The 144,179-nt window shown below is 38.8% G+C and overlaps 2 protein-coding genes and 1 pseudogene across 3 annotated transcripts in view; all 3 read left to right on the top strand.

Annotated features, from left to right (window-relative positions):
• cdk14 (cyclin-dependent kinase 14) overlaps window positions 1-31,309 on the top strand; it is a 202,848-nt gene extending 171,539 nt beyond the window's left edge. The window contains exon 15 of the mRNA XM_040118359.1: window positions 26,398-31,309. The gene's annotated coding sequence lies outside the window, so the exon portion shown is untranslated. The remainder of the gene's footprint in view (window positions 1-26,397) is intronic.
• A 5,741-nt stretch (window positions 31,310-37,050) lies between these two features.
• Window positions 37,051-42,167, top strand: fzd1 (frizzled class receptor 1). 2 transcript variants are annotated; one of them, XM_040118305.1, is made up of 2 exons: window positions 37,051-37,296; window positions 37,437-42,167. In XM_040118305.1, exon 2 carries the CDS (start codon window positions 37,466-37,468, stop codon window positions 39,011-39,013), a length of 1,548 nt encoding a protein of 515 aa, XP_039974239.1. In that variant the 5' UTR covers window positions 37,051-37,296; window positions 37,437-37,465; the 3' UTR covers window positions 39,014-42,167. The 2 variants fall into 2 exon arrangements, with proteins under 2 accessions (XP_039974239.1, XP_039974238.1); XM_040118304.1 differs by having other exon boundaries at window positions 37,051-42,167.
• A 31,728-nt stretch (window positions 42,168-73,895) lies between these two features.
• Window positions 73,896-112,061, top strand: LOC120783936 (annotated as a pseudogene).
• The last annotated feature ends 32,118 nt before the right edge of the window (window positions 112,062-144,179 follow it).

The following is a 144,179-nucleotide window of genomic DNA, read 5'->3' as shown; positions in this document are numbered from 1 at the left end:
GAAAGAGCACAGCCTTTCTTCCCTGCCATTCCTCTGCCTAATGTATGCATGTGACTGGGTGAGATGGTTGAACACAGCGTGGTGAGCAACAGAAAAGAGACAGTGGATTGCAAGGAAGCTGTTGCATTATTCATCATGTTGGATAAGGTTTAATTAAAAGTGCTGCTCGGTATTGTGAGAGGAATGAATGTGGGTTTTGCCTCGCCTGTCGCTGGCTCATTCATGTTCGCCATGCTCGACTTATCAAAGAGGCCCCTTGGCCCCTCCCCTTTGCCAGTGTAAGTTTGCATAATGGTGCAGCCCAAAACCTTGTGATTACTGGGAGAGAACGAGCGGCACACAGCTTCAATGCGGCAAGTGCTGGTGCTAACTTGGCTCTATAAAGGATTCCAGTGGCACATAACAGAGAACTATAGCAGGAAGTATTTATGTGTTGATGCAAGGTTTCTGTCTGACATTGGGAATCTAGAAATGAGAGTGCTGGTGCATCTGGCAGGTATCAGTATCTTCCGTCCAAATGCTGGACCGTTTTTATTTTCATTTTTTTTTTTTTTTTGAAAAAAAGTCTGTCAAAGAATGTGAAGTGAATCAGCTATTATTATGGGAGTAAGGTCCAGATGGCATGACAAGATAAAGAAGTGCCTACACCTCTTCATTGCTACTTCCCACATAATATTGCATGAATGTTACTGTCAAGAACACATTTCAGCATTTTTGTTCATATTTTTCCATTTTTCTGGTAGAGTCAAGGCATGTAACAGTTGTTGGCAGCAACACAGAGTCAAACTAAACTCTTCAGCTCTGTCCTAAAAGTAAGAAAACGCTAAAAGATAAGGCAGGTGCCATTTTTACTTTTTCTTATGGTTAGCAACTTCCATGTAAATACCAAACCCAAGAATGTTTTACTCTCTAAAACTCTCCATTTACTGTCCGACTTCCCTACCTTTTCTGTGGCACTCACCTCTAAGCCCATCAGTTCCTACTAAAGACATGAATCTTGATCTTGAAATAAATAGTTTCATTTTTTTTTAAAAAGCTCAGTAATTTTCTAAAACAGCAGTGCATTGTAGTTTGAAGCAAATGTTACTCAAACACAAGAAAATAGTGCATTTGTTGGGGACTGTTTTCAGCTGCGGATTAATACACATTTGGCACACTACTGAGTATTTCTGGCAGCAGGAGGGTGTGTGTGGGACTGAGTCAAAATAAGCTTCAGTGTGTGTTTTCATGGTTATGAAGGAACATGTCACCCAGAGCAACAGTGTGGCTCACTGATGTGTTTTTAATAGTTTTTGCACAACAATGGAGCTCTATGGCACAGAGGAATAACATATATCAGGCCTTGATACACACACAAAACCTGTTTGTAGAATACATTCATTGTTGGTTTTGTCTTTTTATGGAATTTTTAAAAACAAAAAATATATGTAATATCGCCGGCCTTTGAGCAAAATCATATTTGTAAACAATACATTTGTAATAATGCAAAATTGAGCCATACAACATAACTTTGCTCAACAATATGTCTTGCAGGTCATTCTATTTGTCTAGACATGGATATTTAATTTTTTAAGAATTGATGTAATATTTTCTGTTTCTGCAGACATTAACAATCCTCATTACCACAAATCTGCTGTGGCTTAAAGTTAACTAGCTTGTCAGACTGAAGCCAGTCAAGTAAATAGTTATGAATATAAATAACATCTCTTCTTTAGACAGCAAAGATTACAGCTAAAAAGCTTGCAAGTTGAACACACCGTTGGTGGGTAGGCTAGGGGAGAAACAGTTACAGTGTTGTAGAAATTTGAGTTGTAGTCTCATGAGTACTAAAAAAATAATTGTTGTTTAACTTTCTTAAAATTCTGAAGGGTTCGAATTCTAGACTAACTGATGACAGAAACCATCAGCGATGGCTAGTGGAACAGCAGCTAGCTAGCCGGAGATGATGTCAAGACTTCGGCTATCGACATTGATGCTGTTTCTACATTTTAAGAAAATTAAAGAAATAGAACCATTTCACATTACATCATAATTTATTTTTTTAAAAACAATTTTCCATTAGCTTTTATCTGATTTTCTTTTCAACGGGCTAATGATAAGCTACCAATATGCTAACTTTCTACCTCAGCAAGGGAAAAACACAACATTAAAACAATGTAGATTTGTTTTCAGATTCCAGACATTTTCACTTATCTTTTGATGCTCAGATTCAAAATGTTCACAGGAACAGGTGTATGGAAATGTACTCAATAAAGACCTTCTCATTTAAAGTCAGGAAAGTTAACCTAATCCTCTGATATTGTGTTTAGGATGCACAGCATGAGGTGTGTGTCAGAGCTGAGCTATAGAGGAGTCTAAACAAAAGGCAGTCAGCCCAGTCAAAGATAGAGCTCTGCGTGGCCTGGAGGAAAACCAGCAAACACACTCATCTTCAGACACACACACACACACACGAACAAAGAGAATCAGGAGGTATAGATTGACTCATCGTAGTGGGAGTACGGTGCAGTGATTTCACGCCTGGTTGTTGGCTAACAAGGCCCTACGCTTTCTGCACTGCAGGGCCTGTTATTAAGTGTGTGTGTGTGTGTGTGTGTGTGTGTGTGTGTGTGTGTGTGTGTGTGTGTGTGTGTGTGTGTGTGTGTGTCTGTGTGTGTTTGTGTCGGTCTGTCTGTCTGTCAGCAGCTGTGTGTGTTACCTGGGAGACGGACTTAAAGCCCCAGCATTCTGAGAGAAACAAGAGTGGTGAAATGGGGGGAGGGGGGTATGGCGGAGTCCACTTTCTCCCAGAGGGACACAGGGAAGTCCAACCTCCTCCTCCTCCGCCTGTCCTCCTCCCTCCAGTCCTGCTCCCAGTCCCAGCACAGGCCAGGTTCCTGTGAAGCCCAGCACCAGAGCTGTTTGGCAGCTTATTAACCCTTTGCAGCTCTACGTCTTTTCGCAGACATCACATCTCTCTCGTGTTCAGGAAAAAGCCCAGCAGCTCTTTATCCCCACAAAGCTACATTTTTTTTTCGCCATCTAGTGTAATCTGATTATGTTGTTATGTTATTACTCTGTTTATTTGCTTAGCTGACTTCCTGATCCGAAGAGAGAATAGTTATTTTTATTTAGAATTTTTTCACATGCTATGCTTCCAAGTACCTCTGCTTCTTTTAATGAAAGATTAGAGTTTGACAGTTATTCTGTACTGCTTTGCTCTTCATTGCTACCTCTGCTTACTAAAAGTCATTGCCTTACTTTCTACTTTTTTGCCATAGGCTAATGTAAAGACGGTTGATTGGCTGACATGAATAACAGAAGCCTGTAAAATATTCCAGTTTCTGCTTTTTAACCCAACACATGTCTCTTCATGATGGTAGTTATTTTGCTGTATTGTTTCTAATCTCATCATATGATCCAGTCAGTGTATTTCTGTTATGATGGATATGGAGCAGTTTGATTGATTGCATAAAACAGTGTGAGGGTCCAGTCTGAATTAACAGCTACATGCAATAATACATTTTTCTGTGTCAGACAGAAAAATGTTATATATATATATATATAACATTATATATATAACATTATATATATATATATATACAATATATGTATATATATTGATATATATATTATATATATATTTATGTATCAAAATAAATCAAAAATTAAGACAATAATTGTCAGATTTGATTAGAAGGATAATGTTGACTTCGTTAAAATGACAGCAGTCAGTGCACCATTTAAACAAATGTAGAATCAGATATATGATAGGTTAAAATTAAATACATAAGATGGATAATAAAATCATAAAACAAATAACACTGTTGATCACAATCGTTCAAACGTCAACCAGATAAAACAGACTAGGAACTCTCACAGCTAGATCAGTTTTGAAAGTCATTGGTTCCTGAAGTTTAGGGTCTCAGTGAAGCATGTAAAACTGTATATAACAGTCGACAGAGTAATCACTACCGCATCTCCTGTACTGACTGAAAATTATGTTGGTGGGACAGATATGTCACTCACTACTGATTGGTTTGAGCAAAATAAAACAAAATAACCTATTTCCCCCAAAAAAGCTGTCTAACATGATGGTTAGCTAATTATCAGACTAGGAAAGGGTGTGGTTATGGTTAATGATTAATAAATTAACATATCTTGTCACAGGCTTTAACCAAGGTCAAAATCTCTCAAACCTTAACCAAGTGCTTTAGAAGCCAAACCACCCATCCCTATCTCCTCCCTATGACTCCGAGTAGTATATGGATATCACACTTCCTGGATTAGAAAAGAATTTCACTACTGGATATTATCCAGGCAGCAACTGCAGTACATTGACAGTTAACATTTTGCAGAGACAGTATTAAGCATTTTACATTGGCAGTTAACAGTTTGCATATACTGTATCTTCCAAATGGATGCCCCCTCATTAAATCAATACAAACCTTAATCCAGCCAAGCCTTACATTTCTTACTAAATGTATTTCTATTTTGACAATAAAATTCAGGTTAAATCAAAAGTCTGCTCAGTAGCTTTTTCCAGTGCTTTCAACTTCATCGGTTGCCACGGATGTCAGCTGTCATCAGCTGTCCTAAATACTAAACATTGGTCATGTGTTAACAAATGGTCATATATGGAACGAAGTAATATTATATTTAGGAGACAGGGTCGTTTAACTGTACAGTTTATTTTACAGTATACAGTACATAAGCCATGTAATAACACTGGCCAACACACAGGACATAACCCTTACATCACAGGCTCCAGGGTCATGGGAAAATGCAGTTTCATCCTCTGGGTGCACCATTAAACACAAATGATCACTGCTAAAGCAGTTAGACAAAGAAAATTAAGATCATTTTCTTAATTTAGGAATTCAAATTTCAATATTTCCCTTGGTCCTCCGTGTCCCTGCACCCTCAGTAAACCCACCAGTTATTGCATGCATTTGTTGTTCTAATGTTTATTGAATATCAGCAGATGTTCACCAGCACCTTCAGTCCAAAATATCAGTAGTAGTATTGGCTTTGACAGATCGTTATCAGTGAAAGCCCCGTGTACGGTATGTCTGCCTGCTCACTGCAGTGCTGTCTGGTAATTAGTTTTTTAAAGTGTAAATGGGATCTCTGGTGGTTTGTCATGGACCATGAGGGTCATGGAGATTAGTCACTCTTCAGTCTGTGCTCATCTACTGTATGTGTGTGTGTGTGTGTGTGTGTGTGTGTGTGTGTGTGTGTGTGTGTGTGTGTGTGTGTGTGTGTGTGTGTGTGTGTGTGTGTGTGTGTGTGTGTGTGTTTGCGGATTTGTGTGTGTTTGTATGCATGTGTCAGTGCTGTTGGCTTGAAACAAAGTGACTGCTCTAACAGAAGGTACTATTAATGAATGATTTTTTTTGGAAGCCAAAAATATCTTCTAATTGTTTGTGTAAGTAGCCTCAGACTGATTTGTGGGGGTCTCAGCAGGCGGTGTATAGATGGAGGCAGGAGGTAGGAGGAGGAGGGGAAAGAGGGAGGCAGTAGTAGAGCTATATTCTCATCCTCAGAAAATCTTCCTAATACGTGACGTAGGATGGGCACTATTGATAAAGTCCAAGTCTTTAGAGTAAATGGCTTCAACTTCACTGGGAGAAAGTGAAAATATTACATTTAGAAATGCTCATCTTAACAGCCTCAGTGCCAACCCCATGCTTGGAAAATGAATTATACATATGCTTGATTAACCAGCTGAGTCCCCGTGCTCAGTCCCTGAGCAAACACAAGCCTTTTGGAATAAATTAAAGCCCAAAATTTCAGTTTCAGCATCAGCAGGAGCTTCTAAATAATTATGTAAATATGAAACAAATTTCCCAAGCAGATTTCCACCTCTGCAATCCTCCTCCGTCATTCTTATGCATCCCCCGTAAATTAACTAAACTATGCAGATCGTTATACTTACACAAAATAGGCTAATTAATACACTTGACAATAGTTTTCTCCAGAGGGGGTGATGCTGAACTAAATCTTCATCACATAGAATTGTAAACCGGAGGCCAAAAAGCAGCATGTTGAACTGCTCTCTTGCAGAATCTGCGCAAGGACAAAAGATGAGGAATTTATGAAAGAATCACATGCCTTAATTTTTTTCTATTTAATCATAAGACAATGTTCCTTGTATGCTTCGAGGAGGTAAAATAGAAAGAGTCAGGAACTGGATCGAGACCAGCTTTGCAATCTCTCGTTTGGCTGTTTTTGTGTTTTTCTGCATTTCTATCTGTAAGAGAGAGGAACACAGAGCTCATTATCCAAATCAGTGGTCCTTCAAATTACAGTCCCTACCCTTCCAAATCCTTCCAAAAACCCCACAACACTTTTCCCAAGGCCAGCATCGAGTGCTGAACAGTGACAGTGGTGCGCTTTGGTCTTCATAACACTGTGTCTGCATCAGTGTTGCATTTGAATATGGATTATGGACTGTACAGCTGGTGGGGAGGAGGGGGTTAGACTGCCTAATTACATAGCATGTTATAATGATCACTCTCTTCTCTCCTTGAGAAAATCTAATAAGGACAGAGCATGAATCTAATGTAAATCCAGTAACTCTTGCTGCTGTTGTTTTCTGTAGGGAAAACATGTAAGGATATTCATGTTTGCATGATTAGATTCAATGCAGAATCCTGCACTTTTTTGCCCTTTTATTGGCACTCTATATGAGATAAGGCACCAGTTGTTCACGTTTACCCCCAAATATTAGACTTTATTTCTACAGTCGGAGAAATCTGTTGAATAGCCAAAAAACACATTTATTGGGCAATGCAAATTTACAGGCCAATAGAAAAATGCCTAATGATATATGTGTATATCATTGGGCATTTAGCCTCTGTGGTAGCATGTCTTGCTTTTATTTGTTATTGTTTAGTCTGCTCCAGACCACAGCATCTCAGAACAATCTGTGAAATTGGAAGAGACCAGCTCTGTTACGCCAGCAGGCAAAGGAGCATTATTCTTACAGCCTATACAGTATAATCCATTGTATGTAATATACAGGTGGGTGACAAATGTCATGGAAAGTCATCATTATGAGCCCTGCTAGCCCCCGGTAATAGTTTCTCAAAGTCTGTTGAACTCTGCTGGAGTAATGAGAAGCATTCTTCCAAAAGATATTCCCCAATTTAGTGTTTTCATGATGGTGGTCAAGATCTCTGTCTAATATGTACCTTTAAAATCTCCCATAGGTGTTCACTTCAGCCCAATATACTAGGAATTAAGTCAATACTGAGGGATTCTGCACCTCATGATTTTTTTTCTAGTGCCAAAGTTCAGTGCCATTGCAGGAAGCAGAGTGCCAAGTCCAAAAGTAAGGGTGTGGTGGTAGTGGTGGTGGATAGGATTGGAGCATGTCTGACTTTCATGTAGGAGACTGTTTGCATCCAATCACAGACCTACAATTAACTTTCCTCTTTTTATTAATTGGAGCCATGATCCATCCACCCAGCTTTAACTAAGTGTTTTAGTTGCCTAACCCTAACCCTAATAGCGTAAGCTTATTTTATTTGCTTTAACCATGATCTTTCTCTAACAGTAACCCTACCGTAGTTGCCATGCGCAGATACTGTAGACAGCAAACATTTTTAAAAAAAATGTTGGTATTGAACGTAATCCAGAGGTTTGCAATGTCCTTTTCTAGAGATAGGATTGGTTCATTGAAATGCGGTGACTGTAAAGGCCATAGCGTATGATTCAGAGGTTTTTTCTTACTCATTATCTCAGCCCGGCCCTGAATGGAAGCAAGACAAGACTTTTAGTCTTAAGCACTTCTGACCACATCCGCAGTATTGTTAAATATGGACAATTTCTAAAGATACTGAGCTGAAGGTTGGAGGGGCGGATAGACAGACTGACTACCCTATCTAACCACCCATACACCTCATTTGCATGGCAAAGACTGTTGAATAGCTGAGCTCCTATAAATAAGTAAATCTAAAACTGTGTCAGACAGTGTCTTATAAGACTTAGAGAGATACATGTAATATATATATCTGAACACCATGGAGTATATTCACAAACATACATGCTGTAACAGACAGAAGCAAATGTATGTAGTGTGCAAGTGTATGCAGACACATGCAGATGAATTTTTGCAGTTCTTACTCACATTCACTCCCCCATCCTAAATACCTAAATTTGCTTTATGTGCCATACCCTCTCTGTTTCTTTTTGCCCATAATCCCCTTAGGAAGAGAGGGGAGAATGTACAGAAATAGAATAGTATGTTCAAGCTGATTTCCTCACTAAATGCAGCCGTTTAGGCCTCAATAAAGCAGCTTTCACAGCCACCAACAGCAGCCCCTCCACTGTGATGGAGGAAGACTAACATGCTTAGAAAGCCTGCTTAGTGTTGGATGCATACTCACAGGCCTATGAATGGCAATAATTGAAATGTAGCTGCCGTTGTTGCATATTTTTTACTGGGTTCGAGCTTGATTGAATTTTTAGCACAATATGTGTTGCAGTGGCACATTAAAAGTATTATTGTTTCAGTCAAGAATCTGTATGAAATGCTATATAGTAATTATGTTTTCATATGTACAAATACTCAAAAACATGAATAATTTATCTTGCATTTTTCATGAATTGTTTTTTCTATACCTTCAAGGGTCAACGATGGTTTGTTGATACTATCTAAAACCAAACAAATCAAAAGGTCTGGATGGCTTTCCAAAAGAATGTTCTCTGAAATAAGATATGGTAACCATGTTTCAGTGTGGGCAACACCCAGTCTTTTCAACACAAACTGTAATTCAATGGAAAGTGACACCACAGCTGCCAGATCGCCACCACAACTATCTGATCTTGCAGTTGTCCTCTCCAGACCAACCACCTATTACATATTTCTGAAATTGAGAAGAAAGTGATGTATGAAATCTATGCAGAGTCTGTATGTGGAGCTCAAGCTGGCTTTTAGGAAGCACAAACAGTTTCCCAGTGACACCACAGAGCTCCAAAATTAACCTACTGGCCTTTTGGCTCTTCACTTGGCCATACAACCCCCAAGAAGTTGGCTGCAGTGGGAGTCTTCTCACCACACTGTCATTTCAAAGTTTATGGAGCCCAGAATGTGACTGCCCAGTATTTACATGCACTTCTTGTGAAATATTGTTTTTTGAACTGTCGAATCAAAAATGTTCTAATCAGAAAAGCATTGGTCGTTAGTTGAAACACTTAAAGTGAAATGTTTTCTTTGTCTTGACACCTAAATGCAGAAGCATAACAGCATAAACATAAATGCAACCACAAAACCTCTTGAGGAGGAGGTCAGAGTAGATGGTTGCCGCTATAACGTGTTTGACTTTGACACCAGAGACTGAGGTGCACATTCTGTCTTCTACCAGCAGTCAGCAAGTCTTTCTTTTTTTAGAAAGCCCTTTTTGATACATTCTCATACATTCTCATGATTGCTTTTTGTCAGGACACCTCATTGTGCATGATTCAGACAGAAAAGCAAGGCATATTTTCACCTTGCAGCATCTCTCTGCACATTTATGAAGCAGGTTCATAAAGCCCCGGGATAGATGCAAACGTATCACTCAAGTTGAAAATTTTTCATCTCAGACAGACACGTCTTTGCATCAGCTAGCACTGTTGTGGGACAATTTGCGTCTAATTGCATCTTTCTCTTGACTTTGTATGCAGTTACGCCGGTTCTAAAATTCATTTTGCGTTCTGTCTGTGGAGGACAGGAATTTCATAGACAGCATTTCAGAAAGCCAAAAGCAACTTTTTAACTGTTACACTGTTGTAGAGTTAGCAGTGCTGTAAAATATATACAGATTTGGTCAAGAGTTTATCGGACCTTAATGTCCAAAGCTGGGATAGAGGTTTACTCTTTTCATGAAACCCATAATATGATAGATTTCAGTGAAAGGTAAAACGTTCAGATCATTTTGTTCTAACAGCCTTAGCAATAGTTGAACGGTTATGGATTCAGTGATCAAAATCATAAGGGTTAATTCCCTTGAGAGCAAAACTTTGCACTAAGGGAACAAACTGATTTTGATATTTGTTGTATACAAGTAGAAATTTTAGCCTGATGGTCATGAAACCCAGGGGTACATTAAAATCTTTTATTTTATGTTTTGGAAATGCTACCTCCATACTCTTTTTCCAACATCCAGTGTTCTCAGTGCGATTAGTTGTGCTTGTGTATCCTTAAAAAGTCTTAAATCTCTTACATTTAGATTTATCAGGCCTTATAAAATATTAACTTGTATTAATGTGAATTTGCCAAGTCTTCAATTCAGTATAAATATTTTATGATGTTGTTTGTTTTCTTCTTGTCAGAATTAGTGAATTTCTTCAACAGTGGAATCACAAGTTTTGATGTCCTATAAAACCACAAGCCAATCTAATGTTGGCCTCTATGTTCAACCCAATGTACTGACATTTATACTTTCCTGCTACCTGTTCAGTAAAGGCCTTTTTCCAGATCAACCCTCCCTTTGTTGTGACATACTTTCATACTGTCCTACGGAGAGAAATCAAACTAGTTTCATAGCTTTACTGTACAAAAAGCCACTAAAATCTATAAATACATCAGAAGTTAAAAAGCTAATTTTTACCCTGAAGTAACTCATAACCTCAGAAAAACATACGCTCACACATAATGTGGCTAAAAGTATGACAGTAACCAATTAAGTTAATTTAGTTTTCTCATGTGGAGAGGAACAACATTGCCAGCATCAGACACATGATGTTTTCTACCAGCGTAGACAAAGACTGTTTGGGATTTTTATTACTTCTACATACTACATTCCCACCAATCTTAATGAACCTGCCCTGCAGTTCACATAGTATGCCTTCACATGACTCCTACGCTGCTGTTTTAAGGCCGGCTGTCACTGAGCATATCAGGATTTAATCTCTAGATGCAGGGAATGCTTGTTGACACTGAAAAAAGATAAAGCAGGATGGAAAACCGGCTTTTACAGTAATACAAACCTCTATTTTCTAGTATCATTTTCATGAAAGATTTATTTTGTGAGAGATTAGGCTAGTTTTGGTGTGTTGCTGTCTTCATCGTGAGCCTCAGTTGGGTGAGGGTTTAAGCCTTCCTATATAAATAGCCTGTCAGAGAGATCAAACTGTGCAGCGTTGATACTCCGTTCAGGCTGTTCATGTTTTAAATTGTTACAGAGAGGCCCTTAATTCTTCCCTAGAATATGTTATGAAGAGTATGCAGAATATACAAGTGTATTTTAAAATCCTAAAGTTGTAAGTAAATGGTAAATGGACTGCACTTATATAGCGCCATTCTAGTCTTAATTACCCACTCAAAGCGTTTTACACTACTGCCACATTCACCCATTCACACACATTCAACAGTGCTTTCTGTACACACACACATTCACACAACGATGATAGATGGGGGCAATTTGGAGTTCAGTTTCTTGCCCAAGGACACTTTGACATGCAGACTGGCAGAGCCGGGGATCGAACCACGACCTTCCGGTTAGTGGACAACCCGCTTAGCCACAGCCGTAGTTATAGTCACTATCTTTTTTGCCTTACAATGGGTGTGAGCCTAAAGATATAAATTGTTTGATCAGTAAGTCCATCTGTCTGACACTTTGGCCTACAGCAAGTTATCTCAACAACGTTAATTAGCTACATCAAACCATCAAAAAGAGGCTGCTTCGGCAAACTTTTTTCCTTTATTTTGGTGGTTAAAGTCATGACTTCTCGTCCTTGCCTTGAAAAAAAATATTAAGGCCTGAGGTTTGAAACCTCCAGATACCATGTGCAGTACGTATACTGGTGATTGACTGATATTGGTAAATGGGAGGAAGAAAGGAGGGTAGCAGGATGCGCTGATCAGCCATAACATTAAAACCACTTACTGGTTTGAACGCTGTGGCTGAATGGTACATGTATGTAGTGTGGGGTCCAAAAGTCTGAGAGAATGGTCTGTGTATTTATATATATATATATATATATATATATATATATATATATATATATATATATACACACAAATACATATATAAATGTATATAAAACATTAAAACCGGTAACTGGTTTTAATGTTTCACATGGCCTACCTGAGGTCTTTGGGCTAGTCAGAAAAGTTGCCCCGATACATCCTGTCCTTTTACTTTATTTGCCAAAAGTTGTTTTGTCTAACACTTCCCATTAAATTTAATAGGATTAGTAGTATGCTAATTATGACCCCCTTGACACGTCACCTTACACCTATGCAAAAAGCAGTCAAATCTAATGAGGAGAATGCCTTGAAATTTAATGAGAACATTCATGAGTCTCAGTTGATCAACCCTTAAAATTTTGGACAATCAATTGGCTTTCCAATGCAATGAGGTAATAGCCATACTTTTTATAAAAGTCACTGTGGACAGTCATCATTCCCAGAGCATGAAACGTATTGTTTTCGCTCACCATGTAGCCTTTCTGTTATTCCCCCGTCAGGCCAAAATTTCCACTTACAGAGAAAAATTTTAAAAATTTCAAGAACAGAGTGCAATACAATTTAATAAGCACATTTGTAAGCCGCAGAGAATGAACCGTCTTCATGGTGCCACTTTCAGGTAAAACTTTTTTTTTTTTTTTTTTTTTTAAGCCAGACTAATGGTAAGGCTACAGCAAAATCATCAGATGTTGTTTGCTCTGTCCAACACTTTAATCTTACTGAGTGTGATGAACATTGCAGCGTCCAGGGGGCTGCTAGCAGGGCTTTAGACTTTGTCCTGTTACTGTTTTTCTTGGCCCAGTTGCCTGAAATGCAGAGACACACACACAGATTTTACTTGCAAACACCGTGAAACAGCTACTGAAACTGTCGTGGGAATGATGATGAATTTAATAGAGCCTTTCACCACAAGCTTGGCAAATGCTCAGCTGGCTCAACAAAGCTAACTGCCCTCAGATGAAACACCCTAACTTGTAATCAAGCCAAGTTTCCGAACTGCTCTTTTCTCCCTCAATTGCTTTCCAAAGGCATGCAATCGTGCATAGCTTATAATAGAAGGAACTCAGAAAATATTAATGTAAATACTATAACATTACTTTAACATAAACTGATTGTACTATATATTGGTGAGGACTTGTTTTTGAAAAATCTATACAGTAGATACAGTAAGACTTGCAGCCAGTGAATCCCTTGTTGAATCTTTCATTCACATTCTCTGTTTAGTTAGTTCCCTTTGTCTCACTCTCTGACACTACAGGCATGGGCAAAGAAAAAAAAAGACTGATGATGTACAGAAACACATGATAGCTCAGCGACTCTGTTGTTAACAACTAACATCATAGACCAGCTTAAACAAACCAAATTAAGTGGAACAACTGCAAAATGCTATCATGCTTGTCTGGTAATTGGTCCAAAGATCACAATTAAAATGATAAATTCTCTTATTAAAATGATTAGAAGCTTTATTCTTAAATTTAAAAATGTGTATCTTTTTTTACACAAAATATTTGAAATTTGTTTTGTTATTTCACTGATTGAAATGAAAACAGTACATTTGTTTTGGCAGATGTCTTCATTCCCCACCACACAAACACTATATCAACTACTTAAAAAGATTTGATAAGCAGTATTGGAACTGGATTCATATTTGATAAAATGCTATTGAACCCAATCCCTAGTGGAGAAGAACATTGTGATTATTGTGTTACATACTTCCATATTATCCCATGAGTTAGAAATAACTAGTTTCCACCAGAGAACCATGTGAGTAATGTACTGTGTTTCAAATTTTATTCTATAGTTTACTATACACTGCTCATTCTACTCATATTTGTCTAATATCTTGTAGTATTTTACACAAGTTGTTTGGTTTTGCCAAGTCAAGTCATTTTCATTTATAAATCATAAATTCTAACAGAGTTTATCTCAGGGCACTTTTCATATAGAGCAAGTCCAGACCATACTCTTTATACTTATATTTACAGGGACCCAACATTCCCCCATGAGCAAGCAGTTGGTGACAGTGGCAAGGAAAAACTCCCTTTTAACAGGTTGAAACCTTGAACAGAACCGGGCTCATGGTGGGGGGCCAAGTGGCTGCATCCTAATACTTTGTTTTAGACTATTACATTACTTTTACATTACATTTACATTTACATTTACATACTAATTTCTGCCAAATGAGTAAATGTAAATGTAATGTAAGGTACTTTGTTGATCTCCGGACTTTTCCTCAAACGCCACAATAGGGTCAAAATTTTCACTTTCCAGTGAAATATTTCTACCTCTATCCTATTGACTTTGGCAATTCCCACACTCTTCCTCTGGCGCAAAAGCAAGGCCTGACTTTAGTTCAGAGTGAAATGTGATGATACCTATGGGATTGATAGCCATGGTATTTGGTACATACATTTGTGTTTCCCACAAGATGAATTGTAATACCTTTGGTGATCCTCTGACCTTTCATCAAGTGCCACCAATGGCTCAGTTGACCAAAAGTAACATGTTAAATCTGGTCAATGTCACTATGTTATCATTGTCATAGTGAGTTTGATAGTGTTCAGCTCAAAGCAGTACAGAATCTAAGTACAGCCTCACAGAGCTGCTACCATGGCTGTAGACACTTTATCTAGCTAAAAATACAGACACAGATTTAAAAACACACCTTCAAAAGATAACATCACAAGTATAAAAGAACAGAGAGCTTTAACCAGTGATGTGGAATTTATTAATGTTAATAAAGAAGTTAACATTCTCAGGTGGCCAAAAGTCAGATAGTACAGCACACTATCTCCTGATAAACCCTAGATGGGGAGGTAAAGAAAGGGCTGAGCTGGCGTTAGAGTCTCTCTGTGCTGTCAACATGGTCTTATAGGGGAAACACACCCAGGCTCTAACAGGACATCAGCTCTACATGCTCTATACTTACACCATTCTGTCTACTCTGCTCAAATAACACACACTATAGACCCAGTAGCCTGCTTTGACTCAGTCTGAAACATAAGCCCATACCTTTCATTAAACCTGCATTGTACTGAGGCTGATTTACACTCTGTTGAATATACTTCCCCTGCAGAGTGAAGCATTCCCATGCTGAGCAGTGTAAAAGAGGGGCATCTTCTCCAAGATCAAAAACACAAAGCTAAACAGTGTTATTTGTTCCCTGCATTAGGCCCCCAATAAATAAAAAAAACTCTCTCCCTACACCCTGGATTTTCCCAACTGTAAATATCCATCTCAGTTTCTTTACGAAAGTTTTTCCTACTCCTGTCAAATCCATCTACTTTGGCTCATACATTGTCTGGCTGCTTTGAACTTTTTGTTAATTTTTCCCCTTAAAGTGTTGCTTTTTTGTTCTTAAGAGTGTTCCAAGGAACATCATCAAATGCTGCTCCATTATTTTCTCCAAACATAACTTCAGTGGTTGTGGTCAAAGAGCTCAGTTTTAACTTCAACTGTCCACAGCACTTGTTTCCAAATTGATTCTGGCTTATCCAGATGTTGCTTTACAGACTTCAGACATTGACTTTTGTGACGAGGTCGCAGGTAAGGTTTCCTTCTGATTACTGTTCCGTATCGATCAGGTTTGTGCATCAACCCTGCACATTGGAACGGTGCACCACCCCCGTGTCAGCTAAACCTTCCTGCGGCTCCTTTGCTTTTCTGCCCAGCAGACCTGCAGTTTTAGATGAAAGTTTTCTTGGTCCTCCAGATTGAGTCTTGACTTTCACAGTTCCCTTTAACTGCCATTTCTTAATGACATTTTGGACAGTGGAAACTGCAAGCTGGTTTGGCTTTGATATCTTTTTATAGCTCCCTTGCTTTGTAGGCATCAATTAGCTTCATTTTCAGATCCTCATTTACTTAGAGCAGCCCATGGTTATTTAGTGTTACCACAAGGTTTGAAGAGTCAGCAGATACACTCCTGTTTTAATCAATCCATTTATCTACACAGGCCAGTTCGTGTTTTACTCGCACCACACGCCCGTAAACACATTACGAATTGTATTCCTATGCTTCAAGTCAATTTTCCTGGATTGTAGCAAAATGAATTGTGTTTTGGGTTCTGAGTGTTTTAAAGCACTGATGACTTGCATCTCAATCCGGTGCCTGAACACATCCTGTCTAGACACAAGGGGATGCACCGAAGCTAATGCTGCTGCTCTGCTAACATGCTGCTCTTGCTATGCCCCCTGTGTAGACAAGGTGTTAGAGAATTTATCAGCTCTGAAATTACCATCAGCTGGTAATATCTAATGACCATTCATGACCTGAATATCAAATCAATTAAGGCCTAACAAGTTAATGAAGTTCTGAGACTTTACAAGTAGAAGGGTGCCCAAACCTTTGCATATGCCCGAATTTTTTTTTTTTTTTTCAATTTTTTAAGTGAATGAAACAAAAAGTAACTCATATGAGAGTAAAATAATAAGTGCATTTTAAGCAAGGCTCAATTTTAATGTCTGTTTGCTGTACTGGTTGTATTTTTTCTTTTCGCTTCAAAAAATCAACAAAAGTGTAATTTTGTATTCTGTGCACACGCACACACACACATATATAAACGTGTGTGTGTACATATATACATCTCTCTCTCTCTCTATATATATATATATATATATATAGATGGATAGATAGGTAGATATAGATAGATAGATAGAGAGACAGATATATGTACAGTGAGGTCCAAAAGTCTCAACAGTTTTGGACCCCACTGTATATAAATACTGATGAATATTGTATGTATACAAGCCTCTTGGAGGGATGGAGCGGATGGCCACAATGTGTAGATTAACTGCCAGTGTCTGTATGTGCTAATGGAGGGTGATGGTGGTCTCTGCAGCAGGGACCAGTGGGAGGCCAGCTGATTTAGAGTGTCAGGTCACATTACTGTGAAACCTCTACTGTAAATGCCAGGCAGTGGCTTCTCATGGCTCCTAACTTTACCACCGAGTCTGGTTCAAAGTATGTGCTGCTCCTCTCCACTTCATCCTTTCTGTTTAAATCTCTCTCCCATACTTACTTTTCACTTGATAAATGCATTTACCCAGCTCTTTCTTCTTAATTTACTTTCCCTGTCACATTCTAATTCTCTCCACCTCCAATCTGCACACTCCACCCTCCGCTCAGTGTTTCCACCACCTTACATAAACCCCACTGAGGGGGAGGTCAGCCAGGCTCCAGACAAGAAAAACATACCGCCAAATGAGGATTTATGGAATGGGAACCTGGCAAACCCCAGCAAATGGGTGTGTTTGCAAGTTCATGTATGAAAGCGTTTCCACTTAGGGTATTCTCTGACCCTTAGTATACACTCAATACTCCTCACCACAGCTCCCAACACAGTAGAACAAAAGCTGAGCTGAGGAAAGGTGGTGATTTAGCTTTAACTGCACATTAAGCGAGATTTTAACTTGCCATGCTTGTAAAATGGGTCACAGTGTCTCTCCAAATCAGTGTCCTGGGTTTGAAGAGAGACTTTTAATGTGCCATTATATTCTAACTTCCATTTCAGAACCTCTTCTACCCTTCCAGCAACACAGATCTGGGGACAGCACTGAATACTTTGACTTTTATGCAGGAATTTCTGCAGAATATACACATTGTTGCTACTTTCAAAACTTTCATTCAAATGTCCTATATTATTTGAACCCTATCATCAGAAAGTCTGGTCCACAATGTTTGGTAATGTGTACAAGGGGCACCTGTTTGACCAGAGAAGGTCTTTGGATTGGCATCTAAAACAACCAGAGACTGAGCACTGCTTTGGCATTTTATGCAGCACAAGTCTAAGCAATAAAACAAGAAGAGAGCATAAAACTAGCCGTGATGGTTTCTTGCTTGATAGTACAGGGGTTCATCGGTCTCACACAGCTGCAACCAAGCCCCCCAAAAGAAACCCAAAATAGTATTTGGCTCTTGTGAGAAGTTTGTTTCTTAAATAAAACTGCACAAATAATTCTAAAGTGCGTTCTTGTGATTATATCCTATATTTATACTACTGTATATAGTTGAGCTTTAAAAATCTAGGGATGATGAACAGCTAAACATACTCTGTATCTTGCCTCATAAGAATAGTTTAACCTTGAAGGACAATGCAAAAGATCTGGGAACACAGCCACACCGTTATGAGAGTGTCCAACTGGACAAGAAACGCAAAAGGTCAGAGGATCAAACAGGTTGTAAACAAGCCAACAGTTATACCTTGTATAGTTTCAGTCCTCTGAATCTCCAGTTTGTGGTGGAGTTCAAATAGGTCTGGTGTCGTGCCCATTGACGACTGTTTCTTTCAGCTGGCAAAACAAGCTAGAAATCAGAGCTTACTTGACTGGTTTTAAAATGGGATGTAATCTTTTTAAATAGCTCAGTAGCTACCTAGCTACATCCTTAAAAAATAGCATCAGAACAGTGACCACAAAAATGGCGACAAACGTGGATGATATCAGTGTAGCTACACAGTTTGTTCTTAGTCTACTTACAAAAAATAACAAATCTTAAATTTTAAAAGTTACTGAATTGACACAAAAATTTTAACTGCTCCTAGCAACCACTGGCATAGCTGTAGTGTCGATTGAAAATTACATCAGCTTGACCAATACGTAATTTGGTATTAATTGGTTAGAGCAAGGCAAAACAAAATAACTCCCCCTTCTAACAATAAGCCAACAAACATGAACATGATGTCAAAGTGATTTAATAAAGTGAAACTAAATGGCCATTCAGGCTGATTAAGGGGCTGAGTAAGATTATTTAAAACACCTTTTTGAAGGTAAAACCAAAAGTGAGTGCATCTGTAATGTCGGTAATAATCGCTCATTGCACTAGAAAACAGCTACAACAAGTACAGTAACCTGAAGCAAAGAAGGCAGTCTGCAAACTGTGATGGATGTTTACACCTAACAGTTTGGGTTATAATTTTATTGTTTTGCCATTTTCTCCTCCAGATAAGTTTGTCTGTTTCTTACCCCATAGAACTTGTTTTTAGCACTCTCACTGTGTGCCCCAATCTCACCAACCAGTTTTTATTACCAATAGAAACAGTGGCCAAAAGAACAAAAAAGAGATCCACCTTGGAACAACCTGGGGTTATCCTTGAACTACACCTGTACTGCACCACTTCTAAAAAAAGAACCTTGTTTGGAGCGTTGGTAGACTTGTATGATGCACAGTATGGCAGGCGTCATTGCCATATAAACCAGAAGACCTCGGTGCATGCAGGAATGTGTGCATATCTTGCACCTGCACTAGAAGAGCCACGTCGCAGTGGATTGAGAATGTGTAAGTGAGCGTGAGCACTGTGAAACTACGTGAGTTTCACAGTTGCAAATGCTCTTGAGTTAGTGTTTGTATGTTGAATGTATAGTTGTGAATGTGGGAGTACAGGGTTTCTATGCCTGTGCAGAATTTGTTGGTCGGTGTGATTCCATCTATTAACTGCTGATTCTGGAGAAATAGAACAGAAAGAGTGTTCTGCCAGGACATGGGGTAATAGGAAACACATGAATGTGCAGCATAGTGTGAGCTGTCTGTAGTACAGAGTAGTGTGTGTGTGTGTGTGTGTGTGTGTGTGTGTGTGTGTGTGTGTGTGTGTGTGTGTGTGTGTGTGTGTGTGTGTGTGTGTGTGTGTGTGTGTGTGTGTGTGTGTGTGGGATTGTGTCTATGCATGCTTTAAAGTCTCATATTCAGTAACTCTGGCCCAGACAACTTAGGCAAGGAAAACCAAGAAAATAGTCTTTGTGTTAAGCAGAGAGAACTGGCAAGTCTGCAAGCTGTGGAGCTGCAGACCTGTTCGGGAACAAAGAAGGACAGACACAGAGGGAGGACTTTCAATTCTATTCCTATCCACTTTGAGCAGTTTTGGAATGTTTGGCATGTAAAATTGTCAAATATAATCACCCTAGGTATTCTACTGATGTTGACACGTTAAATCCAAAAACAACATTGCAATCAGCCTTGAAAAAGCAAGTCAGAGTCAGGCATATAGCTCATGTTAACCTGTCACGTTCAGAAGCGACGTGCCCACAGCTTCGATGGTGCCATTTAGAACTGGTGTGTTAGGGCTGTAAGCCGTCAGCATGAAGCTAAAACAACTTTCCCAGCTAAAGTAGCAAAGTGTGGGTCAATGGGCAGAGACTCTGTGGAATCTGCTGCTCATTGAGTAGGAGGCCCCCAAAGTACTCCCCAACACACCAATTCATCATAAATCCTCCTCTTCATTCTTTGTTGTCTTACTACAGTGAAATCAGGGTGAATCAGTCTCTTTTTGTTCATCCATTCGTTTGGTTTTCACACTTTGTATATCTCAGATAGCTATTAGCTATAGCAAAACTATTGCTCTACCAGATTTCTTTGTAGAAGTGCTGTAATTGGCCTGTCAGACCAATCAGTTGTTCTAGGCATAAAATTTCAAGCAGAAATGTTTAGAGCAGCGTTGATCGTTTTTATGGGCCACTTGGGTTAGCAGGACAAGCTAAAAACACAACATTTGACATGATATCGTCATATGAAGTGGATCTCCTGAACGTATTAGAAAATAGTTGCCTTTTAAGGTATCCAACAGACACAGGATAACATTAGCCTTCGTTTGGAGTTGGGTCTCTGGCCACCTGACAAATATCAGTCCAATATTCAGTCTTCTTTTAGTACTATTTTGGTCTCCACCAGCTCCTGAGGGAAATATCTGACTCTTCAGCTGCTAAATGTTCCACTATGTTCACCAGCTGCTCTCTAACTGTGTCTGCCTGTTTGCTGCTAAGCAGCACCATTTGTTAAATTTAGACAATAAGATGTTTAAGTGGTAATCTTGAGATAACAGACTTAAAACAGTTATAGATTAAATTTGGTGCAATAAAGCATCCTACTGCTGGGTTTACTATTTTTCAGATGGCGCAGATTAGCTCAGGGCAGTGCCTCAGTGAAAGGTCAAAACAAGGTAACATTATAATGTTGACAACATAATGTTGGCCTTGTTTAGTCTTTGCGTCTCTTAATTCTTTTGCTTCTTCATTTTCTCCATCTTCCTATCATTTGAACTTCATGGTTAGTATGTCTGTAGCTACTGTTTACAGATTTTCCTGCACTGGTATGATGACCACATTTAGTACTGCAGCAGGCAGCAGATCTTCAGAGCCAGGCCTGTCTGTATCCCACTATGTTAGTTTTAGAAGTAAATCCAGACTGGATTACCTGAGAAACCAGGGCAAACAAGGTCCTTTCCCTTTTAAATAAATCTAAGTAGCCTCTGTATTAATGGGTTTCTACTAATCAAACAATTTATGAGTTTCTTCTTGATAAATTTAGGCAGTCAAAACAGCCAACAAGCTGCAGAAAATCACTTTGTGTATTTTTGTGTATCACTGCACGTGGAAATGGTCGCCTGAGATGTTCACTTTTAAGAGACGCATTTACCGTCTCTTCCTCCCTGCTAATTATCAACATACTGTAGAGACAGTGGAGTGTTTATTTGTTGTAGATGTGGCAGCTCAACACAGACCTGGTCACAATACTGCATTCCTATAAAAATCACTGGAAACTCTTAAGAAGTCAAGTTCCAGAGGAAAGTTTGAATAAAATATATGGAAAAATATCGTTATGTAATTGAAAATCATTCTAAATCGTAATTCACACACATGTACTCATTATATCCAGCACATACTTGTCAAGCCCTTCTCACTCAAACACACACACATATACATACTTACATATACACCGAGCTGTCGGAAAACAGCTTATTAAACCATCACCGCCTTCCCAGCTCAGGGTGTTCAGTGAGTGACATTTCAGGGCAGTCTGAGTGAGTTCATTAAACAGGATCAGACATAACGGGACCTCCCTGCAGTGAGAGCGGGCAAACCTCTGATCCCAGTCGTGACCTCTGACCCTGAGAGGTCCTGATGCAGAGGGTCTGTCAGTCTGATTCAGGCAGGCTGGTTTGAGAGACAGTGTAAAGCCATTTCACTTTTGCATGATGGTTCCGTAGAAAATCAACAGTAACCATGTTACTGATCCACTGTATGCAGACTGTATGCTGCCCATGTGGGGCTTATTATGGTTTCTGCAAGGGCTGGTCCCTGTGGGGCTGGGATAGCTCTATGATCAATCAGAAATCAGGGAAACTTGTGTTTGGGTGCCTGCTTGAAAAAAAAAGATGATTTATAATAGAAATTGGAAGGTCAGGTGGGAATGGAGGGGAAATGAACCAGAGGAAGAGGAAGATGGAGAGCAAAGGGGGAGGTTGGAATAAAGTTAATTTAGGTGTGGACAGCAAATTTCCACTCTGTCCTGTTTTTTAAGCTTATGGTATCTACAGTAGAGAAATTCAAACTTGAACCAAAACAAGGCCATAGTGTCTGTGGCATCACCTACACCGGACATAAAATAGCTGGAGTCTGGGTTGATTGTTCAAAAGAGAAAAAATCTGTGTATTTTGAGTACCGTGGGTAACAATAAGGTTAAGAGAGGCTCAGAAATGGAACTGGGCTTTCATGTTGATATGATCTAATACATGCCTCTGCTTGGCTAAGGACATGCATAGTTCAGAAATCAATCAATTACTTTTGAGTTATTCAATTGAACAAGAAGTTTGCATTGGAACACCCATTGCCCCCATCTAATATATCATAAATATCGATTTCAAGAAAAATAAAGAAAAAAATAAATTTTGTCGTTTACATTAATGGTTCAAGAGAGTGACTAGTAGACCGAAAGATTTGTTTTATTGAATTGGAAATCTTTCCCATATAAGTGGAAATTTGTGCATGGGACATCCAAAACAAGACTGTTAATATAAATGGTACAAATAACAATAATAAGCATAATAATGATTTAAAAAAAACTGAAACTTCCCCAGAGCTGGGGAAAATTAAACTGAGCCCTTATGCTTGCACACATTTTGTTTTACCATATAAACCACTGTACAGCTTCAGCATAGAGACAGTTACTGAGAACACCTCAATAATTGTTCATCAGCAAAGAAAGCCATTTGAATGAAAGATACTCAAAAACGCCTCTCTTCAGGCCTTCAGATCTCCTTAATGAACCAGTATTTTTCAAAATTGCAGCCAAAACAGACCTGTGCTGTCCTAAGATTAGCTATTGAGAATCTAACTTCATGTGGAAAAAAAGTATTTTGCATCAAGCTTAAGCAGAAAGTTAAGCACTACAACATAGTTGAAGAGGAGCGTAGCTTGAAAGATATTTAATAACACTGTCAGGGTGTATAATACCAACCTAGTACTCTCAGTCTTTTTGTTTCTCTCACTATTGTTGTGTATATGCCTGTCCCAACATAGAGCAGTTTAGGGATTTCATTTTTGGGGGTAGGGTGAGACTGTCTCTATCAAAGAACAGCCAGCAGCTGGCCACGCCTGCTAAATCCTCCCCACAAAACCCACCCACCAGCTCCATCTGCTTTCCAAGTGGAACCCCCTGACACACACACACACACACACACACAAACACACACACACGCACACACGCACACACGCATGAACACACACACATGCACTTGTCTTACCTTAGTTATGAGGACAATCACTCTCATAATGCATTCTCTAGCCCCTTACCCTAACCCTAACATAAACCTGATTCTAACCTCAAGCCTAAAACCAAGTTTCAACACTCAAACAGCCCTTTGAAGGTGTGAGGAGCGGCCAAAATGTCCTCAATTTCCCAAAATGTCCTCACAACGATGGCTACAAACCCAAAATTTGTCAACATTGCTATAGAAATACACACACACACACACACCTACTTGGCACTCTTTGAACCTAAGAGAGCAGAAACCTACATCTATTCTTAGTACATCAGATCCGTTAAAAACAATGAAATCCTTGTTGGCGTATAGAGCGTATGACAGTGTAGTTAGGAGATGATACTTGTTCACTCATACACAGCATACACAGAGCGCACTGCTTAATAGCTCTTGAATTTCTCATCTAATTCTGGCTCTTGATGTTCTCTCCGCACTTGTCACGAAGAAAGATATAGAACTTGCTCAGATTTTGAACTCAATATGGAGAAACAAAGCTGCTGAAACATGATGATTAAGTCCATGACAAAAATTGGCAGAAAAAACAGCAGGATTTTGAAAAATTGGATGTGTTAATTAATGCTAATGCTAAGGTACCATTACCTCTCTGCTGGATTTGTTTAGGAGTAGATAAGTGCTGTAATGCAAAGAAATCCCAATTAAAAGAAATATAATATGGAGGACATTTATTTTTAATGTTAGTCTATGCTTTTTTTACTATCACACCAGGCCAGTAACTGTAAACTGAGTGGAAGATGACCACAGAAACAAGACATGAAAAGACTAACTCATAATAATTGTTTACAGCTTACTTCTGACTCTACTCAAACTCAGTTCTTTAAACTGATGACTTTACACTCATCTTGATAAAAATCAAAAAAAGATTTTTAACCTGACTTGGACCATTGACTTGAGACTTAAGGTTGAATTTAGCCTTTTGATTTGGAATGACTTTATGGCTCCAGAAATTGTCGTAATTGTAAAAAAAGACTTCAGTGAGTTAAATGAAAATCCTGTCCTGACAACCAATATTCACTGAATCAACCACACTTCACAAGCAGCAGAGAAATGGGAAATCTCCAAGTCAGTGCAGACCAGCAGACATACACATAATGACTTGTTGAGTACTTGAATAACACCAGATTCCAACTTGGACCTGGTCCTTGACTTGGGACATTCTTGTGACTTGCAAAACAATGACTTTATTCCACCTGTGATTACTTCATGCAGTAGATTTTAAAAAATCCATAATACATGATTTCTTTAAAATTCTGCCATTAACCCTTCTCCCCCTTTCTCTCACTAGCCAACATCCTTCTTATTCATTTTACAGTGATCCCTCAACACAACTGTCCCATCCCAGCATTTTGTTTTCGAAAGGAAATGTATACATCACAAGATTCTTAATGCTGCCTCAGTTGTGCTTAACATTTTCAGAAGCCAGCAGGTATCCACAAATATAACAATAGTCACATGATTCTGATTTTACATCGGACTCCCCATTCAGATGCACATGCATATACTTTCAGTCAAGAAACACATGTTACATGGATTTTCACACAGACACATTTCGTATGTTTGGAGTCAGATAGCTGCAGAAGCAGCAGATAAACGAGGTGCTCGTCCAGTATTTTTGGGATTCCTGGCATATGCAGGCCTGTTTCCACCGGGAGCTGCCTACCGAAGGCTGGGCAGACGTCATACAGAGACAGAGAGAGAGAGAGAGAGAAGAAGAGAATATGAGGCAGTAAAAAGGAAAGTGAGGGTAGAAAGGGACCTGAGAGAGTCAATGCATTATTTATTAGTCCACAGCTCCCTCCTTCATCTCTTACTCCTCCTCTTTCTCTGCTCACTCCTCCCCTTGTTCCTCTGCTCCCTCTTCCTCTTCATCTTCTCCTCCTCCTTGTCCTGTACTCTCTCCACCTCCCAATCCTCTACTCCCTCTTGCTCAACAGCCTCAAGTCGTTCCCTTTCAATTTTTTTTCTCCTTTTCTCCTCTTCATCCTTTACTCCCTCTTGGTCATCTTCTACTTTCTCCTCATTTTACCTCCCCAATCCTCCATTCTGTCTTTGGTTGCATCTTCTCTGTGTATTTTTAATAAAAGTAGCAATACCACATTGTGGAAATACTGTTAGAAGAAATAGTCATGCATTCAAAATGTTACGTAAGTAAAAGTACAAAAGAATAAGTGTCAACATATACTTAAACTACCAAGAGTAAAAGTACTCATTAGGCAGAACGGCCCACTTTACAATATGTATATAATTGTATTATAATTATTGATTCATTAATGTGTACATCACTTTAATGGTGCAAATGGTACAGGTGGAGCTCATTGTAATTACTTTATGTACTCCTTTATCTACCCCCAGGAATCAATGATGTCTGAACTTAACAATAATACATCATTATTATTTTACATATTTTGTATTAGTGTGAATCTCAACGTAACTAGTAACTAAAGTTATCAAATACATGTAGTGGAGTACAATATTGGCCTCTGACCTGTAGTGGAGTAGATGTATGAAGTAGCAGAAAAATAGTCAAGTAAAGTACAAGTACATCAAAATTGCACTGAAATACAATACTTGAGCAAATATTGAGCTTTTCGTTTAACTGGACCCAGATGCAACATATGACGGTAACAGGAGAGACCAGTGGCCATGACAAAGATTAGTATGAGTAAAATAAAAAAAAGGGCTAAAGTTATCCTAACAATTTGTCACGAGACGAGACCAGTAGTGAGTCAGACCGTCAGAAATCTGGAGAACTAATGAATATCAGTGGTGTGATCCTCTAATGTTCCAGCACATCATAAATAATGGTATCAAGTCATTAACAAAAAAACACAGTGCCTTAGTATTTTTTACAATGTCAAATTTCTGGAGTGTGTTACTGATAGACTGTGTTTTCTCTGTGTCTGTGTTTCAGGTGGCTGTTGTAAAAAAAGATGAAGACAAAGATGCTGAGATTGAGGATGCAGACGAATGAAAGAGCCCCAGTTCTCTTTATTTATTACCTTCACAATATGTGTGAGCATGTGTGTGTGTGTGTGTGTGTGTGTGTGTGTGTGTGTGTGTGTGTGTGTGTGTGTGTGTGTGTGTGTGTGTGTGTGTGTGTGTGTGTGCGGTGTGTGCATGAGAAAGAAAGTGAACATTGAGTAGATATGAATGCATGTGTGCATTATGAACGGAACATAAGATGTCAGTCTATCATTTGCAAATTTTGTTTACTTTTTATAAGGTTCCAATAACTCATATATCATTGTCACAGTATAAACAAAAGGACTTTACTATTGGTACATATTGTGTTTTGTGTTTGTAACTAGCCTCCTATTTAAGAATGTATATTTGTATGTATGATATACTCATCTAGAAACTATATAATGGACAGTTTTAATATTGCTTCATCTTCTCTTCATCCACTACACTGCTCTGCCAGGACACAACTCAACAACACATATCGGACACATGCATATGAGCAAAAATACATTTATAAAACAAAAACAATGCAGTCAGTTTCAAAGAAAAGTGAATCCTAGAGGAGTTAGTTTTCCATTTCTTTCTAATCAGGTTAAACTGTAATTTGTGGAACTGCAAACAACAGTAACAATAATAACTGAGGGCTCTCAGCTGGTGGAACACAGCCTCTGGAAGCCATATTGGAGGTCCTTGGTTCTGCGGTACCTGAAAACAGCTGATGTTGCTGTAAATGTACAACTCTGCTGACCCAGCAGTTGAGACATGGTTGATTTGCATCTGCTTGAAAGGTTTAACTGTATGTTTTAATGACGGGCACATGTGGCTGCTTTTTTATTAACATAATGTTAGCATTTCAGCTAGCTAACTATGGTATTTGTCAGTTAACTGTCACTATTTTGGTATGAATCGGATGTAAACACTAAAGTGCACATCTAGTAGCTAGTAGTAAATAATAAAATGATTAGTAGTTCTATATGAACATATTAATCTTTGTCAGCTATTTCTCTGTCCTTATTTGCCAGCCTGGGTGAGATAAGGTTGCATATTTGAGCATTTTTAAAGGAAAAGTATTTTTTACAGCCTTATTTTCGTAGTTTTAACCATCATTCTCATCTGTTCTCAAAATATTTCACTCACAAATAACATTGCTGTGATTTAGGGACTAAACAGTTGAATTGGGGGCTGTGTAGACAGGTGAAATTAGAATGTGGAAGCAGCTTACAATGGACAGTTTGATCAATATGTCCAGGCAATTAGTCCAGGCTGAAATGTGCTTCTCTGAGCTGTATGTAGGGGAACGTGCACAGAGGTCCTCCAGAGATTTTTGAGTTGCTGTTTCTTTCATGCTTGTAGCTACAACTTGTTTAATGTTTACGTTATTCTCCTCTCCATTTTTGGATCAACCAATCAGCTTGCTTTACCTACAGATCCATGCAATTTGGGACCTGAGCACATCTGGCTTCTGCAACATGCAGTTAACTGTAACGCCCTTCTTTGCATAAGTTCACAGAGATGTTTACATGTATCTTTGCAGAAATGTAATTCCAGCTTTAGCCTTGCTGACATTTTCCTCCAATGGCTATCGTAGCAGCTGTGACAAAACCTATATTGTGGTCCAAAAGGCATTTTCCCAGTTGAACACTTTATTATAAAAGAGACATCTGTAAAAATGTTGAAAGGAGACCTTGAATTTTGACCAATGTCAATAAGTATTCTTTGTATAATGAGTTTTTAAACAACCAAACCATGAGTAGGTTATTTTTGTCAGACTTTCCCAGGAGCTAGAAAAGCTTTTTTTCATGCAAGTGACATCATCTTAATGCAAAAGTCGAAAAACTGAAACTGGCCATTGGACTCAAGCACAGAGTCATGTGCAGTGGGCCACGCAACACCTAAAAAACTAAGGGAGATTTTGATCATTTTGGCAAATGTGCTGGATGAGCAACCTTCACTGAAATAAACGTGCCATATTATAGATAATTATAGTGGACATTTCAATATTTACACTGCAAAATAAACGTTTGTTACTAAAATGCTATCTTAATCCATTAGAATGATGGCCAAAACTGCAAAAGTAAGACCCTGGTTGTAGAAAAATATTAGTAATAAGGATTCTCCTTTAAATGTTTCAAAGGACCTCCATGATGGAACCAGATCTGTCTGATATGAGTTTTGTGTTGCAACTGGAAAGCCACTCTGACATAAATGATCTCTGCTGGAGATGTTGACGGTTCATACATAACATGACAGGGACTGCACCAACCAGTGTGCATAACAATATAGACGCAATACCGTAATGGACAACAGCTGTAAGTGTGTGTGTCTGATAGACATGTGAGTGTGTGTGTGTGTGTGTGTGTGTGTGTGTGTGTGCTACTGAGTGTATTAAACATGGGCAATAGCTAAGCATTGGTGCTTCCATCCATGTAAATGAGCTAATGTACAAAAGGCAAAACACCAAGGCAATAGGCTGTGTGGCCTATTGTTTGATTTGGCCCACGACAATCCTCACTTCAAAAGATCTGCAATATTCTATCAGAAACAGATGATCTATGTCAATAACTGCAACTTTTTGTTCAGTTCATGAGTCTAATGTTGTATTGATCTGGAGCTTTCTTATCTGTTAAATTAGGCAAATGTAGGGATGAGTGCTTTGCAGTGTGTGGTACTGTGTGTGTCCAGTATGTGTACTTTAGGTGTTGAATAACTTTGATCAATCCCACCAACATGTGCTCTCATCCAGAGATTTCCCCCATGTGTGTGCCCCTCAACATCCTACATGTTCTAAGTGTTTTGGAACATTTTATGACACCATGACGAAGGTTGGCTGTATAATGTAATATCATCTACAAAGATGTTTATACTGTTTTTTGGTCTTTCTTTTGATGTTTTGTGTGAATATATCTGAATATTACAGCTCACACATATGGTAATAATTGTGAAGTACTATCAATACAATGGCTTCCTCTTTATGAGTCAGTTTGATATCAGCTGAAACAATAATATTGGCCTACACTGTTGATTAGCCGAAGAGATGAGGCTGCAAATGTGAAGCCATGGAGAATTGGAAACTGTGGCTACTTATCATGTCGCTCCACGGCCTCTTAAACACACGTGTGCACACAAACACACACACACTCACTTATAATATAGATATCTTGCCTGCTAGGATAAACTACCTGCACTTATCAGCTACAGTACAGTATAGCCCCTCTATGCCCCTCTCCAGCTGGTGTTAGCTTTGCAGTTTGTCACATTCACGGATAGGTTCGGATTTTTACACGCCCGTCTTAATAAAACACTCACATAATGTAATCATCCCTCTTCTCCATACCAACCATGAGGTGATACTTTCATAGAGCAACTAAACAGTAAGAAATTGTTAAGAAAATCTACTGTCCTAGTTCTGTGCCAAAATACATTTCAAAGTTCTGCTTTAGATAATTTGAAGCTTCTGCATTCTGGGTTAGCCAAATCAAATTGTTATCTTAACATGCGTTTAAGTTTATTGCCAGATATTTTTCTTTGGTGGACCAAGCCAGAGTGAAAATGACAAGCTATATTGGATTGGTCAGGTGGCTGGGATGGAGTGCCCATGTTGCTCTGCTGCAGGAGATGGAAACAGACAGTTGTTTACTGACATGTTAGCCATAAAAAACGTGATAAATTGATCAAAGCTCTTTGCTGAGTTGTTCTTTGTGTCTTATCTGCCCTGTAGTGGTCAGAAAACACTTAATTGGATTTTAAATACACATATTACTGATTGGTTATTTGGGAACATCTGGGAAGGACACAGTAAAGGGAGGCTGAATAAGCCAATTGCAACATGCAACCAGTAAGAAGTATCCCTCCACCCCAACCCAGAAAACCTAACTGTCTGGGCAGACACAGAGTGGGAATTTCTTACTAAAAGACTGTAATGTCCCAAAATTCCCGGATGATTAACAAACTCAAAGTGCGTTTCCATCCATCTGTTTTTATTTACTTTTTAAATTTGCATATAAAAGTAGTGGAAATGTCAGAAATTTGCACAAAAAAAAGAAAAAGTCCAACTGTCATTACGTAGAAAAGTCGATGTATCAACAAAAACAAAAAGCCACAAAGTGCCATCGAAACAGACTCTGTGAATCAATTACGACGTAAATGAAGCATGAGACATCCACTGAAGAGACAAAAAATGGTGGCAGATGAAAACATTACATCTGTATGGAGCGATGAGGAGACTGTAACCTTCCTCAAATTAATACTGTGCAGGAAACAAACATAAATGTCATATTTCCATCATGTTTTCCACATGCCTTAGCAAAGTTTGGGTTTGCCATTAGTGACTGGGGAATTTGTGCCACAAACTTTTCTCAATCTCAATGCACCCAAATCCCAATATTTGCATAACAGTAGTGAATTGTGCCGATTTCCAGGAAATTCGATGAAAACATTTAGATGGAAACTTTTAATGAACCTTTGAATGCATTTTTTCCACAGAACAAGGACTGTGGATTTTGTCCCCTGTCTTTTACAGTGTAGTCACTTGATTAGGGAATTACTTTATGATTACATTTACCTCTAATTCTTTCAACATAGATATGGCCTTGTATCTGAACCTATCTTTTGAAGGAGGAAAAGGAAAGAGAAGGAACTGGAGTCTTAAAGCACATTTTATCATGTGTGCCAGCTTTTTTGAACATAGAGTGTTGTGGCTATGGGGCAAAAATAAATAATTATGACCTAAACTCTCCCCAATAGTGTTTTGAAGATGCACTTTATCGAAAAAATCAGTTTGGCATTAAATTCCAGCCTGTATGGTCACTTTTATGCACTTGCTTTGCCTTTAATGATAAAATTATACACAAACACACACACACACACACACATATACATGTATATATATGTATATATATATATATATATATATATATATATATATACACACACCCTTGTTTCTCTCTTTGCCTGACGCTGACGCAGAGCAAACCAGTCCTCCAAATGTAAATATTGTCCCCAGTTTGGAATCTTTACCACAGATTGAGGAGAGCTTGTAGAAATGCTGTACTTGAAGTTATCTCGTGGCTTTTCAGTTTCATCCCCAGGCTGTGATTGTGCAGTGCAAAAAATGGGGAGGAGAGGTGGTGGGTAATGCCAGTAAAGTGGCATGACAGAAGACGGTAAATACCATCGAACTGTGCCCAGCCTTGTGTGGCTTTAAGGGATTGCAGGCAGTATTAGCAGCTGAATAATTATTTTTGGTATGCCCACCCCCCAACCACCACCCCTTATCCCCCCACCATCCACCCACCCCCTGACACTCTTATTTCTGTGGCGCTTGAGCAGCCTGCAGTCTTGTATAAAACTTGTACTTTTGAGTGGGCAGAGTTCCTGAAGGCACTCTGTTCAAACTTGAATGTTCTTCATATATTTCAAATGAAGTCCAGTGAAGGAAAGACTTGATGGGATTGCACATTTAGCACTGTGACAGGAAAAATGGGAACATCAATAGAAATAGCAAAGGTAGAAATTGATGAGGTGGTGACACACCTTGTATGAAGTGAAACAGAAACACTTCCACTATGTATGTATACAGGGTTGCAAATGTCCCCTTGATGCTATCAAGGAAAGTCATATATGAATAATAGTAATGATGAATATAAATATAAGGCTTCTATTTTTGGCATTGTTTATCATGTGGACAGAAGTGGTATTGGTAGGAAAAACATATAGGTTGGATCCAGCGTACATCCTCGCTGTGCTGAACAATGAATCTATGTTTGCAACTTTTTTCAACAAGGCTTCTCTCACGTTTGAGTTATCTTTTTGTATGCTGCACTGAGAATACATAATTTTGACATGTGGTTTGGAAAACAGAAGTGTGATCAGTCACTTCATCAAGTGAAACAATATAGTATACAGTAGAATAGCTGTCGCATTATTTGTTACAACCTGTATGTAATGTTATTATGGAAGATGTAATGTCCTTCTGTAAATGTTGTTTAATGTTGTTTTACCTGAAATAAAATTTATTAATGCGTCAGATGTGTCAGTGGAGCTCTGACTTCCCTCTCTGTTTTCTACAATATATAATACCTAGGCTGTTCTGTAACACCTAGTGTTGACCTTTCCTATTCCCTTGTTCCCAATCCAATTTCTGATACATCATTTTCATAGAGACAGGGGAAGGCCAAGGGTCCTGCCTTGATCTCCAGCTGGCCAAAGATAAACAGGGTGTGTTCCACCAGTTTCCGGTCTTTTTGGAAAATAAATTAGATATATTTTGCCCTGCAGGGGACAAAATATATCTAGCCAACTATCCAACTGTACATGAAACCATTTGAAAAGACAGCACGTGTGCTTGCTGAATGTCTCTACCTCTTTATTACAAACATTTTCTAAATCCTAACATAGTATTTTAGACATATTTTCAAACCTTCCCAGCAGACATTGGTTGAGTGCAAAGCTTTTTTCATAGGGTAATGCAGTACAGGCTTTTCAAATCAACCCATAAATCTATCATTTATAGCTGCATTTCCATGCAAAATTCATATAACTGACCAGAATAGAAATTGACATGATGTCCACTCAGATGGATTATAACTCAAGTACATCTCAAGTCATTTTCATAGTGTAGTGACAGTAGTATAGAGATCAGAAGTGAAACCACAACTTCTACGTTCTGATTTTGAAAACGCTTTTTTATATATGTATAGATATATACTATTCAGCCACAACATTAAAACTGGTAACTGGTTTTAATGTTGTGGATGATTAGTTTATATTACTTAAATGTAGCCCTACAACATAACCCTGCTTGACAGTATGTAATGCGCCTCACTCCATATACCAAAGTAAGGCACTTTGCAGGTTAATGTGACTCAAATATCATATCCAAATTATTGTAATTACCAGTTTCTGACGCGAAAACAGCATTTACACTGACATCCAATTCATAATTACAACTGGGAAGTCCCGATTTTTCTGAAAGCTCTCATATATATCAGACTTGATGACACTTAATAACACAGATGTGCCTGAAAACCAAACAAATACAGACACCTCACGTAAGCCAATCCCTCTCGATCAAGGTAATTAAACCCAGATTTAAAGGATACAGTGCTATGTTAAAGCACAGTAATTTTAACCCTTGCACTAGCAACTCTGTAATCATACAACCCTCTCAAATTGTCAGATTACACTCACAAGTGGCAAACTTGGGAGTCTCTACCATCCATCGCATATGACGTGAATGTGGCATAAACTTACCAGCTCAACAGACCAGTCACATGGGTGTAGAAAGTTCAGACATAGCAGTAGCAACATCTAAGTAGAAAAGCATAGGTACTTTTTAAACAGCTGAGATTACAGCTCAAAGGTTTGAAATATTTCATTCAACAACAGTTGAAATTACGTATTTTGTCATTAGGGAGCCTAGTTTTTTGTACGATAACAGAATAATTGTTGCTACTTAAAGAGAAGCTCCACTGACTTTACGCATTAAAGTGTGTTTACAGGTGTTGTGTAAAACCTCCAACGGGAGCTGTGTGAAGTCTGATAAAAGTGATGTCACTTGAGTCAGTGTCAGTTGGGTCTGAAGACTACAACTTTCAAAAGTAAAAAACTCTGGGGGTGTGGAGTTAGAAAGAAGTGAGTTTACCAGACCTCTGTAGCCCTCTCCTTATCTCTGATTGAGGCAAATGGCTTAAAGTTACATTAGCCACTACTAGCATAACATACCCAAATCTCCAAACGAACTGTTGGCGGTCAAATTTTCATTATGGGTAATGCAGACGCCAGGTTCTGACAAAGAAGAAGAATGTAAGAAATATAAAACAAAAATCTCTGCTTCTAGTGCATAAATTTTATCATTTTTTTAATCTGTCCATTGTTAGTCCAACAGTGTTATAGGAGTGCAATGCTAAATTGGTGGAGCACTCCTTAATCTTAAAATTACAAAGGGTTTGATTTCTAATAGAATGTGCAGTAGTAGATTATAATTTATCTTTCAATTTCAAGAAAACAGAAGACAGAAACGTTCAGTTAGAGATTGAATTTAGTCACAGAAACTAGGGAAACAGAGGCTAGCTTGGAATTGAAGTCAGACGACTTTGGTGTGCTACGCCTCTGCGATTTACAGTATACATGATTTATAGTAATTATAACGTGCAAAAATAGCGTGTATGGTCAATATGGTCCTTTAAGTAATAGTCAACATAAATGGATTATACAGTGTCTTTTGCCTCACATTATGTCTTTAAGCTCTACAGCTCCTCTTAGGCCACACATCAACAGGGCGAGTCTTGCATTGACTAGAGCCTAAAGACAAAAGTCAACTAACACATTCTGTAATACTAGCGGTTCTTATCCCTCTCTCCTCTGTAAAGCCCAGGGAAGAAAACCTAGCCTTCCTTTGTCAGTGTGCATTTTACACTACTTGCTTCTTTCCTCCTGCTAACACAGACTGGCTACAATGCCAGTTGGAATGTGTTGCTCTCATCTTGTCTGCATTACAGATAGCATGTTTTTTTCCACCTTCAGCTGATTTCTCCCTGCTTAGTGATAAACACATTCTTTGTGCAAGGGCTTGACTAGTTCTTGGAAATGACATGAAACATACTTTCAAGCTGCATTCTGTCTGCACACAAAGCAGCGATGTATCATGCATACTTGATTTCAGGGGAGTAGATTGCAATTCATGTCAGGGATTAACAGGAGAGTGAGGAGATGAACCATTCAAAGGGTGTGATTAAAACACAACTAGACATAAATAGACATTAACAAAAACTGGAGTACATAGAGAATAGAGAGAAAATACAAAATACAAATACATAAAATACATATACAGCCTTAAACATACATTCCCTGATTTTGATATGGCACCTACAGTTTGATTTTTTGACAATGGCTGTGAGGATATTGAATTATTTTTATGTAAATAAGTAAAGATGTCTTGAAAAGATTTCTGAGTCAGAAAAACAGGCATGTGAGAGTTGAGCAAGTTACGTCAGTCTGATCGAACTTTCAAATAAAAATTATTGTGTCTAAAGGCATATGATGATCAAAACAGGACTAATAACTGTTCTAAACCTGAATTAACTGATTTTCTTTGTCATTTGAGTGCAGCAGAACGATCCACTGTAAATATTAAAATACTGATTATAGCAACTTTAAATAGAAAGCTAACTATTTAATAATACCTAATAACTACCAATAACAATGTTTAATCTAATGCACTTAGAGATGCAGCATTGTCCATGTAATCATGTGTCATCAGTTCCGAATGTTGCCAAAACTTCACCTGTTATGGAAGCCAAAAGTAACCATAGTTGCAATGATTGTCTTTAATCCAAACGAAAAGCACAATAAATACATTTTACATGTGCATGTACACTGAACTTAAATATTGCTAGTTTATTTTTAATTAATCTTTCTATTTAAAACTGCATCTGGTTCTGTTTCAATTGTCATGTAACCCTTGACTATTAACATCAAGTCTGAATGAATCAAGCTATACTTAAACTGTACAATGAAAATGTAACATTAATATAAGTGGATATGAAGTATACATGATTTGTAGTTAAGCAGGTAAAACTTGCAAAAAATACTGGTAGGTTCTTTAATGATTGGCAGCGAAGTTCATCCAGCATTCATGCCAGTGCCAACAGTGCAGAGGTGAACTGAAATGAACCTCTGCATTTCAGGCAAACATTAGGAAAAATGCAGACCCTCCCTAGCCCCCATCTGTTAGGTCCTACAGGGACACAGATGAGAGAGAGAGAGAGAGAGAGAGAGAGAGAGAGAGAGAGAGATCTGTAAAGGCACTTAAAGTGAGACAGATGTAAACAGGAAGTTGTCAGTGCAGATGTCGTTAGCTATCTGGGTATACCACATATGCCATACCATATGCCAAGTCAACTACTACTACTGATGATTCACAATCTTCCCAGTGTAATTCTATTTTTTTTCGTTTTCTTTTAGTTTTGACAGCAAATGATTGCAGGTACAATATACTTTAATGGAGACATATTCAGTGCCACATCTGGACCTTATATGGTGACACGTTGGGAAACTATTGATTGAAATCATTTATTAAAACACAACTCCTAAAGGGGTTTTACTAAAAAAATTCTTCATCAACCTGAAATCTAAAAATTTAATTCTTTTTCCTTCTATGTCATTTTTTTTTTAAATTTCTATTTTCTGTTATTTTTGTTTTCATACATTTGAAGACAGTTCTTTTCCTCTTAATTTTTAAAGTCTTTCTTACTTTATAAAACCGTCTTTCTTCCTCTCTCTGTCTTTCTATACAAACACACACACACACAGATACACACACACACACATACACACACACACACACACACACACACACACATATATATAATAATCCCTTTTGCAATATTGTTGTGCAATTCAAACGGCCAAGACATGCTACAATACAGCACGAATTATAGCCCAAGTTTTTGAGTTTCCAAAGCCGTCTCAAAACTATTCAGTACCACTCTGTATTGCGGACTTTTATTTGGAAGGTTCTGACCGGAAGCCAGACTGAATGGTGGTTCGCTTGACTTTCGTGGGAACGGGAGTGAGGGAGAGCAGAACAGGTTTGAACAGCAGATTGACGTTGTGTCGGCCAGACTGAAGACTCTTTTCCTGGAGGATTATGCCTTTTTTGTGTGGATTTCAACGGCAGAATCCCAGTTTGTGATTGAAAGCGGTGGCTTTTTTCACGTTCTCACGACACCTCGGCTTGGTGAGAAGCCGGGGGAGAGGACAAGTGAAATTCTTCTGGAAGAGGCTGCTTTTACCTTGCAAAGAAACGGCAACAAAGAGCATTCAGGGAAGTAGCCTGCTGCCTGGTGAGGTAACGCAAGTTAGTTCTGTAACAAATAGAAAGTACGGCAGCGGAGAAATTCTTCACCATGGTTTCCAGCAGACTCCTTCGTACGGTTTTGACTTTGTTGTTTTTTATCCTGTTCCTAAATGTGGGGATTTTTCGAGTAGACGGGCAGTACGGCGGCGGTGACCGAGGAATGTCTATACCGGAGCACGGATTTTGTCAGCCGATTTCTATTCCGCTGTGTACGGACATCGCGTACAACGAGACTATCATGCCAAACCTTCTGGGTCACACCAACCAGGAGGACGCGGGGCTGGAGGTCCACCAGTTCTACCCGTTGGTGAAAGTCCAGTGCTCGCCGGATCTAAAGTTCTTCCTCTGCTCCATGTATGCGCCCGTGTGCACGGTGCTCGAGCAAGCGCTGCCTCCGTGCCGCTCTCTGTGCGAGCGCGCGCGGCAGGGCTGCGAGGCGCTCATGAACAAGTTCGGCTTCCAGTGGCCCGACAGCCTCGCGTGCGAGTCCTTCCCGGTGCACGGCGCGGGAGAGCTGTGCGTCGGCCAGAACATGTCAGACCACGCCGAGTCGGAGGGCCCCGGTCCGTACCCCACCGAGCGCATACCTGACCCCATGAACGGCCAGTTCAGGTGCCCTGCCTCGCTCCAGGTGCCTCACTATCTGAACTACCGCTTCCTCGGGCAGGAGAACTGCGGCGCTCCCTGCGAGCCAAAGAGATCCCACGGGATGATGTACTTTAGCGAGGAGGAGCTCAAATTTGCGAGGATATGGATCGGCATCTGGTCTGTGTTGTGCTGTGCTTCCACTTTATTTACCGTGCTGACCTACCTGGTGGACATGAAGCGCTTCAGCTACCCAGAGCGGCCAATCGTCTTCCTCTCGGGCTGCTACACCATGGTGTCCATCGCATACATCGCTGGATTTTTACTGGAGGACAAGGTGGTTTGCAATGACAGATTTGATAACGACATAAGGACTGTGGTGCAGGGCACCAAAAAGGAGGGCTGCACCATCCTCTTCATGATGCTGTACTTCTTCAGCATGGCCAGCTCAATCTGGTGGGTCATCCTGGCTCTCACCTGGTTCCTGGCAGCAGGGATGAAATGGGGCCACGAAGCCATCGAGGCTAACTCTCAGTACTTCCACTTGGCAGCCTGGGCCGTGCCCGCCATCAAGACTATTACCATTCTGGCCGTCGGGCAGGTGGACGGAGATGTGTTGAGCGGGGTTTGCTTCGTGGGCGTCAACAGCGTGGATGCCCTGCGGGGCTTCGTGCTGGCACCGCTGTTTGTCTACCTATTCATCGGTACCTCCTTCCTCTTGGCGGGCTTCGTCTCCCTGTTTCGCATCCGGACCATCATGAAGCACGACGGCACCAAGACGGAGAAGCTGGAGAAGCTGATGGTGCGGATAGGGATCTTCAGCGTGCTCTACACCGTGCCGGCCACCATCGTCATCGCCTGCTACTTCTACGAGCAGGCCTTTAGAGAGCAGTGGGAGAGGACGTGGATCAGCCAGACGTGTAAGACATATGCTGTGCCATGTCCTGTCCAAAGCCACCCCAACATGAGCCCTGACTTCACTGTCTTCATGATAAAGTATCTCATGACACTCATTGTGGGCATCACCTCCGGATTTTGGATCTGGTCTGGGAAGACACTCAACTCCTGGAGGAGGTTTTACACAAGACTGGCCAACAATAAACAGGGTGAGACCACGGTGTAATGTGGTTTTGCCTCAGCCTTCACAGAGGACTGCTTAGTGACAAACTGAATGATAATCCTCTTTATTATTTTCATTTCATTTGTCTTTGACTTACAGGAGGCATGTTTTTTAATGTACATACACAATTGTGAGATTTTTGTAAGTATATATATATTTGTATTTAAAGATTTAAAAAATTCTTCCTTTTTTAAAAAAAAAAACAAAAACGTTTTACATACCTTGGACATAATGGAATTGTACTTAACCATCACAAAGAGCCAGCTGACCATCATAGAGCCTGGGGTCTCATGACCCGACTCACTGTGGACACCACTGGGAGTATTTCACATTGAGTGTTTGCGCCTTTGATCAGTGAACTGCCTGTGAGCATTGGGTCTATTCTAAGCAGAGTCCCGTGAAACCCAAGTGCTTCCTCGTGTCTGCCTCTTATCCTGATTAACCAGCTGTAGATTGTGTCTTTTGTACAGTTGAGCAGCAGTTGCCTGGGTCTGGAGGGAAATGTCAGCAGTCTGGGACAAGACACGGTGCCCAGGTTGTGAATGTGAGTCATTGTGACAGATGGTTGTGGCCTGTAGCTCAGGCCCTGACAGTTATAACATTCCTTTCCAAATAAAGCACACGTAATCATGCCAGTTTAAAGGACCATACCAGTGTTTTTGCATGTTTTAATCCTGAAAATTGTGTATTTTTATTGTGAGATTTTTTTTTAACGTGTTTTGCCCACTTTCCTGGAAACTGTCTATTTCAGTACGTTATGAAAGTCCGCTTACAGTGACCATCATGGCTGAGCTCTGTTTTGTTTAAATTGTGTAATTGTTGCATTGCAATGCAGATGTAAGACCTGCATTATGACACAACAATAACACAACTTGGCCAAAACGAAAGCGGGTAAATGTATTAACTGACAATTAGATTTATTTACTGTGGTGAAATTAGCTGAAACCCAGGGCTGCCAGATAGGAAGGAAAACACATTAAAACTGAAAAAAAAAATTATGGTATGGTGTTTAAAAATGGTTACCTGTAATCTAAGTGATACATACCTCAGGGGTCTAAAACATGCAAATATGTTAGTATGCTCCTTAACAACAGTGATTCAAAACAACATTAGCATGGTCTGTATTTGGAGAACTTAAAAAAATCTGGCTGCAGTGGCAATTTGAGTTGTTAAAACACGAAGCTGTAAAAAAACATACAGATCAAGCAGAAGACCTCTGTGTGTTAAAGCAAATTTTAAACGTAAACAATTTTTCCACATACATTGCTATCTAAAATCACTGGACACCCTTTGAGCCTTTACAGTATGTTTTGCTACACAATAATCTTCAAATTTCACATCTTCTTACATTTTCTCTATTGCACCAAAATAATGAGAAAATTTGATTTATTATCATGCATTTAATTCAGCTAAATAAGTAGTGTGAGCAAAAGTAGGTTCATGCTGTGTCATCAGAGTAGAACTGAATTGATTCGTCAATTAAATGATTTGTCATTTGAAAGAAACTTAATCTGCAACTATATTAACAATTGATTAATAATTTCATTCATTTCTCAAGCAAAAGACATCTGCAGGTTCAAGCTTTTCAAATGTGAGGATTTGCTGCTTTTTTGATCACGTATATATGACCTTAATATTTTTTTGTTTTTGATTGTAGGTTGACTAAAATGAACAATTTCAATACGTCCTTGGGCTTTGGAAAATTTTGGATGGGCATTTTTGTCAGTTTTCTGACATAGAAAAAATAAAATTACCATATAATCTGCAGATTAATTCATGAAAACGAGCAAACCTACATCAGATCCATTGTGTCAATGAAAAGTATTTGATTAAACCTTCACATCATATGCTGCACAGATCTTAAATTTAGGTTGTAAGAGCAGGATTGACTGTACATGATTCAGAATTGTGAATTGTACCAATTTTGACTTTTATTCCCAAGACACCAAGAACTAATCTCAGTAGAGTTGTAAGGCATTTTAGGGTGCAGCATTAGTTTCAGAGCAGTTTCAGAAAACACAAGCATATTGTGGAATGTGAGGCTTACTGACAATTTTGGGGGTCAAGCTCAATCAGTTTTGAAAAGAAAATGAATGATCACACTTCTCTTACTTTATCTGACAACGCATAAGAGATGAGTTGAGGTCATGTTGTCAGGTACTGAACAGTAAATGCACCTGCATGTTTTTTATTTTATTCAGGTTATGTGATTATAAAATTTCTCATGGCACAAGATATGTAAGTTTGCATATATAAATATGAAATTGAAATTGAAAAAAATATTTTACAATTATTGTAATTTTATAAATGTCATTAGTATTAATAGAATTTCCTTAGGGAGTGTCCAGACTTAAACATGGCATCGTAAATATTGTTCTGTCCAGGGCTAATAATAGGAGAGGTTTTTTTGTCATCCACATATCACAAATGTTTGTAACAAAAGATGTTATTGATGCATTTTTCCACTATACTGTCTGTTCTTAACCTGGAGGTTGAATATGTCAGTTATTGCTGAGAGAAGACTTAGGTTGATCTGCAGAGTAATTTGATCCTGGTGAACATAGCTGCGTGTCTGCACTGTGGGACTGAAGAGCAGCCAGCAGCTTGCGTGTCTTCCACTGCAGGAGAAAGGAAGCCTTGTGTTGAAATGCAGAGCGGCTGCTGTCAGTGCAGCCCAGCTCACACACACATCATGACTTGTGTTCTTGTCAAATGCTCTTCCACACAGTGCTTCCGGTTCATAATAATCCTTTTATTGTGTTGACGGCTCTACAATAGTCATGGCTTTGAAGTAATTTCCTTTGCATTTGCTATGAAGAGAACCTTTATATTTATAGAAAAAATATTATATATACACTACATTGATTTCTTTATGAGAATAAAAACAATCTCACCATTGAAACTGTCATGCCTCTGTAAAATGTCTATTTTTCCCTTGAAATGCAAAAAATGCTTGTTTGCCATTAAAGGATAGGTTCAGATTTATCCAGCCCAACTTACTTCAATACTCACATATAATATGTGCTTTGAAAATGTTAATGTTTTTTTTTTTTTTTTAATTATTCTTACAAGATTTAAATGTATGAAATGGGGGACAAAATTCACAGTCCTTGTTCTGGGTAAATGTGCATTCACCTGAAGCTAATCTGAGGCTTCATCAGTCTGAATTAACCAAATCGAGTGGATATTTTCAATGTTATGGTCTTTTTAGTACAAGAGTTCTTATTTGTGCTTCTGGACAGTTTCCTTTGCTGAGTTACAGAAGAGGGACAGTAGCAGAAATACAAACTTATTTGCTTGAAAAAAGAATGTGACTATAGAGGAAAACAAGTTGACTTGACTACTTTAAATTGCTGAAGCCTCATATTAACTTTGGTTCAGCTTTGTACCTTGAATTTTGTCCTCAATGCTTACATTTAATTCGTGTTAATGTGTCAGTTAGGGATTGCTTGAAGGCCAATATGGCAAGGAGGAAAATTGACAGCAATCACTAACTCTTTCAATGCACATATGAGCGTGTGAGAACTGTTTTAAGACAAACTTGGTAAAAAGAAAATGTAAACCTGTCCTTTAAGCTTAAAAATCAAATAAGAATGAGAACATTAATATCAAGTATCAACATTTATTCAGTTTAAGGATAAACCTAGCCTAGATTAGCACAAAGGCTGGAGGCAAGGGGGAACCTTGACAGATATGCTGTTGTTGGAAGGCACATTTTGTAAATCTTTTATTGAGTTAGGCTGGCAGCCTTGGTGAAAAATGGATTTAGACATTAAAGTAAAGGTAGACACAAGTAAAAGTTATGCATTCATGTTTTACTTGAGTACAAATGTATTGGCCGTTAAGTGTACTTGAAGTATCAAAGTATTCATTGAGCAGAAAATACTTTTTCAGGGTTCATATTATTGCATTATTACTTATAGGCTACAGTAACATGTAATGCAATCGTATCGGATTTTCGTCATTTTCAGGCTGGTTTTGTGTCTTTCAAGCTAGTTGTGGTTAACAATGATACCGATTAAACTAAGTCCGATCAGACGGGCACAAAAACCTGTGGAGCTAACGTTAGCCGAGTATAGTATAGTCTAACTAGCACTTACGCTGCTACTGAGGTTATACTAAATGTATACACATGCTGCTTTTGCTTTTTAATGATTTATAACAATGAATACAGACCTTCCCTGCTTTACAGGAACATAGTTACTCCTTAATTTCATAGTCTTCTGTCGGGATTTCCAGTGATGTGGTTCACTTTTACATTCTGATCTGTAGGCTTTAGCTTCTATCTAACTTTTTAACATCCTGGAGAATATCCATCAAATGCATACTGTAGACCCCTCTGTCTCTTACTCTCTTGAAACTGCTTATTGTGTAATATTTCTTCAGGGAGTACAGTTAGTGACAGTTTGATGGACTAGCAGCGGCTAACAACAAAGGGGCGGGGCTTAGCGAAGGGTCAATTAGGCGAAAGTGGAGCAAATTTTAACTTGTAACTACTAGCTAAACAGTAGCTGTCAAATAAATGTAGCGGAAGTAAAAGTACATTTCCTTCTGTAATATACTGTAACGTAGCACAAAAAACTGTTAGGAAAACTGCACTTAGTACAGTATTTGAGTAAATACTTGAAAGCCATTACTTTCACCAAATTACTACAGAAAATAGGATCCAATAAGGTGAAAGTGGAGCTAATTGTAACCAGTAACTAGCAAGGCAGTAGCTTGCAGAAATTTGGCTTACTTTTTTACAAAAATGTAGCGTAATAAAACAGACATTACCATGTGAAATGTAGTGAATAAAATAGTATCACAAAATGGAAAGACTCAAGCACAAGTACATCCAAATTGTATTTAAGTACAGTACTTGAGTAATTGTATTTTAGTTACCATCCACCATCCTACACTTCTGGTATTTGTGCTGAACTAGGGTATACACATCCCAAACCTACAGTACAGCTACAGATCACAGCACAGATATGAAATTGATATTAATCTTTTCATCTAACTCCGTGGATAAGACACCAAACAATATATATTAAAATATATTTATATATTTTATATAAATATTAAAAAAAAGAAATTATTGCAACAAATTGGGAGGAAATGGCATGAAATGGCATAAAAAGAAGCAATTCTATCTTTTCTTGTATTACCTTTTCCGTGGGTTCAGAATCAAACAGTTTTCTAACTCATCTCTTGCATCACTGGAATGCAGCCTAATCCCTACAAGACCTGGTCTGTAGTCGCAATTATGGCTACACCTCTTAAAAAAGCTTTTGACCCTCATGTGGCAGCCATCTTCATGGGTTAGCTGCCACAGTCATTGTTCCATGGTGCTCCACGCACCATGCTGCTTCCCCTTACACAGCTTTTACATCTGCAACTGCACGGCCCTTTCAGTTCGGACATGGATTGTCTTATGCATAAGACAACTGTGAAAATTGCCCTTCTTTGGTAGAAGCTGGAACATATTTTTGATGCGGTAATACTGAATAGTAAGTGTGTATCTTATGGTGAGTCAATCAGCGGTTAAGTATATATCACAGGTTTACCACAAGTTTTATATTCTATGGCATCTGCAGAGGGCTACTTGGGAATTTCATCTCCTACAAGGACTTTAACATCAATACTTGGAAGGACAGAAGACAGAAAAATGGAAAGAGTGGAAAGAGTCAGTAGTTGTGAGGCTGCTTCTTCTGCAGTCTTGTATACATCATAATAACCTGTGACTGAAGCTGTGGTTGGGTCGGGGGCTTATAGTCCTGCTCTGCTCAGTAGCTTTTAAAACTCACATCTGGTTCCACTGTACAGTCTAGATATGAACATACTGTACATTGTTTTAAAGATGTCGTGCTTTTGGAGCAGCTAAAGATTACTGTTCAGGCTCATGGTGAAGAAAGACAAATACTTCTCCAACAGTAGCTCATACTCTAGGCCTGTTTTTTCCCCTCTTACTTTTTGCTTGTAGCTAACATCTCAGATTCAGCCTTCAAGACTTCATGTATATTTTTTAAAGCAAGACAGTTTTCTTGCTAGTGGGTAATTCCATGTGGAATCAAAACAGATTTTAGGAAATTTACTGTCTGACCAGTTTGGATTTGCTTCATATTTTATGTACATAATGTAATTGTACCCAACTACTAGTGTGTAAAATTGAGATGTCTTTAACTTCTAAAATGGTTGGCATACAGTTTCATATTTGTCAAGTTACGGCTAGATGATAAATGTATTTAAAAAAAACTATTATGCACTTATTATAGACCTCAGTATATCTTCCAACTGAACCACATCAGATCTTTTAAATTTTTATATCTAACACTCATGTTACAGTACTTCCTTAGCATCTAGGTGCATGTCTGAAAGAAATCAGAATTTTGATTTATGAGGCATTCAAAATGAATAAAATGATTTCACACCTATATTGTCTATGTATGACAATTGACTATGTATGACAATTTAATTTCTCAACATTGCCTTAGTTAAATTGTAGAACAGTTTTTTGCACAATGTCCATTTGAAGGAAAAGATGGTGTGTTTGATACCTTAATATATATAGTTTGATTCAAGGTACCAACTTCATATTTTCTGCATTTACTAATTAAAACACGGTCTTTCCAGTGGTATGATTGTTTTCAGGGTAGACTTTGTTATACATGGGCAATATAGATGTGAAATCATTTTTTTCATTTTTAATGCCTCATAAATAAGAAATTTTGATTTCTTTCAGACATACACCTACATGCTTAGAAAATACTATAAAGGTTCATTTTAAATGTATAACCGAAAGACTTTGTTACAAAGTAGGGGTGTGGAGTTGAAAGATGTGGGCATTTACCAGGCAGGGGCGGTCTTGACAAAAGATGCTATCAAGTTGCCTAATGAGAAGTGTGGGATCCAGCATTTTTGAAGCTTGACCCATACTAAGGATTAAAAGTTAAGACATCTTTGCCTCTGCTGAATTTTTACCATTATTTTAATCTGTTTCTGGTGAGTCCCCAAATTTTATGGAAGTGCAATACAAAATCACTGGATTACCCCTTCAATCTAAAAGAACAAGATATGTTGATCACAGTATAAGTAACATGTCAATATGACATTATATGGTGGGCTTCACCATAAGAGAGAATCATTTATGAGCTACAAATGAGACACTTAGAGTCCAGTGTCTTGCCCAAAGCCATTTCAGCACACGGACAGGAGCCAGGGATTGAGCCACCAACCCTGCGATCAGTGGATAACCCGCTCTACCACCTCTACCACAGCTGCCCCCCTTATGTAAAGCTTAATGATTTAAAACAAATATATAAAATAAATTGTTTTTTTGAAGTTGCTGTGCAATTTAGGGTTTAGAGTTTGGGACAGCCACCTCCCAATTGAAAGTACAATATAAATGATGGCTTTAAATATATATTAAGCTTACCGCTATCACATCTAGTAATGAATGAAATAAAGCGGAAATATAGCTTCAGTTCTCAAATTTGGCAGCACCAGTTGGGGTTCAGTGGGGTTGGGTGTTAAAGGTGTGGGATGGGTTAGGATCACAGTTTTAGGCCCATTCAGAACTCTTATTGTATGTAATGGAATGACCTTTTGTTCCCTCAGGACAAAGCAGGCCACAAGTCAACATCAGTTGTGTTCTGTATTTCTACTTTTCAGTCTCTTGCTTGTCAGTAGCCTCTGTTGTTGCTACGGGTCTTTCTAGACCTACCTGTTGTCTTCAGCCTTCTCCGATGAGCATCACCTTAGGGTGCACTTTATGAAGAATGCTAAACTAACTGCCTGCGTCACCGCCCAGCTTAAATAGCCACATAAGACTACTTATACCAGTTTTGCAAGTTTTTCTCCTCCCGGCAAGATGTGTACTTCTGTTGCACTAGACACTCAGAAAGATAAAATAAGTCCCTGTTTGACCCTGCCTCTGTGCGCTCAGACTGTCATGTCTGTCCTTGCCTTGTATAGCCAGCAATGATGGAGTTTTCTTAGGAAAATCATCTACACAAGTAACTAAGCATGGTATTCAAAAGCAGACAACCTTGCTTTTAACTCAAGATAATGCTGTATGGCATTTTTAGCTTAGCTTTATACACTACAGAGAAAAGGAAAGTTAAAGGATAATACAGGTGTTTTCACACCTTGCAACCCATTTGCTACAAATTACAAACATTTATATATCACTGCTGAGAGCATTACATAGCGTTTTTCCTTGCCTCCAGGTAGCTAGTGGTTTCAATTTATAGAATGTATAGAACCTGCATAGTTACAGTAGGGAATTCATCTCAGTGAACATTGTGTCTGCTTTATTATTTATTTTAAAGTTACAGTATGTTATTCTAGCATGATAGTAAACTAAGTCCATTCAATGATAACTTTATTCAGGGGTGGAAGAAGTTTTCAGATACTTTATTTTAGTAAAAATAAAATAATAGTGTAAAAACGTCGGACAAAAATGAATGTATTTTTAATCGTTTTTGTTGATGATTTTTGTTTTTTTGGTTTAGTACCATCGATGCATTGATGTGTAAGCAGCACTGTAATGTTTTAGATGGTTAAAGTGGAGGTAATTCTACTAATTCAACTACTTTGTATACTGTTGGGTAATTTAATATGCATTCTATTTTATAAGATGATCAGATGGTTTAAATGTAAACTCTTAACCTGCAACGATGTAATATCTATTTATTCTGTGTAAATAGATATATAATGACATACGTATAACACATATTTAAGGCTTATTCTGATACTTTTTTAATTAAATCCCTTAAATTTAAACTGGTTTTGGGTACAAAATAACTAAATTAACATAAAAAGCAACTAGTGTTCTGTCCCAAAATGACTGCATTTACCAAGCACTTTTTTAGGAACACATGTATACCTGCTTAGTAATGTAATTATCCAAGCAACCAATCATGTGGTAGCAGTACAGTGCATAAAGTCATGCAAATGCAGGTCAGGAGCTTCAGTCAATGTTCACATCAAACATCAGAATGGGGAAAAAATGTGATCTCAGTGACTGATCATGGCTAGACAGACTGATTTGAGTATTTCTGAAACACAAAAGTCTCAGAATTTACTGAGACTGAGACTGAGTTTACTCAGAATGATGGTGGAAATACAAAAAACATTCAATCAGCTTGTTGATGAGAGAAATCCCAAGGGAATGGCCAGACTGGTTGGAGCTGACAGAAAGGCTACAGCACCTCAGATAACCACTCTTTACAACTGTGGTGAACAGAAAAGCATCTCAGAATGAACAACACATCCAACCTTGAGGTGGATGGGCTACAACAGCAGAAGACCACATCAGGTTCCACTCCAGTAAGGCAAGAACAGAAATCTGAGGCTGCAGTGGTCACAAGCGCACCACAACTGGACAGCTGAAAGTGGAAAAAACTTAGCCTGGTCTGATAAATTTGTATTTCTGCTGAGGCAGCAGATGGCAGTGTCAGAATTTAGTGTTAGCAGCATGAATCCATGGATCCAACCTGCCTTGTGTCAACAGTCCAGGCTGCTGGTGGTGGTGTAATGGTGTGAGGAATGTTTTCTTGACACAATTTGGGCCCCTTAATACCGTTCAGTCATGGTTTGAATGCCTCAGCCTGTCTGAGTATTGTTGCTGACCCTGTGCATCCCTTGGTGGTCACAATTTACCATCTTCTACTACCAGCCACCGCTACTTCCAGCATGATAATGCACCATGTCACTAAGCAAAAGTTGTCTCAAACTGGTTTCATGAACATGAAAATGAGTTCAGTGAACTTCAGTTGCCTCCCCAGTCACCAGATCTGAATCTAATAGAACACCTCTGGGACGTGATATAACAGGAGATTGGCACCATGAACGTGCAGCTGACAAATCTGCAGAACTGATGTGATGAAATCATGTCAACATGGAGCAGAATCTCCAATATCTTGTAGAATTCAAGTCCTGAAGAACTGAGGCTGTTTTGAAAGCAAAGGGAGGCCCTACCCGGTATTAGTATGCTGTTCCTAATAAAGTGCTCGCTGAGTGTATCTACCAGTGTAGAGGAAACTAAATCAAAATTTAGACCATAATGTAGTGGAATAAAAACTGACATGCACAATGACATGCAAAATTTGGTGACTTACTCCAAGACCTGTACAGGGTTTGTTTCTTGGCCAGTCAGAAATGTCTTAGGTGGGATTCTTTATTGAAATGTATTGATGCAGTATAAATTAGCATCAAATGGAAAGACTCAGGTAGATATCTAGACTCTTCATGTTAATTTATGGATATAAAGTGAAATTAATGGCTCTTTGAAAGGTGGTTACTTTATTCAGCAATAATGTAAAATATACATGATTTGTTGTAAATGGGATAAAACATAATTAAATACTGGTATGATGCTTAAAGTTTTCATAACGGCATATAACCAGCCCCTATGTTTTCTCCTCTTTATGTACACACAGCGTACATGAACCAGATCTTTTGAACAAAATCTGGATACTCCTGGCACTAAGTAGAATGTGCTATAGACATGAACCGCAGACCTGAGGAAAATGGACCTCCACTGTTCTTTTTTCCCCAGAGATTTCTATTTTACTCCTCATTGTTGAATTTCAAATTTCCTCAAGGTCAGCTGTGGGTTTCTGCAGATCCACTCGTACAGCAGCAGCATTTTGCCAAATGAGCTGGCACCATGCTGCCTGATGCTGTGAACTCCACCTCCCTGTCTCCACCTGTGGATGACTGATGTGTTGTTTTATGTACTTCTTAGGATGTCTCTCACTCATACACCCACAAATGTCACTGTCTATGCTGCACAAGTCAGATCACTGCCTTTCACCGACCTTTTTGTCTCTTTTTCTTTCCTTCAGCTGTTGGTTCCATGCACTGAAAGACAACAGTTATATGCATGTGTTCACATATCATTTACATTAAAATTAGGATAAACCTATATATGTCCTTGTTTCTGTGCTACTGCCAGTCTGGCGATTACAACAAACTGGGACTAAAGAGAGGCTCTGCATTTCTCCCTAAGGAGTTGTTGTCAATTCTTTAGCACAAATCATAATGAAGGTTTCTGATCGTGTGTGACGGTGTTATCAAAGATTGAACTCTTAAGCTATTCTCTTGAGATGAAGGGAGGAAGTAGCACACAGTGTCAATCACAGGGGCACTGTGTCTTAGGGGGGCGGAGAGCTGCTGGTGGTGGGTGGGTGGGTGGTTTGGGGGGGGTTGTATTATTATCACAGCTCCCACCCATGTCTCCATTCATCGAATCTGCTGCCCAATCTACTCTCTCTCTCAGTTGCTTTCTTCTTCGGTCTACATGAAATCACAGAGTCAAATCCACAGTTCATAAAAATTTCAATTACTGCGCTGCTGTCATGTCTACCTCCACTGCACTACTTCAGAACCAAGGCACTTCTTGCTGTTACTGAGTGAAATTTATTTGTAGCAGGTTATTTGGTATTTCTGTGGGAATAAAATAACCCCACTAAGATAAAATGGGACAGATGCTGAAACCTGCAGGATGCGGTTAGCCTAGCTTAGCGTGGGGACTGAAAGCACAGAGAAAGAGCTAGCCTGGCTCCGTACAAAGTGAACAATATATCTAAAGCTCACTGTTTGAAATTGTTTAATCTGTAAACACTGAGAAATGTAAAAAACAAAAACAAAAAATAACTAAAATAATAATGAAAAAAAAATTATTTGAAACTTTAGAGGGAATTACGTGCTAACTATTTCTTGACAAACAACTGTTTGTGTATAGTTACGTATAATATGTAGGAAACAGACAGGTTAGGCTAACTGCATGAACAAGGTTATAAAAAAATCTGTGAACACCACAGCTTTTTCAGTTTAGGCCTGGGTCGTTTAATGCAACATGGCTTCACAGGTAAGGAACTGCCTGAATAATAAAAAACAGATTGTGAGTCTTCATAAAGATGGGACAGAGGGTACAGGAGCATCAGTAGGGTACTGAACATTAGCTGAAACACAGCTGCAGCAGGGGTTAGGGGGGAGAGGAAGAGCCATATTACCAATACTAGAGGCACAGCAGCCGGCACAAACTTGTGTTGAAAAACAGATGGATAAGGACGTCTTTCTTTGGCACCAGGATTATCTGTGGAAACTGGTGTTTCAGTGACTGATCAAACAGTGTAACGGCAGTGCATGAAGTCAACCTCTATGGACGGCATCCAAAAAGAAAACCATTGCTCACAAAATGACACAAAAAATGCGGCATTACACTTTGCCAAAGAACATGAAAAGAAACTTGATGAATATTGGCAGCTCATTCTTTGGTCAGATAAAGCCAAAATACAATTAGTTGGGAACAGATAGGGTCCAAAATCATATGTGAAGAAGCAGAATATCTCTCCACAGTTTTGTGCAAGACTGGTATCATCCATGCCCAGGAGGATCAAATCTGTCATCAAAAATAAAGGTGGACAAATTTGAAAAACTTAAGAGCATGGAAACTCATGAATGAAAGGTGTACTGACTTTTGCTGTTATTGGTTCTTTAATATGGAGCTTTCATTGTTGTTTAAGTAGTCAAATGTTTAAATTGGCTTTATCCGTCTTTGGCTTTGCCTTAAAACAAATAAAATTGTATTAAATGGACAGGTTTTGTAATTAATTAACATTTTAGTGACACTGACCAGGGGTGACCTCAGTTTTGTTTACTGTAACTGATTAATTATGACTGGACGTTTACTGAAATAAGTGCACTCTAATTAGCAAACAAGCTGTGCAATAGTGTGTGCTTTATGAAAACAAAGACTATGTTTCATGTCTTTACTTGAAATGTTTGTATGTTAATTGTGCCAAGAAGAAAGAAAAACTATTAACACAGTTTGGTGTTGGCTAGTTTTGTGGCTGTCAGTTTCTGTACCAAACCTGACCACTGTACTGTGATGACACAAGTCCAGGAAGATGTACAGAGGCACTGCTGCTAGCTGTTTTTTCACCAAGAAATGGAGCACCATAACTAAAGTGACAAACTGTGATTTTAATTTTCTGTGATCTTTAGAGGTTATGATTTGTATATTTTTGAACTTTGGACAGAGTCAGGCTAGCTGTTTCTCCCTGCTTCCAGTCTTTATGCTAAAGTAGGTTCACCATGTCCTGTTTATAGTTCTGTAACTACTACCCAGACATATCAATCATCTCATCTCAATCCCAGAAAAAAAGCATACAATCCAAACTGTTGATCTATTCCTTTAAGTTACCAATAGAGTAGAAAAAAATGGAACAGTCAAGTCGGATGACAAATTATGTACTTTTAGTGCAACCTCTTAATCTTAACCGGGGTTAACCTTTCTTAGCTGTGTTTATGAATAAGCTTAATGTTGCAAAATAGCTCAGTGTGAACTTGATCTTTCACCAAAGTGCAGACCAGTAGATTTAAAGACCATATTGGTGGTTTAGTCTATTTATTACAATGTGTATATACAATAGTTTATATTATTGATACAAAATTTTGGAAGAACACAATCAGCTTGCAGACAGATTTTCTGACCTCCAGACAGCCAGTGATTTAGTTCAATTAAATAGTGCTGAAATAAACTAAAAGACAAAGAGACACACACTTGTAGATAATGTTTTATTAATGTGTCTGTTTTTTTCTGTCAAAGAAGCATTGAGTGGTAGATAATAAACTCACATTATTTACTTAAGTAACTGTAGCAATACACTTTAATAATACTCCATTACAATTAAAAGTCTTGCATTATTATTATTATTATTATTATTATTAGCAAAATGTAATTAAATACGTAAAAGTGCTCACAGATTGGCCCCTGTAAATAATACAATATATAATATATTAATATACATTAATATATTATATATTGTATTATTTTATGTTTATGCTTTAACATATAAGAAGCATTTTAGTGCTGTAGCTTGATGAGAAGAAGCTAATATTAAATACCTTTGGGTACTTTAAAATTGCATCATTTTTTACAAACTGGTTGTATGTTTTGTGTGTAGAACTGTAAGTACCAACACAGCTGTCAGATAAATGCTGCGGAGTAAAAATACCAATATTTTCCTCTGAAATGTAGTAGTGTAGAAGTATAAAGTAGCATAAAGAGGAAAGACTCAAGTAAAGTGCAATTATATCAAAACTGTACTTAAGTGCAGAACTTGAATAAATGTATCTAGCTCCTTTCCATCAGGGGTTGCATTATTGTTGTGTTGTGAGCAGGAAATTGTAGTTGTGCGAAGTTCACTTCAGCTTGGGTGCGTAACTCAGTATGTAAAGTGAGATGGGATGTATGTTGCATATGTATGTTGTTTAGACATTTTTTTGGAAATCATTTCATGACTTTTGAAATCATACGCTTTTTTCAGTCTTTTTATGCTATGTTAGTTTTTGTTATTTTGTTTACATGCATGCCCCATCATACTATAGTCCGTTAAGTTAGGGTTTCAGTTTAATTCCGTTTGCTCCAGTGTAGGCCAGCAGCGCACTGAGATCATTTTGAGTTGTATTTAGTTCATAGAACCTGTTAAAAAAACATCCATATATCTGACATTCCTTATTGATTAAGTGCCTTTAGTTTAGCCAAAAATAGCAGTGGGAGCATTGTGGTACAAGACAGGGTCTACTATTCTTTACCTGATTGAATTTCTACTCTGTTCGCTAATTCTGCAAAATATAATGTTTTAGAAAAAAGTCTGAAGAGAGAAAGCTGATCAAATTCATTTTTTCTGTGTCTCAGGCTGACCCAAAGGAAACTATGTGGGCATTAAATCTCCTAATGGAAGCCATTTGTCTTCAACCTTGACTGTTTTTTAAAGAGCTACAGATAAGCGCCGCGATGAGGTAAAAAGGCCAGAGTACTAAAGCTACAGTTTCATGCCATTAAGAGTAACACGGGGAGAGCAAAAGAAGAACTGTTACATGCCTTTAAGAGCCACAGAGGTAAAGGACTGTCACTGTGATGAACAGAAGAGTCACATTGTTTTACTGGTTCAGATCAACTGATGTACATATCTTAGTGGTCTCATGAAGCTATCATCCATCATATTCACTGTATTCACTGCAGATTCCATTTTGTTATTTCTGTCCTCACTCAGTTTTTCTTCTGTTGTGTTTGCTTCTCGCTGGGGGGCTGTGCTGCAGCAGCTTTACCAGTTAAAGTAAATGCAATACAGTGAAAATAATATGAATTCTACTTCATCATCCAGTGATTATCAACATAAATCACTGATGTTTAGCGTGCACAACGCACTCAACATTACTCGAAGTTGAACTCATTGTTGCATTGATACAGGTCACAGAATCTAACACTGGCAGGACAAGTGCTCATCCTTCTCAAATTGTCATAATTGCCACAATTTCTTACTTTGACATGTTCGACAATAGATATATATATTTTTTTAAAGGACTTACTGTTCCCCCTTTGCTGTAATTACCCTTCCACAAAGACTAGATTTTGCAGTTGTTTCATTGACTTTAGAACATTTTAGCTGGTCCACCATGTTTGGTGTTATGAACAGAGTCGCTGAGAAATCCCTGTGTGTCAGGTAGAAATATAGTTTATCTAAAACATTTGGACTTATCAATCATTCTACAAAACATTACAAAACATTGCTGCTGTAGAAATATGGTCATGCATATTCAGTGTCTGAGCAGTGAAGTACATACAGTATATATAGCAGTATATACTGTATAGTATATAAGAACACTGTGGCTTGACTGAACTGAGTACAGTAAAACGCAGGTTTTTAATAAATGTGCAGATGTTCATCAAACAGTTTAAACATATCCAAAAATACAGAAAGACTCCTTTGATTTCTCCTCAATTAGGGTCATGACTGCATGCATAAAGTGTGCTGTCTAATGTCTGTGCTGAATTCGTTCACAACGATGATGTTTTAGGTCAGTTTGACCCAGATACAACCATCAGCCACAACATTAAAACCAGTTACCGGTTTAAATGTTGAGGCTGAATGCTGTATAGATATAGATATAGATATAGATATAGATATAGATATATGTATATATGTACAGTGCACTCAGGAAGTATTCAAACCCCTACACTTTTTCCACATTTTGTTATGTAGCAGCCTTATGCTAAAATCATTTAATTCATTTTTTCTCTCATCAGTCTACACTCAGTACCCCATAATGAAAACAGAATTTTAGAAATGTTTGCAATTTTATTAAAAAGGAAAAATTGAAATATCACATTGACAAGTATATATCACACACTATATAATTTTATCTGCCGAATGTCAATTCCAACTGACCATGACTAAACAGACCAACTTGGTATGGTCAGTTTTCACGCTCAAATCATATTCATAATCAGTTGTATACTGTCCTCACTTTAAAGCAAAGATCTGAAAGTAACAGAAGCCTGCACAGAGCTTCAGACAGGACTGTTGATTCTCAGTGAGATCAGCAGTTCTACCAAATCTTTCACATTACTGGGAGGCATTAACTTCTCTGAAAATGTGGGAAATAAAATAGTAGGTCCTCTTTAAGGGTGAGGCTATTAAAGTAAATCATTTTAAAAAAAACAAACCAGATTTGCTGTGGTGTATGTATTTGGGTTCCCCAAAAGGGGTCTACAATTTCTGTGCTGTGATGCTGTGCTGTTGTCCCACTAGATAGTCCCTGAAACCATATTGAAGACACTTCTCTGGCCCTGACATATTGAGGAGATACTTGTCAAACAAATCTGTTACTGAAAGGTTTTTGGTTTAAAACCACAGACTGTGGAAAAAACTTAGGTTGGAAATAATGCTCTCCGTTCTATACATAAAAACTGCCAATGGACTGACTAAGTGTTATACTAGTTGTACTGTGCAACTCCAGGAGTTGAGACAACTTTATCAACTGAATGAATATGAGGCAGGGTAGTAAAAAAGAATATGTACATTTTTAAAATCAAAGCATAACTAACTATAAAAATAATACATTACATAAAAAGGATTAAATGACATGCCACTGTAAAAGCATACTTTCCACAGCAACATTTTATTACCTCCACCAAGGAGATTATGTTTTCACCCATGTCTGTTTGTTGGCTAGTTTTTTTGTCAGCAGGATTACGCAAAGCAACTGCACCGATCTACATCAGACTTGGTGGAGGGATGGGGCATGGGCCAGGTAAGAACCCATGACATTTTGGTGCAGATCCGGTTAAAGGAGCGGATCCAGGAATTTTTTATCACTTTCCTTAACACTGCGAGATAGGGTGTTTTTATGCGCTCTGCCAGTCTAGTTCAATTTTTTGGTCTTCATGTTGCTCCCACTGTAAAAGATTAAACACAAAGCCTGATACAGAAGTTAACTGACTGATGTGAGATCACATGTACGATCCTAAACTCCATTTTAGGCATAAACATTGAGATGGAATGAGTCATTTCAGAAGGTCTAACCCCCACCGGCATGGTTCTCATTACCCTCACCATAGCCTTGAGTGCTTTGGCATACACCCCCCTTCTCCTCCCCTTGGGCAACACACTCACACACAAACACACACACAACAGAGAGCGAAGCAGTGCAGTGTGGATATTTTTACCCAGGTCTGTGTTTCCCATTAGGACAGCTCTGCCTATGTCTCTGCTACACCACACAGAGCTCACTGGAGGAAAAGGAAAACAGGGTTAAGTCACCTCAAAGACACTTCCCCACAGTTGCAGCACTTGTTATGAAGCACTGATGAAGGAAATCCTCAACAACATTCATACAATTACAGGGGCCTTTATGTGGTGTAAAGGATTAAAAGACTCTTGGCGCTTTATTTTTACCTACTATATATAACATAACTCTTTTGAATAATAATGATATAATGTTAGATAAAAAAGGAGGGTAATGCAGCATGAAGCGAACAGGTGCAAGTAGAGTACTGTGTGTATCAAGACATTTGGACAAAACCAAATTTGAAATGTACTGCACACTCTCACCATTAACCTTCCGATTATTTTGAAAACAATTCAATCTATCATTTTATGGGTCACACTCTTTAAATAAACTCACAAACAGGAAAAGAAAAAGATCAAATCAGTAAGACTTTCTTATTCAATTCAATTCAGTTTTAGTTATATAGCGCCAAATCATAACAGAGTTTATCTCAGGGCAGTTTTCATGTAGAGCAGGTCTAGACCGTACTCTTTATAGTTATATTTACAGAGACCCAACATTCCCCCATGAGCAAGCACTTGGTGACAGCAGCAAGGAAAAACTCCCTTTTAACAGGTAGAAACCTTAAACAGAACCCGGCTCATGGTGGGCGGCCGTCTGATTCGATCGGCTGGGTTGAGAGAGAAAGAGAGAGAAAGAGAGGGAGAAAAGAGAGAGAGAGAGAGATGGGGGCAGGAAGGAGGAAAGAGAACATAGCGCAATACAGGTATAACATAAAGATGTATAATAATATTGAGACTGATAATAAAACTAATAATCATAATAACAGGGCTAATAATAATACTAATAAAACTAAATATAATAATTGAAGCAGTGGGTGTTGAACAATCCACAAAAAAGAAAAACTTCTAAGAATATTTGATGTACATTATATTTAACAAGTATTCAATAATAATTTATTTCCTCACAGACTATGACATTTTGATAACACGCTGCAAATAATGTATTGCAGGGATTTTCACTTTATGCACAGTGTGTGTGTGTGTGAGTGTGGTCTGTTTTTTTCACCTTAAAAAAAACAGACCAAAACTCTACATACTAGAATGCTTAGAGAGGGCAAAGCCTAGATAAGAAAAAAAAAAAATTCAAACAAGTATGACCAAAGAAAAAAACAAAAAAGTTGGAAAAATAAACAAAACAAACAGTACGTAACTACCATAAAATTAGCTGAATGCATTGTATTATGATATTGTACTCTATGTTGATTTAACTGCAGAGGTGGTTCATTTGCAGCCATTTTGCCAACAGTTTGTTGACATGTCTGCAATTCACCCAGTGGGAGATATCATTGCTGTCAGAAATTTCTGATATCGCCGACCCTTAATTAAACCCCACTCAGCTGCTCGGCATCAAGGTTTAAACAATATGACATGAACGTGGCATGATACTGAAGGGTAAAACAATTCTGGACTTCCATAGTCATGCTCATCTGACATTTTACTGTGTTTTTATAACTGTATAACTTTTGTTAGTTGTACAGTATTGCTTATTAATTCTAGAAAAACTTGCTTGTGTATGTCTTCTTGGGGGGGATTCAGACTGGAGGATGAGATGAAGAGAATTCAGTAACTTTTGTTGCATCAAAGTGACACTATGTAACTTGCTGAACAGCAGCCACTGTGGCCACAAGTCACAATTGAAGGATAATGGCATATGGAGTTTCTTACATTTCTCAACAATCTCTTGAGTCAGATTGTTTCAAGGACATCATCACCAGGCAACCCAACCATATGTGACCACAAGCAGGAAACAACAAACGTGTTTCTGTGGAGCTGCAATGATTTACCTGTGATCAGTTGAAATTGAGCCACTGAAATATATATCTGTGACATGCTAAAATGTAAGAGCACAAGTAAAGTCATAGATTCAGTAAACTGACTCAGTAATGCCAGCAATATCATTGAAATGCTTATCTAATAGTTGCAAACATTAGCTAACATTAGCAACCATAAGCTAATGGTCATACCAGACTGTGTAGATGTAGCAAAACCTGAGTGTCTAGGACTGAGTAAGGATGTTTTTCAGTACATACTGTATCAGTGCTGAAATAAACAGTCAATTTAATGATTGTTCAATCAACAATTGTAAAAATTGTCTGCCTTTGACTCTTTTTATATGATTGAACACTGAATGTTGTTGGGTTATGAATGTTGGAGGGACAGACCAAACAATTTGAAGATACTGCCTTGGACTTTGTGACAGGTATTTTTAACAATTTTTGGACATTTTAGGGGGTAACATTGATTAATTGTAAAAATAACCAACAGATTTGATAATCTACATAATCATTAGTTGTGGCCTACTGTATCTTTCAATCATATTTCAACAGTGTTTTTTCAGACATCTCAAGCTTGTGTTTCATGTGGTTTGACACTGAGCATGAAACTTCATGTTTGACGTTGGAACAAGTCTGTGAAATACTTCTGAAAGTTCAACAAAATAAGTTAGTAAATGGACTTTGATTTATTTTTTTTAAAATCAAACTTCTCTGGGAGACCTCAAAAATGTTGACAGACATTTGATAGTATTTGTGATTCAAACACTCTATAGCAACTCTCCAGACAGGGATGCAACGGTACATCCTGCCTCAGCCTAAGATGAGGTGAGGGCAGCGCCAGCCTCCTTCACAAAGCTTTATCTCTCTCAGATACCATTTTTGGCTGAGCAGGAAGAAGTTGGATGGAGGGAGATGGATTGTGTGGGTATTAACACTGTGTGAGGCCTGAACAGGAGACTGTGCCAGAGTGTGGCTGGCAGCTTCATCACAGGCTTGGGAAGTGTACAATCTGTAGTATGACTGTTGTGATTTATACAGAACAGCTGTCAATGGGGGTTGAATCACAGCATAAGTAGCAGTCAGTGACTTTCATTAAAAAGACAAAAACCTATTTATTTTGTTTTGTTTTCTTTATAGGAAATGGATGTGCTTTCTGATGAGCCCCAAATACTGCAGCCCTTCTCATTGCCGGGGGAGAAAAATCAAGGAAGAGTTGGAATGAGAGACTTAAGAGCGAGAGAGCAAGACTTGGAATCCCAAACCGGCACCAGCCTTTATTAGTGGCGTCCCAGTAATATAACAACCTCTGTCAGGACAACCATAAAATTTCCTATTCCTTCCAAATCTCGGCCAAAAATGAGGCCATCATTGCCTCTGGTGAGGAGAAACCCTGCTGCAGCTCAGAGAGAGGAGAGAAAAAAAGACAGATTGAGCTAGACTGGCTTCAAACCAGACCTGAAAGCCCCGCAGCACGGGCAAGGAGCTCTGCAGTTTTTTACCGCTGTACCTCGATAGTTTTTCCATGCTTCGTAATTTTTTTTCAGTTTAAATATTTTAACGCCACACTTTCCCTTTGTTTGCATACTATGTTCATTCGCACTCAGTCTGTTATTTTGTGGGTACACACAGGCATTTCCTAAATAAACTGTTTATTTAGCGATTTTCGCAATTCAGATTGAGCTCTGTAGGTCACTCTAAGACACTTGAGAGAAGTGGAATAAATGAGTCAAAACTATGCTGGTGGTAGACTTTCTTTCAAAAGGTAATGGAAGTTTTGGTCTCAGACCAGAGTCTACATCAGAGAATGTAGTGGCAATATTAACCAGTGAAAACTGGGAGAAGCACTGGTGTAGCAATCACTCTGTGGTAATTTGCTTTTTCTGAGTCCTCAACTGTGTGTCTCAGAGCACTGAATGTAAAGTTAGATTACAGTGAATGACTTTTAAAGGATAGACCTTAGATCCCAGGCCTTGGGAGTAGTGATGTCGTATGACCAACCATTGTTTGGACTGCACGGCTAGTCCACATAGCACTCGCGATTTACTTTGCTTTGTAGTATTCTTGCTCTAGCTATTTATTTACACTGGAAAATCTTGTTACTATACAGCTATACAGTAACAGGTATAGTAAAGAGAGTTTCCAGTGTAAAAGTTGTGTTAACAGGGGTAGTAACATTAAGACACAGCTATTCTTTTTTCCATTTTTCAGTTTCTTTTCCTTGATTCTCTGAGTTGGTGTTTCTTTCGTTTTGGAAAACTAATAACAAATTACATACAAATAAGCATTATTGACGATAAGCATTATTGACGATTTTTACCAGCTTATGAACTTTATTGCAGTGAAATAATGGTCCTAACAGATACGTTTCCAACCACATGAATGTTCTAGTGGTTGAAATGAAATAAACTCAAACATATGACAATATAACCAACTTTTATTTACTTAAAACTATGCTGTTTATAAGAAATGTGTAGGAAATGTGTAAGAAAATATTGTCATAACTTTCCAATAAAGGAACACATTTTAAGTTTCAGACCCTTTCAAAAGTATAAGTGGCTTACAAATAAAAGTGGCTTATAACTCGTCCTGTGGACAGGTCGAGTTGACTTGTCTTGCTAAAAGTAAACTAGTTCCTAAAGAATTATTTCAATCGACCTTGCACACATTGGTACCAACCCAGCAGGACTCATCTGTCATGATTGTACAACTGTACTTTGTAGTCCAGTGGTTTCCAAACAAGGGCTTGGGCCCCACCAAAGGGTCACCAGATAAATCAGAGGGGTCAAGGGGTGATTAATAGGGAAGGGAAGAAGAAAAAACAAAGTTCTGATACACTAATTTGTTTTCAGTTTTTGTTTTTGTTGTGAGTTTTTGGATCATTACAGTTATTTAAATGAAACGATCTGAAAAGTTTAGAGGTAAAATCCCTACTGGAGCTGTTAACAACTCATAGACATTTGTGAAATAAAAAAATTGAAATACTCAAAGTACAAGTACCTAAAAATTGTACTTAAGAACAGTACTTGTGTAAATGTACAAGTCAATTTTCACCTCAGGATGTTTGCAGTTTTTTTAAATAAAAAGTTTTCAAACATCAGAGCTGAAACTTGAAGAGAATACACAAAGTCATCTCCATTGTTGTAACCCATCAATGACACTATTGTTTTAGCTAACCATCAACTTAGTGGGCACCTACATAAATCTTGCAATTGCATACCAAATTACCATCAGCGAAGAAATTTTTGTCATTGTAGGCGTTCATATATTTACACTAAATTGTTTTCTTAATTAATGTTTCTTTAAAGATACAAACATGGGATCACTGGCTCTGCCAGCAGGTGACATACTTGCTGGTTGGTCATGTGACATGACATTAGTACGCCCAAGCCTTGGGATCTAACGTCTACTCTTGTCCAAGTCTATTTTCTAGTGTGGCAACTTCTTCACCTCGTTCTGTTGCACCAAGCATCAATATGCTCATTACTGCCCTCTGAGGCTGGAGGGTCAAAAACATCCACTGGTACTTGATGGTTGGTGAGAACTGCAGTTGTAGAAGCTGTTGCTCCCCAGCAGTCACAAGGAGCACACTCGAAAACAAACGTGGTGAGATTTATGCTTTATCATAAGTGTTTTCAAACAGTGTTTTTTCAGTTTTAGCAGACAAAAGACTTACACATAGACTAACTTGTCGGTTTTTGGCAAATATACATATGGTTAACTTCCCCACCTCTGATAAAGAGCTTCAGTTGCTTCACTGTGCTTTTCTATGGAACTCTCATGGAACAGGGCTGGGTTTGTAACACGCATTCTAAGTCCTGCGTATGGTTGGGTTTTGGCCACTAAAATACTTGATTAAGATCAGGGAAAGAATGTTGTTTCCTTTAATAGATACCGTATTGAAAAAGTAAATACATTCTGTCTTGTCAAGTCAGTTTTGACTTCTTATATTATTTAACGAGGACCACAATCTTTACTTAATCTTAGCCAAGAGTTTGACGTTGTGTAAACATAACCATAAAAACGTTAATCCCAGTTTTGTTGCAGTAGCAGACATCGTTAGAAAATAAATGAAATATTCTGATAGTGAACTCTTTGCAGATACAGTATGTACATCACATATGTACATGCCTGCCTCATCTGAAATAAAGTGTGCCTCTGCTAACTTCAGAAAGAAGTTATTAGATTTGAATGAAATATCATATTAGGGTTAATAAACTTGATGGAATACAAGCAGTGCCATTGAACCAGTTTCGTGGGGGAAACCCAGTACGTTAATTCAAAACATTTCCTCAATATGTTGATTTAAAAGAAACATAACTGACAAAAAGCTATAAAAACAGGGTATCTTTAATATTTCAGTCAGTTTAATAATTTTAAACGGTGGGTTCACAAATTTTTTAAGTCTGTCTTAAAACAATTGTCAGGTGCCTATATGAACACTGAAAGAGGTTTTGCTTGCTGTAATAATTCCTCCTGTCCGTACTGGCCATGAAGAGGAAGTGATAGGGGGACAAAATCCACAGTCCTTGTTCTGTGCAAAAACATGTTCAGAAGTGTACCTAAAGCTAATATGAAGCTTCAGTAGTCTGAGTCCATCAAATCAAGTGGATATCTACCGAGGTATAAATCTTTTTGGTATAAAATTCCCATTTTGTGTTTCCCTGGACAGTGCCTCCCTGTCGAGTTGCAATGCAAGGATATTAACAACCAGAGGGAATTTAGATCGAAAAAGGCTGAAACTTTGGCAGATGTCCGCTTAATGTGACTACTTTAAGAGGCTGAAGTCTTGTATCGTCTTCAGAAAAAAAAATATCATATTTATATTATACTATATTATATTTTCTTTTAGTAGTATGTGAGCATCATGTGTATGTGTAGGGTTGGCCTATTCAGTCTTCGGTGCTGAGTGTTGTGTTTGTTTGGAGCACAGGCCCTGAGGTCCTGCTTACTCACAATGACAGGAAACTCATTCATCTCCTCCTGTAACCTGAGACCTGCAGGACAACCGGCACAATAACTCAGTTCAAATCTCTGCAATCACTCAGACAGCCAATTACCAATATATCTAAACTAGACCATTTATAAAGAGAAGGAAGTCTGAATCAATCTGTGCCAGCACTATTTCCTCTTGTTATTCAGTTGTAAAATGAGCCTGCTCATTTGATATTTTTCTGCCCTGAGGATCAGGGGATCTTTCCAAGTCTATCCAGCCATTTAAAGTTCATTGGCATTCTTCCTGATACATGAGAAGACGACCTGCGCACCATGCCTCAAAAAATGCCCCTCTTAGTATGGAAACACCCCCTGGGTAAGCACTTCTATCATTTTTCAGTGTTCTGGTCAGGCCCTAAGGTTTGTAAGGTGTTTTTTCCAGCCTACCCACTATTAAACGAATTTTATATAATGTGCATTATCATTAGAACTATTTTTATACGTATGCATTTCCTCATAATATCATTGTGTACCTGATGCAGGTAACCCTTTGGCCTTTCCTCTAGCACCACCTTCAGGCAAAAATTACCCCTAGACCGGCATTTTGATCTTTGACCAAACATCTTCCTAGAATTCCATGAAATTAGCAGTTTGTTGGTGTCCAAAGAAAATCATGACTTTGAATTTTTCTGATGACCAGAAACACTAAGGCTATATTTTTGGTATTAATATGTGGTCTGTATCCGAATCTGTTGACTGGATAATTATATCTGATCCACATTGCTTTGCATTTACACCTGATCTTTAATAAGCATTCTTTTTGTCACTGTTCTGCCCACAATGTGATTGGATCTCAATATGCTCATTTATTAGGTGGCAATGACAGGCTTGTCAACAAACATTGCACATTCGAGGTTAAGGAAGAAATGCCATGGACAGGAGTTATTCATTTTTAAATCTCTTTTTGCAAAAAAGACTTGCTATCTACTGCTACTACTTTTAGCCTTTTCCAGGTTTGCTCATACTAGCAGGAAGGGGTGGAATTAGGTGACCTTCCAACTTACTGCGTGGATTTTTTTCTTAAAAGTTTGGTCATACTATATAGATTTCCTTTACACCTGGCTGAAATCTGATCACAATGTGAATCTGACCACTTCCATGTGGGCTGGCTGATCCAATCGCATTTCGGTCACAAAGCATTCTGCATGCATTTATACCTGCATTAACATGTTTTTCCTTATCCAGATAAGCTGTCCACATCAGATCGCAATGTTAGTGTCATGTGTAAATGAGGTCTAAGTGTTCATTTATAGTTTGAGAATTTTCTCAATCTGTAAGGGAACAAAACGATTGACCATTTAAAACGTGATTGGCTGGAAACCGCATCTTAACAAAGCTGAAAACAGGGTATTTTTCTGAGCTCAGAGAAAGTTTAACTTTTAGAGATATATGGTTTGCACAGGACAGCAAATGTTTGAGTAATCTATGGATAAATCTAAAATTTTTAGTGATCCACTGACCCTTCTTCTAGAACTACCATTAAACCTACATTTTATCGTACTTAAAATTGAATAGGTTGTGAAATTTACAGATTTTGATGACCCCATTGCCCCTCTAGACCCACTCTCAGAACCAACATTACATTTTAAGCCATTTTTTAATCTTGTCTAGCAGTATTGTCAGTATGTTTTTGGCTCCACGTGTCACTTTTAATGACCACTGACATAAATATTTTTTTACTACTTCAGTTTCCTTTCATTCTTCAACGTACCTGTCATCTACACAACTCATCACTGAGTGACTGTGAATGCGCTCAGGCTGACTGAATGCAGACAAGCACGGACCAAATCACGCATTTCCCATTAGTTTGGGTTTTTTGATGCAGCTAAGAAATAAGTTTTACATATGTACATTATAGCCATTTCATTTATAGCCATGTCTTTCTTCTGTTTAAAACATTAAAAAGTAACTGGATGTGAACTGTTGAGACTCTGTTCTGACCACATGCTGAAGCTGAGATTTTAATGATTTAGACTATATTTGAACCTACCATGACCACCACTGAAAGGGAATTTCTCATAGTCCATTTTAATTAACTGAGGAGCTGGGCCACTGCTCCGTGCAGTGTTATGGTAAAGCTGCTTGAACTGTAAACCACGCTGGCAGGATTTGGGTTTCCCAGCTTCCTGGATTCAATTATGTTCTCCTAAAACTCTCACAGCAGCCACACAGAGCAGGCTCCAGGATTTTCCAACCTTGGTTGGTTTGTCAAATAGGCAAATTCAATTCAGATAAAATACTGTATGCTGGTTGAGGGCATTGCCTGTGTGTATGTTTGTGTGTGTGTGTGTGTGTGTGTGTATGTATGTGTGTGGGTGAGGCTCTGGCTTTTATATATTTATTTATTATTTACTCTATTCATTTACAGTATATGTAACAATACAATATTCAGGTTCTATATAAAATCAAGCATTTAAAATGTTGACTATTTTGCCCAGCAGACACAGAGCAACATTGGCATTCAGTTGGAGTCATGTTTCTACCCACCTGATGAATGTAATATTTGATGTAATATATTAATAACCCCTGAGAAAAATATCCGGCTCTATAGCTGCTAAATGCTCCACTATGTTCACCAGCTAGTCTCTACCTGTGTCTTTCTGCTGTTGCTGCTGATCAGGTACTGGACAGTGGTTTGTTCTGCCACTAGAAACAAGGTTGATGAGACTGAACCAAAAAAGTAAAGTTGTGGGCCATAAAAACAAAACAATGAGCAGAAAGCTCAAAGACCCTAATACACTCCATCAACATGACATGAACTGTAGATATAATTCTCTGTGGGTTTTTAACTATAAGTGGCCCCTTTCACATACTCTATATAATCCATTGTAATGTAAAAATATTGTGCAGCTTTAAAGTTATACATTCTACACTAGTACAATGCATCAATGCAATCCAGTTACTAAGTTATAATTTATAACATACGTGGAAAAAAAATTTATCAAAATGTCCTTTTATGTTTCATAATTTCTATAAATCTGAATTAAAATGCCTCTGTCTTTTGAACAATGCACAGGTTATCAGATAGTTTAGTATATTTTGAAAGACAGTACTTATTGGTTGCGTGTGTGTGTGTATGGAGTGTTTGATGTCACCATATGAGTTTTTTAATTAAGACTCACTTCAAGTTTCCATGAAGGAGCTTCATGTGCTACTTGAGGCAGAGTGGTGTGGTGGTTTGTGGGCTGTGGGTGAATTTTAAACAAAGTCATCCTTTCTGCCTGTTTCCTATTTGGTGCAGGGGGGTGTGGGGAGTTGGGATGGTGGGGGGTGAGAGGGCAGTTGCAGGGGAACGTGGGAGATGAGTTGTTTTGGGGCTGGTAGCCCTGGGCAGTGCAGGTCCTGGGACAGCTTGAGAAGCTCTGCAATCTCCTGTTACCGGTCTGTGGATGGAGATGAGTAAATCAGGGTCAGAGGACAACAAAGCTTCCTCCTCAGGGTGTTGTAAACAGGGAGGAGACAATTAAGTCTGTTGGATCTATTTCAGTGTGTGCACAGAACTAAAAACAAATAATATTGCTGTTAACATATGAAACGTATTTATGAAACATATCCATGCCAGTCGCATGGCTCTGGGGATGCCAATTTCCACAACTACTGGATGGACTGCCATTAAATTTTGTAAAGACATGCATGGTCACCATAGGATGGATCCTGATGAGCATTTAGCTCAAAGCAGCTCTCCTTAAGCACAGCCATGTAGAGCTGGTAGCATGGCTGTAGCACATCACAACAGCTGGTGTCTAACACCCATAGCACACATGTTCTTTACAGACAGAAGAAGTAGTCAAGGTACGATAGCCAGGATGTGCAAATGTGATAAAATTGTTACTACATTTGACGTGTATTAGTGCAGGGGACTAGGACATGTATCAATTCTACATCAGTAGAAGTAGCTTACAAAGCGAACACTGCTGTCCTGTGTTATCTCTAGACTTTAATTTTGAGGGACTGAAGGATTCCACACTAATTCTCCATTTCAGTTATAGACAGCTTCACCAAGGAAGTTACCATTTATAGCAAATGGTTATACAATTAGATTTGGTAGAAAAGGCTCTGCTGTTTGCGGGAGCTCTCAAAGAGTCTGAGCATCAACAAGGATTCTACTGAGAGGCCTAACCCCAAACACATACTATTCATGAACATTGTACATGAACACAACACCAAATACCCAATAAGGAAGAAGTTGGGGTGGTGGAGGGAGATGCTATGCTTCAGTTCTCTGTGCAAAGTGTAGGATCATCTACTTAAAGGTAGAGTAAGCAATTCCAACCTAATACTCTTTTTATAAAATTCAGTGAGTATCTCCTCCTGGTCAATAAACTGTCTATTCTGTGTGTGCTGAAAAAAAATCTGGTGTTCCTACACAACCCAGGCTCTGTAATTGGGATATAGACAAAGTGCCTTCTCGTGCTCTCTCGTGCTCATGCACAGGAGGGGGAAGGGGATAAAAGGGGGATAAAAGAGCTAGAGAGACGCTAATTCTGGCGCATGCTAACATGCAACACAACAGAGAAGGAGAGATGGCCGAGAAAGAGCCGAAGACCCTCATTAACATCAGTGAGGCTCTCCAAAGGTGGAGAATGCACGGTCGAACTTGGAAAGAAATTCAGCCCTGGACTCGCTGGGACCGGTCCACACCCCAAATGACAGGCACACAGAGAGGGTCAGATACTGATGGGGCTGGTAAAAACTTTAAAAACTTTATGGATTTTTTAACGGTCCGAAGGTGGCCAACTTGACGGCCCATTGATATTTTTCCCAGTAATCCCGATAGCCAGACCCCTGAGAGTTAAAAGGCATGAAAATGGATGCAGAGGTTGCTCTATTTCGGCTCTATATCATGGTATTTGTCCGTACAACATGCAAGGGGTTTTATAGCAATGAAGACCTAAAAACACAAATTTTCAGCACATTGGGATCATTTGGATCGATGCATAATTCAAAATGCTATGCGGTAACGTTACCTTTGCTATAAAATCTACAGTCCTCTCTTCTGTCACTGTAGTTTTGTAAAAACATTCTAAACAACTCTCACTAGTTTTTATTCTGTTGCATTTTGGATGCTGTTTGCATCAAACAAATGACATGCTGTTTGCATGTCATTGCATTGTGAGGCGTTTCCTCTGAAAATGATCCTCTTCAGGGTCATTGTGTGTCCTGGGTCATGGGTTCATGCCCCGCCAGGGAATATGAATGTTTTCAGTAAATGTAATTTAATTTAAACTGCTCAATAGAGTATGGTATTTGTTATTTAAAGGTGAGCATGAACAACAGTGAATTTCAGGGAAATTTGCCCATCAGTTTTCAATATACTGTTCTTTGTCATGGCCCAAAATGTGGTTCGGAGGGAACACTTGACTTGTTGGAGGGACTACAAGAAAGGTCAGTGATTCTTGGAATTCTTTAGATGGCATCATCTGGAGATCATGAATACCCATACTGAATGTCATAGCAATCTCACCTTGGTTGATATAATCCTGCTCTGTACCATCAGAACTACCACTAACGGGCAAAAATTTTAACACCTTTCAAAGCTTTCTTAAAAAAGGGACACGAGAAACATAATTATGATTTTTAAAAATTTCACAACATTGCTTCACTTTTCATTTTGGCATTAGTATTTCACAGCATCCAGCATAAGCATTTGCTGGAACCTATCCTCAGACTCCTGACTTTGTTACCCCCTAATAGTCCATACACCTCATTCAGATGACCTGAAAATGCCTGAATTCTACTAATACATTCAGCCTGAGTACCGACCTGAACAGGGTGTATTTGCTTAATCCTGTTAATCTAGTTGATAGTGCTGCAGGGAGGGGCCCCGAGGTGCTGTGGGAGACCCTGATTGGGTGTGATGTAATCTGTTTCTGCTGCTTAACTGGGCTTTGCCTTTAAGTGCTTTCCAGTATGTTTGGAGATCAAAAGCCACACTCGCCAGAGCAGCTTTAATCACCTCCTCTGCTAGGGGCAGGTGTGTGTGTGACAGTGTCAGTGTGTGTGTCTGGTATTGGTTGTGTGGTATGGATATGCAAAGGGTTGCTGGCATTTCCAAAGATAGCCAGGCTGACATTTCTATTGACTTTGATGTTGATAATCCCTCACAAGTTCCCCAAAGCTAACTGATATTTTATGTGTGCATGTGTGTGTGTGTGTGTGTGTGTGTGCAGCCACAAAGTATGTACATTTACTACCGGGTTGTTTGGTCAGAATCAACATTATCAGTGTTTACCTATGAAAATCTTCCAGTTTGGAAAGTAAACAGTTTTTTTCTTTTTTTAATGAGATTTAAAATCCGGAGCAACATCAAGGCTGATTTTTGATTTACCTTCTTTGATCCTTGTGATTTCCCCATGGACACATCACAGTTTAAGGCCATGACATCACAGTTTAAAGGGCACTTTAAGGCTGCATTCATTTATGATCAGAAGTGGGAAGTCAATAGTATCTGTGTGTTTAAGCTACCAAGTTTGAAAAATGTAAAAAAATTGTTTACTTTTGATTGTGTGGGCAGATGTTTTTTTGACGTTAAGCTTGGAACTGCCATCTGACAACCCTGATCTCTTGATGAGGAAATGTGACTTAAAGTGTAATTTTAATTAAATTTTCCTAGACAGTTTTATAATCCCTATTATCAACCAGGCATAAATAACATCAGATTATTTTCTGAGCTAATATTAACTCCGTCTTTGAGCCATTCGCCTCTCCTGTTTGTCTTTAGACGATTGTATCAAAGCAAGTTGAGAATCATGCATTGAAAAAGTTGAGATGAAATCACTCCTCACAATGTTCTGTTGATTTCAGTTTGGAAAACCATCAAATTAGGTAGTAAATGCATCCCTTGGTATGCACTAGGCTCTGGTTTGAACAGACAGACATTAACAACCTGAAAGGAATCAAGCTGCCTCTCAGAGCAATGACTTTACAACAAAATATGCGTATCCTGGAAATCAAGCTAGTGCTAGCATGAGACTCAAAAGCAATCCACTCTGCTGCTGTCTCCCCTCCCTCTCCCTGCTCCTTTACACTCCTGTGAGTCACCCATGGCGACGTCTTCTAGCAGCTAATATTCGATTGAAGCGTCAGTGTGAGAGGAGCAGTAGATCAGAGGCGCGTTCACGTATTGATTGACAGCTGTGAGCTCCCAGCCCTGACTTTGGCCTTCTCTGATTGGTTAGAAGACTTTAGCGGGAATATCTCTGCTGTTACTGCTGCCAGGATGTTCAATGAGCCTGGGTCACAGAAGCCTTTGACAGCAGCTCTTCCCATTAAGGCTTTTTGTGGAGCATATTTGATTAAAACAAGACTAGGTCAAAACCTAGTATATGGCTGGACTGTATATGGTCAATGTGTGAAATTGAGGACGTAGTTGAAAACTGTTGTGGAACTGCTGTAAACAACTACTTTCAATGGAAGGTAGCTAAAGGCTGCTGGACACGTGGCTCAATGTCGCTAGATGATGTAATAGGCTAATTAACCATGTGTCAGCTGGTTTCAGCTCTTCCTCAGTTTGCTTCTCTCCTACTGTCTGTGCTCACATATACAGTAATTTAATGCAGCCAGATTTGCAACAAAGCTGTTCTCATTTACATGTTTTTCTTTTGTAAGACAACAGAACAAATATGAAATCGTGACTCAAACGAGGCTCATTAAGATGACATGTTAACCAGCTCTTCCAAACCATGTCCAAGCTGCTGCTCTGCTCTGCCACAATCCTTATTTTATAACAGCGACGATGTCTGACAAAATCACCAGACACATAATTTCAATACAACGGATGTGCTGTGATTTCAGCCATAATTTCTTTTAAAATGATCAGTCAGAGAGAAAGTTAGAAGCTCATTCACATCTATGTCAGCTGCCGTGACGTCAGTTGAATGAGATGCTTAGAGAGGTGACGTTGCACTCACAGGGCAATACTGACGACTCTCCTCTACACAAAGTAGCTAAGGTTTGTCCAAAAAGTCGCCAGATTTGTCGCAAAATGTTTTTGGAAAAGTTATTCTGGAGCAACGCAGAATGTTGAATAAGGTAGAAAAGAAGCTTAGAGTAACAGCTAAAGGCTTAAAGGAATTATTGGAGCTAGTTAACATCTGTGTTAACACTCCACAACACTACTGGGAAAAAGTTTTGTGGGCTGATGAAACTAAGGTTGAATTGTTTAGGAAGATGGAAGTAAATCCACTACAGAATGTCTTCAAACAGAGAAAATCCATCTTTTGGAGTGACTCAGACAGAGCCCAGACCTTAAACTTTTAGACATACTGTGGAATGACGTTACACTCACATACGACATCCTAAGAATAATGCTGAGCTGAAGCAGTTCTGTAGGAAGAATGGTCCAAAATTACCCCTGAACATTGTAAAGGTCTCATCTGCAGCTACAGAAAACACTTGTTTGAGGTTCAATCAGTTAAAAAACCCAAGTGTTCACTTACTTTTTCCACCAGCACTGAATGTTTAATGGGTGCATTCCATAAAGACATAGAAGATAATGATTGTTTATTATTACTAGTTTATTCACATTGCTTTTGTCTACACTTGTGACTTAGATGAAGGACAGATCACTTTTTATGACCAAATAATGCAGAAAACTTGGCAACTTGGAAATTCCAAAGGGTTCACATACTTTTTACTGCCACAGTAAGTGATTGTATTTCTTGTGAAAGTTTGTTAATGAGAAAAGAAACTGAAAAGTGTAAAAATACATAGCTATTAAAGAAAGGAGTTCAAAATTTCGAGAGATAAGCTTATTGATTGACACCACTCTCGTGTCTGTGGATTAAGTGTGAAGCTGGCTTCAGTTTGTGATGAACCAAGCTAATCATAAAGAGTGGTCTCCACTCTTCCACTCTTCTAATCATTCAGAGTGGAAGAGTGGAGACCAGAACCAACACCTGTGTTCACCTACTGTATCTATAAATGGAGAAGCCGTACAGATGTACTGAGTGGATGTTGTTTGTGAAGAAATAGTTCCAGAACCTTACTCCCCCTAAAACACAAATGATTGTTTTAACATTTCTGTTTGTGTGCAAATAAAGCAAGCTTTAGAGAAATCAACAAAAAAACAAAGGGATACATCAACGTATTCATGCCATCACAAAGATAAAATGATTTTTACCATTGAGATCTCAAAAATTTTAGCAAGAGCAGCCTATGGCCATTCATTAAATATGGTTACAGTATTTCAGCTGGAATTAATTAATGTATGCCGGCTTTAAGATGCCTCAAGTGAAGAGTAGGTGTCTTTACATTAGTTTGATAGCGAGCAGATGTGTCTGACAAACCCCATCCAACTCATGTTTACCTTGTAAACTCATGACATCCTCCTTCCACACACAGTTGTGTTTGTCTCTATCAGAGGTTAATGGAAGTGTGCCATTAGCCCTGCAGGAGAGTGAGGGGCCAAAGACTTCAAAGGTCAGTCTCTGTCACTGTCTAAGTACTAGACAGTGACATGTATATCTGATCGACCGACAGCGGCAGGAATGACATCCTGTTATGAAAACACATCGTCTTCTTCCCCAGCCTCCATTATCTCTGGATCACTGAGGATACAGCTATGCTAGATCTGACAGGAAGACTGCACGCTGCATAACTAGACCCTTTGACCTCTTTGGCTGAAGCGTTCAGGACTATTCAGCTTTGTTAAAATCTTAAAACAAGTTCTTGGTTTTAATGTTGTGGCTGATCAGTGTATGTTTTATTTAATGTAATAGAAAAAAACAAATCAAAATATGTTTGTCGCTGACATGACGCAACATGTGACGCAAACAATAAAGAAAAGCATCTGTTGTTTAGAAGTCAGTCAACAAGTGTGTCGTGAAAATTGCTCTACTCCATTTGCAGTAGTAAAACATTGTCCTGAGAAAACAAACTCATGTAAACAGACCTTGCAAAAAGCAGCAGCAAGGCAACATACACATTTATACAATCTGTCCCAGTCTACATACATAAAGGAAACAAAGACAATAGTCATAACGCAAACACGTCGTTTTTCCAACCCTAACATCAAAACTAGAACCAAATTCATCAACAATAAGGGGCTGTTGAGTTGAATTTCAAATTCACATCTTTTTTCAATCTTCATTTCAAGTTCAATTATTTTCAAATCATTATTAATAAAATTATTAATAATATTTTATAGATCGGGTTGTCACTTTATTCTTAGCTCATTATATTCAACATTTTCTAATTCTTATCCTAACCTCTCTTACTTTTTTTTTATGAAGTTTGCTCCTACAAGTGTCAGATTCACCAAACTCTCCTATCTCCACAAACTTGTCGTAAATCACTCTCTTCAGCCTGATGAATGCCTCCTGTTCATGAAGAGCTGTACATTCCTGACATTTGATAAGTAGCATAATCAACACCCCTAAATAGCCATGTAAGGCCTCCTGTTCCGCTCCCTATGTGGACAACTTTCAAGAGTAAAAACAAGATTTTCACTGTGCCAAGCTCCAAGTTTGCAGTCAGAAATCAGCAGAGATGTCGCAGGGTCAGTATTTGGATAAGAATGAGAAAATATCTACCTTTACAGTAGGTGATGTTACACTGTCTAGTACAGTGCAGGATGCTCCCCCTGACAGCAAACTGCACAACGAGACTGAGGCAGCTGTCGAAGTGAGAGAATTTTCCTGACACCTACCGAACTGTAGCCTATAAGTTGTCATGCCAAAGTACGCCAGTAAAATCATTAAAAAAAATGAAATAAAAAAACATCAAAATGTCAGTAAATTGGCAAGCCATAATAAAGATGATATGGTGAACAGAATATTAACGATGCATTAAGTTTATTATCATTTATTATCAAATTATCATGTGTTTTTCCCACTGTGTCTGTACTTAACTTGTGAAACAGGTCTGGACAACTTCTGAATTTCATTAGTATCTAAGAGAAAATTCTAACGACAAAAAAATTGGGGAGTGCCACAGTTTCACATAAATCACTCGTTCCAGCCACTTGAGGACTCTGCATTGGCCCAATGGCCTAATGTCTTAAACGTCAGCATTTCTTTCTTTCAGTTACTTTTGTCATACATCTTTAATTCTTTTTTTCTGTCATTTATTATTTTTTGTCTTTATTGTGAAGGTGGTTTACTCAGCAGTTAAAGATGGTTTTCATGTTTCTCTGAAGTAAACCTTCAGTTTATTAACATTTCTTCATAATTAGCTCTCATCAATCAGTTAAAGCAAGACTGTAACTTTTACTGAATAGTTACCACAGCTAGTCTGGCAAGCAGACCTCTGGATCACCACCCACATCTCAGAGTTGTTCAGTGATTCAAACGAGTCTGAAAACAAGGGTTCTATTGGTTGGAGAAACATCGGACCAAAGTTTAGTAGATCCTATCCTCCTACATAGCTAGCTCCCTAAATTATTGAAAAATTGCAACAGAAAAATGGCAGCAAGTGTGGATATGATGTTTGCATCTGTACAGGTTGTTGTAAGACTTACAGAGACAACAACCTTAAACCAGCATATTTCTGTGATCAGTTTTGTAAAACGCTAAGTTAAATGCTACAGGCAACCTCTACCAAAACTTTTATGTTGAAAATGACGTTGCTACTGATCGAAATCAGTTTCACATGCTACTGACTGTTTAGGGCAAAACATAACAATAAAACTCCTCTTTCAAACAAGAAACTGGCTAACATGAACACACTGTCAGGATGAAGGGACTGAAATGAAACAAAATGACAAATCACTCTGATGATCAGGCCAGGCCACTGTGGCCATAAGTGGCAATGTTGAATTTGCCTTAATTTCCCAAGATTTTCTTGTGACTGGCTTTAGTAAATATCTCCCACATTTTAATTCACTGGAGTTGCCTATGTTAAAATTTGCTCTTTAAGGAATATTAGGTAATGATTCAAACTCTGGCGCTCATGACTACAAAAAATACAACACTAATTGTGTTTTGATACAACAGTCTACCAAGAACTAAATAGACATCCAAGAATTAACAATTCGTGTTGTTAATTTGTATGTCACTTAATATAAAAAAAGGTGAAATTGTAGACGGAGAGATGTGGAACTTGTTTTTTTTACTCCAGCCTGAGGTTTTAGAATCCTTCAGGGTGCCCTTTGACAACCCTGTCTCTCAGAAATGATGTTTATTTGCAATTAATTTGCAGCAAAGATGTTTTGAAGGAAATGTAATTGAGACTGGATTACGCTTTCTATTAACATAATGAGGAAATGCTGTCAAATTATATTTATTTATTAATATTTTTCAGCCAAAATATCTGATCTTGCAGTACAATATCCACTAGTAGTGAATATTAAACTTTTTTGGTTCAGGTTCGGGAAAGATGCCGGTCTGGTTTAATACAGAAAACGTTCACAGTGACTTCAGGCACAATGTATTTATTACATTGAACCAAAACTGCCATCTTTCCCAAACCTTAACCAAAGGGCTTTTGCTGCCTAAACCAAAGACGGGACTTTGGATGCGAACTTCGGTCTCTGGTGTCACAGTCCTGCACTTTGTACACCTGTTATCCACCCCATCCACCTCCACTACAGTTCATAAATGTAGCACTTCATTTACTCATACATACGTTGCCTCTGAACTGAATCTAGTCAAGTGATTACACTGCTTCCACAAAAAAATTGGGAAAAAAAATTCATAATATACAAACATCATTTCTAGGAGACAGCATTGACAGCTGTTTTTGTTCACTCGTATTTTACAGTATCTTACATTCAGTGTTTTTCACCAAAACACTTTCTGTGTAGCCTTGACGTCTAACAAACATATTGAATGTGCCGTATTTCCTACCATAAAAAACATTTGCAAAGCTGATTTTTCTTAAAAGTTTGAAACCCGTATTGTTTACGTCCATGTTTATCTGCCAGCAGTCTTCTTCTTTCCTGCCTTTGTTGACACACTGCTGCATTTCTTGCTATGTTACTGCCATCTGTCAGTCAGTGGAATTGTGTGAAACCCTTGGTGGGAATGTGTTTCCCATCACGTATGTGCTTGTACGTTTGCATTTTCATTGAACAAAACAGACCTTTTTGTAAAAACATTGCTCCCTAGTGCTAACAGAGGGAGGAAAAATGTACCTTTTAGTAGGAAATATCCAGTTTGCATTAGCAGTAGCTTAATTATATTTTTTTAATTTTTTCATCTTAAATTTTTCCAGACACCCAGTTTGGAAAACCCCAAACCACAATCATTTATTTAAATGAAAATCATTGAGATTTCCACTTTAAAACACCTTCTCTATAAAGCTCCTGCCAAACCTCTACTGGCTTTAGCTACTGAGACCAACACTTCTCATTTTCATGTCTTCCACTCTGCAATTAACTTTGATGCTGACGCATTAGATGCAACAAACTAGACAATATTTTCCAGGAGAGGTACAGACTGTACGTGTGTACATGCTGCGGTTGCATTCACATTTTCATTAGTGGCTGAACAGACATAAAATGAGCAGTACTACAAGGAGGAAGGAGAGTACAAGCACTGACCACCTCTGCAGTACACCCTTATATTAGTAAGTGAGGCCTTGCAGCAGTGAGTACTAGTCTGTGCTTGTCTGTTGTTGTCTGTTTCCTCATTGCAGCCTGAATGAACAGGTGTTGGAGTCAGTCACTGACACCAGCAGGCTCTTATCAGAGCAGAGTGAAGGCCCTGTGCCTGAGCACAGATGAATGCTTTCTGAGGCAGGTCATCTCCTGCTGGAGGAAGCCCTGTCATCTGATATGCTCTATCCCAGCCTCTCCTACAACCCTCCTTTATTCTACCTTCCCTCCCACTGTCCTGTTTTCTCCTCTATCCATAATACCTTCAGACATGTCCTCCCCACCCACTGCTCTTCTACCTTTCTCTACTTAGTTCAAAGGAGCTTGGCTTGCTATAGTTAAGCACACTGTTTTCAAGTGATTTGCAGTAAAGCCTTTAGTCTATGACAACACAGTTTGCTATGACATATTAATCTTTATGTCGGAAGCACATGATCAATCCTATCTTCCCTTTTATGACAACATTACTGAGAACAGTCACTTCACTTTTTTTTTTTTTTTCAGGTTTCTTGAAGCCTGTTTGATTTAATTATTTGCTTAAAATGTCATCATATACTACAAAAACATTAGGGCCGAAATTTACCAGTTCTGTCTAGTCTTTACTAAGACTATATATGTATATAAATGAGCCACAGTTGACCTGATTTGCAGTTACTACTGCTAAATAAGGTGACCTAATGCCTAATGCCTGGCATTGGGTTTACATGTCTGTAAAGCAAGGGAGCAGAAAAAAAAGTGTTTTATGCTGCTGAACTTTAAATATTGGTTGAAGAGCGGACCCGTTTGGAGCTGCAGCATGTATTCATCCTGTAAGACAGGACTGTGTGTGTCTGTACAAATGAGTCTCCTTAGAGTAGATTGTTATTTCTGTAAAGAGATCGTATCACCGCTGTAACTGTAACTGGCTGCTATAGTCATATCGCACTGGAATGAAACTTCTGTGAAAAAATGGAAAACTGTGTAGAATGGACCTGCGGTAAACAAAAAGGTAAAGCCGTGTAAAAATAAGAGACTGTTGCATTGCTGCTGTTTTGTCTTGTGAAGCGTTTCTGAACTGAGAGCTCCGCTAAAGTAACTTTGTGGTGTGTTATTTTAACTTGGATATCTCTCTCTCTCTCTCTCTTGTGGAGTGAGCGTGGTGGGTGCGGTGGAGAGTTTGCTCTGGGACTGAGAGACTTTTCTAATTCTTTTTCTGTTGTTGTGCATAATGACTCACTGCCGTTTATATTGTTTCTTACACCGTGTTCGGGTAGTGTTTGTGTGATTTTGGTGGAGTCTGCTACCAGCCGTGCTGGTTAGCATGACAGCAGGTGGAGGCTCTGGTTAGGACACATTTGGAGATAAAGTGAGTCAGGTTGTTGAGCGCAGTGTGGTTATCCAGGGAACCTTCACACTGGTGCTCTTGCCGGTTAACCTCGCTAAAAAAAAAACATAATTTCCACTGTTCCACCACGGTGGGACCGGCTGATGGTAAAATTGAGCAGGCGCGTTGACACACCATGGCAGTCTGACCTGGCTCTGAGTACTGAGCTCAGGCCTCAGTGCAATGGAGAGCACCATACAAACCACTGTTAACCAAAAGAGTTGGAGCTCTACAGCGGCGAGTTTTACATGTTGTCCTGTCTTTAAATGCTTTGATTTGTGTTTCTGAGTCCAGTTTTTCAATGTTTGCTGGACTGTTTGAGGTGAACTCCGCTGCTCCTGTGAGACGCTTTCTCCAAACAGAGTTTCATCCTGGGCAACAAATACTCAAGGAAAGTTTGTGAAAAAAGCCAGTTGTTCAACTTCCTGCTGGGCCAAGCCAATGATGGCTTTTACATCAGCAGGAAGAACAAGAGAAATGACTCTTGGGACTCTGCTGTCACCATACTGATAACAACGATAACAACCAGAAAACTGATCGCAACTATTACAGGATGATGGATGATCTCTGTGGTGTTATAAAAACATTCTGTGCTCTGTTAGGAGGGGGAGCTCTGTTTTGGAAGCATGCTGGGCTGAATTTTGTATTGTTGTTTTGTTGGCACATATGATTTAATTGTGTAAATAAAGGTTTTGAACATTCAAATTCTCTCTCTCTCACAGTCATCATTCTGACCTGGCCGTAGTCTCTCATCCGGTGAGTGTGTCTGATTAAATTGTGACAAAGATTTTACACCTGCTTTTCCTAGATGATAAATTTCCAGCATACATTATTTGAGCACTTTATTAGGAACACCTGTAGACCTGCAATGCATAAAATCCTGCAGACACAGGTCAGAAGCTTCAGTCAATGTTCACATCAAACATCAGAATGGGGGGAAAATGTGATCTCAGTGACTTTGACCGTGGCATGATGGTTTGCATAAGCTCCTACGCAAACCTCTCCAACCTATGGTTCCCTGCTACATGCTTCTTGGTGTTTGTCCACACAGGCGTCTATGTGTATTTTCACAGAACCCCATTTCCAGCCTGAGAGGTGTGTGTGTGAATTTAAATATTAGATGCAGTGCACCCTGGGTTATGGTTGGGTTTAATGATTTTGGTTTAAGATGTTAGTAATGGTTTCATTTTAAATCTAGAATCCCCCATACAATTCACAATTTTTGTACACAGAGATTTCTGTGAGATCTAGTAAAGGTTTTAAAAAATGATTATACATTGATTTGAAATTCAGACTATATTTTTATGTCTTGCTCATACATGCATACTTCATTGTAGCAGGATGTATTGCAATCTGTTTGTCTCCTTTAGACTTAAGCAATGATCTGTTAAAGGCCTTCAATTCAGAGTGCAGCTGCCCAGACTCAGGTTACAGCACAGCATTTAGAGCTTCTTCCTTCACTGTGGGACACTGGGGAGGGGAGGAATAATAGGGGTCATGGGTGGAAGTGAGATCCAAAACCAGAGCTTCACTGGACTGCAACCTGATTCTTAACACTGCACCAGCCAAGGCTGGGTCGTGACTGCTTGAATTTTGGAACTGCCGTATCTCAATTCTCCCTCATCACCGTGTGATTAGACTGTCATCATCACACAATCTTAGTGCTCTCATTTGTTAAGCCTGTTAGTATATAATGACACGCCACACCACCCAGTGTGTCTCACTTTTCTGTCCCCTCAATCTTTGGTCTGTATAAGCAGAAGGACAGGTTTTGATTGGACCTGACAGGATCAAAGAACAATATGTTGCACTTTAAGTGAGCTAATCAACACATGACAAATTACTGGCTTGACACAAGATCAAGGTTGGATTAAGGGGTGAGGAGGCCATTTGGCACAGTGTCGTTGGAAAAAAACTCTGCACTATGTCAGCCTACTTCTACTGTGACCCTTTACCACCCAGGCCTCTTTTAGGAGCAGCCTACCTAGAATAAAACCGATGGACAATTTTTGGCAGTCTTGATTAAATTGGACACAAGGTTTTGAAAAATTTACGGTTTTACACTGTTTCACTGATCCTCATGCATACATTACATAGTATGAACTGAACCTTCCCAGACAAGTGCAGAAAGGTTTGGTTGGATCGCACCAAGTTTTTTATGCAAATCATAGTATGATAGTGTGATAGCAAAGTGTAACAGTGTGTGTAGGTTTTTAAGTGCATTAAAACTAGATGAGTCTCCACTGTGCACTTTGTGTTTTGGATGAAGAAATATTGCATTAAAATGCTTTTTCTAACATATATATATACACACTTTAAAAAAATGTTGCACAAGCATTTCAGCCGAGTTTTTCAACCACTCCTTTCACATGCATCTGACAGAATAGGTATGCCCCTATTTAAACAATCCAGCTGTCTCCACAGGCCTCGTAATGTAACATTTTTCTCACGTGACAAGCTCGTAACTGCTAAAGCGTAAACGCCCGAAACATATTTTTACGCTTCAAGTCTATTTTACATTGAAGGTGTAAAAGTAATTGTATCTTGGGCTCTGAAGGCTGCCAAATGCAGGTGACCTACAACTCAATACTGCATCTGAACACAGCCTTTGTAGACACACACAGAGAAGCGGCTGCTAATCTGCTAATGTGGTGCTTATGCTGCGCCTCCTGTGTAGACACAGTGTCACACTACTGTGGAAAGACGTTTCTCTTTTCTACTGCGTGTGTCTAAAAAGTATAAAGTATAAAGCCTTCAGTGGTTCCCAACGGAGCTGTGTGAAGTCTGATAAAAGTCCTCAAGTGATGTCACTTGAGTCAGTGTGAGTTGGGGCTGACAACTACAAGTTTAAAAATGAAAAAAAACTCTGGGGGTGTGGAGTTAGAAAGAAGTGAGCTTACCAGACCTCTGTAGCCCGCTCCTCATGTCTACATTCAGGCTACATTAGTGTTAACACAACCAAATCTCCAACCCAACTAACAGAGTTTGAGGTGCACAGTGGATAATGTGGGCGCCAGACACTTTTAAAACTGTAGGTTATATTGTTAAATTAGTCAAATAGTTGCTAAAGTGCAAGTGTACAGTGGCCACAAGCAGCACACGCAAACCTGCTTATTAAGTTAAAAGACAAAGTGTCACAGTGGAGCGCTTTAACTTTTGGAACACTGGAACACCTTCTGTCATCCTTGCAGTCCCGTCTGGGACTCCTGGAATCTTTGAAACTTCACCAAGAACCCATGTGCTTGAGTCCCCCCTCCCAGGACCCTTGTGAGACCTGGCTGTCCTCCTTGAGAAGCAGAGATCAAACAGAATGGTTGTATAGGAGCATGAACAGGTGGGCAGTAACCATCAGTGAGTTTTCAAGGTTTATTTCCTGCCAGTTACGTTTAGAGAGGGACGCCTGTCTGCTCACAGCTGCAGCATACATACCGCACAAATGTAAGTAGCCTGGCCTCGTCTTCCCACACCTCTCACTGGCATGTAACCCTCTCTCACCCATTTTCTCACGCCTCTCCTTCCTCTGATCAGGCCTCTGGCAGTAACCCTGGGACTTCTGGATATGCGGTTATCTTTCATCCCACCGCTGCAATGACAAGTATCCCTATCACATAGCATGGCGCCGGATGTTTCAGCGCGCAGGAGGAAAAGGCCTCAGTGTGTCAGTGTATGTGGAAAGGCATGAATGTCCCTCACCACCCTCACAGCTCCAGAGATAAGACCGCAGGCAGGATGTTGTGATAAGAGCTTATAGCTGTAGGCTGACGATAACTGATTTCTACTACTGTAATTGCTCTCTAATTACATTGCACTCTATGTGTGTGTTAACGTGCAATTACGTATCTGCATGTCCCTTAATATGTTCACGTGTGATGCTCCACAGCTGACCTAGAGAAGGGTACAGCAATTAATTGAAGGAATACTTGAGGTGCGGAAGTTTTTCTCTCTGAAAATACGCAGATCTGTGTCTGAGGTAACAACGATCCTTCCCTGCCAGTGATTGATCCAGCTATGTCACAGTGCTTGACCCCCAGGCTCAACTCTCCATATTACAATGCAACAATTCATCATTCTGTCAAACTAGAGACAGAGCTAAAAGACTATATCCTCTATCAAGACCAATTTCCAAATCTGTTCTTCTGAGTACATAGTATTCATTACTCATTCATTATTTGTTTTGTCTAAGTCTGTGATGTACTGATTTCTACAACTATGGTGTTCAACTTAATTTAACATAAACAATTCCCAGGTACAACTACATTGAAAGTCTTGCAGCCTCAGTATGCTTCAAGTGAAGTGCTTGACAGATTTTCTACAGATGAATCTGGCAGCTGATTTATGCGTTGAGCTTTCAACTGCCACTGCTGTTACTTTGTAAAAATGTACTGTTTACAGTGACAGTGGAAGCAGAGATGTTTGGGTTAATAAATATTGATTGGCTGTCACCCCCTCTGCCAGATGAAGGTAGTTTGTGTGAATATGAAAGGTAGTCAGCCTCGCAACACAAGGCTGAAATTGATTATGCCAAAGGCTTTCGGAAAAAAATAACTAACATACCACTTTTGTCTGACCTTCATAGTTTGCATGTGAAAGTTTCGTGTGGAGTAGCTAAACAGGAGGAGTGACTTGCTAACTTGTGATTTAAATCGTCCTGTGAGCCAAGCTATGAAAGGTGGTGGCTCGCCATGTGCCCCCGCTAATCAGATCACTCCGACTTCAGCAGTCCCTGGTTGGTCCTTTGCTGGGAAGCTCAGAATGCGGTCAAAACATACAGATATAGGAGATTTAGGAGAGTAAAATTCATTTCATGGCGCAAAGGCTTGTGGCTTTTATTTTACTTTTTTCCCAACGTCTAAATTTGTTGTTGGAGCAGCTTATAACAGCACAGTTCAGAAAAGAATTCTAGCTGTCTGTTAAACCTGGACTAAATTTTGTAGATGTATAACCTTTATCTTGAAATCTTGAATTTGATGGATACATTTGTCACATCTAGCTCTGCTTCCTAGGTCATGTTTTCTTTGTTCAGTGTTTTGCGTTTCCTATTTTAATTTTGTTTCTCTTACCCTTTCTCCCCTCGTTTCAGATCCCAACTTCCTGCCCTCATGTGTTTCCTGCCAAAGTGATTGTCTACCCCGCCCTGATATGTGTCACCTTTCTCTCACTGTCTCCCCTCTCAGTGTATTTAATCCCTGTGCTCCCTTTCTTCTGTTTCAGTTTGTCTTCGTTCTCTTCCACATGTAAGTTTTCTCCTTGTGACTCTACTCTTATTTTTTGACCTCGCCCTTTGCCCAGCCCTCTGGTTTTGTTTGCCTGTCCCTTATTGCCTGGCCATGTACTGAACCTTTTGCTCATTAAAGATTTTGAGTTTTTTGGAACTTTGATGTCTGAGTCGTTCATTTGAGTCCCTGCCTTGTGGTATCAGTTTGATAATATTTTCATCATATATATATATATATATATATATATATATATGTACACACACATACATATACACACATATATATATATATACACATATGTACAAATATATATATATATACATACACACATATACATATATACACACACATATACATTTATACACACACACACACACACACACACACACATATACATTTATATACACACACACACACACACACACACACACATACATTTATATACACACACACACACACACACACACACATATATATTTATATACACACACACACACACACACACACACACACACACATATATACACACACATATATGTGTGACCGCATGGAGTGTGACCATGCGGTCATACTCCATTTCTCATCACTGTTCAGCGATACCAATTTGTGTGTCAAAGTTGAATATGATTTGCATTGTTTAACTTCACCTGTGAGCAATTGTATAATTGCTGTGTCTCCATTTAAATGAACGTATAACACTGTAATATGTATATGTACATATATACATATACACATATACACACATATACATATATATACACACACATATACACACATACACATATACATACATACACATATACACATATATACACACATACACACATACATATATATACACACATATACATATTACAGTGTTATACGTTCATTTAAATGGAGACACAGCAATTATACAATTGCTCACAGGTGAAGGTAAACAATGCAAATCATATTCAACTTTGACACACAAATTGGCATCGCTGAACAGTGATGAGAACTCTCAACCCAAGCTGAGCTTTGAGGGAATGGAGAGTCAGAGTCCAAAACCAGGGGAGCAAATTTGTCAAACTTGTCAAAATAAAGCTCAGGTATAATATTTTTGTTGCTGGATCTAGTCCGGTTAACACATCCAGATGCAGCTGTGTGCGTTACTCCCTAAACTAAGAGTACAATAACTGCCTCACCAGACATGGGACTTAAGTGTCCAGTAGACCACGATCATGCTTAGTGACTGTACAGGGTATTGAACATACTGGAGGAATAAATGGTGTACAGTTGAGTGTTGTTTGTAGTTTGCTGAATGATACCATTCACAGCAGGCTCCTATGGGAACGGCTTTGTCCTAGATTTAGCCAAGCGTTTTGTTTCACTTGATGTTGTTGTCCTCTCTCAGTTCACTGTGGACTGCTGCTACAGCATCATGTCCAGATGCAGGACTCAAACCTAAGGTCAGCACTGCAATTCGTGTGTATGCGTGTGTGTGTAGTTACTGTCTCGGTACACACACAAAAATGGCGTAACCTTTTTGTAAATCTAAAAAGAACTTATTTTAATGATTTGTTCTTTGTGGCAGGGTTAAAAATGTGTTACGACCCTGATGGCAATATTTTGCAACAATTACTATGAACTGAACCAAGGCGATAAGTGGACGACTTCGCCATGGTGACCAGAAGCGCTGCTTTTACTTTGTTGACCTCTAAAAATGTGGTCACACTCTAAAATCCAAAAGAGAGGAGGCTCCATCCAATATAGTCATTTTATAAAATGCTTTTCTGAAAATCAGTGCAGAAAAACCTGGCCCATTGTTTGCAGTGTCTTGTTTTCCTTTTTGTAATTTGTCTAGTTTACAGGCTAGCTAGCATACTAGCTATAGTATGTGATACGGACTTCAGGCTCTTGCACTGCCATGTTCAAATGTCAACATAAAATTAATTCTTAAAGTGGCTATAATTGATATTTTTATAATAAAAATGTATCAGTGACAATGTGACAATGTGAAAGGTGTCTCTGGTAGAGATGAGCCTACAGAGAATCATCAGCTGAATCTGTGGCTCTATTCGGCTTTACGGGGCTTTATAGTGCGTTTCAGCTCATTGTTTCTCTGTCCAGACCACAACATTACATGTTCTACACCATGTTCTGGTTCACTCTTACTGCTCTCATAGCATCATTTCCGGCCGCAGCAGGCAGCTGTTTTCAGAGAGGAAGTTCTAAAATCCCACTGTACACTACCTGCTCAGCACTAAATGGGAAAGAGCCAGATATGTCCCTCAGGAGTTGGTAGGACAAAAAGAAACAAAGTGAAAAGACAGTTAATACTGAACACACATTCATCAGGTGGCCAAAAACACAACTCCAGATTAATGATAATGTTGTTTGATAACTGCTAGATGTTTAGATAAGCAAATATTTGCAAAAAAAATTCAGCATATCAGTGCTAAAAGTTCATGATATATCAGTGTTCACAACTTTTCTCCACTACCTCCAAGGGGCCATTTTAGTTCAAGTTTAAGAATAATGCAGGTTCACTACAACTTGGGTCTTATTTTAGTAGTTTTGGCCTTAATTTCTATCAGTTATGATAACACGGTATTGAACAACCGTTGATATCTGGTTAGCTTCTACAACAAAGGTGGTTATGGCAAGAAACAGGAGCAGTCAGACAATCACACAGTCTGTAAACAAACCAACATTATAGTCAGAAGTAAAACTGAAAGTGAACGTTCCCAAAATAAATTGTTAATCAGACAAATAATTCCTATGCATGCACAATTGCGGCAAGTAGGTCATAATTAAAGAAGGAACAGTTTGGGTAATAATTTGACTGTTTACCTTCCTTTTCTTCAAGCTTAGCTTACTCAGGGGTTTTTTCAAAACCAGACAGAACACTGATTTCGAAAATTCTGCAAAACTCCTTTCATGCTTTTCAGTGATGTTGCTGCATTCGCACATCTCAACAACTAACTTAAATGTTATCATTGTGGATAGGAGTAACGGCCCAAACTATGAAATTAAGACCTATACTGAAAAAAAAAATAGAATTATCTTCAGACTAAATGAAAAGGTTAATGTGTAGTTTTTTCTTTGGTAAATCAGCCCAGTTTCCAGCTACACTTACTGTATAGCTACTGCATATATTCTATGTCCTCGTATTTTTCTTTAATTCTGTGAAGTCTCTCTCTTCTTCTGGAGCCTTAATTTCTACTAGAGTGTAAATATACATAGTGTCTGCTAGTCTCCTTTGTGATCATTTTCAGTGAACAGATTTACACCAATCAGCCACAACGGTTTTAATGTTGTGGCTGTTCGGTGTATCTCTGGTAATAATTTATTGATGTTAAGTCCTAGTTTCTCTCTCTGAGGTCTATGCAGCTCTCTAGATGGCCAAAATAAAGTAAAAACTTGGCACCACTTTGAAGATGAACAGCAAATCGTGACATTTTTGAAAAAATATAAATATAAAGGTGTTTTGCGAATGATGGGTTGAGTTTCTAATGCTGTGTGCTCTTCAGGCTCTACACAGTGCTGATCTCAGACATTCCTGATCTAGTATGTACCTGGTGCATGGGTAAATGATTGTTTTACATCACAAATACATGTTCAGAGAATATCAAGAGAGAATCAAGAGAATATCAAAGCTCAAGACAGAAACTCATCATCAAACCCCAACTGAAAGCTACAAATACACTCGAGTGAAGACTAAAGCGACACTGCTGAACAGTCGAATTTTTGAATTGTTTGTTTACTCATCCTACTTCTTTCCTCTCTGAATGTGTTCATGTGGGACTCACTGAGCACAAGGAGTCATATGCAGACAGACTAATACCATGTGGACAGCCCAAGCAGAAAAAATGGTGCTAATGTAAAACAAACAGACAATCAAACTGAAGGTAATCTACACAACACAGAACCAAATATAAAAATAATGTGTATGTACAAATATTCAAAGCCGTAGAACTCGAGTTTAGTCTCCGTCTCCAGTCTAGTCTCAACATTTTTTCCTGTTATTTCAGACTTGTCTCTGTCTCACAAAATTCTTTATTATAGAGTTGAAACATTTAGCCAGTTGAACAGAAAAGAAATCTGAAAAACATTTACCATGTAACTACCAAGGATCTTCCACATAGCAGCATAGTTCTAGTGATGGCAATGTTTGTCTGTCAGTAGGTTGCTCAACCACTTCTGTCCAGACTGAAGTATCTCGGTACGTACTTGATGGATTGCTATGAAATTTTGTACAGACGTTCATGATCCCCAGAGGATGAATCTTTGCTTATCCATTCATCCTTTGGTAAGCCATGAGCATGGCTATAGTCTTGTAGACATTGTGGTTTTATTCACAAGTGAGTGGAAAGATCATTCTTTCAATGTTGTTTTAACATTGTGCAAGATTATTTTGTTTCTATTATAATTATTAATACATTTTAATAATTTTCTCAGCATTGTAATCTTTAAAATCTCAATTTTAGCAAACATTCAAGCAAATGTATAAAATGGTCCAAAATATCTTTCTGTATAAATATAAACCTCTCTCTCTCTGAGGTAAAGAATACACAGAATTTAAATAGATCAAACTTCAATACTGTGAACAAAGGTATGACAATCTGTTTCTTTATTTGTTTATTTGTTTCTCCATCTTAACATAGTCTCTAGTTCATTTGGACCTCAGCGCTGACTTGGAATCAGTGCTTGGCTGCTACCGAACAGGTGCCTGCCTTCTCATGGCCAGGTGGTGGTGTAGGAGGTCATGTCCTCGGTTTTGTTTTTATAGTGCAAAATCCCAAATTAGTTTCAGGGGGGCTTTAGACTCTGTCCAACACATGATACCTTTTTACCTAAACCCTCAATTTGGATAAGAAAAGCTTCACAAAACCTCAGAAAGAGCAACAGAGGAAGCAGCCCTCTTACAGGTCAGACAGACATGTAGCAGATGTCATAGTATGTCATGTCAGTAGGATACACTGCCACTGTGCAAGAGATTTACTCGGTTCCCAGCCAAGATCAAATTTAACCATAAGCAGGAACATAGTGGACTGATAGGCAGGGCCTAAGTTACAGTCGTGATTGATTACATTCAAGGGGGCGATATCCAACCAGCCAGCGTCCAGCGCCTTCAGTAATATGACCTCAGGATCAAAGAGGGCTAACAGACTCAGGACACAGTGCAGAGTCACTGTGTTTCAGCACTGAAAGGTTGCACTTATTCTTTTTCTGTTGGTGCTGACAGGAACATCTGGAATGCTCCTGCAGAGAGATAAGAGGATGATTTAGAGTGTACGTCTAATTTTAGCGACAGATTAAGGAAGCAACTTTCTGATACCTAAATACAGGTATTTACACCTTGAGGCAATTTAAAATTTCCAGATCGACTTAGCTGTCTGTCTTTGGACTGTAGGATGAAACCAAGCAGACACAGGAACAAAATGCAGACTCCACACAGTAGTGAGCAGAGTCTTGTTATGAAAAAGCATCTTCAAATTGAGCTGATCGTAAACTTACATTAAGATCCTCAATGGTAGCTACAGCCCTTTCTAAGTGGTGCTATCTACTATAATACAAACTTATATACTACCACTACTATATATTTTTGGTAGTGAAATATTTAGCAATTCACCATATTATCTATATAATCTGAATGTATTGTATGTTTATCACGTAACAACTGAAACCTGAAAAGCAACTTGTAACTATAGCTTTCAGATAAATTTAGGAAAGTAACAAGTACAACATTTTCTTCTAAAATGTAGTTAAGTAGAAGTATGAAGTGGTATAAAATGGGAATACTCAAAAAGTACAAGTACCTCACAACTCGAATCAAGTACAATATGTAAGTTGATGTTATCAACTCCATTCCATGCCTGGTCAGTATTGAAAATGAACTTAACTCGAGACTTTTTTTTGTCTAATTATTCCATCTTGTAAACTAAAATAACCCAACATGAACAATAAACAAAGAAAACTTGAATCAGAAGAAGATAAACCACTGTTGCAAAAAGATTTTCATTTGTGAAATTGATGTGATGTTATGTGGGTATTGTGCATTATAGAAATGGACAGTGTCATCCTATAATCAAAAGGTATCTGTACTAGTGTAACTTGAACCTGATATGTTTGGTTAATATTAATCTCATCTGGCACGGATGCTATTTTTCTTGACCTTTTGTTTTCAATTACAGTACATGTCCTTGTTTGTTCCCACATTTGTGTATCAAGCTTTCTCTTCTTTGTTAGAGAATTTCCACTTCTTGACACAAGTCTTACCCAGGAATGTTAATGTGATGACAGAGTGACAACACCTGCATGAACAGTTGATGCCTTTCCCTCAGGTAGTTTGTTAGAGCTGTCAGTGCAAGGGCAGCGCATGCCTCGAGTCAGTCAGTGAGTTTACCAATTCGATCCAGACTCAAGTAGCTCTGCTACTATTGGATAAGCATGAAATTTGCAGAGACATTCACTATTCGATCTAGTGTTCAGGATGTTGACTCAAACATTTATGAGTTACTTATTACCTCATGATTCATTAATATAGTATCTCCAAGTGTGTTTCCAAGTAACTTATCATTGTCTACTTCATAGTCCTGGCATCTGAGTCATTAGGGAACTACTTATTAACAACTCGTCAACTATCAGGTGTTTCCTAGATCATTCCTCACTTGTTCCCTAGTAACTACACACAAATTTCTGTACCGTATTGTAAAGTGTTACCCATTCAGGGTTCTGTTTCTGGACTAGTGACAAACGTAATTCATATATTCACTCTCCTTTTAGCTCTGTTGTGGCCTGAAAAACCTTGTTCACTAAAATATTCTAAAACACTCCGTAGAGCTGAGGGAAACTGCAGAGTGATAATTATCATTGGGTTTTTCACCATGACGGACACTCAAAGCTCTAGAAATGGATTTATACCCTTGCCCTGATCTATGCTTCACCATTATTTTTATCACATAGGTTTGCAGAGTTATTGGACTTCATGGCTTGGTTTTCATCCTGACATGCAGATTGAATTGTGGGACCTTATATGCACAAGTGTGTGCTATGTCCAGTCAATTCAATTTGCCACAGCTGGACTCCAATCAAGCTCTAGATACAGCTCAAGGATAATTAAAGCAAACAGGATGCACCTGAACACACTTTGGAGTGTGACAGCAATGAACTCCAAATTGCCTTAATGCGTTCCTAAATGAGAAATTTCAGTTTCTGATTTTTTAATACATTTACAAAACTTTCTAAAAACGTGTTTCCACTTTGTCATGATGGATTATTGAGAGTATACTGATGGTCAAAAAAAGCCATTTTATCCATTTAAAAGTAACAAATACATAATGAAGTGTGTGAAAAGAGAAGAAGTCTGAATACTTTCTGAAGCAGCTGTAGTCATTTGATATGTTGTTAATAAAAAAAATATTGAAAAGTGCAGCTTTAAAGTTATGAGGGATTTCTGTAGCTTCCTCGGGACAGACTGAGCTATCTTACTGTGTGCAGCTCAATATCACTGCTGTAATCAAGGCTCAATTACTGTCAATCCGCGCAGGAACCGCCAGAGCCGGAAAGGACGAGCACTGTCTGAGACTGTAAATATAGCCACTTTTTCTCCTTGTCTTTAAATATCATCCTCTGTTTGAATGGTCAGGGAAAATCTGGCCTTTACCTAGAACTGAATCAAACTTTGCTTTTTATGTGTTTAATGTTGACTCCTTTGGCACTCTCATCAAACAGGTTTTTGGAGTAAGCTCAGGAGTGTTGTGCATGTTTTCCCAGTGAGATAGGATTTTGCGTTTGTTTGCGGATGTGTGTGATCTCCCTGTTAGGAAGCCAAAATGACTGCAGTCTCTCAGCAGACAACACTCTGATTGCATGTGTGGACAGAAACCAGACAAGACTGGAGATATACCGTGCAACGTTTTAACCGCAGTGTATGTGTGTGTATTGTGTTCGTGTGTTGGACGTGCATGCGCAAGCATATTGGGGAATGAGTGTGGCTTTGTGTGTGGCAAATGTTGTGAGAGTAGAGAGAAATTAGCTCTGACCAGAATTATAGTGTATTACTCAATCTAGTAGTGCTGCTGACACAACCCTCTAATTACTTTGACTAAATGAGTCTCAGGGTGGCAGCTGTTTATAAAAAAACTGGGTTGTACTACTGTGCTTAACTTCCGCACAGTGTCATATCCACATCACCACTATAAACGCTTTGGTGGGTGTCTTGCAGGATTCCAAAAACACAAGTAGAATAGAGGGAAACGACACAGGCAGCGGTGTGCAAATTTTGTAAATCAAAGAGTAAAGAATCAGCACTAGCAGGAGTCAAAAGCTATCTGCATGTGCTATGAGCAACCAGAACCATGACACCAAGAATACATATCTAACATATACCTCATTTTACTCTGGAAAAAAGGTGAATGTCCACCCACACTGCAACCGAGTGGACGCCTCTCAGCCATGGATGTATTAAGAGAGTTGGATATAGCACAGTCACTGCTGTATACAATGATGCTAATCATTGTGTTGGTGAGCACGAGGAGATAGCATAAGACTGGGTTCTGGATACTTTCTGAATACACTGTGTGCTGTATGCCACTCGTGTTTACACTGACAATATCTATTGCTCTGTAAACCAGCCATGCACCCACTCATACACAGACATATTGTAATCACTGAAGACAGTGAGATGGCAGGGCTGCATTCTTCCAGCCCCACTGAGCCTCACTGAACAAAGTAGCAGAGAAATGTCTTAGATCACTGTACTCTGACATGTTTGGCTGACCTGATAGGAATCCACTGATAAGACAGAAAAAGATACAGCACATTGAGAGTGCCAACTGTGTGAGCAAACACACAGGAGTGTCAGATTAAGAAAAACAACGCAAACAAGCTGCACACAATACAGCTGCTCTGTCCTACACGTTTGAGCCTAGAACTTCCATGTGATGTACGCTTACACATGCTATCCTATGGTATATACTACACACAAATTTTCCTAATGACTACCTGTGTGAGATAAGACCAAATGGCAGTCAGAGGATGGTGAATGATTGAGCGTGAGCGTATATGAACATGCACAGTGTGTGTGTTGGTGAGTATGTGGAGAGCAGAGCAGTGTTGAGAGTGTTGATGGGATCTGTCAGCATAGCCAGTCGCTGACAGGGAGACAGAGAAACTTGCCCAGTGAGACATGGCTCCTCTGTGTCTCCTCAGCTGGAATTCCTGGAAATTCCAGCCAGCTCAGATTGTTATCAGATCCAAAGACACCCTGCCACTCAGCCAAATTTTTTTGTTCTTAGTGACTAGATACACTGTGCACCGGAGATGAGCAAATCACTAACAAATCACACATTGTGGGTTTTTAATCCCGAATACATTTTTTAAAATTTACTTTCAGCTAATCAGCAATTTTGTGATATTTACCACAAGAAGGAGGTCTGGTCTAACCCTGTCAAAGTACTAGGGAATGGGTTTTCACGCCCTGTTTTTTTGGCAGTTGTGTGAGCAGTGTTCTTATCAGCCTTTTTTTCATCAATTTTTTTTACCAAAACACTTCATTTTCTAAGACATTCTAAGACATTCATTATCTAAAATGATATATTAAATGTGAAATAAAATAGCCAAAAAGTGAATGGTTTCGGAGGGTTTTGGTGTGTGGTGATTCTTGTTGTTAGTTGGCTTTTGGGACTGAAAAGGTCTGACGATCTACTGGATCAAATGATGGCAAGTCGCAGGAACAACAATAAAAACAAGATATAAGGTGAGGAAACAGACTTTTGTAACAGCGGATACATTGAGAGATGCTTGAAAAGCAGGAAACCTTCTATGAGGAACGGCTAAAAAGACAGGAAGCCTCCTTCAGTGCTATCACTCAACTGATCACGGACAAAGTAAATAAAAGAAGTGATTCTCTTCTGCCTGAAATTCAAAAATAAAAAATTAGTGTGAAATATTCACAGTCAGACACAGATGACATTGAGAACCATTTGGCCAAGCATTCTGATGAAGCAGTTAACCTACAAAACCAGATTCATGAAATACAATATAAAGTGCCTCTAAATGACTGCTCGGAAAAGTTGGATGTTCTCGATAACCAAACACAATGGCAAAGGCAGACCTCAAAAATACCTCACTCTTCTCAGATCAGCTGTGTTAGAAGCGTGCTGCTCTTATACCAGCAATGAAGGGGTTATTAATTATGGTCATCTTATTGTGAAACCAAGAAGAGTTTGGCATGATCATCTGTACAACAGGTTCAATATTTCTGTTACTGTACTGGAGCCTGTGCTTAGTAATTTAAAGCAAAGAGTGGTGTTTGATCAGATTTCAAACTTTTTCTGTAAACATACTTAACTCAGAGTTCAAACCGGCCCGTAAAGAGGGTCATTCTACCAGGACAGCTTTAATTCAGATAACTGTTTAGTGACTGAGTGACAAGCAGTGATAAGTAAGGGCTCCCTATATGTTAGTCCAAGTAGCACCTTGCAGATAACAGAAAACCATAGTATTGTCTCATCAGGACTGCTGCTCAGTAATCTGGTCAAGTGCTGCCAAAAAAGAGCTGTAAAAGCTTCGGTTAGTGCAGAATAGAGCAGCAAGATTAAGGCTCTATCAATAAAAAGCACATTGATCTCACATGGATGAAGGCTGACGATAGATTCAGATGTAATCTATTAACTGTGAATTTAGAAATATAATAATTCCGAAACAACAATGTTGTTTGTATTCAAAAATATTATTTTCTTTTATTACACACAGTTATCAAACAAGGCAGGAGAGGAGAGGTACCATTACAGTATACTACCACAACCAAAGACCAATGATATGAATAAAAACAATCATGTTTAGAGCAATACCTCACTGGAACAGGTTGCCAATTGACAACAAAAGGTTTTAAGAAGCAATTAAATAGGTTCTTGAGGACAGGCCTGAAAATTAATGTGTTAATGCTTCTAATTGTTCTCATGTTTTGTATATGTATGGTTTTGATATACTTTTATTGTTAATTGCAATGTTAGTATTGTAACTTTACTGTTCATTGTATGAAGTGTAAGTGCAAACATAGTTAACTATATGTATTTTATGTGAATAAAATTCACATAAAATACATACAGTTGTTGCCAGGGCAACAACCAATGGGGATCCCAATAAACAATAAACAATAAACAATAAACAATAACCAATAATGTCCACCAGGATGGAACATGAGAAAGTCATCTGGGATAACAGAGTACAATGGGTCATGTCTCAGCAGACTTCTCAAGCACATTGACTGGATCCTTTTGACAACCTCTGTTGTCAAATTGAAAGTGTTGCTCTGATTTAAGAGCTGTCAAAGGAAAAGGCTGGTGATATATTTTCTTATCACATGACAAGACCAAAACCGGGTCTTGATGAATGTATCCTACTGACAATTATTTTGTGTTTATCTAAAGCCTTTTAGGGGCAACACTGTCGAGAGTCGTACGCAGTGAGGCTGCAGCACTATCATCAAGTTCATCAATTTGTATGGGAGTTTCCTTAAATATGGTTACAGCATTATCAGATATATATAATTTTTTTTTATATAATTTTTTCCCCAAATGTTGTCCATTATTGTAAACTCAAACGTTAGTAAAAATGGTCAGACAGAGGAGGATTTTGGGGAAATATTAAATGATCATTTTCTAAGCCGTATATCAGAACAAAGTTTGACTAAAACAGTGAGTGGGTTCATTTACATTTTGAGAAAAGCCAACTTAGTCTAGTAGTAATTGAATGCAGAACTGAGGCTTTTGCTGTCAACATCTACATGAATGTTGAAGTCATCCACTATAATTACTTTTATCTGTACTACAAACTAACTAAAATTTAAAGTAAGAGGCAGGTAGATGATACAGTTGGTTGAAATTATTGGCACCCCTAAATTGTAGGTACAGAATTTAGAATATCTTCAGAAATAAATCTAAACTAGCAAATTTCATATAATCAGAATATTTAATAAAATGCCCAAAGTTACTGAGAAACAACAACAACAAGAAAGGCTTTCATATAGTGAAATAAAAAATGCAGACATTAAATGTTCGCTTGATACAATTATTGGCACCCTTTTGATGAATTTAAATTAGTTCCTCAAACAAAATTTAAAAAAAAAGACTCTCCTGTGCTTAATTTTCAGTGTTCACATGACCTGATTAACCAATGAATGATGGTTTTACTGCATAAAAAGGGGCTGATTGGTTCCAGTTTCGTTTTCATAATGGCGAAGACAAGAGAGCTAAAGCAGCTTGACTGTATAGCAATGGAGTGGAGCTGGTAGTTTCTGCCAAAGAGTGGCAGAAACTACCAGCAGACAGGTGCAGGAAGCTTCTAGATGGCTACAAGAAACGTTTAGAGGCGGCCAGTTTTGCTAAAGGTTCTGCAACCAAATATTAATGATCGCTGCCAATAATTGTGTTTGAGGTATACTTTGTGTTTGTATTATTTCAGAATTATTCAGGTTTTGTTTTTTTATTTTCTTTTGTTCAGTAACCTTGGACATTTTATTAAAATATTTTGATTATACAAAATTGGTTAATTTGTATTTATTTCTGAAGCTATTCTAAGTTCTGTACTTAAAATTCAGGGGTGCCAATAATTTCAAACAGGACTGTATACAGTTATTAGTAGAACTGTTTTTTGCATCTTCCAGCTAGGTTGTGAAAGACTAAGAGTAAGGCTTTCAAATGAGTTATAATTAAGGTTGATAAATAGGATGGAGTGGAAAATCACTAAAACGCCTCCACCTTGGCCTGTGCTTTGTGAGGTTAACTAACACATTGTTGGTTTTTGTCTTTTCATGGGATTTATTGAAAATAACAAAAATATAGAACATTGACAGCTCAATTTAATTTATTGAGTCAATTTACATGAGCCTCAAGCAGCATCAGTTTCATCAACTTCATTTTTGTTGACAAGTTGTGATTGTGATTGTTATTGTGACACCTCTGTTCTTTGGCCCTCTCATATTTACAGAAACCCCCATCACCAATACCACTTCCTGCCAGGCGCACATGCACCCATGAATATACAATTTCTGCCATATTTTTTAACCATTGTGTTGCTTATCCAAGTGGTTTTTTTAATTGTATACATTCAAACAGGTTAATTATTTATTGTTTTTTAAATAAACAGCCTGATCTTATTTTTATTTATAGTGTATGCTATTTTGATGTCTTCTACATGGACCATCAACTAGTAAACATGCTCACGATTTTTGGCTGTTAAACTTTAGCTTCAGTCTTTTTTGCATCATAATAGTGTTGAGTTAGAATGATATCATGTATTTAGCCATTAAATGGATATTTAAAGGAGAACATTGGTGATAAATCTATTATTCTTTTGTCCAAAAAAAAAAACACGAAAAGACCAACTCCGACAATGATTTGACCCTACTTGGAAGTATTGCCTATGTGGCCAAACCTTGATATAGTTTAATTCTGTGCCAAAGAGCTCCATTGTTGTCGAAAAGCTATTCAAAACACATCAGTAAGCCACACCGTTGCACTTGGTTATATGTTCCATGATTACCATGATGGAATATGGCACCCAGACTTTATCTCACTTTGAGTCCATCCCACGTACACCATTCTGCTGCCCAAAATACTCAATGGAACACAAAATGTGTCTTAATCGACCACTGAAAATAGTCCTCAACAAATGCACTATTACTTTCTGTCTGAGGGCATTCACACTTCCCAGCTGTTTTAGGAAGTTATTAAGCCTTTTTTTTTTTTTTTAACTATAAATTTTTTAGGTGATTTTAAAGATTCTTACATCTTCAGTACAAACAAGCTGGCTGAGCACTAAAGTCAGAAAGTACTGAAAGACACACTAACGTACTGTTCATCTAGTCTTATCCTGTATCCTGTTTTGCAGAGCAAAGTTGTCTATTTTTGTCTGAAATTTTTCTTTAATTACAACAAATGTTAATTTCGATTGCCACGGATATCATTGTAAACTTCATATGTGCTGTACTAAAATGCAAAGCTTGATAGATGTTGCAACAATAAGTAAGAGTGTTGGGTGTAGTGAGCAGTCACTTGCCAATTTAAGTGCAGTTCTATGTAGTATAATGTGCATACTGCAGTACTACAGTATATGGTGATGGACATGGATGGGGTATATGTGTATTTGTGTGTGTATGTGAACATGTATCTTGTCATGGTTCCCACTAATGATGGCAAAACAATCAATCACTGTTGGAGGTTTAAGCTTCTAATCTATAATTCACAAGGCATCTCCACAACATTTTGACATGCATAAAGGCTTGTGTGTTGCTTTGCAGGAGAGACTTTCCAGTCTAACTGATCAGTCACCAGATCAGAGGATGGGAGAACAATGCTTGTTTGAGCTAACCATTCCCATTACTGAAATGAAGTGTCATTCTCACCTATGATTCTCCCTCTCTATCAAACACATGATGATCTGATTAAATGACCCATGGCCCCTTTAAACCCTTGACCTATGAAATGACTGTGTGTACACAATGTTATTGTACATATCAAGCTTTATCACATCCTCCATTTTTCCCAATCAAATATCCTTTGATCTCTAAGCAGCTGGCTGTGTGTTTACCTGTGATGGATTTCATTTTTGAAACACAAATGAAAAGAGTCTGAAGATATGAAGCAACATTTCAAAAATTGTTTGCAGATGTAATTTATATAGGCTCCGAGATTTTTATCCAGGCCTCCCTTTGATAAAACTGACTGACAAAAGGAAACATTTACTCCTCTGCAAAGGGTCCAAACATTTTTTCTTCTTCCCAGCTGCATATGTAAAGACGTAGCTGAATGACTGATCCAGCCTTCCTGTCTATCTGGCAGCACATCTATTAGTTCAGCTGCTATGTTGACTTGGATAGATGACACGCTGGCTTCCTCCTCCACCTTTGTGCCTTTCTCATTCAGTATGGACATATGCACAAGTACATCTGGAAACAGCCCCAGAGCTTAGTTGGCCAGGGCTATAATAGACACCTGACCTCAGCACTGGACAGGAGGGACATGTCCAATAAGACATTAACCGTGACTATAAAATGAGAAAATGCATCTGTGACAGGGGATTATATGCCATGAGCATATATTACAACCCTAGAAAATTATAGGAGTCAATCTTTGCCGGCACTCAGCTTTAACCTTGTGGTACATGAACATAGGTCACCCTCTGTCAAAAGTAATTTTCACTAATATGGCGTTAATAAAAGTAAAAAGAAAGAAGAATAGCCACAGAATATTGTACCTCCTGACTAAATTTGTACAGCCCCACCAGCACCTAGATGCTGCAATGTTCATTACACTTCATTATACAACAGTTTTTGTTGTAACTAATGATGATGTTGCTCTTCTAAAAATGTAAAGTTTATCCTGAAGGTGCAACTAGAGGAAAGTGGGTGTCATTGAAATCCAAAAGGTTCATCCTCTTGGGAGCATAATTGTGCTCAGCCAGTTTTCTTGCAACCTCACAATTAGATTAGAAGATGCAGTATCGTGTGTGCAAAGTTGATACTAACAGCAGCAAAGAAGAGGGGTTCTTTTAAAATCCTTGAGAAAAATTGGAGATTTCGGTTTCAAACTTTTTTACAGCTCATTCCATTTGTAAGGGGCATAGTACCTGAAAGCAGTTCTCCCAAGCCCTATTTGAACATGTGGTACAGCTGATGTTAAAATATCCTGTGACCTCACATTGTAAGTACTGTGTTTATATGAGACCAGAGAGCTGAGGGAATGAGGAAGTTTTTGCAATGCAGTCTCATAGGTAAATAACACACAATGTAATTATCTTCTGTCAGTTAAGGAGGGCCATCCTACCTTTTCATATGAGATACAGTGAGGAATTAATCACCTGTCCACTCTCATACAGAGTCAAGATGCTTTAAGGTGGAGAGAGAGGCATGCATGTACACAATTTCACCACAGTCAACAGCAGACACAATTGTAGATAGTTCAGTGGTCTTCCGACTAGCAAAAGAGAAGAAAGATTGTTTCTATCTAAAAAGCCAATTTTGACCTCCAGTTTCCTCATCAGGTGTTCCATGTGGGTCTTGAAAGCATTTAAAACTATTAATATGTGAACACTTAAGAGTATGGTTAGGGGTAGTAATACATACATTTTGTTTTGGCAAGATTTAAAACAAGATAATATTTTATAAGAGATATCTGAAATGTATCAAAAGTGGAATGTAGTTGTATAAAATAGTATCATAAACATTAAAATGAAATTTTTTATCTTTCTTATTTTGTCATACTCATTTATATTTTGAACACTACCTTATTAAACTGTGCCCTCACTAAACATGCCAGTAGAGAGAGTTCTGGCCTGTTTTTTTCACCGTGGAATTACTTCCCATCACTACCATTGATAGCTTTAAGATGGTTCGGATGGACAGGATGGAATGTTTCTGCAGCTCAGACATTGAACTGTTAGCCTCAGGGCTACATCCCTACTACATTCCCAGGGAGTTCTCACACCCAAATTATATCATGATCAACAGAATCATTTAGTACACATAATGTAGCTGTTGTTGAGTTGTGGTATGATCTAAATCCTGACTGCTGAGGATGTTTTTGGTCTCTAGAACCAATTGCAGTTGATTTCAGTGGCAATTCAGTTGACTGTAACCTGCACCAAGAGAAATCTCACAAGAAAAATGCAAATGGTTCACCCTCTGGGAAATATATGTAGATATTTAGTAAAATTCAAAGCTATCTGTTAGCATTTGCTAATTCTTACAGAAGTTTGGCACCATGATCCAAAGGAAACTTATGTAGTCAATGGTCTTTAAGTTGCTAATTAGCTATAGCTTGTGAAAGGCCGGTTTGTACACTGAAAGTTTGTTTCAAACACTTAAGTGCTCAAATTCATGCCAATAAAGAAGCAAAAATTTAGTTTGTAAGGTATTTGAACTCACCCTCTATTGTAATGCAAAAACACAGCAGAGCCTCTAGTAGACGTCACAGGAAAAGCTTTATATGCACACACATGCTTCGTTCTTTATTCTTCATCTATACATCTTCATTACAAAGGACCTGTTTGCTTTCATTACTCCTTAACATGATTAAGATCAAATTGTTTAGTTTTCAGTGTACAAGACTTAAATCATATTTACAGTATTTCCTCTGATCTCATTTTTATATTAAAACAACTTATAAGTTCAACAAAATAAGTTCAGAGGGGGTTACCAATTAACTATAATTTCTGAAAACCATCTGCTTGGCCTCTATATGAACTCTGGCACGGCATGCTATTCATTTCTTACATTCTATGTTCTTTTCCTTAGCAGCAAGTCCAAAAACAATCACATGCTCATGAGATTTTATCAGGCAGGTTGTGGACTAACTCGCAGGTATGATTTATGGCAGTAATTTTAACTTTGAACTTTACAAAGGATGAAAAACAAATTGTATTCCAGATAGTTTGATGTAGGTTTTGTATAATTTTATGCTGTACTTTTCTAATCGCATCCTGCTTTTCACTGTTCTAACAAGGGGACCTAATTCCATAATTAGAGCGCTTGGAATAGAATATGTCATATGTGTCTCATCAGTTTATCTGTAAGGACAGTTTTAAGGCGATGAGTCAGTTCAAGAGGTCATTGTTCAGTAACACAGAAGTCTTTATGAAACTGAAAAAAACTTATTATGCAGTAACTTGGACATAAAAATTCTGCACGTCACACCTGAGCACCATGATTTATTTACCAGTTTGCGAAGCTCAGGTCTCATTGATGTTATTCCACATGTCACTCACTGTGAGTTCGTGTAAGGTTGAACTGAAGCAGATCAGCCAACACTATAACCAGTTAGGTCTCAAAAAGTTTCATAAACTTTGCAGTATCTCTTAAAGGAGGAATCCACTAAAAAGTAACAACTAGAAGCTGGCTGTAATTTAAAGTAAAACTGAAATGTAATCATCATACCCTTTTATGTGATGAAATATAAACTATAAGAATACTATAGTTAGGGTGTGTATATTGAAATTTGTAAAGGAGATAAGACATTTGAAGGCCCAACAAAGGACATGGTGTGATACTGTACAAAATGACTTCAGCATTTTCCAAACACAGAGCATCATTGTTCTGTTAGTCTACCAAGCACATCCTCTTAGTCAAAGTTGAAAAAGGTGAACTCTGACCTGCCACTCTGCCAAAACTACCTGGAGATACCACTGAAACTGGAAACATATTCTTTAATTTGTCCATCGTGTAGGCTTCATTTGAAGTAAATAGGAGACAAAGGAAACATTCGTCAGACAGAAATCTAATATGACCATGCCTTAAACCTCGAGCCTCTAGGTAACCATTTCCTATGGCGATGATTGAGGGACAACTGCGGGCCACCATCACTGAAATATATGCTGTCATCATCTGTGGTGCTAACGACTGGAAAACATCAACAAAAATCTTTCCCCAATTTTTAAACAGTCCACATAAAGTTAGCTATAAGCTGTTAGTAATTTAAGCTCCGTCACTTTACAACATTTAACATTTGGGAGTCTCCATCATGCTGTTAGCTGTTAGCTTAACTTGCTAATGTTAGCACTGATTCCCACTTGACGTCCTTTTTTGTTCTTGTTAATAAACGGTACGGCCCTGTCATTCATTTGAAGGGAACAAGTCCAGCAGTGCAACAGGGACGCCAACAGAGGGGCCTCCGCAATAAAATGCAGGGTCCTCTCACAAAAAAGCTGAACCAGTCTCAACTTTTGGTGCTGACATGAAAAATTTCTGGCATGAATAATTTCCAGAGCAACAACATCCTTGTTCATCTTGATTCTCCTTTTCACTTGTTGTGTGATAGTATTCCAAACTCAGCTCTTGTGTGCTCCCGTCTTCAAAAATGTCCTTGTGACAATGGTTGCAGTGCATGGCACTGGAAATAGCACTGAGGCCATGACTTATACCCTTGTGGAGTTGAAAGGTATGTGCTAATCCATCTGACCTTCACAGGGCAGCAGAAGGACAAAAAGAGAGTCACTGAAGGGGTTAGGGTGCCAAACTGATCTGGCAGAAGTTCAGAGAGACTCAATCTCTGCTACAGAGCAGACCAACGGAAACCAATTTGGCCCACCCAAGGTCATGGCTTGTAGGCAGCTGGAGCAAAGACAGCAGCAGAGTTTTTTTTCCGCCATGAAACCTCAACAATCCCCACTAATACTAATCCCCAACAGTTGTACAATGGAGGGACAATATTTTCAAATGTACATTTTTACGTAACATACCAGGTTATACAGTACATACCACACAAGGAGCCAATATGTTCCCCATGCTGTGTAAGATTAGTTAAATCGTTCGTCTGATTTGAAATTCTGAACATACCGTGGTTTCTCATTAAAGGTTTTTTCTTCCATTTGCTTGGACTTGTATGGGCTGGAGAGCTCTTGGTCAGTAGACACCATCCTTTGATGTTCACTGTGGTTCCTGAGTGATGATAGGAGAGTAAAGCAGACACACATAAACCACAACAAACACACAAGGATTAGCAGACAGGAGGGTGACACACAATTGATGGCCGTTAATGTACTTTGTCCCTTTCAGCCCAGTCAGCTGAAAGCCCTGGCAGCAGCTCCTAAAGGCTTCAGTGCTTCAGGTAGAAACACCACACTGACAATTTAGTTATTCTTAGAACCTTACTGCTAGTGGGGCTAAAAAGGTAAAGTCTGTAATGAGAGTAACAGTCATGGTAAAGTCATAGAGGTCAAAGAGGAGGCATGAGCTTAGCATGGTAATTATGGCCAACTGATTTACAGATTTTTTGTTAACAGGTGGAAATTTTGGACTTGGGTTACCAAAAATCCCTATTCATCCTTTGAGTACTATAAATATCCATACCAGATTTAATGCATCCTGGCCAGTTACTCTGGATTAAAGAGCTGAATGGTGACGTAAAGACAATGCAGCAAACCTGAGTTTCCACTGCTAACAAAGCAAAACACCTTGCCTCATTGTTTGTGAAAAAAGCAAGCCTCTTGGGTAAGGTATAATTGTCTGTGGTCTCTTTCACAACCAATGAACAATAAAAAAAAAAAGTTTTTCGTTCCGGCACATTTGGTGTTCACACTGATTTATTACCATTGAAGATATTACTAAGATGTATAAACATGTGGACCCACCCTGATGGAATGTCAAATTCCTGTCATGCTGCACTTCAATGCACTTTAATGTTTTATTTATCTTCTCTGCTGTTCAGAAAGGGCTCACAAAAAAATAACTGATCTGGAGCATTATTAGTTGAGACTGCAGCTGGACATCATGTCAAAAGTAATGACTGAGAGGTAGAAAGGGAAACAAAAAGAGGCATCTCACTGTAATAGTTATGAGAGATACTGTGTGGTCGTTATGTTTCACTCACCCCTTAATGAGAAACAGCAAAAACTACAGATTGCTTCTTGGACAGTTCTCATGATAAGCAGGTGGCTTTAATAGTAGTTCTGTCCTTTTTTGGTGGTCTTGGCCCGGTTGTTCACACCAGCCTCAACAAACCAAAATAAACAGGCCAGAGTTCATCTGAGCCTAACTAAACAGTCACGGTGTTAACCTTAACTGTTAGAAGTAATAGCTACAAGACAAGGTAGGAATAAAACTTCTTGCTGTCTGTTCTTTCTCTTGCCCCCAACAGCCTTAGTGTATTGCTATAATTCTTTTGGTTGTACTTGGGTCTTAAGTGCCAGCCCAATCTAATCATATCCTTGCTGGAAACTTTGACCGCATACAGGCTGCTTGTAGACCGGAAGCAGTTCAGCGTTCATTTGACAAATCTAGTCAAAATGTTCCAAAATATTTGATTGTTTGGAGAAGAACATTGTGATAATACAAGTTTATTGAAAAACCCATTGTGGATAAAATGGACTATATGGGAATCATTTTGTCTGTTAATAAAAATGCCAACAAACATGGGATTGCAAGCATCCCACAATAACTGCAACCCAAAATTATTATCATTCCAAAATATGACAAAGAGCTACAACAGGAAGTGCAAAGGCATATTACTTGCATTTGAAATCACAGCTTCAGTTTTTACTAATGAACAAAATTAAAACCACAGAGCCATGCCGTTAGACAACTACATTAGGTGTATTGCCTATTGCAACGTAAGGCCTCACCAGTAATAAGTTGTATATTGTCAAGGGCAAGAATCCATACCATCTTTCTCACTCATAAACATGGCCAATTTTGTTAACCAGAATGCATAAGCAAATTGGTGATAACGCTGCCAGGAACTGAACTTAGGGTCTGTGCAATAGTGGATGGGAATTATACCCCTCCACTATCTGTGCACTGCAGATGCAAGTATTAGGACAACAGGTTTTTCTAATGGAATTACTATTAACATTACTGGTCACATTAAGTAATTAATTTAAATATTTAAAGATAAAGAAAGCTCCCCTTTGTATTTGGTCTTGAACTGGTTATTTGATCATGTATTGTAAGTTTTATATAATACTTTATACAGAGAAATCTGGGTCAGGCAGGGCCCTGTTGTTTGGTTTTCTTAGAAGTGGAAACTAATTCAGCCATTATTCTCTTCTGTAGAATTATAAAAAAGGCACTGTCCATGTCAGTGAGTTTGAGAAACACCAGGAGCATATTAAATGTACAATTAATTTTTGGTGGAGTATTCATCCCAAATGCTGCAATTGGGCGCATGAAAGTGATGGAAAGTCTGCGCCAGTGTTGTAATACTGATCTCCGAAATAACTCCAGGAGGTAATGTGGGTTACTTATTAAGGATGAACAGAAAGACAAAAAGGATGGCTTTCTTTAGCACTTGTGACAGGTCCTCTAATGTAAAAGGACAGGGAACAAAAAATGAATAAATAAATAGATCACATTTAAATTTGATCTAAATTAGATTTTTTTTTTTAATTAAGCTTTTACAATAATGGTAATTACATAGTGAAATTCTTTAAGAACTCTAAACATACTAAAGAATTGGTTCAGATTTTTTCATCTGTCTTAATATAGTGCTCACATTTGGCTTATTCACAGACAGCCAAAGCCTCATATTAGCTTCAGCAGAACTTAAGAATGCATTTTTGCAGGGCTTGATCGTCAATTTGTCCACCATTTTAGTTCAGACTGAAATGTCTCAACAACTATTGGACAAATTGCCTAGAAATCTTTTACAGACATTCATGATCCCCACAGGATGTATTTTGTCATCCCCTGACATTTCCTCTTTTGCTACTAGTAGAGTGACATCAGTGGTTTTAAAAAAGTGTTTGTCTAGTTCCACCAATTTAACATTGCACTCCTATAACACTGTCATGATGGACAGTTGTGATAGTGGTGCCTACATTACCCTCAGTGGAACTAGACAATCAACACTTCAATCAGAGATTATGTTGTTATGTTACACTGATCCATAGCTGGACCCAGTGTGGACAAGCAAACCAAGATGTCCTAATCTGCTCCGTGCGTCAGCGAACAGGCTGAGCGACATGTCGCTTGTTTGAAAAAACGCACCCAGTAATATTTCTGCGAAAGTTTCACGCACTTTCTCCACCTCGAATGTATTTTCATATCATGTTTTAGATTTAAATCTCTGAATTTAAACCTGACTAGTAACTAGGTGCTAGCTAGATCGTAAGATAACTCTAATATTCTGACAGTAGCCTAACTGAGAGTAACTGACAATAACTTACGGATAATCAACATCACTCTTTATTACAGCCTATAATGAGCCTGTATAAAATATAACATTGTTTCAGAGCGAGAAATCACAAGCGGCACAAAAAAACATCTCATCCCCTCCTCTCGACTCCCCTCATCGCCCTACATCACCTGTAGTATATCTGGACAATTTTTTGCGCTCCATCCGCTAGAGTTCGCTTACTCGCTGTATGTTCAAAAGAGGTGTTATGCTAATAACATCTAATATAGCCTGGAGCCCCGTAGTCTCAAGCAGAGATAAGGAGCAGACTACCAAGGTCTGGTAAGCTCACTTCTTTCTAACTTCACACCCCCACATTTTTTTCATTTTCAAAGTGAAGTCTTCATACCCAACTGACATTGACTCAAGTGACATCACTTTAATGTTTGCAGCTATTAGACGGAAAAATTTTGTTCACACGTTCATGGTCCACTCAGGATGAATTATAATAACTTTTGTGATACCTTAACTATTAATGTAACACCATCATTAATTTAATTGTATTACCAAATATCCACAAAACTAATGTTTACTAAGTTTCCATCTCCCTCTGCTGTACTTTATGTTTAGTGGTAATTAGCAAATATTAGAATACTGATTAAGACAGTGAACACAGCAAACATTACACCTATTAAACATCGGCATGTTAGCTTTGTAACTGTAAGCACGTTAGCATGCTGATGTTTGCATTTAGCTCAAAGAACTACTGTACTTAGGCACAGCCTCAAAGAACTGCTAGCATGACTCTTAGTCTTGTTTTCTCTATTTCTTACATTGTGGTCATTCTACAAAGGGATTTTCACTGTACATATGGAGAGGAGAAATAGAAACTTGTAGAAACTAATACCTCTTTCGACATACATATGGACATTTGAGCATTGTATTAAGAAAGACATGAAAAAATCTGAATATACCTTTTAAAGGTAGTCAGTGTAAGCATGTGAAGCAATTAACATATAGTAATCGCTTTTTTATTGCCAAAGTGTGAACAGATTGTGACGTAACTTAAAAAATTAGACCTTTGGCAACTCTCTCCAATTACCTCTAGAAGTGGACTCATTTCTATTTAAAAGACTTGGGACAAATTTTCTGGGAAAATCCTAAGGATGTGATGTTTATGCTCACCTCTGAGTGCCTTGCCTCAGTACCTCTCTTCCACTCCCCTATAGCGCCAACACCGTGCAACACTAGCTAACGTTAGCTTAGAAATGGAGTGCGCTAAAGTCAACAAACAACCGGCTACCAGCACAAAAGTTCTTCAAAACCTGTTACTTTATAGATTTTATGTGCATTTTTTTACAGTCTAACGTCACTGATCCCACTCCTGTAATCTGTTTATAACTGACATTAGTTTAGGATTATTGTTGTCTTTTGTCCTACTGCTGGACCCATTCAGTACAGTAACATCAGTTGACAATGTTAAAAGTGAATGTCTATTCAATTATGCTGAAACATTAGTAGATCGAGTTAGCAAAATGAGAGTGATGATGGTAACTATCACATCAGTAACGATGTTTGGCAACACATCTTATTTATAATAAAAATAGTCTAGTTCACAAACCATTTGTATCATCATACAGCAAATTTAGCTATGCTGACATTGTGAGCCTCTCAGTGAAAGCTAGACAAACAGCGCTCAAAAAAGCTGGCTAGTAAGCTAACACCGACGTATCATATAAATGCATTCAGCGTATCACACAATGAGAATGGATTAGTTCAACGTCACTAGCCTATACTCTGATAGCAAGCAAGCTGATAACAAAAAAACATAATGTTAGTCAAACTATAGTCTTGCACCTATCTTCACACTCCGTTTTAGTGCTTTGCCAGCACTGGACAGTCAAACATAGGTCAAATATAGTTTCAAATATAGTTTATAATCAAATTATAATAACAGTGTAACTTAATTACCTCATCTATTAAAATAATGCAGGTTAATCACGTTCAGTCTCATCTCGTCACTTTTTTGGCCGATGCCCAGGATGCTGACTCATGCCTACCTACGGAGTGCAAGCATGCACACGAGCACAAACAACAGGATGCTTACTGCAGTTCACTTAACGGCCACTGATTTGCTGATGAAGGTTCCAGTGGTAATTCCTCATATGGTCATAGGTTGAGTAATTGCAAGAGCCATGGTCCATTTAGTGTCTGTCATTGGAGAATTTAAGTAAAAATATCTTAAGTAAATAACTAGTGAATAGCACACTTCTTTATGTATTTACAGTATGTTGGCAATACCCCGGAACATGAAACAAACAGATAATCAACATTTTACAACTTTACAGACAATCTTGTGAGTAATGTCATTAAACTGACATTACTTTACACTTTAATGTAATGCCGATAAATGCAACAGTTTTTGTAGAGTATGTTTTCACAACTTCACCAGTCAGCAAGGCATTCAAGTAACGGCACACAGAGAAGGCCCTGTTCCAAAACACAGTTGAATAAAGTACAGTCTCTTCCAGTAAGTCAGTTAGTGTTGCAGATTATTCTTCACATTTGGTCCTGCTTTTCTTTCTATATCATGATTGAGGATAAATAACTTACCGTGGATAAACAGTACACAGCATGACCTCATATATTAGGATTTGCATGTTTGGCTCCCATTCAGCACACTGCATGTACTCTGAGCTGGAAAAAGTCATAAACTGAAACACACAGGGAGGCAGCTATGTGCTTTTTCTTGTTACAGCTTTAACTTCCACACACAACACACAGTTTTTCCTTTAACAACATTTTTGCCTTTGATATGATTCAGGGTCAGGCCCCCTGTTGCTATTAAGACCCTATAAAGCAGTGGTGCTGGTGCCAGATTGGCATGCCATATCCCCCTCAAACCAAAGCCTGAGCACTGCAGCCTCGTTTTCTGAGATGCTCACTTGTGAAAGGCATGATTATGCAAACCAGGCTGTTTACCTTGGATTACAATCAATATCTAGGTGCCCTGTGAGACTTGTATTAAAGCGAGCGGCAGCAGGCGGCTTTACCCTGTGAAGTGGGCAACGGCTGTGTGGAACAGCAAGCAGGACTGTGAGTGCCAGATAAAAGATGAATTATAGATATCCAGCCCCAGGGCTAAACGTGGAGGTGGGTGGGGTGGAGTGGGGTGGGGGTTTGGGAGCGTGGAGGGGGGAGGGGAGAGGCAGCGCATGCCTTGAGTAATGACTCTCAGTGGTAGTGCTTGAAAAGGCAAAAAGGTGGGCATATTTGTAAAAAGAAGATAAATTACAGGATGTATTTTTTAGGTAAGAAGGGGAGATGCAGGCGCACGGCTCATTTATCATGCTGCGAATTATAAAAAAAATGGTTCAAGAGGCTGTTAAAGATGTTTCAGGGACAAGGATTTTCTCCAGTAAAACAGAATTACAGTTTGGAGCTGCTCAACTTCAAACACATCGTAATACCTCAGAGAGTGACGGGCATGTAATTTGAACACTGTGTTAGATGTGCTGGCTCCAACTCTGATGCTGCAGCTGTGCAAAAGTTGTTAAATGTACACCAGATATTAGAATGACATGAGTTTCACTGAGCTCTGCACAGGATGGTGCAGTCTAAATTCCCAGGTGAGCTTCCATGACTCCTCTATTAGTCTTTGATTTTTCTGCAGACCCACATAAGAGAAGCAATTTAGTGAAATTCGTCAGAAAACCTCTGTACTGATGTAATACTACTACTGATACTACTGCAAGTATTGTATTTTATATAACAGTATTATATTTTACATACTAAAACTACAAATGACTGTTGATATACAGTAGTATTAATGGTATTTTAAGACAATTTTCGTTGATTATAAAGATGTTAATTTCTTTTGAATTATTGGAAAGTAGTGGCCTCCACAGCCACTTTATATATAAAGATTTACCAATACATCTACAATGATATCAACTTACACCTTAATATATGTTTCCTAATCTGTGAAAGACATAAAGCCACCATTTCAACACACTAATTATAATGACCATTTACTAATGCAAATTACAAAAAACAGACTAGAGGAGGAAATGTGTTGTGGGCTTTTCAATAGCACAAAGGCTGCTAAAGAGCACAAAACATAGAAGTACATTTTATGTGTATGGGAACCTTGAGACCATATAAAATACTTTATAATGATTGTTTTTAAACGTGGATAGATGCTAAATGAGTACCATTTGAGTATCAAAGATCACTGTATACATTTGCCCATGTTTGGTAAAAACATGCATTTAACTCACCACTTTGCAGTGTTTCAAGATAAATCACACAGCGTGTGAAGTGGCGTGTAGTCCAAGTCTGGCGTTTGGCAGCCCCCCATCACAGCCTTCATGGACGACCTTACTGTCAGCACAACATCAGTGCCAGATGGTAGGTGGATCCTCCAGGGCCTGGAAAAGCTCTTCTCATGGGCAAGGAGAACCAACCAAATCCAGGGCCATGGTGTTGAAGAAAGTGAAAGTGGTGGACAAGTTTTGCTTATTTTTGGATAGCGTTGCAATCCCATCCATCACCGAGAGACCAGTCAAGAGCCTAGGATAGGTCTTTGACTGTAGCCTTAGGGATGCAACTGCAGTCCAAGCAACCATCAAGCATCTTGAGACTTGACTCACCATGGTAGAGAAGTCTGGCTTACCCAGCAGGTTTAAGGCTTGGATCTACCACCATGGTATCCTACTTGAGTCCTCTGGCCTCTTCTGATGTATAAGGTAACACTGTCAATAGTCAAGACTCTGGAGAGGAAGACCAGCAGCTACCTCCCCAGATGGCTGGGTCTGCCATGTAGTTTGAGGAGTGCAGCACTGTACAGGAGGACCAATACTCTCCAGGGACTCCAGATTGTCTTCAGTATGCATTGTTGTGCTAACAGGCCGGAAGTGGAGAGCCCAGGAAGGCCTAAAGATCGTTGAGTCTCGGCTGAGACACAGGGCTTTGGTGGGCACAGTGGCGACAGGACTGGCAGGGCTGCGAGCTATCCTCCAACCTCACTATGACAAGGCCCATGGCAATGACAGACGCCGTCTGGTCCTGGAGGAGGTGAGGGCAGGGGTAGAGGAAGAACGGACCAGCAGGATGATGGGTATGCGACAGCAAGGAGCATGGACTGAGTGGGAGGATGCGCTGGAGCGAAAGATAACCTGGTCTGACATCTGGCAGGTGGAAGCCCAGCAAATCGAGTTATTGGTCCAAGCTGTGTATGATCTCCTACCCAGCCCAGCAAATCTCCGCTTCTGGGGCAAAGGTGATACTCCAGCATATCCTCGGTGCCCTGGAAAAGGTTCCCTGGAGCACATCCTGAGCAGCTGCCAAACAGCCCTGGGGGAAGGCCGCTACCACTGGCGACATGACCAGGTGCTGACGCCGGTTACAGAGGCCATCTCCAAAGCCATGGCTAACGTTAAGCACGTAGGCAGTTAGAGGAACATCACCTTTGTCAGGGCTGGAGAGCAGCCTAGGGCATAGCCCTGTTCAGCAGCCAGTCTGCTCACCTCTGCATCGGACTGGGAGCTGCAAGTGGATTTGCGGAGGCAACTCAAGTTCCCAGACCACATTATAATGACTTTGTTGAGGCCAGACGTGGTGCTAACATCAGCCTCTACAAAGCAGGTGCTCCTGATAGAGCTGACAGTTCCCTGGGAGGACTGTGTAGAGGAGCCAAATGAGCGGAAGCAGTCCAAGTACCAGGAGCTGGTGGAACAGTGCCTGTTGAGAGACTGGAGGGCTCGCTGTGAGCCTGTCAAAGTGGGATGTAGAGGCTTTGTTCGCTGCTCAATGTGCAATGTCTTCACCCTACTTAACATGACTGGAGTTGCAAAGAGGAAGGCCATCAGGTTCACCATGGAAGCTGCAGAGAGGGCCTCCAGATGGCTTTGGATCAGGAGGAGCGATCCGTGGGCCAATGCTGCTGGGACACAAGCCAGGGTCTGATAAGCCCTGGCTGGGTCGCCTGAATGAGGGTGTATGATATTGAAAGACTGGAAACACCCGATGACCTCAGGAAACATATCTGATGATGTGTTCCAGCCCATCCCAGGATGTATCTTTCAAACGTTGTTTTTTACTGGATGCTCCAAGTTCCATATGTCTCATTTTTGTATGCTACACCATTCAATGCACTTAATACTTGCATAGCAACCCAAAGTGCAAGGTACAGCATGAACCTCTGCAGCTTGGAAATTAAATAGGAGAAAATAATGTCATATGTGATCATGTCATAAATCTGTATGTGTTTTAGTGTTTTAAAGATATGGCTGCTCAACTATACACTGCTGGATATTTTAAAGTCTGGCAAAGCATTATACTTTTGAACTCATCATGTTTTTTATGCAAAATATGAGTTGGATCACATTCAAACACACTGTTAAAGATGTGTTAGCTTTAGGAACACCTACTATAGGTAAATTGCATTGGGTAAGTCAAGTTTGACACTGACAACAGGTGTGACTGTACCTTGTTCCAAAAAAACAGAGCCAGGGGAAAAACAAAGTGCATTGCAAAAGAGGACTGACTCAATTGGCTATTCTGCTACTATTTCTTTACAAAAAACAATTATTTTCAACTCAACTCATAGGTGAGGGAATGGTTGTTGCAGAGGGCAGACACATCGTTATGGGTGGCATACAGTACTTTGTAAACTTGTAAGGCGTTTTAGATTTTGTTTAGATATCTTATTCGTCATGCAATACCATCAGGGAGGTGTCTGATTAGTTCCTAATTCCTTCTGCAGCAGGACAACGAGCCCAAACATACAGAGACAAGAACGAAAAAGGAGTCCTGGCCGCCACAGAGCCCTGATCTCAACATCATAGAGTCAGTCTGGGATTACATGAAGAGACAGAAAACACTGAGACAGCGTAAATCCACAGAAGAACTGTGGCAAGTTCTCCAAGATGCTTGGGACAACTTACCTGCCAAATACCTGAAAAACTGTGTGCAGGTATACTAAGGAGAACTGGTGCTTTTTTAAAGGCAAGGGGGGGTGACAGCAAATACTGATCTGATTTAGGTATTTTTCTGTTTACTCTTTGTATATACACCATTCAGCCACAGCATTAAAACCAGTTACCACTTTTAATGTTGTGGCTGAATGGTGTATATATGCAGTTGGCAGTACATTAGGTACACCTAAAACAGCTAAAACTATTGCAGTCTAATCCAACAGTCCTGCAATAAATCCTCCCTTCATGAAGGTTATAATGTCCAGTTTGTGTTTAAACTGTTTTAGAGAGGTGCTGATTCAGCTTTACGTTCATTTTGGAGATTGCACCAGAGACCCAAAGATACAAAGCATCTGCTAATGTTTTTGGGTTGAAAACTTCAGGAAGTCATTGACTGCAAAGGATTTTCCCCAAAATATTAAATGTGATGATTGTGTTTGACTTCTTGTGTATCAGTCCAATTACTTTTTAACCCTTAACAATTGGGCACTGTGTCTTAAAAGGCCTCTATCTCCTACAGAGTTTGTGGAAGCCCGCACATCCACATCATCAAACATTTCCTCTGAAATGTAATACTTGTGAAACATAATACTTTTACTTGACTGTAGTCAAGTAAAATTGTTATGTTTCACATTACAGTGAATTTACTAGTACAATTAATGCTAACAGTAGTAGTACAATTACTAGTAGTTTCAGAAACTTTACATTTTGATGTCTTGAGCTTAAAGAAATTTAATTCCAATGAGGTCATGAAGCAGAGTTTCCTTAATTATTGCTGAAGCTCTGAGTTGAGACTTCACCGTAAATGTATAATAATATGCAATGATTATAGATGTAAAAGCAGGCGAAGCTGCTGCAGGATTAATGCTCTCAACGTCTCACATGTACAGGGCAACACTCATAAGTTTCACTTCCCACTATGCTTGTGTGAGGCCTGCACAGGGAGGCGCTGTGATGATTGCTGCTGTGTTCTGCTATGCATAGATGAGATACGATGTGTGTGTGTGTGTGTGTGTGTGTGTGTGTGTGTGTGTGTGTGTGTGTGTGTGTGTGTGTGTGTGTGTGTGTGTGCGTGTGTGTGAGAGAGAGAGAGAAAGGGAGAGACTGGAGATTTTCCAGTGGTGAGGAAAAAGTTGATCTCAGACTTCAAAGGTCTGTCGGGGCATGCAGCGCTCAACCAGCCTGGCGTAGATGCAGGCTCTGTGTGGCCATGTAAATTTTAGGACAAGTATCCGTCTAGCTAGCTAGCTATCTATCTAGTTATCAGTCTACCTTCTTTAACATGGATCTTTTTGACACTTGCATACAATTCTCCAAGGATTTGTTTAAACAAATACTCACCCACAAAAGCTCATTAAAGTCCATTTTACACCTATACATGTGCGCTCGCACGTCTCTTTCCCTATGTGGTCTTCCCACTGGAGTATTGTATTTCTCTTCAACTTGCCAGCTGTCAAATGCAGGTCAAAGCTTCACTCTGACTCTTTATTTTACCCCTCCTCTCCAGCTCTATCACTCTGTTGGCCCTGTGTCTTCCTTTGTAGCATTCACCTATCCAGCTCTCTGAACCCAGATCCTCTCTCTGGGGCCGGGCTGTCAAGGTGAACTGAGTCATAACTCCTCTTCTTTTTGCCTGAGCAAGCAGGGCTGGAAAGTCCAAAAATATGATTACTGAAATAGAAGGTCAGCTTTACTTTTACTAAAGTAAAAGTGAAATTAATGCTTATGTAAAAGCTGGGATATAAAATATGTAGACCATCTAGATTTTTTTTTCCTAGGTTTTGAAAGCCAGTTATTTTCAGAAAGCTACTCTGAAGGTCAGTGACACTGTACATGTTCTCCAGTTTTTATGAAAAAAATCATTTAATGTAATATAAAATTAATTTAGATTTCCACAGTCAACAGATTTTCAACACACAGCTAATATCTGTTTATGGATTGATAGAGAAAAGTGGTCAAGAGTTATATGAGTCATCTGGATGAGCCTTCTGAGCCTTAGCGTAAAGAATATGGCAGTTTAGCCATGTGTGCTGGCGACATAGTGGTAGAAGATTGGTGATGTAGTAACTACTCGCATGGCTAATTCTTGACTACTGTGGCTGGTGAGCCGACCGCTAACATGCTAGCCAGCCAGAAACCTATGCTATTTAGTCACAATAGCTTGCTGGCTAGCTTGCTAATCATCAGATATCTAGTTTTTTTGGAGCAGTGTATTCTCCAGCAGAGCATGATAATGGCTAACAGGTTCTGATAGCTTTCTCATAGACTGTGGTTATTCGTCCCCTCAAAGGTCAGCACTGTCAAGACGGTATTAATGACGGGAGGTTCGAGTGTCATGCTGCCCTCGGTAAAAGTTGAATATTTGGTGTTGCGCATCTTTCAGGCACACTAGCGAGATATGTAAGTATCGAGTGGAATATACTTCAATATCCATTCAAAACATTAAGCTTTAGTGAACAAAAAAGATGACAACTTAAGAAATCAAGAAGTGTTACTCTACTTTTTGTGATAATTGTGTTTGATGCTATTTGTGTATTGTTTTACAATTGATAAACAAAAATCTACCAACTCATATGTATGTTTTACCATAACAATAGCCGAAACAAGAAATGACCTGGTGAAAATAAAAATATTTAAATCAAAATGCAAAAAACTGACACGTAAGTTCTCTAACTATCTCACTGCAGCAGTGAGTCTTAACAAAGTCCACAGGCAGCAGTAATAATATCCACAGGCTAACCGGCTAACAAGCACAGAATCTACTGTCTGACCCTGATACATGGGCAATCTGTTGAGTCCTCAAGCCCCTAAGTGGTCTCTTTGGTACTCTTCAATATACTGGCTGCAGCTCAGCATGTACAGAAAGTGTCAAGGGCAACGAGTCTGTATGAGAGCTGGTATCAGCATCAGCTGAGTCAAGTATATGGGTTTGTAGTACTGAACGGTCTCAGTAGTGAAGCCATACAACTACAGTAAGCCCTGAGGGGAAAACATGATTTAGTCAGTCATCACCTGAATAGCTTAAAGCTAAACTTTTTCACACAGTCCTGAGTGCTTTTGTAACACTATTTAAGGTTGTAATGCTTTCATTTATGTGGTTTGCAGTTAGTTTAGTAACATACAGTGAAAAAGACGTAATGAACCCTTTGGAATTATCTGCATTTATCTATAAATTTGTCTTAAAATATGGTCAGATCTTCATCTGTTTCGCTTGTAAACAGACACAATCTATTAATAACACACAAATTGTATTTTTTTTGGTCCATATTGAATTTATCATTCCAACATTAACAGTGTAAGTTGGAAAGATTATGTGAAACCCTAGGTTAGGAGATGAGACGAGTTAGTAGTGTGGCTACTCTTCCTAGAAGTGGGTGCTCAGCTAAGATGACTGCAAAAGTACAATGCCAAATGTTCAATGATGTGAAAAAGAAGCCCAGAATAAAGGCTTCTACCGTACGCAGGACACCATGCTCGATGATCAGTGAGGTAAAAAAAGAACCCCCGAGTAAAACTAAATTCTCAAAGGAATCATTGAAGCCGGTTAACATCTCTGTTTATGAGTCTACTATACACAAATCATGGTGCATGGTTGCATGGAGCCTGGTGTCCGTGGCAGGAAACCGTGGAGGAAGCCGCTGCTCTCCAAAAGAGAAGCTTGACTTCCCACAACATAGTGTTTCGTGGACTGATGAAACTAAGGCTGGATTGATTAGGAAGAACACACAGCCCCACATATGGTGTAAAATGGGCACAAAATACCAAAATTCCTCCTGAACGTTGTGCAGGTCTGATCTGCAGCCAAAGGAAGAGCTAGTTTTAGGATACTGCTGCCAAAGGAGGTTTGACCAGTTATTAAATTCAAGGTCTGATCTGCAGCCAAAGGAAGAGCTAGTTTTAGGATACTGCTGCCAAAGGAGGTTTGACCAGTTATTAAATTCAAGGGTTCACTTACTTTTTCCATCAGCACTGGGAATGTTTAATGGGTGTGTTTAATAAGACTCGACAGATTCTAATTGTTTGTGTATTACTGGCTTAAGCACATTGTGCTTGTCTGTACTTGTGATTTAGGTGAAGATCGTTGCACATTTTATGACAAAATAGTCCAGAAAGATTGATAATTCCAAGGGGTTCACAAACTTTTTCTTGCCACTGTATAAAAGCAGAATAGGTGGGAGAAGGCAAGAACTTTTATCAGTGTTAGACTTTATCATATGATTTCCTGGAGGCAGAATGTACCGGAATGTACTGGTGCAGACCCAGTATGTATCAAACTTGCAAAATTAATTTCAAGTTCAATTTTTGGCCAGTCTGAACAATCATATAGCTAATTTGTCCCTACCATCAGATATGACCGACAGGAGTGTACCAGCAGCAGGTGTACCGGACCTTCATTGTCATGGCAATAATGACATGACACGTAGGAGCGTACCAGTGGTACGCGTAACTGACATTTGTCAGGTAACAATAATAAACACATAGTTAAGGTTAGGTTTAGGTACAAATCCACTTGGTTAGGTTTACGAAACAGATCGTCGTTTTGGCTAAAATAAGTACTTATTTAAGGATAGATGACCATCATTATCATGGTTACAATAATAAAGATGCGGTTAAGACTGTTGAACAGAAATGAAACAATCTTGACTAACAGTTTCACACAGGAAACAAGCAGCAGTCACTTGAGTGAAGGTCCTGTGTTTTGTCAACTCATTCATCCAGCCCAACCTCCCCCATCCATCCACCTGACTTCCCCCTTTTTTGCAGTCATAACTACTTTGGCTGGTAGAGGTTGCCTAACAATTAAACATAATAATGGGTCATAATAAGCTGTTTGCACAGATGACATATGGGCTTGTTTTTTACACGATACTCTCCACTAGATGATTTGGTATTGGTCAACGGTTCAAATTTTCATATCACCAAAGTTAAACTTTATGGAAAAGATTCACACAGATTTACTTGTCCCCACAAGCAAATACATTGAAATGGTTTGATTGCACTGGGGAATGTCACCATTTGAAATACTGGTGTAACCATATATTTTTAAGGATTTGGTCACTTCAGTTTCTTTGTTTCTTATTATGGTCTTAACCATTTTTTGAGATTTTCCCACCATTAATCCAAGCATGCCTCATCATGCTTGCACAGTAAACAACAAACGTAATGTTTTTTCTGGAGATTGTGACTTAGGTATGGGCAATGAAAAGTCATGCTGCATTATCTACAAGGAGTTCCTGATTGCATTAAACTGTGGATGCTCAGACAACAATTTATGTCTAGGCAGACATCAAACATCAACAGACAACACAACAAAGAGAACAGTCCACTGATTCCAGCAAATGTGTAAGATCTCTGTGTGTTCACCAAATGAGTTATGAACTAAAAGTGCAATTTTTGATGCCAAATGCATTAATTGGGTTCAAAATACAAAAAATACATAACAAATATTTGTTTATTTTTTTTCACCATAATCTGCTTTAAATCTTTACACAGATATTGACAAAAATCCCTAAAGCACAAGTTTTATTTACAAATCAGTTTTTATTATTTCACAATCCAGAATCTTTTAGACCCTATTTTGATCCCACACAGTTCTTCTCTACAGCTGCTGTTTTTTTGAGTAAATTCATAACAGCTGCAGTTACTTAAAAAAGTACAGATTTAGGCAATTTGCTATATGGATAATCATAAACACAATGGCTGTTAGCACTCCTGTGGTTTCATGCTAAGCCTATCTTTTTAAAGTGAATTTATTACTTTGTCCTAGTATCTGATGGAATGCAGGGGTCTTTGGATGCACTTATAGCACTTGATATCCATAAAGCCAGTGTGTGTCTCTGTTAAGTTTTAGATTTAAGCTGAGCTGATTTGTGGAGCTAACATAATTTTAGGGGTACATATTTGGCATGATTTTAGCCCTGTTTGTTTGTTTTAGATTAAACAAACTAAAAGAAAGCACATGAATATGAATGGTAATAATAACAGTGGTCTTGTGGTGTGCTTGTGCAGGGTGGTCTGTATCTTGATACATCATCTGGAAAATGACATCTGATCAAGGGTCTACATTTACACCTGGTGTTGAGTATTCTCATTTTCTTTATTCTGGCAACATTGTGATCAGATCCCAATATATAAATTAAATGGTAAATGGTTTGCACTTATATAGGGCTTATCTAGTTTTAATGACCACTCAAAGTGCTTTACACTGCTGCTACATTCATCCATTAATACACATTCATTCACCCATTCACACGTACATTCATACAGTGCTTTTTTCTATACATACAGCACTTCCTACACACACACACACACACACACACACACACACACACACACAATCACACAATGATAATACATCAGGGGCAATTTGGGTTTCAGTATCTTGCCCGAGGAAACTTCGACATGCGGATTGGAGGAACAGGGGATCGAACTACCTACCTTCCTGTTAGTGGACTACCTCCTGAGCCAGAGTCGCCCAAAACAGAGGCAGAGCTGGTGGATTTGTCAACAACATGGCCCATCCTACTTCAAGAGAATCTCCAGATGTTGTCTGGCTTATCCAACTGCATTCTGACAAAAAAAAAAAAAACAGAGCTGACAGAGAGTGAATATTGAACATACAATCACAAGGTGCCCAGTCCATTAAGACTAAATGTTAACCAGCAGTCACTTCCAAGCCATTGCCATGCTTCTGCTCTGCTGCTACAATCCTGATTTTATTACGACAATGTCATCTGGCAGAATCACCAGACACAGAAGTTAAAGACAACAGCTGTGCTGTGATTTCAGCTATAATTCCTTGTAAAAATCACCACTCAGAGAGAAAGTTAGAAGCTCAATCGTGTCTGTCTCAGCTGCCGTACAGTCAATTGAACGAGTCGTATAGAGAGGTGTGCCTGTGGAGGCCCAACCTCACGCTGGCAGGGTAATACTGATGACTGTCTTCCACAGAAAGTAGCTAAGGATTGTCCAAAAACTTTCTTGATTTGCCATTAGGTGCTTTTGTGAAGAAAAGTTGCTAAAGGGATGTGAGAAGTCAGTAAATCTAGTGGCAGAGGTGCCAGGCTGGCAACACTGCCTGTAAATACCCCCCTGATGATGTAATAGAAACTGTTTGTGACAATTCACTTTGAAAGAGCAACGACCAATGAGGAAACTCAGTCAGTAAGCGACAGACATTCTCGTTTATAGGGCTGGCCTCCTTGTTGTGGTCCAGCCACAAAGTTGACCTAACGCTACCGTTTATACACTAGCACTATGTAGAACCTATGCAGAATAGTACCATGAAAACATATGTTTATGTTAGGTAATGCTTACATTGACAATTCACATAAGATTTCATAATTCTAGCAGTTAATGGAAAAGTTCCACTTAGTGCTAGCTTATAAGGTTCAATGGCTCTGTCATATACTCAAAATACAATTTGATAAGGTCTGATAAAACTTCATTTTCTTGTGGAATTTGTGAAGAGCCAAAAAACAAGCCCAAACACTAAATAGAACAAATTACTTATTTGCTTGGCTGAACAGCACTGAATCAAGCTAGTTTTGGTTGTAGCTGTAATGCTAGGTTACTGCAGACTTTGCATCCATGACATATGGATAATGAGCAACTGATGAATAATGATTGCTTTTGCATAGCAGCGTTTTAGCTAGTAAATCTTAGGTGCAAAGACCATGGGTGCAAGAAGTGTTCAGTACATGTCAACAAATCTTCAAAGATAACTAACTATACCAAAGTCAGCTTAGCTGGGATTCAAAGAATGTTGCTTCCTTGTTAAAAACATATTAAAAGACCACAAAAGCCACAAAACAAACATAATCACTCATAAATAATATGAGCGGTTAACCTTATGCACAGTGCTTGTGCAGACTAGTTTTATACTGAACTGAACAGCTTGGACTAGCAACAGAGGGAATATATCAGTCATTCAGAATCCGTGCTAAACGTCACAGACATATGAACAGTGATATGATCACTTACTGATGTGCATACTGAAGCGCATTTGAACAGTGCTGCGACCACTTAGCTTAGGGGAAAAAAGGTACGAATGTAGTCAGTTGCTACAAATCGTTGAATGTGCAAAGTGATTTGCGATTTCCACCTCTAAGGATCACCTCACCACACTGACTGTGTCAAAGGCTCATGATGACTTATGTTTGCAAAGTGGGTGTTTCCTGCAAGAGTGCCATCTGCATCCTCTCCTTTGCTTACTCCCATGAGGTCTCTGGGTAAGCATGTATTGTGATAATTAGAAAAGGCTGCATAGCAACATCTGCACATTTATACCCATGATACAGAAGTTCCTATGACACCACAGAGTATGTGTCTTTTCATAATGCTACCATAAATGCCTTTGCCTGGCTGTAATATGCAGTCTGTTAATTGGCAGACTATCCCTGGCTTGCAAGATGCATCACAGATGAGCAATAAAACACAGCAGGTTTCCAGCTACTTCCATTGCTTTATGTTTCTGACAGGTAGCCCTCAGAGAGGAGACAGAGTGTATATGTGTCACTCCACATATTCAGTATTAGCAGCATATCCCCATATCTGCTCATTAGCAGGCTGCGAGAGCACACTTGGCCAGTTCTCAAATACACAAAGTTGGAGGGTTTTCAAGAACTGTGTAATTACGTGTAGAGCAAGAGACTAAGATGTTAGATTCCTGTCAGCAAAGTCTACTGTGAGCCTTATCAGTGAACAAGACCTTCTTGAGATTTTAAAGATGCTATGTGTATCATTTTGAGTTGCTCAAAAAAACACTGCTTTCCAGATAAACAAAGCTGTGCCTTGCCCCACACTGCTGTGACTGGTTGTGAATAAATTGCTCTTTCCACTGAGTCTTCAGTATGATACTGCATTCATATACTGGAGCACAGTGTTCCCGACTGAAACCCCAAGGCTTCCTGTTTCAAAGAGAATGCTAAAAATCTGGTAATTGCATTTGATAAGAAACAATATGGATTCAGATCAGGTAATAATGTTGAAACTATGCAATTAGAAAGGGGTAAGTATAAGAAAGTTTGTGAATTATCTGGAATGTCAAAGTAGTTTCTGATATGTGCTATAAACCAATATCAGCACAGTCTCCATAGAAATAATACATGATTGTGCAGTGCACAATAACACTCAGTGCCATCAGTCCAATAAGGGTGTGAAGGTCAGAGTGATGCTCAAGTTTGTTTAACATGTTCATCTGCAATCCTGGAGACCCTAGTTTGTTTCAAGTCTCATACCAGTAACCAACATTGGGTTTCTTCATTGAAATTCAATACATCTTTCATAAAATAAAACATTACGAATATAAATACAAATGTAGTTACAAATGTAACTACAGTTCAATTTATTCTGGATGAGAGATGGTACATAAACTACAGGAAGTACGGTGGGTCAAAGTTGAACTAAGGACAGGTCTTTAAACTGTGGTGCATGTTTACAATGGACTGTTGGGGTAATAATTTTGCCTTTCACCTCACACCCGTGCCAACAACGAGGACTGTGTAAGATTATGGCATGTCACACTGTGCAAGATGAATCTAATAAAATCTTGGTCCCAATTTGTGTCAGACTGTACAATGTCTGTTTGAGGCATGCCAGATGCAAGGAATGCCTGGTGAATCATAGCACCGTGATGTAAATAGAAAAATAGAGCAGAGGCAAAATATCAACGCAAGTAATCCATCTATGTGTCTTTGATGTTTGAAAATGCAACAAAACAATAAATAAACTTTGGTGATAGTTTTTTGCCAGAGTCCCCACAAACTTCTTTTTCATTTTCGCCTCCATCGCTTTGGGCTGTGAGTGCCAGCATATGTGTGCAGGTTTTTTTTCCAAAACTGTCTGTCATTGGACGCGTGTCACCTAGGACCACTGTTTTGGATTGATGACCAAAAATGTTACAGTGTTTCTCTCCTGACTGTCAACTAACATCTGAGACAGCATAAAGTTACATAGTTTAAAGGGACCTTAAACTGGGAGTTTGCTTACAACCTGTCTATCTTTGTTGTCAAGTTTCAAGATCTCAGCAATGAATACAATGTTGGTATGGCTGATAGAACTGATGGCAATAGCTACAAGGACTGAACCCGACTTGTTATAAACCATAGGGTGTGAAGGTCAAAGTTGGATAAGTGTATAACCTGTTCATCTTCAATACTGAAGACCTGGGTTTGTGTCTCATCTCATACCAGTGAGCAAAACAGGATTGTTTAAATATTGAATTCTGACAACTATATTTATCTAACTTTAACCACACAGTGTGAGTTGCCTAATCTCAACCGTACCTTAGCCCTGCTGTAGTTGGCAGGTGCGTAAATGACCGCAGGGAACATCTAAAAGCATTGTCACTGGTCATATTCCAGAGTTTTACAGAATTGTACAGTATCATCCAACACTCTGCATTGGAAAGTGGTATTAATATCCTGTTGTGCCATAAAGCAATGAATAGGCTGCCATTTTCACAGCAATGGTCTTATTTGTTTACACTATAGCCTGGAGAAAAACACACTAGTTTTCTATGGAGACTATAGCCTTCATTCAGATCACAAGAGAACATTTAGAAAGTACATTTAAACAGGAAAAAAATTTAATTTAGCATTTAAATTTTGTACCTGTTGCCAAACACAATCTTAACTCAAGGTCCACTTATTAACTTTTCCAGAGCCGTAAAAACCATTTTGAAGAATTGAACATTTTCCAATTGTTGTTTGATGACCTTGGTGAAGGCCATAGGTTGTAACTATTGCCTCCTTTCACCTGGCACGTTGCCAGTTGGTAAAGCTCTCACAGAGTTCCAGTTACTGGATAAAGAAAATCATAGACCATTTTCACACTCTGTTAGAGCCCAAACCTGAGTTTGATTGCCATTGCCAAGAAACAGTAGCTTTAACTTTCAGCTATTTTGGCAGCTGTCCAATTTACTGAAATTATACTAATTTTTCAAAGTGAATAGACCTTCGATGTTATACTTAACAATTTGCTACATTAGATAGCACTATTATATGTAGTGCTCTCTAATGTCATTATTATACTTACTTACTGAAGCACTTCTACTTTCTCATGTGCCTTCCCTATCTTTAAAAGGTCTAAATCCTTCAAACTCAATGTGCACCTTCGAATTGATTTAAATTACTCTGAATGTGAGAAATCTCAGTGAGCAGTCTGAGAGCAATCTAAAGAGTGAAATAGCTAAGAAACCACTGAATCTAATTATTCTCATATGAAATTTCAGTCGTATACTTCTAACACTGACCTGAAACAGATATGAGTTAGCAGCCTCAGCACATCGAGTTGAAGCAGCTCTCTTTTGACAGGAGTAAAAAGTAAAAGACAAGGAAATGGCAATATGATATGTTGACTCTCCAGCCCAGTAATCCCAGATGACTGCATCCCTCAGGGCATTCCTCTGTCTTCTGAGAGTCACTTTCAGCTTTGGCTTTGTGTAGCTCTGGACCTTCAGGGTTGCAACACAAACCAACCTTGGCTGGCATTGAGGGCACTGAGAAGGAGGATGTGTTTTTTCATCTGTTTTGACTCAACAATGCACAGCCTAACCAGCTCCATGTCACAAACTTAAGCAGGATACATATCAGTCATCCCCTTTTGAAAGCTGTAGGAAATTTGATATCTTCTTTATCCACCTAAATACAGGTTGTATGTATAGAAAAAGAAATACGAGGCAATTATTCATATTAGTTGTGCAGTACTGTTCACATACTTCCTGACACAAGGAAATCTAATCTGCATCAGGATCAGTGATATACCCGTGTTTGGTTTTTTTGTGTTGGGCTCAAATTTGGGCTCCATTTAAGCACTCCAAAAGAGTCATTTTGGAGGTTGAAAACTGCAACATGCAGTATGTGAACTGGGAGAAAAACAGCATGAGTTGTTCCAATGGGGACCCAGCCCATTGCTAAGTCTTGTGGGGCACACACAGCCAAGCTGGCTGAGCCAGCAGTAAACTAAGGATAGTGGGTCCTCACTGGATCCTGGTTTTTGCTTTTTTGTGCACTGTCTTTACAAAAGAAAATAATTTTATTGATATAATTGGTCCAGTTTCTCGATGAATTTGGGTTTTCAATAGGATAATAAAAGCCAAATTTTTTACCACACCCACAAGAAACACATAAGGGCATCCACAGATCCAGCCCACGTAAGCTTGCCATGAGATAGTCATGTTATTGAACATATTATGGTTACAATGTAACACAGTGTACCCAGTTTCAGCCCATGCCTAACTAACCCATATTTACTCTCCCAAGTTAGCCATTATAGCCATCCCACTTGTACCCATGTAGTCCATATTTCACCCCAATGGCTCCCATATGAGCATGCGGTAAGAGAAAATCAAAGATAGAATAGATGTAACAGCTCAGTGGCCTGGTGTTTAGCATTGTTACCTGATAATAAGGTGGACCTGTGTTTGGTTAACCGACTGTTGATTGGTTAAGCTTTCACTAAACACCAATTTACATTTTTTAACCTGCATTAATATTTTTGGCCAGGGGCAGTGCAACAAACTGTAAACACAACAGTGACATTTTATCACCTTATAAAGTTGATATAACAAACTTGTTACCAAACAGTTGCCTAATTACACAGCAAGTAGACACAAAGCAGCATTCATCTTTATTTGAAATCGTTGTTTGGTATTTGACCAATGTAATTCCAATATTAACCCTCCATATATCTGTGTTTTGGTTTCCACCAATAAGTATCAACCTCTTTAACAGGTAGATGCTCCAGTACATTAGCTATTAAATAACTTTAACTGTTCAGTGCTGAACAGGTAGTGTACAGTGGGGTTATCAGAGCTTTGTCACTGAAAACAGCTGACTGCTGGAAGCAAGGTTGATGAGATCAGTGAGACTGAACCAAAACAGAGTCGGCTGATAATTCTTGTGGGTTTGTCACTATGAGTGACCCCTTTCACATTACACATAGTTATCTGACCCCTTGTTAATATCAAATATTCATTAGGGCAGATTCATTGTTATTATTTCATTTAGAAATGCTAGATTTTGCTATTGTAAAGGCATTGTTGTATGTTTTACACCTTAACAGTACACCTTAAGATCCCAGTTCAGCCCTATGTGTGATGTTGCAGTGTTTTACAGTTATTGGCAGAGGCTATTTTAACATTTGCAGCCAGTAAATCAGATATCAGCAAGAATGAACTGAAAATGTGAGCAGTGAATCTGATACACTGTTAGATTTGTATATTGTGCAAACAGGGCTTTCAAGGGAACACACAAGAGCGTCAAACACACACTTGATCTGGGTCAGGGTTTAGTGTGTATTTAATATGTGAAAAATGATACAGCAGATATTGTGTATAGTAGTAAAGTAGAAATTCACAAGTAATCCAAAGCATGTATTGTGGTTTTTAATCGTACATAAACATCATAAACATCACAAAAAACATCTTACAAATACCCTATATAAATATTCATATGTACACCCATATACACCATAAATGTATGGTGACATCCAGCACATACACTTGTTTACTCTATATAATTTACACATACACTCAATATATGTATAGGTATGTTTATGTACACATACAGTACAAAGATTACAACAGGATGGAAAACACATCTGCAGTTGCAGACCATGTCGTAAATTATAGCATTCTATGATGAGGTGCAACATAGCCTGGAAGACCTCAAGAGAACAAGGAGACACTCAGATGTAGAAACAGATGGGATCTCCCTTGAAAATCTCTCTTATACACACACACACACACACACACACACACACACACACACACACACACACACACACACACACACTTCTGCCAAGATGCAGCATTAATCCCTTAAAGATCATGAACTCATGATTTCCCTCCCCACAGGCCGACCACAGCCGGACCTTCGTCTCTCAGCTAATTGTGAACATATGTGACGCTCTGGGGCCGAAGCCCAGCACTAGATAAAATATGATCTGTTCCAAATCATACCAGCAATCTCCTTGCAGCAGTGGAAGACCAAATATCCTATTGTTTACGTAATTTATATGTTTGCATGTGGAACAAGCCAAAGGAAGACTGCAAAAACGTACTGGAAAATATGTTTAATCACCTCAAGGGAACAGCTTGTCACAAATGTATTGTTCTTTCATAAATCACATTTGTGTATTGACATAAAATTGGAATATCAGCATTTGTGTATTTATTTTCAGATTCCTAGTGTGGATACAAATGATTGCAGAGTGAAAATGCTACACTGAATCCTTGAGTGACTTGAGAACAGGCCAAGCATGCTGCAAGATTTCCATTTTTTGGACTATACATTTTCAATGATGTTTCACTGCATAAACAAACAAGGCAGCATATAGATGACCTTCATTTTGATAGTATGTTTTCAAACTGTTTTCAAAACTGAATAAATACGGAAATAATCAATATCATTATTCACCATTATAACCCAGAATGTACAGTTTAAGTTACTCAGCTTACAGCTTTTTGGGAATTGCCAGCTGTCTCACACCATAACGCCTTGTCTAAAGAGCGCACCTAAGCACCCTAAGGAGAAAAGAGCAAGCATGACTAAGAATCTAGAGCCATTATTGCAGCTATGTGAGGCTGCACTAGAGGCACAGCGGTGCTTTAAGTTACATGCAAGTGTCAGCATGCTAACACAGCAACAGTCACAATGCTAAAATTCTATTGCAAAGCAGGTATTATGTTTACCATGTTGATCATCTTAGTTTAGAGTGTTTGCATGCTAACATTTGCTAATTAGCACTACAGTGATGGGAATGTCATTAGTTTTTCAGGTATTTTTTCATAAATGGACTGGACAAATTAAGATTTTGACCTGATGATGGCGCTAGATGAAAAGTCAGAGGAGCACTAAAGCTATTACAATTCATCATGAGTGGAAAATGAATCTGTGTACTAAATTTTATGGCAATCCATCCAATGTGTGTCAAGACATTTCACGCAAAAACATGAATGTCACCCTCTTGATGGCCCTAAAGGAAAATTCTAAGGATTATAAAAATCAGTATAACATCTGTACCAAATTTCATGGTAGCCTAATCCATGCAACAGTTGTTGAGATGTTTCACTGGATAAGTGAACTTTGACCTGTTGTGGTGGCTCCAGATGAAAAGTCAAAGGATCATCAAAAATTATTAGAATTCATCACCTGGTACCATGGATATCTGTACCAAATTTCATAGTAATCCTTCCCTTAGTTTTAGAGATATTTCAGTCTGGACCAAAAGTTGTGAGCTGACCAACCAATTTAACAGACAGACATTGCCATCACTAGAGTCATGCTGCTGGCATGGCTAAAAAACCATGGAGGTTACAGCCGTTTAGAAAGGTTTGGGGATCACACTCTTAACACAATGTTCATAAGCATATTTAAACAGATGTCACAATCTACGTAACTGTTACCATTAGTTTTGTTAGATGCATTATTGCTAAAAAAGCGGACATTCTTGAACAGGTTTCTGACACACAGGGCAGGAGGAGAAAAGTGATAGAGGGTAAGAGAGATGCCGAATGGGTGAGCAGCTCCTTTTTCACATTGTTCTAAGCCAAGGCTGCACTTGAGTCTCTGCCCATAAAAATTCTGCAAATGAATTTCACCATGAGCTTGCACTTTCCTTTGCACTTGCTCCCAGTTTCATTAAAATAGAGCCCTAAGTCTTAATACCACTCAATATGTTTTGTGTTTTTTTCAATCTTTTGTTCCAGCTTTCGATTTCTGGGTCAGTTTGATGTTGCCTAAGGCTGATAGTGTGTAAACAGGGGCATTTGTCTGTTCTGATATTGACCTGTGGTCCTGTGGGAGCTTCTTTCTCTGTTCTTTACTGAGATCCCAGGTGACTCAATCATTTCTCTCCTTGCTGGGGCCGCAAGGGCTGTTCTTGTTAAAATGGAGACGGAGAAGATGCTGCATGTGACTCGGCCCAGAGGAGCTGATTCTGACTTACCCCACAGCATTGCTGTATGTTGAAAGAGACCACCCTGCTGCTTTTGGTTCTTCTCATGTAGCCACACCTTCATCTCCAACAACCAGAGAAATATAAAGCCAGGTTCCAGAGAGATGGAGTGGGGAAGAGCTTTGTATGAATGAGACATTGATGGAGTTCATTATCAAACTTAGAGTGAGTCAATATGTTGCCTTTGGCTCAACAAGATCAACTATTTGAGATGTAGGTTTAACTCCAGATTTAAAATATGAGAGAGGTGAAGTGTTAATTCTATAACAACATTGTTCAATGATGGGGAGAATCTGAGGAGGCTTATAGAACAGTTTTGAAAAGGCTGCAGCAGGGCCACAGCATGCAGCAACAAGCTAATTTTTCATCCTAAGACGAGAGAAAAAACTCTGGCATTTCATGAGTCAAGACAAGACATCACAAAACATAACTGTAACTGTGATATCCACTGTGTTAATATGTATTAATCTATGTGTCCCTGCAAAATAGGTGGTTCTAGAAACTCTGTGTAGTGTAGTGACTATTTAAGAGGGTTGTTTGCGAACTAATGTACCTGGCAAGCTAACCATGAAAAATGCAAATTCTACCATTGAGAATTCAACCCTTGGAATCAACTCCAGACCTTTTATCTGCTTAATTTGTCATGAAAATAATGAGGGAACAGGCCACGGCTGGCCATGAAACTGATTGTCAGTCAATTATCCAATTATTTTGGAGCCTGAAAATGAGGGACTATGTATAAAAATGGCTGTAACTCCGAAACGGTTAATGGGATATTTTAGTTAAAACCCCATTAATTAAAGCTGAAAGTCTACATTTCAATCACATCTTGATGGCTTCTTTTCAGATCAGTTGCGGTGGTGACCATAGGCAAAATTACGAGAATTGTGTTACTGTCCAAATAATTATGAACCTAACTGTATACATACGGAGCAGTATCTCCCAAGCCTCCATTTCCCCAGTGTATGGTTACATTTTTGAGGCAGCATATGTCAGCTACATGGTAGCACAGGGCCGGCTGTGGCCATTTTGGTGCCTTTGGCAAGATTAAACATCTCACAAGATTAAACATCTCACAGCCCCGCAGATTTATCTGGTGTTCCCGCATATAAAACTGGATATGAAGTAGTTCAAACTGGCTCCACCTCCAGCAGCTATAACAATGACATGCTGCTACACACTGATGCTTCAGTATTAATCACCTAATGATGTCATGCATAATAATATATCACTCAGATATATTATTATATATGACTACTAACTACATTTTGCTGCACTACACTTATGTACTTAACTAAATTAGGATTTGTCATGCAGAACTTCTGACATAGCAGGACTTGTATTGGAGTATTTCTACATTGCTGTATTGGTACTTTTACTTAAGTAAAGGATCTGAATACTTCTTCCACCACCGCTGGCTTACCATTCGGTTCTTATCCTTCAATCTGTATCTGAATCTAGCAACTATCTTAGCATCATTATGTATCATTAGTTTTACTGCTATTTAGCTAGCTACTACAAATGAAACATCTACACACAACACGTCATTTTAATTTTAACATAAGACGACATGTGCAGTGCAGGGTAGATGAAAAACTGCGAGGAACAACAGTGTTTATTTCATCATGTTGTCAACTTGTGACCGACTGGCGCATTATATTTATTATTGTAATTAAAAGGTTGTTTTAGTTGATAATGTTGTTACTGTAACCATGATTAATAAAATTATGTTAGTGGCATATTCCACTCTCGCATCGCCCCCTGACAGTCTGCTTGTGCCATGAGCCGGCCCAAGTGTTATGAATGTGGTCCTGCCATCACATGGAAAAAACTGATCCAAACAGGGGACCCTGCTCACACCTGGCCATCCCGTTTGACAGGTCATTGACTCATTAGTCTAATTAGTGTTAACAAAAGGTAAGTTCCTGAGGTCTGTTTAGTAGCTGCATAGTGCAAGGACCATAAAAATTCCACAGGCCTTATTCCAAGTGACAAGGAAAAAACTAATTTCAGCCAGGACCGATTACAACAGAAGCTGGTAACTAGCTTGGTGCAGGAGGCAGTTTTGCTGTCACAGCTGTTGGTGCACACCTGTAACATTAAACAGATTGTTGCATCATTAATTTACCCTCCTCTTTCTTTCTCTGCCACAAATATGGTAGGCACAGTGAAAGATGGAGATTGTTCTGAAGTTCTTACTATTATTGAATCAATTTAATGTATTATTTATGTATTTTTCAGTTTAGTTTTTGAGGTCTCATCTCGGTCAAAGACAAAGTTGTAGGATTCCTCTGTCAAATTTACAATGTGTGTCATGAGTGTTGTTGCAATGACTTATGCCCCATAGCATTGTTGTTTGCGTTGGTCTCTTAATATTGTTTGTAACACCAATACTTTCCTAGCATCTGGACGAGAAAAACTCTAAATACATTCTGGTCATTTTTGGTTGTTATTTAATGTTTTCTGTATTTTCAAAAGCTTTGCATATCATATCACATGTATACCTTCACATAGATGTGGAAGATATGCAATTTGAAATCAAGTATCCTGTACCTTTTACACAGAACTATAAATTTAAGATTAAGTTCAGGCTGTTTCTGGCCTTAGTTTGGTACAAAACTAGGCCTATCTAGCACTTTAACTAAGAATAAAGAAATAAATAACTCTAAAGTCTTTCTAAGAACTTCCACAGAGCTTTCAAGCACATCCTGTGGTCTTCATGCACATGTGGACAACTGAGCAAACCAAGCTCAATAATACAAGCACTGTTATACATTTAATAGTTCAGCAATCACTGACATGCAACAGTTATCACATCAGGACTGTTTATGTGAATTTTATGGCCTTTCAGTGAGCTTTTAACCAGGAAGTAACATATTGTATATCACAGCTGAGCTGACAACAGTGCATTCCTCCATCCTGCGGGAAGAGCTGCAGGGGTGAGGCAGTAGAGAGGATTCTAGCTATCTCTGTCCCTGTCCTCATTAGCGAAGAGCTGGTCTGTTTCCTCTCTCTCTCTCTCTCTCTCTCTCTCTCTCTCTCTCTCTCACGCACAAACACACACACACACACACACACACACACACACACACACACACACACACACACACACACACACACACACACACACACACACACAGAGCAATCTCCAGCTCTAAACAGGCTGACAGTTTGAAGATAGGCCCACTGCGCCGAGCAGAGCAGAGCAGAGGGCTGTGAGATGAGAAAGCCCCTGAGTAAAGGCGAATGCAGGCGAACGCTTGTAATTGGGCCCTGAGTATCAGCTGCCAAATATCTCCTGTTAGTTCTCTGTGCTTTTTTTCACTATTACTATGCTAATTCTATGCCATCTATGCATGCAAATGAGACAGGGCACACTTGGCATAGTTCCTGCCCTCTGCCAGTCTCTGTCACAGGGAAAGCAATGCTCATTTTTCCCCCTGATCACTGACACAAAAACAAACATACATACACTGATCAGCCACAACATTAAAACCAATGACTGGTTTTAATGTTCTAGCAATTGAAGTGCCTTTACACCAGTGGTTGCCTTCATTTGGTCTGGACCAAGGGAAACAAAAAAATCAAAAGTAGTACATGAAGTCTCTCGGACTCACAAGTAACTCATTAATTCGATTTATTTTTATTTACACGTATCAACCAGTTACCGGTTTGAATGATGTGGCTGGTCTGTGTATACAATCACAATACAACATTCTTTGAAACATAGGAAAGAGCAACAAAGAGCTTTTGTTACAAAGCACCCCGGTGACCATATACAACAGTGAATAGCTCTGGGTTTAACAATGACTCTGAGCAACTGATCACATTTCTACATGTGCAACGTGGCTGTGTGAACTGAGGAGGATTTCGATGCCTGAGTCGAGACAGCCACTAGTCCTGAAATGTCATAAATATTGATGAATAGTATGGAAAAGGTGAAAACGGGCATCTTGTACCATAATGTTTCACGGTGGGTAGTTACTGTGTGCAGTTGCTATGTTTCACTCCCTTTTTAACAAGGAACTGCTAAAATAGGATATAAACACCTCCGTTTGAAGTCATTTTCACACTCTGGCATATGAGAGAAAATCCCTGCACTCACAAGCTGATGCACACGTGTTACCATAGTTACAGACAATCTTGTATAAATATGTACATCACAGGCTGTGTCTGAAATCACTCCTTATTTGCTATATAATGCAGTGTAAGTACCACCGCCATATTATTTTGAGTGTCCAAATTCTAAATGTGTATAAATTAATCCACTATACTGTATAGTGCCCTGAAAAATCCACTATAGAACGAAAAAGTTTCTGCAAAGGTTCTCCCACAAGGCAATGCTCTGCCTTTTATAGATGACAAAATGTCTGAAACCTCAATTTACTGCTCGCTCTTGAGTCTATTGTGTGGGGAGTAATGAATGAGTGAACAAGGGAGAAATTTCGGACACAGCAACAGATTCGTGGCCGTTCCATTCTGCTTCCACACCTCAAACAAACCGCATCTGATTCCACTTGGTAGCAGTGTCAATGTTTGGCTGAGACCACCTGAAAGAAATCGAAAAACAACATCCACACCAGCCTGAGTGAACTGTTTGGTGTGTCTGTCTAGTGCATTTGCCTGTTTGGTTCAGTTTATCTAGGCTAGTGTGAAAGCCGTCAGTTGAAGCAATCGACCGGACTGAGACGAACTGGAAAGGCCGTGCGGTTAGTTTGTGGTGTGAATGGGAACACGGACAAACCACAGGATTTTGGAGCACAAGATATAGTATATAATTTAGATTTTCTAAATTATGTACTTTCTTTATTAAAGCAAGTAAGATGCCTCTTTTTTCATCCTGTTTCTACTTCTTCATCGTTTATGGCCATTTTGACACCTATTTACTCCAACTGAATCAGATTGTGGTTTGTTTTCCCCCAGTACAATTGTTTGGGCCAGACGTTAAGCAATCATACTCAGGTGCTGACCATAACAACGTTTTGATCCGGTTACTAACAAATTCTGGAGCAGTAGCTTGTAGTGATAGTGTGATCTAACTTTGATCTATCCCGACTACAAGGTGTGCTCTGCAAGTTTGACCTGAATGGGTCCTGTAGACAGGTTCGCTTTGCGTACTGGGATGCAGATGAGCGAAATCAACAGTTGTGAGCAGCAAGCCGGAGAAAGAATCGAGCAACCACCTGGACTAGCAATGAAGTACGTTGCCTTCTTGATATTTGGGCAGACAGGAGCTTCTTCAGGACCTTCTTACTCTGTTTAGTTCCTCGCTTCCACCCCAGAGACATCCAACCCATGAGCGGAGTGAACATTCTCATGCGGCTTTTAGTGATGCTTCTTGGTTTTCTTGTTCTTTTTTCCTGTGTGGAAAGAAACCCAACCAACGGGAAAGCATGAAGAATTTACCAGCTCATCCACTGATTCAGACCAGAGCAAACAAACTATAGGCACATGGGTGCAAGTTGCAGTCTCCACTAATAAGGCACAGAATCATAATAATCAATTATTTCATCATGAGAACATTAAAACCAGTTACCAGTTTTAATGTTGTGGCTGATTAGTCTATATCCTAAGGATGATCCTAGTGTCTTTCCCATCCCATTGCGTGTGAGTGTGTATGTCTGTGTGGTGGGCCAGGCGGTGAAGTTTAGCCTGCATTGGAGGAACTTCTCTGCAGAGGCATCTGTCTGAAGCACTCTTGTCTTAAGTAAATTATGACATAATGTGTTGACAGACCAAACAAAGGCAAAGACATATTCCCATGGACTTAGTATGCCTGGCCTGCAGGCTGAACACACCACACACTGAGTGTTCCCATACAGACCAGCCAGAGCTAATTGCAAGTTAGCCAAGCTGGGATTACAGAAATGAAAGTAAAGGCTGTTTACTTTGGCTCAGTGTAGCTCAATACACATTGTACATGTACATTATTGTGACTCCGATTTATTAAATTACTGATTGCTATATACTTGACTGTTGTGTGCAGGTTTTGCATGTGTAACCTTTTCATACCAAGTCCAGTGCAGTTGTTTTCAGGGGAAAAACATGCTGCAGATAAAAAGTGAAATCTCCAAACCAGAGCTGAAACAAATAATCAAACAAATAGAAAGGAAGAACCGTAATGAAAATAATAATTAGTTGAAGCCCTACACCAAACATATCTCATCTTCCGCTCTATGAATGAGTCCTTCATGAATTTCAGTTTCTTTTTCCGGCTTTTAGCAGAAGTTGTTCAGACAGTAAAATGATAAGTAGCTTAGGCACCACCTCATGTGATACTTTCATAAATGAATATCTGCGAATAAAAAACAGAATGCGGGATCACAAACAAGACACCATAAATATCAATGTATGTGTTCATATTAAATTTGAAATGCATTTTTACGCAGTTACGGTGTTTTCTTGTGGTATTCAGATTTTCTAATCTGAATATTGTAATTCATGAAATGGCCCAATATCCTAACAGGGAACAGTAAAGTTTCATCTCATGATACAGTTTTGGTTCAAATTCGATTTAGTCACAGATTTTTAAATATAATTACATCAAACCACCACAGGAAAAGGTAAAACTGCTCTTATATATGTAATGGAGATGGATAGGCTCACTGACCTTCAGAAAGCTTATGGTGCAACCGTAAAGAGCAAAAAGAGAGAGAAATAGAATGATTCTGACAGACCTGAGTCAGGTCAAATAAATATTTAAATAGTTGAGATGTCAATTACAGCCAAAGTGCAGTTTCAAAAGTTTGCATAGATTTTCTGAAATAAAAGACATTTTAAATGGCACCTCTCTTTTTGTGGACAAGACCAATGTGTATTATGTTACTTTAAAATAACATAAAAATTAAAATTTTAAAATATGAAGCATAAAATACAAAATAACTATATCATATAAAAATAAAATTAATATGTCAGAGTCTAGACAGAACCATGAAACAGATTAATAATGCTGGAGTCACTACAGGTGGATATTCTACTGCAAGATCAGATGTTTTGGTGGAAAACAAATGAAAAAAGTTGTTTGTGAACATTTTACTGATACGTTACGTATCAACATATTCGCTACTACCAGATATGTATCATTATTATTATTATTATTATAATTAACCACATATCCTCATGACATTTATAGAATATGTAATCCAGTCGCAGTTACATATCCTACAAAACGTATTTGATGTTGCAGTTTATTTTTAATTTTAATTTCTAGGAGACAGGGTTGGTATTTGCATTGATAACATCTAAAAAATGTTAATTTAATCAAATATACAATGGAATAACATAACTTGTATCCTACTGACAACGGTTTATAATTAGAAAACTTTCTATTCCACAGCAATATTCAGTTTTAGTTTTAATATTCACTTAGTAATACTACTATACTTTTACCATTGATCGATTTTTTTTAAACTTATTGGTGGGCCTTTTTTTAAAAAAAAATCATTGAATAATGTTTAGACGTTTTGGGGGGGTATGCAATTATATCATTCTGTTCTGTAGGCCCTCTGATATCAAACTTTTTTTTTTTAACGGATTACCTTGGACAACCCCACCATAAACAGGTCACACGTCAAGAGTGATTTTTCTGTCACTAACTACCCACCTAAAACGGTCTAGTTTTCAAAATCAGTATCACTGGGGAATTCTTGTGGGTCTAAGATATTCCTTTTATTACTAGAGATGAGTTAATCGGGTGACGTTATACACAGCTATTTTTTCAATATTGCTGTATGGCATGTCAAAGTTGTAAGATAAACTTTAAAAAGCCAAATCTATTCTATATCACTGTAAATCAGTCCAAGTTCATATTAAAGAGAGTCATCTGTTCCTTGCTCTCTGTAAATACCATAATAATCCTTTCTGAGCAGAAAAACACCCAGAATAATCAGTTTTATAGAATATTACAACCACAACTACAACCAAACAAATCTCTCTGCTGTTTACGCATTGTTTTATAGATGTCTTTGACTAACTGACTTGTTTCATGGTTTTGGGCTTTTGGGCACGCACATCCAAAGAACTTATACTTGTACTGGATCAAAAAATACAAAGTAAAGGCAAAAGTCAGACAAAGATCCACACACTGCACTGATAGCTTCCAGCAAATCTAATTTAACCGAGCAACGTTTTGATCTAACAGAGATCTTCGTCAGGCAGACAACTGCATTGGCTCTGTATGACTATGGACCAGAAATGGGGGTGAAATGGGAAAAAATCCATGTACGCATGTCCATGTTTTTCTCCCAGTCATACAAAGGCTATTTCCACAGCAGCATTAGAACAGAGAATGTGGCGGGGTGGAGGGAACTGCTCTGATATCTGGTTCATTTGAAGTGTTGATAGGCAAGCAGCCACAAAAAGCTGAGTTAATAAGCAATTTAGAGCTTTAAACCCGGTCCATGATGAAAGTTTAATGATATCAACACAAATTTGCTTTCACATAATCTCCCCTTTTAATCATTTTCTACTGTCAGCACAAGGCTAACAGAAAAACAAGCCTAATACACCTGATTGACATCTCCCACTAAATTGGCTGGATGAAGGACTGGAAAATATGTCAGGCAATTAATTAAGTGCATTTTTCTTCATTTCAAGTTTTTGTCTGGAATGCAGATGGTAGTCAGAACACACGCAGGCAGTGTTGGTGTATTACTGAGGTCACTCAGTGGTCACTTGTGTTATTGGATAATACATGCCTGTGAACTGGAGCTATACCTGATCAGAATTCACATCAACCTTGTGAGATTTAAAGCCACAGAGCTGCTAGACCTCCACCTTCGACTTCTTTGAAAAACTTTATCGCATCCAAAACTGCAATAGTACAGCACACACCAGCCTCTACACCAGGGGTCTCAACCAACGGGACTGGAGGCCAGATCTAAGATCCACAAAACACTTTCATTACGCCCCCAAAATGTTTTAGTTTATTGCTACAGTCGCTTGCACACTAATGTAAAATTTAGTATCTGGCTAGCTGCTAAATGCTCCACTGTGTTCGCCAGCTAGTCTCTGACTCTGTATGTCTATCATTTGGTGCTGGGCAGGTAGTGTACCCTGGACTCATTTGAGCTTTTTCTCTGCATGCTGTGAGAGTGAACCAAACCTGTAAAGATGTGGGCCAGAGAACCAAAACAATGAGCTGAAAGATGCTAAAATGCTCCGTAAAATGCTCTGTAATTATAAGTAGTCATTTGAACCATTAACATAAAAAAATATTGATTAGGGTAACTTTAGTTTTCTTGCAAGGCTCCAAATAAGAACAATTTTTTTTTCATTATTTCATATTGAACATTTACTGCATAACTTGAACATAAATGCTTAAGCTTTGGCCATTTTCTGCAATGCACGTTTTCCATTACTGTTACTGTGTTACTGTACGTTGTAATAATGTAAATTATAATAATGATTATTAAAATTCACTTTGCTGAAATAAGTACTGTGAGGCCTGTTGTGAAGTATTTCTATTGTGTATGACTCATGCTTTAATTCTTATGTGGTAAAGGAAAAAAACAAAAACAAAACATATTATCTTTACACAGTAGTACTTTAAACCAAACATCAACACAGACCAACACATTACAAAGGCTTGTTCTGTGTTAGGTATATTGAGCAGGACTGATAGCAGTCCTTTCTACATCAGTGTGCAATACCTCTTCACATACTCTACCTACCAGCTGTATAAAGAGTTCAAGAAAAACTCACTACTGAGAAATGCTCATCACCGGTTGGTCTGTTGCAACACTGTGACATGGATATAGCTGAGTGTACTGTTGATAGTAATACCCTTCCGTTCTGATAAGCTCATTTTATTAAAGCAACAGTGCCACCTTGCGGTATAAAGGAGCTAAGCATGGACATTTGCTCTCAGCGGGCTCAGGAGATTCTACAAGTACGTAGTGTTGGAGGAGTATCTCCACTGTCGCCCGGTCTACCATTGTTGAGGAACATGAGGGCTTTTTTCTGCTCTCTGTAGTATTGCCTGTGTGATTATTGACTGCCGTGGCTTGAAGGATGTTTGTTTCACCTGTTTGCTGTTTGCTTCATGCCTGAGACTTCCCCCCCAGGCTGGACCTGTTAGAGGACACAGCTGGAGTCATAGTCAGTATATTTGACATTTTCCCTCTCAAAAAGAAACCAAGATTCTTAATTTTTTTTTTCTCATTTTATTCTTTATCAGCATGGAAAAGGCTCTGAAACAGTATTTAGATCATTATACACCAACATTCTCCCAAAAGCTTTTTTTTAAAGAAATCTGATATTTAGATGGGTTTGCAGGGGGAAAAACAGAACCAGCAAAAACCAGCACCAAAGATTGTAATGTAAATTGATGGCAATTTGCATGGTGATAAACTAAAGTAAGCTGGAGAAGGTTTAGCTTTTGTCATGTTAGACTCAAATTGCAAGAATGCAACTATTATAAAATAAGTCTACCTTGGTACTGCAAAGATATTGCACAACACCCAGATAACCGACTTTCTCTTCTGATCATCTCATCATTGCTTGTGCGTGGGTGGATCGAGTGAATGATCTTGTTATTACAAAATCTTTACTCAGCATGGTGGTTCTTTGATTATGTTATCAAACCTGACAGGCGGCTGAATCTGCTAAAGCCTGATACAGGGAACAAGATAATTTTATTAACAGACTGCTTGTAGTTCAGTGCCATTCATCCGCAGACATCATCCGATGAATAGCTCCTGTGTGGTCATGCTACGTTAAATAGTGGCGGTCCATCATGATCCCAGCTAATTAGTTTCAATTAGTTAATTAACTAGTTAGCTAGCTAGCTAACATTAATTCCATCCATCCAATGTCAGACTGATAAACTTTCATTCATTTTATTTTGTGTAAAGGCTTGAAATATAAATTCAAAGGAGTTATCCCTATATATTTTCATTTTCATTGCAAGATTATTGTAGCAGAGGCTGTAACAGACAGGTGACAGATGAAAGGAAAAACCAACATAAAGTGTCTTAGTAAGATGTTGGGCCACCACATGCTGCCAGAACAGCTTCAGTGCGCCTTGGCATTGATTCTACAAGTCTCTGGACTCTACTGGAGGCATGGACGCCATTTTGACGATAGCGGTGCAGAGCCATTCCAGCAAAATGCCCCCCACAGCATAACAGAGCCACCGGATCCCCTCACTGTCGGAGTCAAGCATTCAGTACTGTACCTTTCACTTGGTGGACACCACACATGCACTCACCCAGACTATGGTGAAGGATAGTGTAAAAAATGATGAATACTTTGTGGTTTACCGTAGAGATATTCAGATGTTGTTTTTCATGATGATGACATGCTTTTTATTTATTTATTTGGTTTTAATGATGTTTGTGGTTTACTTTAGGACTATGTCAGGCATTGATTTGTGTAATGATGATGTTAATAAGTAATTATATTGTATTACAAAGCAGATGGATGAGATAATTTTTACTACTGTTGTAACGTGGTTCATGTTCAAAATGATCAAAACAAACAGACTATAATCAGGCATAAAGTATAACATGACTTCATCATCATCATTACGGCCTAAATTTTTAATATATTTGTAATATCTTGCTTTAATGGAAGGAAAATTGAATGCAAGTATAAGCTGCTATGTTAAGTAGAAGTTTCCTTGACTGCAGCCAGCTCACCCCTGCTGTTAGCACTGTGTTGTTACAGTCCTATGGTCGAAATGTTAACAAATTCTACACCCAGCCATTGGTGAAATGCCCGTGGGCTTCAGGGGATGTATAATTTCGGAACTGTTCACACTTACAGATAGTTTGTAATGTCCAGGTACAAGTTTGGAGGCAGCTATGTGGGGTCAGCACTCCAACTTTTGGCGGTCAGGTCGTATGGATCAATGTTGTTAATAGTAGTGTTGGTACATGAGAGGTTGAGGCTTCGATGTGTATGTTGAGTATAGCTAAACTTTCCCTGAGAAAGGTGTATGTGTCATTTTAGACAAATGATGTAACTGATGACGTGTGAAGCCTCGCTTCCCGTCTGTACAAGGGACTGCTTTTGGCGGCGTTTTTAAATATGGAGCGTCATTTTGACTGTGTATATAAGACATCTGAGAGACATGATCCATTTTCATAGTTTTTGGTCTATAACTCTGATTGACATTTTGCGTACAAGTGGCTTGGTTATATTTGTGATGGACCCACCAAGGAAAACAGAGACTTCTCCAGTTTGGCAACACTTTGATCCTATTTCTCCCAATAACTGGTCACCTTTTGGATCCACTGAAATACTGGGAGATGGAAATGAATTTATCCACGCCTTTGCAAGCTGGCAGTGGGGTTTTTGTGTATCCAAGCCTCCTCTGTGCCCTATGAAAGATTGTTTTCAAAGGCAGGGGAGATCTTTTCAAAAAAACAACATTGTCCTAGTCCCAACACAGTTAAGAAGTTGTTGAATAAAGTGCTTTTCGAAAATCATTTTCCATTACACGTCTTCTTTGCCCACATTGCACCTTGACTACTCAATTAATATTAATATATTTGATGGATAGAAAATATGCTGATTGCCTTTACAGTAATTACTGTAAAGGTGTGTGTAGGATAAAATATACAATTAGGATTTCCCTTACACTGATATTTAATTTGTGAAACACAAATGTTTGTTGTGTGTTTGCCTCTCTTACATTCTGGCCAGTAGATGTCGTACTTAATGAAGCATCAAGAAAAGAGCCTTTCCTCGAACCACTTTGCTGGAACGGTTCAGTGCTTCATGAAGCTGCATCTCACCATCACTCGTTCACAGATGACATTTCCTCCACATAACAGTCCCTGGCATCCCTGCTGAGTGTGTCACAGTATGGTATCCTCTCACTTTGTTTCAGCTTCTCCAGTTTTACTGCTTTCACTGCTACCAAAGAGTATTGAAGTAATGTAAGTTCTTTGCTGTTGCTTTCACTGTTCCGCTCAATGTAAACAAAATGGTGAGAATGGCGCCTCGGTGATGTCACAGATAATAAACACAGAGATATATCTTCTCTGGTAACGACAGTGGAACCACTAGGCTCAGTTTAACAATAACACAAACCTAGCAGAATTATACTGTCATAATAATTTATTATTGTATAAATATATTATGGTATAAAACAGATCTTGCTTACATTTGTGTACTGTTTGAGAACCATTTCTATGACTCAAATCCAAAGCAAACCAAACTAAAACTATTTTTATCCAATTTTTGCCCTCTAAATAACTTCAAATGCATGTCAGAATTTTTTCGGGGGCATGCCCCTGAACCCCCCCTAGCAAGCTCAGGTTTGCATACAGTCCTGCAAATAACTTTGTAAACTGGCAATCCCTGGTCAAAAGGTCTTGAGGGTTTTTTTCTCCCCTCTCCTATTTTTCTAAATTTTTTTAACTTTTCCAATAGGATTCCTAACGAAACTTTCTGTTACCTATGTAAGAAAAGGTGTAATATTAAATGCCTTAGTTATAGGTAGGCATAGTTTTTTCTGTCTCTTGTTACAGTAACTAAAGGGTATTTTATTTTATTTTATTTTATTTTATTTACATAGTTATTTAGTCATATATTTATTGTGAGCTGTAATTTCTTTTGTTGGCCAACAGAGGTAAGCAGTGTTCTACTTTTACCTGGTTGCATTCTGTCAGGTACTTCATACTACCCTTCCTAATAAAAAAGGAACATACCTATGTCCTGATTGTCCTCCTCAAAAGCATATACAGTTGTAAATACATTTTGAAACTCTGCCTTGCATCTCTTGAAATAAACTAAGCAAATCAAAGCAGAGCGACACAGTCATAAGATTTGTGATACCTGAATGAGGTAATGCTGTGCTGTGACTCAGGCAGGATGGACCATCCATGATGCAACCTGAAGTCCTGCTCACAGTGAAGGTGTGATCTGTGGCTGATGAGGTTAGGGATTTGAAAAGGAGTCTGTGCTCGGACTTCACCTTGAAGTAGTATAGCTCAATCCGGTCAAAGAGAGGATGGGATCTTTGTGAGTATCAGGATTCTTGATTCCACATCTTTCCAAATGATGAAATGCTTGGTTGATTAATGTCTCCAAGAGACCCTGATTCTACTTTCCTACTTTCCTACTCTTCCAAATGCTAGTTACCTTAGCTTTGGTGAGGAATAATAGTGGTTTTAGAGCAAACGGTGCATGTGTGCATTTTATAGCCGTATATGTTCAGTATTTGGCAACAGCTTTTGAATTGAATTCAATTACAATTTGATACATCTCTCTCTATCTCTCTCTACCAACACACACACACACACACACACACACACACGCACACACACACATATATATATATAAAACACCAAACATGTTTTGAATCTCTGGTCCAGCATAAAGGTATTATTCAAAATAATTTGATTACATATTTAGGGATTGAAATGTCATTGCCTACTTCTGACCTCTGAGGGATGCAAACACACTGTTCCTCCTCTAAAGTCACCATGAATGTGAAGGGACTAATACTGTACATTGGTTTGGTGACTTTCTGTCCTGAAAATTAAAAAATCACGCTTGAGGATAGTTTCATCCACCTCTGATTCAATGAAAATGATGCAGTTGTATTAGACCTTATTATATTCATTAGATCAGTCTCATTACACATTTATTACAGGTTGAGTGTGCTGTAAATACCATTATTAGAATCCTGGATTTTAGTGGAGAGTTTTTATTTTAGTGTGTCCCATTTTCTAATTTCTGTTTCAGGAGCTCGAATGCACCTCTGATATTCTGCACAGAGAAGGATTCCTACCACCCAACACCACCAACATGTAAGTAATGCTGCCACGCCGTCAGTTCAATCAAACAAACACAAGCCGTTAAGCCTAATGTAATTGTGGTTTTGCTGTGTGACCGCTGAGCTGCCCTGTCCTCCCCCTCATTATGCAGGCGGTGATGGACGTTGTGGCCATCAATCGACAGACAACCCAAGCTATTTCCAGACAGAGGAGATTAGAGGGATTAATGCAGTCGAGGGTGAGAAAACCACTCACCTTCCACACTGGCTTTGTGAGCGCTGCTGTCCACATAATGTGACGGCCGTCCCTGAGGGTTTCTCTAGACACACTTACCACATTACAGTTACTCAAATTTAGTGGTTCATGTTTTGCAGAAACAAAAGCATGACAGTGTTAACCACAAACCAAAGATAGAATGA

This window comes from Xiphias gladius, chromosome 22, assembly GCF_016859285.1.
Source record: "Xiphias gladius isolate SHS-SW01 ecotype Sanya breed wild chromosome 22, ASM1685928v1, whole genome shotgun sequence".
NCBI classification, from domain to species: Eukaryota; Metazoa; Chordata; class Actinopteri; order Istiophoriformes; family Xiphiidae; genus Xiphias; species Xiphias gladius.
The sequence above is the reverse complement of the archived record's forward strand: the minus strand, read 5'-3'. Positions and strand labels throughout refer to the sequence as shown.

Excerpts from the sequence above, each read along its gene's own strand:
- fzd1 (XM_040118304.1), top strand. The coding sequence starts at position 37,355 with ATGGTTTCCAGCAGACTCCTTCGTACGGTTTTGACTTTGTTGTTTTTT.